At 43.4% G+C, this 101,730-nt stretch overlaps 6 protein-coding genes across 10 annotated transcripts; 4 read left to right on the plus strand and 2 right to left on the minus strand.

Moving 5' to 3' along the window:
- Positions 1 to 1,205: 1,205 nt before the first annotated feature.
- Positions 1,206 to 10,363, plus strand: LOC308133711 (kinesin-like protein KIFC3; the record flags this gene model as incomplete). The annotated part of the gene is made up of 19 exons (XM_080501201.1): positions 1,206 to 1,304; positions 1,521 to 1,623; positions 1,785 to 1,936; positions 2,047 to 2,299; positions 4,725 to 4,897; positions 5,390 to 5,455; positions 5,717 to 5,854; positions 5,936 to 6,133; positions 6,496 to 6,669; positions 7,140 to 7,287; positions 7,388 to 7,518; positions 7,614 to 7,725; positions 7,801 to 7,982; positions 8,073 to 8,177; positions 8,492 to 8,622; positions 9,239 to 9,359; positions 9,466 to 9,595; positions 9,914 to 10,143; positions 10,241 to 10,363. 19 exons carry the CDS (start codon positions 1,206 to 1,208, stop codon positions 10,361 to 10,363), a joined length of 2,769 nt encoding a protein of 922 aa, XP_080357327.1.
- Positions 10,364 to 11,756: 1,393 nt separating this feature from the next.
- On the minus strand, positions 11,757 to 19,250 carry ccdc12 (coiled-coil domain containing 12). The gene is made up of 7 exons (XM_080500437.1): positions 19,126 to 19,250; positions 16,509 to 16,582; positions 13,425 to 13,504; positions 13,200 to 13,261; positions 13,081 to 13,115; positions 12,910 to 12,986; positions 11,757 to 12,056 (listed from the first exon to the last, which is right to left on the minus strand). Exons 1-7 carry the CDS (start codon positions 19,216 to 19,218, stop codon positions 11,977 to 11,979), a joined length of 501 nt encoding a protein of 166 aa, XP_080356563.1. The 5' UTR covers positions 19,219 to 19,250; the 3' UTR covers positions 11,757 to 11,976.
- A 2,753-nt stretch (positions 19,251 to 22,003) lies between these two features.
- On the plus strand, positions 22,004 to 58,155 carry nbeal2 (neurobeachin-like 2). 2 transcript variants are annotated; one of them, XM_080500801.1, is made up of 55 exons: positions 22,004 to 22,461; positions 29,864 to 29,952; positions 30,143 to 30,307; positions 31,183 to 31,264; positions 31,599 to 31,711; positions 31,948 to 32,030; positions 32,695 to 32,780; positions 32,908 to 33,208; positions 33,290 to 33,396; positions 33,771 to 33,851; positions 34,638 to 34,721; positions 34,918 to 35,016; positions 35,188 to 35,822; positions 35,906 to 36,038; positions 36,922 to 37,041; positions 37,161 to 37,491; positions 37,697 to 37,779; positions 37,878 to 37,970; positions 38,120 to 38,291; positions 39,671 to 39,804; positions 40,732 to 40,891; positions 41,343 to 41,445; positions 41,584 to 41,734; positions 41,874 to 42,029; positions 42,111 to 42,270; positions 42,628 to 42,716; positions 42,819 to 43,517; positions 43,651 to 43,835; positions 44,025 to 44,181; positions 45,756 to 45,899; positions 46,986 to 47,312; positions 48,262 to 48,411; positions 48,528 to 48,685; positions 48,784 to 48,908; positions 48,991 to 49,108; positions 49,647 to 49,804; positions 49,880 to 50,013; positions 50,129 to 50,236; positions 50,509 to 50,604; positions 50,705 to 50,829; positions 51,017 to 51,157; positions 51,230 to 51,360; positions 51,453 to 51,562; positions 51,672 to 51,789; positions 51,931 to 52,028; positions 52,134 to 52,247; positions 52,332 to 52,418; positions 53,068 to 53,177; positions 54,090 to 54,262; positions 54,350 to 54,444; positions 54,534 to 54,650; positions 55,665 to 55,826; positions 55,908 to 56,056; positions 56,143 to 56,278; positions 56,500 to 58,155. In XM_080500801.1, the coding sequence occupies exons 1-55, from the start codon at positions 22,396 to 22,398 to the stop codon at positions 56,602 to 56,604; spliced, it is 8,406 nt and encodes a 2,801-aa protein (XP_080356927.1). In that variant the 5' UTR covers positions 22,004 to 22,395; the 3' UTR covers positions 56,605 to 58,155. The 2 variants fall into 2 exon arrangements, with proteins under 2 accessions (XP_080356927.1, XP_080356928.1); XM_080500802.1 differs by having other exon boundaries at positions 43,654 to 43,835.
- A 4,336-nt stretch (positions 58,156 to 62,491) lies between these two features.
- Positions 62,492 to 72,162, plus strand: nradd (neurotrophin receptor associated death domain). 3 transcript variants are annotated; one of them, XM_080500315.1, is made up of 6 exons: positions 62,492 to 62,881; positions 66,977 to 67,109; positions 67,838 to 68,191; positions 68,934 to 69,114; positions 69,223 to 69,365; positions 70,547 to 72,162. In XM_080500315.1, the coding sequence occupies exons 1-6, from the start codon at positions 62,819 to 62,821 to the stop codon at positions 70,858 to 70,860; spliced, it is 1,188 nt and encodes a 395-aa protein (XP_080356441.1). In that variant the 5' UTR covers positions 62,492 to 62,818; the 3' UTR covers positions 70,861 to 72,162. The 3 variants fall into 3 exon arrangements, with proteins under 3 accessions (XP_080356441.1, XP_080356442.1, XP_080356443.1); XM_080500316.1 differs by having other exon boundaries at positions 69,223 to 69,317; XM_080500317.1 differs by having other exon boundaries at positions 69,223 to 69,293.
- A 2,196-nt stretch (positions 72,163 to 74,358) lies between these two features.
- Positions 74,359 to 95,301, minus strand: setd2 (SET domain containing 2, histone lysine methyltransferase; the record flags this gene model as incomplete). 2 transcript variants are annotated; one of them, XM_080501648.1, is made up of 22 exons in its annotated part: positions 95,167 to 95,224; positions 93,835 to 93,956; positions 90,191 to 90,212; positions 86,152 to 90,071; positions 85,909 to 86,040; positions 85,550 to 85,678; positions 85,324 to 85,447; positions 85,165 to 85,242; positions 84,964 to 85,061; positions 84,702 to 84,834; positions 84,135 to 84,269; positions 83,914 to 84,042; positions 82,754 to 83,827; positions 82,606 to 82,654; positions 82,129 to 82,531; positions 81,251 to 82,019; positions 81,005 to 81,130; positions 79,070 to 79,206; positions 78,883 to 78,994; positions 77,409 to 77,483; positions 76,886 to 76,987; positions 76,150 to 76,311 (listed from the first exon to the last, which is right to left on the minus strand). In XM_080501648.1, exons 2-22 carry the CDS (start codon positions 93,861 to 93,863, stop codon positions 76,150 to 76,152), a joined length of 7,938 nt encoding a protein of 2,645 aa, XP_080357774.1. In that variant the 5' UTR covers positions 93,864 to 93,956; positions 95,167 to 95,224. The 2 variants fall into 2 exon arrangements, with proteins under 2 accessions (XP_080357773.1, XP_080357774.1); XM_080501647.1 differs by lacking the exon at positions 93,835 to 93,956 and having other exon boundaries at positions 74,359 to 76,311; positions 95,167 to 95,301.
- A 909-nt stretch (positions 95,302 to 96,210) lies between these two features.
- rbm12bb (RNA binding motif protein 12Bb) lies at positions 96,211 to 100,407 on the plus strand. The gene is made up of 2 exons (XM_080501415.1): positions 96,211 to 96,308; positions 98,200 to 100,407. The coding sequence occupies exon 2, from the start codon at positions 98,222 to 98,224 to the stop codon at positions 100,124 to 100,126; it is 1,905 nt and encodes a 634-aa protein (XP_080357541.1). The 5' UTR covers positions 96,211 to 96,308; positions 98,200 to 98,221; the 3' UTR covers positions 100,127 to 100,407.
- The last annotated feature ends 1,323 nt before the right edge of the window (positions 100,408 to 101,730 follow it).

Raw genomic sequence — 101,730 nt, forward strand, 5'->3', positions numbered from 1 at the left:
TTTTTCTTTCCTTTTTTATTTGTTGCAGCTGTGATGGTACCTGAAACGACCCCTTCTGTTCATCCAGCTGCCAAATAAATGGCTTATCTCCCTATTTTCTGCACACAGTGTTGCCCAGAGCCGGATATCAATATTATTCACACGGATTTGGAGCGGACACTGCAGATGCTCTCTCAGGATTTCAGGGGTGTGAGCAGCTGCCTCAGCCCGTTCACTGCAGTATGTATATATATCTGCCAGGATGTGTGGCTCTGCGCCTCTGTCGAGGACAGTTTGAGAGTTAAAGGCAGTGAAGCACTGATGCTTTTAACTAAACTGTTCGTTTTAATCAGCATCTGTGACTTTCGAGGAGGTAGATATCTTCGTGATTGTTCTTGGGAATTTTCACAATATTTCATCTGGCCACTTGGTATTTAAAGCATTTTGTCGTATTTGGGTTTTGTTTTGCATTTCGAATGCTCTCAACTCTCACAAGTTTTGTATCACATACACATCTTATTCCATTTGCTAACATTGCAGTATTTTTCTGTGTTTCTTTCTTTTTTTTTTGATTTTCTCATTTTTGATGATCACGTCCACTGATTCCATCTGCTGGTATCAACATGACCAGCTGCAATCAGTCTGCATGCGTGCCTCTGCCACTTCCACACTGCAGCGGATCAGGAAAACCTCAGTGAGCATGCTCGCTGCAGATGCAGCCTGTAGATGGAGTAAAGTGAAAAGGAGGAGAAGGGGGAGGAGAGAGAGAGAGAGAGAGAGAGAGAGAGAGAGAGAGAGAGAGAGAGAGAGAGAGAGAGAGAGCAGGAGTCATACAGAAGCAGCTCACTGTGCTGAGATGCTGTTGCAGCTCTGAGAAGAGGGACTGAACGGCTGGAGTTGACATTGACGGCACAGATGGAGCGTGACAGTGGAATACAAATGGCTCGCTTGTCAGATTGTCATCACCAAAGAGGCGGATACATCCGATAAGGTATAGAAAATCAAGCTTTTCTACACAAAGGAATGGAGTGAGCAGGGGAAAAAAAAGGAAAACATATTTAACCTCTGGATGAAATCCTGATGTTACCAGACCATTGTCATCCATTAGCCCTGATTTTTCCATTATTCCTCCATTGTGTGTTTATGTGATATAAAGGTAATAAAAATATAAAAGGTTTGTGTAATTAGTTCATTTGTCATTTCCAGGGCCTCTTGGATGAGTGGAGATGTACGCCTTCTACTCTCTGTTAGTCTACATCTTCTACACTGTCTTTAAAAAGGAGGAGGAGGAAGGCTTGGAGGGGGCGTGCGGAGCTTCCTCAGACGTATGTCTAGCCACCTCATGTCCAGCTTTTTTACAGGGTCCGCTGTCTGAAAAACCAAAAAAAATGTAATATGCGAAACATACATGTATTGAGCCACATGCTCATTTATAAAGGACATAACGGTTGATGCTTCATTGCATGCATGTGTGTGCATGCAATGTGTAAATATTTTTGCATGTGTTTTACTGTCAGACTCATATATGATGCTGTGCTTAGGCCCAGGAGCCCGGCCATGTTTCCATGGAAACAGGGACCAGGAGGAGAGATGGCCACACCCCCAAAATGGGAAGGAAAGCTTGTGCTCGCCTTAGTGACTCAAGTGAGACTGCCAATAGCTTCTCAAAGCGTTTTACCTCAAAATCACAGTGTTGTAAACAAAAGGTGTTTCATTTCACACCTAAACACTGATGATAGATTGATCAACTCTTCACAGGCATGCAACTTGATCCTGTGTTTTCTGTGATGTGATGTCATATGCAGGCAGCAGCAGTGAAAGCGATGAAGTGAGTGAGAACGATGAGGAAGAACCACCTGACATCCCAGCATGCACTCCTCTGGCGGCCTTCCTGTCCTTCAAGCAGGAGGCAGAGAAGAGGAGAGCCTCCCAAGTCCAGCTGGAAACAACGGCAAAGGTATGACTGAACCTCCTCGACTGAACAGCCCACCTGATGCACCACAGAAGAAGAGTGTCCCCCCTGCAGTGTGGCTGAACGGTCTGCGTTTTTACTCCTCTTCTGCACAGTTGGCAGAGTCTCCCCTGGTGGCAGTGATGTCCCACTTGCTGAGTTTTTTGGAGCAGTACTCCCACTTCCAGCAGCTCCAGCAGCAGGCCGACCAGTACCGTGTCCAGCTGAAGAGGCACCGCGTCCAGCACCGCCGCCAGATGAAGGCCCTGCGCGCCTCCTACCGTCAGCGCCTGCGGGACAAGAATAGCATCATCAGCAGCCTCGAGGAGGCCATCAGTCAGCAGCAGACCCCCAGCCCCCTGAGCGAAGGTGAGCAGAGGGAAGGGGAAAAGACATTTCCCATGAGGGCAGTGAGACTGATGAAAAAACTGATATAGAGGTCAGGAGGGCTGTTTTAATAACAACACACGGGAGAGGAAAGAAGAGAATGGTGAGATTTATGATTTGAGACAGCCAGAATAATCTGATGGATGAAGGCAGGAATGAATAAAGAAAGCCACCCTTACATGTTTGTTCAACTAGAATTTAGCAGAAGTATTACTGTATTTGTTGTCGGTATAATGAAGATTAATTAGAAGCACAATATGTGCCTCACAAACAGACTCTATCAAGAACTAAGAGATATTTAAAATGACAAGCCTCTACTTAGGTGAGGCTTTCATTGTCTGTGGATCTAACAATTACAGTGTATTTTATAATACGAAAAAAAAAACGATTGGGACTCTGGCATTTAACTACCAAAATCTTACTTGGTGTGCGAGCTGCAGTGTGGCTGAAGCTCTGCAAGGGGGCATCAGCCTCCCACGCTGTGAGAACCCTCAGCTGTATGTACAGGGAACGTTCCAGATACATTATCCTCTCAAAGTATTCAATTAGCTTTGACAAATGTCCCGGACCACTGGTTACTCGTGTTTCCTCTCACAGTTCTCACGCGTGCATATGCATTTAATTGTGTTGTCAGTGCCTGTCTTCATGCCTTCTCGTACAGATTGCACAGTGTGTACTCAGCTCGAAGATGGATTCATGGGAAAATGGATTGTGAGATGATTATTTAAGAAAAAAAAAAAAGGATTTTTGTTTTGTTTTTTTAAGGATGTCACGTAATTCCATTTTAAATGCTGCTTTTATTTTATGATCCATTTTCATTCGCTTATCTTTTCCAGCTACACTGCTCTTCATTAGAGAACCTGGTGATCGTCAGAAGAACAGAATCGTTAAACTAAACAGGTCATTTTACACGAGTGACGTCGCAGAGGCCAGACAAACAGTGCCTGGCTGCGGCTGACTTCACAGCCTCAGATGTTTGTATCTGCTCTGTTTCACGTTCAGCCAGATGGTTGTTTTGACCTCAGTGCAGAAGGCCAGACGTGCCACTTTCACTTATCTATCTTTGCTCTGCATATGTTATGCTTGTTAACAAGCGTGGGAGGCCGTGATACTGCAGGCAGACTGCTGACCTGACGCTGACTGATACAGCCTCGGAGAGACGCAGCGGTGTGCGTGATAAGATGTGCGATAACCCAAACTAGATTATGCCATAACAGGCGCGTTAAAGCAAAAGGATGTAATGTGCACTTATCATTCAGTTTATGTCCCCCCCCCCAAAAAAAAATAAGCCTGATTTTGTGGTGACAGTATATTTTGGTACATGGATGGTGATTCAGTGACTCTGCGTGATGAATAAAACAGGCCTGCGAGTGATGTTTTATTCTCCGCAAATGCACTTACAAGGTCTTGCACATGTTAGGTGGCACGTGTAAACGTGTCAAGCTAAAAATAGCCTGGAGGTTCAGGTCCCGACTCTACAGGGCAGGTTTGGTTTGTTTGTTTGGTGTAACATGCAACAATGTGCAGGTCTCAGTGCAGCGTGTCAACTTCTTAGCATTTCGGGCCGAGGTGTGGTCTCTCACTACGTGTGTTTTTTTTTTTTTTTTAATGAATAGTTTGTGCTCCATTCAGTAGGAATAGCCCAAGAGTTACACAAAAACAAACATTTAGTTTTCTTATTTTTCTCAGTTTAGGGGACATGTGTTTCTCTGCACCACACTGCTGTTTTAAAATATGCAGTGCTTTTTCAGTACTGCTGCAGATGGCAATGACGCGTTTTTCACAAGTAGTTATGTCAGTGCCACTCATGCACAGCTGCAGCCTCTTTTCTTTGTTTTTTCTTCTGACACCACTGCCTCCCACCACACTGTTGTGACACAGCAGACTTGACATTGCACGTTATTTACACTCAGCAAAGAGGCCTGCACTGAAAATCAGTCGTGACAGAGCTCGATATATTATTGAGGGGGTGGGAAGTGAATAAAACACTGCTCTGGTTCCTGCGTAACAATGGAAGATTTTCCTGTGTGTCGTAAATCTCGATTCAGACTGTACGTGGGAAGTTGCCGGAACCACATTCAGGTCTTTAAAGTCACCCCTGGGAACTGAGAGTAAAGATGCATCCATGATCATGTCCATTTTACCGGAGCACAAGGAGGCTGTGGTGTATGCAAGAGCTCTTCAGTGCATATTTAATGTTCATTAATATTAAGCTGCAGGCTTTCAGCCACTGCTTAAGAAAGCGGTCTGAAATGAAAAGGCCTCATTGTAAAAACAGGCCATTTTAAGGTCAATGGATATTGACCGGAGCTATTTCTGGAAGGCTGAGGGTGAATGTGGCCTCATGAACTGAATGCGATTCTAATCAGCAGGCTGACGATGACGGTTTTTAATTTATGTCCCGCAGGTGAGTATAGCAGTGATGCAGAGACCCACGCTGGAGTTCACAGGCTGGTGGAGTCTTTGTATGGCCTGCAGGGCGAGAGGAGTAAACTGAGAGGAGAACTCCGTCTGCTGCACTCACAGCTGGAGCAGAAAGAAAAAGACAGACACTCACGTATTGAAGCCTTCCAGCAGCAGGTAAACTGATGCAGTGAGTTTATCCACCGGGAATCCACCAACAGCAACACCTTTGACAGTATCTTACATCATTGCACATTATGAATTAAAATGACACGAAGGTTAATATTTTTACAGTTCAAATCTCACAAAGGGTTCATTGCAATGAGGTTATATTTCATATCCAAAAAAGACCGGATACAGCGTCCATGCTGCAAACTTTAATACATTTGACCATCGTACAGCTGCAGGTTAAGCTCAAAGAGGTGGACAGTAGGTTTGAAGAATTGTGTGCACATTATTTGGATACTGTAGATCTGATAACCACACAACTGTCACGATACTTAGAACTCTTCATATTTGTAGTATCTGGTTTTATGTTATGGTGTCTTTCCACATATATTCAGAGAAAACAGTATAATTTGATAGTGTAATGAAATGAAACAGGTTTTATAAATGTCTGTATGATGTCAAAAAACTTCCACAACTATTTGAGCTGTTCCATTGTTGCAGATTGATGAACTGAAGAGCTGCATCGAGGAGCGTGAGGAGGAGCTGTCCAGGCTGAGAACAGCCACTGTGAGTCCTGCGAATTATTGATCTGATCATTCATCACGTCCCTGACAGTTTATACGCTATCAGCAAAGCTGCCGCACCTACTACATCTCAAATACTGCTGTAAATGCCAAACAGCACTTGGATTAATACCCTAATTATAAGAAACAGTCACTGACAGCTAACGCATGAGGAATCAGGATGGAAAGCGGTTTGTGTGTTGTTGTTTTTTTTTCCATCTCTCATTGTCATGCTAGAATTCGGCTGTATGTTTGCTTTCCTCAGGGGGCCACAGACTCGGAGAAGCGTGTGCTGTGTCTGTCAGCAGAGAACGAGACTCTGAAACAGAGTCTGAGCATGACGCAAGGCCTCCTGCAGCAGCTCTCAACCATCCCCTCACAGTCCAGCACCATCCTCCTCAAGGTGAGGAGCACCAGCACGGCTCTCAAAGGGGCAGGATGACGACGTACTAATCTCTGCCATTTCATTCGTTTTGCACGGCAGGAAAACGAGAGCCTCCGCAGCAGAGTGCAGCAGCTGGAGACGTCCCTGCAGCAGCGTGCTGAGCAGCTGTCACACCTGGAGAGACGGAGCGAGCACAGCGAGTGGAGGCGAGGAGAGGAGCTGAGGAGTCGAGAGGACAGAGTGAGAGAGCTACAGCTGGAGCTGGACAAAGAGAGAGCAAAGGAGCCCGAGGTTAAGGTGAATCTCATCCGCAAAGTTCTCCCGACATTGAGTTGAACGATGGAGAGGAGACTATAGCGGGCAATTCCTGAGTAAGATCTTTGGAAACTGAAAAAAAAAAAACACACACACATAGTCAGGTAGTTATATGACTTAAAATGACTAAATTAAATCATGTTTTATTGTCAAATATGTGACGTAGATAAAGAAATAACTGAACAAGCCCGTAGAAACAAGATAAAAAAAAAATAAAAACTGTGACTATGTGGCTTTTTTTCATTTCACAGGGGTTTAAACGAAAGAATAATGTAGAATTGGGCTCAGGATAATTTAACAGTAACGTTTTAAGTGATTCTACCGTGCTGTACCGTCTCTTCCAGTATGTCACGCAGACTGTGGAGGTGGAATCACCGTTGACACTGAAGCAGCTGACTAAAGCCAAGCAGAGAAACGAGCTGTTGTCCCAGAAGCTGTCTGGCCAGAACGAGCGGTGCAAACAGCTGGAGGAACACATCCGAAAGTCAGACGAATACAGCTGCAATCTGCAGCACAAGGTGATCGACAGAGCCAGTTCAAGCATGTCTTTACATGTACCTGTAATAATACAGAGAAACACATTTGAACCTGGCATGAATTCCACCTTTTAAATACATTTTTATGAGAGATGTTTGAATCTGCAGCAAAATTAAGTTGTAATATTACCTTTTTATAGGCTTTGACAATAATACTCCACATTAATCATGAATTCCCATCATTATGCAAATCATAGCTGCTGTCTGCCTGCGAGTGAGAATAAAGTAATCTGGCAATGGATGTTTCTCCCACTGAAGGATAAATGGGCCACGGCATGTCTGGAGAACACATGATCAAAAGGGATGAAATGATAGAAGGAACTTTCCCTTTTGCTTCTGCAGATTCACAGAGCAGCTGCTTTGACAGATGAACTAATTGCAGGCCTGAGCCTTCACAAAGTGAAACAGTCGTGCTGACACACTGACAAATTGCTGCGCTGAACCTTTTATAGATCGCAGCGTATGAGTGCGAGATCAGCAAGCTGAGAGAGGAGCTGTTGAAGGAGATCGGCCACTTGGAGGAGAGGAAGGAAGAGGCTGTGAAGGCGGCTGCCAACTGTTCTGCAGAACACTTCCAGAGCCTGCAGGAACAGTTCTTCAGTGAGTGACGCTGGCTACATCAACCTGAAACGTTCAGAAATGGCAGTAAATGGTCACTTAAATGGAGGGTGGATGATTTATTTTAATTTCTTTTTGTAAGGCCTGCAAAAACGCCTCACTGCACTGCCTCCAACTTTACGCTGCATGAAGACAGACTACGCCAGTCTCAGGACCCAGGTTCGGAACTTCTCCGATTTCTACGGGGCAGCAGTCAATGAGGCCAAGAAGCAGGTACGCGTGGTGATGTCGCATCAGGTCATGGATTTTGTGATAGAGGAACGAGAACTAGATGAAAGAACCTTCTTTCGTCATGTTTTGTTTTGCAGATTTCAGCGGCTATTAGTGAGATGTCTGAGGCCAACAAAGACCTTCTGGAGAAGTACAGGAAGGAGGTGGCACTGCGCAGGAAGTACCACGAGCAGCTGGTGGAGCTTAAAGGTATCAGAAAGGATATAAAAAAATATAAAATGCAGTTGAACTGGCCACTGACTGAGTACCCCTGTGTGTTTTCAGGCAACATCCGTGTGCTGTGTCGCGTGAAGCCCGTGCTGAAGGAAGACCAGCATGAGGAGGGACAGTCCGTGGTGGTGACCACCGACCCCCACAACGAGTCCTCCCTCTCCGTCCTGAGCAAAGGAAAGGGTCGCATCTTCGAGATGGACAAAGTGTTCCAGCCTCAGGCCACACAGGAGGAGGTAGTGAAGAGGAAGACAATTGTCCCCAGTGGACATAACGCTGTCGCGGGACACGTGTAGCGTGACGAACCTTTCGTTTGCTTTCATCAGGTCTTTCAGGAGATCGAACCTCTTGTCACGTCCTGCATCGACGGCTACCACGTCTGCATATTTGCTTATGGACAGACGGGCTCCGGGAAAACGTACACCATGGAGGTACACACACACACACACACACACACACACACACACACACACACACACACACACACACACACACACACACACACACACACACACACACACACAAGTATTTTACTGAGCCAAAAGTGAAGTGATATATGAGATGCAAACATGGTATTATTATTATTATTATTATTATTATTATTATTATTATTATTATTATTATTATTATTATTGTTATTATTATCATTATTATTGTTATTATTATTATTACTACTGTATTATTATTGTTGTTGTTGTTGTTGTTGTTGGTGTTTTTGTTGTTATCGTTATTATTTGATGTGCAGGGCAGTCTGGAAAACCCCGGAATCAACAAGCGAGCGCTGAAATATCTCTTTGGTGAGATTGAGGAGAGAAAAGACATGTGGTCTTACGCCGTCACAGTCAGCTCTGTGGAGATCTACAATGAGGTGCTAAGGTACAGCATTCTACCTTCAGTTAATGTTTCATCTATAACAGCACCTAATTTACATGTTCTGAGTGGAATACAAGTTAGATGTACTTTGTCACTATATACTTAAGTTGACGCAGTATTACTTTTGATTTGATTTCACAACATAATCCAGTGCAGTTGTCATTTTATTTGTATTACTGGTTGCATTTTAGGTCAGTGATGAACTGCAGATAAGGGAATTTAGGGAGTTCATAATAGGAAACGCATTTGTTTGTTTCTCACTTCCTGTCAGGTTTCAGGAAGGGTGTTCAGCATAAAACGTACCGAACACGTTGATCACATGACATGCTGTAAAACACACGAAACACACTTTCATTATGTGCATTTTGAAATATCTGCATAAAAAGACTGTAAAGTGAATGTCACGTCTGTGACACAATGACGACATGATGAGAGGAAACATTCACAACAGAGCAAACTGGAGCATCAAGACTCCAATTTTAGAAAAATGCTTGTCAAAGGGATTTTTTCTTTCTTTCACTTAACTGCATTTCTGGCAATTTACTTGTTTAAATTTGTCTTCAATGACAACGTCTTCATATTTCAGTTTAAGTGAGTAACGTGTGTACCTGGCTTTCAGAGACCTGCTGAGTAAAGACGGAGAGAAACTGGACATAAAGATCAATCCAGACGGGACGGGGCAGCTGCATGTGCCAGGGCTCAGGGTCGTCGAGGTCAAGAGCTTTCAGCACATGAAGAAGGTACGAGCCTTATTTAAACATGGCATTTGAGGAATTTCAATTTGGACAAACTCCTATAATAATAATAATAAGAATAATAATCTCCACCGTCTTGCTGTTATTTCAGATTTTAGCCACAGCCCGAAGGAACAGGATCACTTTCGGCACACAGATGAACCAGCACAGCTCTCGCTCCCACGCTCTGCTGTGTGTCACCGTTCAGGGCACCGACCTCGCCACGGGCTCCAAGACCACCGGTCAGTCGCTCATTCTGTTATTTCTTTCTTTCTTTCAGGAAGAACTGTCTTTTAAGGGCTTTTATGAAATACCTCATGTAAATTCAACTAGCTGCAAGCCATTTGAAATAATCTCCCCCTGAGGACAGAGTGAGTGAAGGAGAGAGAGAGAGAGAGAGAGAGAGAGAGAGAGAGAGAGAGAGAGAGAGAGAGAGAGAGAGAGAGAGAGAGAGAGAGAGAGAGAGAGAGAGAGAGAGAGAGAGAGAGAGAGAGAGAGAGAGAGAGAGAGAGAGAGAGACATGTGGCTCCGGTGGCTGAGTTCATTCATGTTCCCCTCAGGCAAGTTGAACCTGGTGGACCTGGCCGGATCAGAGAGGGTGTGGAAGTCTGGCGCTGAGGGGGAGAGACTTAAAGAGGCCCAGAATATAAACCGCTCCTTGCTGGCACTGGGAGACGTGATTCAGGCGCTTCGGGCTCGACAGACTCACATCCCCTTCAGGAACTCCCGCCTTACGTACTTACTGCAAGACTCCCTGGGAAAAGGCAGCAAGACTGTCATGGTGGTGCAGGTGAGCGTCACTCCTCTTTTAACTTCAACTCACGGGACACGGAGACGTCGGGTCTGTAATTCTCACCCTCATTTCATTGGAATTGGCTCTGTTGCAGATCTCTGCTCTGGAGAGCAATGTGGGAGAGACGCTGTGCTCTCTGAAGTTCGCTCAGAGGGTTTGCAAAGTGGAGCTGGGTCCTGCAGCCCGGAAGATTGAATCCGGAGGACAGTGTGATTGAATCGGATTATCGCTTTTGCGACAGCGTCAATAAAATCAGCAGCAATTCAGCTCAAGGGCTAAATCTCTGGAGGCCTGTGCAGCGCCCAAATGCAAAAGTACTGAGGATGATAGCCTCCTATTTGCCATTTCCCACTTCTATTAAGTGGCAACCCTTTATTATTAAGATGATTTGCATGAACCACTATTTACTCTTCCAATTCCGAGTGCCAAGACACCCTTTGGTCCAAGATTTAATGCTTCCTTGAACCGCAAGCAGCTATTTTATTTTTTAGTTGAACACAAAAATCCAGGATATATCACATCCCACAGTGGTCGTCACAAGTTCAGCACGCTTTCAGTGCCGCAACGTCAACTCCTCAGTACATGCAGTATTTATCATCCTGCTATTAACGTCTGTAGTTCGTGAGCTTCATTGCCAACGTGGTCTATTTCCAAAGGTTTGTAGTGTGTAGAAGAATAAGCTCTTGTATCAGAAGTATGAGGTATTTATCATATCATTGACACTTGTGTCACACATTTGTGTTGTTCTTGTGGATTTCAGAAGAGCAGTGACTAAACCCCCCCATTAGAGCCTTGATGATTGGCCTTTAGAGAGAGAGCAGAGAAGGAAAGCTGATGGGAGTGTGATGACCTGTGTAATATCTGGGGGAGAACAGTATCGGGCCTGTGTGGAGAGAAGATGCACTTTATTGAGAAAGAAAAGGAGCGTTTCAGTTTCAGGTGCTTGCAATAGTTATCACTCGTGAATGTCAAACTAAATGCAGCTTATTGTCCATATATCCATGTTCCTACATTCATCACCAACTGAATCAATATTAACCTCTGATTCATATGTAGCATATCATTATAGCTGTAGTAACTTCCATACATGCATAGGAGTCACTTATTGATAGTCATTTTTTCTGAATAAATATTATACATTTTAAAAAACAAAGGTTTGTCTCATTTCTTACTCTGTTGAATTGATGGATGACATCACATGTGAAATGTTGATACACATTAGTGGGAGATTAGTACTTTAGAGAGGTTTTTTGTTTTCAACTGTTTCAACCGTTTGGGGCCCTTTTTCCTTCCTATTTTTAACGGATATGCAACAAGTTGCTTTAAACTTCCCTCGAGAGATTTGGGTTTACATTCACGCAATAGCGTCACACCTGAGGGGTTGAACAAGGGTAGCTGCTTGCATAATTCAGCCTTTTTGATCATTTCCACTTGATTAATTACATTATTTGCCATCATGTGATTAGTTGATCTGTTGTATATAATGTGGCAAGTGAATGCATATCAGTAATAATGTGAATGTGCATACTAGTAATATCAGGTAATCACATAAACAAGGCTTTTCAAAAATCCGATTTTTTTTACTTATTATATAGAAAATACAACAAAATATCACTGATACATTAACAATGCATCTTGATTAGCCACATATACAGAATGGACCATTACAAACTCGGATGTAATAATACAATGTTGAAGTAATGACTCAAATGGACAGGAAACATGTCTTCACTCCTTACAATGACTCCGTACAGTGAAAGTTGCCTCCTCGGTATTCACAGCACAGACGCTAACTGAGTTGACCCCAGTTTAGTTTCCTTGTTGTCGCGGTCAGTCTGAGTCTTCCTCCTCGGCTCCGACCGTTGCCACCGCTTCCGCCAACTCCTCCTCTCGGCCTCGCAGACGATCGCCTGTTCGGACACAAATAATCAACCTGATCCTCTCGCCACTGCTGCTTCAGCCACAAGGCCCAGTAGCCAACAAAGGAAGCCCAACCAGGTATAAATCTGACATTAAAAAAAAAAAAGAGCAGCTATAATGCTTTCCAGACCAAACGGAAAAATATTGCTGTTACTCGTGTTTACATGCAAACTATTTTGTGTGATTTTACAACTAAATCATCTCAACTCGTCACTTCTTAGTACACAGGTTAATGATGTGAAAGGTTGAAAAGTGGAAACAATCAATTATTGTAATAAAATAAATTTTTAGGACTGACTTTCATTGTAATGGAGACAAAATAAAAATGTGAAATAAAATTTATTAAAAAAAAAAAAAAAATCAAAGGTACAGTATGTGCCGGTCATAGACTATATAGGATCAGATATTTCAAAATAAAAGCATTTAAGAGAAGTTAAGATCTGTATTGCCCATTAAAGTACAGCTAATACTGATAATATCTGAACATTACTGGTGAGCGTTTGTCTGTAGTAGTTTGTTGTCCAACACTGCGAAAATCTGTGTTCAAAAACTTTTTGAAAGACTTATGCTTATAGCTCCTAAAAAAAAGATTAAAAAAAGAAAGAAAACACCTCTAATGGTGCAACCTGTTTTGTGCTCAGCAGAAACATCATGCCTATTTTTAGAATGTGGATCAAATATCGGTGGAGGAATCACTGATGTTATCAAAGGCGTTGAGCCGCCACTGAGTCTGGAAGTCACTAAGCAATTAGCCCAGTAATTCATGACAGACTGAGGCACAATCATCTGTATGGCATCGTAAAGACTGACAGAAAAGAAGAAAAAAGGAGGGGAAATACTAACGAATGAGCTCAGCGATGGCTCTCTGTGTTCTCCTCTCCAACTTCTCCAGCTTCTTCGCCACATCACGCTTCAAATCCCTAGAATACGAAAAACGACGAGAAAGTCAGACACTAAAGGGCCGAATGTTTAGCCAAGGTTTTGTGGGCCGAGTTATTATGTCGGTATTCTTACCAGTCTGGTTTTCTCGGGGCAAGGTTCGCCAAATCCTGCAGGGGAAGAGAGCTTATGAATGAAGCAACAGAAGACGTTTGAATACGAGACGTTTTGTTTGGATGACGAGGATTCCTCACCACTTCTTCAATGATGGGCTCTGGATTGGCTGCTTCTAGCTGGTCCTTTACTTTATCTTCCACTGCACAAAACATTTGATTGTTATATGAGAACAGGAGTGTGATGACATCTCAGTGCAGGCTATCCAACTATAAACCTCCGAGATCAATGTAATTATAGTATTAGAACTCAAATGGTCGGACTTAATGACTTCCTGAGGCTGGTTCATGATGAGGAGCTCTTACCTGATGCAGGTTTGGCTTTGGGCACCTGCCTCCCCTTCAGCTCTTCATCCTCTGGAGTGTAATTCCTCAGTTTCAGCTCTCTGGGGAAAGGAGATAAAGGTTAACCCAAGTTCACTTTCGGTCACATGAAAAAGAAATGCTTCAGTAATGCTTGTTTCTGTTTCCCACACTCTCACAGTCCAGGAGGTGGCACTGTAGGCGAACACATCCCGCTGGAGTTTTTTTTTTTTTGCCGCTCATAAAAAGACCATCTGCAATCCCGACGCAGCTGCACGACTAATGTGTAAAGGAGGCCGGGTATAATGTCCCCCTTGATTCCCATGAACACGTCTGATTAACATGTTCCACCTGCTCCTGGACACAGACTTAAGGGGAGCAGCAAACGGCGCAGGAATGCTTCCCCTTGATGCTGAATTACAAAGTCTTTCACCACGTCTCCGCACAGAGGAATTCCTGGCGAGCTTAGCCGACGTCTCTGCAGATTACACAGACGAGTCCACAGGCCGAGGTGAACTATTGTCAGCGTGGGCAACAGACTGAGACGGTTGTCGGCCGCGCTGAGCTTTACACGGATTTGTGATGAACCTCGAGAGGCGACGCTCCCGATACATTCATCACAATGCTGCTGCCAACAGACAGACCACTGCCTTGTACGGGTGCGGGCAGGAATGCTGGTCATGTTCGGCAGTCGGCCGACGGGAAACCGCTTCTCGTTCACACGTCTCTCTTTTCTCCTGCCCTCAGATCAGATCTCAGTCTGTTTCAGAGAGTCAACGACAATGTTTTCTCTATCCCAGTATTTCAAGCTCACAGAAAACAACCTGCTCTCCTGATTCAAAAAGGATCTCATTGATGTGTGAAATGTAATTGAGCCTGAATAAAATGATTTGCAATTCTTATGAGCCCAAATGTTTGTTGCATGATGACAAAGACGGAATATCAGAACATTTTGGAAAAGTCTGATTGAATCAAATGAGCTTATCTGGCAGGAAATAGAATATATTGAGCACCAATTAGAACACTGATACAGCGATAAAAGTCATCCTCAATGTTTTCATAAAAAGAAGAAGCCTTCTGGTATAAATGTTGAGTAGCCAGAAGGCCTTAACTATAGATAAGAAGGTAATGAAATCTAATTTAATACCATCATGTCTGAGGGTTCCTGGGGGTTTTATGGGGCTCGCCACATGAGGGCAACAGCCCCAGTTTGACTTCAACCAAAGATGGTAATTGCATGTAATTTCTTCTGTCTCCCAATTTATTTTCTGACAGCTCTCTGCAAATCTGTAAGAAGCAAAACTAAATGCAAATCTGCAGTCTGGATTAACAATGTTTGGCCATTTTGATTGATGTCTAATACTGAAGAGAACGTCGGAGAGCATCCAACCTGTGCCGGCGTCATCTATTCAGTATCTAAAATCTATTTCATCCAAACCTCTGGTCTAATGAAGGCGGCAGGGGAAAATAACAGATAAGAAAGGCCTCAAAGAAATAGGACGAGGAGCTAATTTAAGCCTCCACATTCATTAAGGTTTGGAATAGAGGAAAGGTCGAGGTAACCATAAAAATTGAGATGAGTAATACGAATAAATACTGGAGCTTCCAGCTTCAAAAAGATTGATAACGAAGTAGCTAGAGCAGGAAAAATAAATGACCTTATTGGAAAGAAAAATATAGACGTCTCCTGGGTACATTAAAATCAAACTTGAGTTTCAAAATGTTAAAATTTAAACATAATCCAGATGGACACAGAAACGGAGTCTAAAGCGGGCTCTGTGTGTGTAGGTCTCGTTGCCTCCGTCTCTTGGTTTGATGCTTCCAAACCGTCGGAGCATGTTTACACATTTCCACTTCAAGTACAACGTGGCATCAAAGGGAGCTTGTGATAAATCCAGAGCGCCGACACAAGTGGCCGATTCAAAATGTTTACAGGGAACTGTGTGAGAAGGAACCGCGCAGGGTGTAAATGTTTATACTGATATCGAGCGAAATGTCAGACACGCCGCTGTAAAACTAACCCTCGAGCTCCAGCTACCGCCTGTGCTTCTGACAAAAACAAGCTACCAACCTGGCTCACCAACATAAAACTATGACATTATGAAAGTGCTGTAAGAAATTAGGATTTGTGTTCTTATCTGTTCATCTTGAAAATAAAACGAGAGCTCAAGAACAGCTTCAAGGTACAACAGACTGAGTAGTTGATGGGGTGTTGAATGATAAAACACGGTTGGAAAAATTGCATTTTCACGATATCAGGTGACGTACAGTGATAATCAACTGAAAGAAGAAACTACATGCACTGAAGTAGACTATGTTAATGTCTCTGTGCTCTTTCTCTCGCTCAATCTTTACACAAGCTTCGCTTCGCCAAATTTGTAGATAAGCACAAGATGAAAGGAAATACAATTTATCACAGTAGTCAGTATTTTGTGATTAGGCACATGCTGAAAAATTCAAGATATACTGTGCAGCCCCAGTTTTAAACAAGAAAAAGAAAACCTGGGGTAAATATTTAAGTTGACTTGTTCTTCCATGCCTTCATTTAGCAATATGATCTCCTCTGAAACCAAACACAAGATACACACTGCTACACACGGGTGCTATGGCTTGACAAAGTACAGTTAAATAACACCACGATTCTCCATTAGACAGAAATTTCTAAATGAGTCCTCCAACCGGCCTGCAACTCTTTCCATTCTCATGGGAGAGATCAGTCCTGTTGGACTGGAGGAAACACATGGACACTCCCTTGGTGCCGTCACTGCACAGTCATTAAGTATAAACAATGGAAAAAAGCTCCTGTAGGACAGGAAAGATGGCTGCTCCTTTCTAGCAGCGACCACAGAGTTGAGTACACTGCAGGATATTTGAGCAGCTAATAGCACGGAGCTGTGATCCGGCCCAGTGTCAACACTGCGTCTCACCACCCGAGTTTACATGAAGGCCAGATAAATGATGCACTGTGGCCTCGGCTCTGTTTTTTGGGGTGTTAAGAGCCTCAGCTGAGACGGTGAGAAAAATCATAGCAACTTTTCATGTGAACATATTCATTTTTTGTTTTCTAAAAAAAAGGAGTGAACCAACCTGTGCTTCTCTTCAGGCCGCTCCTCCACTGTGGCTCTTTTGTTTTCTGGCTCTCCGTCACTCTGTTCTCGCCCCTGTAAAATATCCTCAGTTAAGAAAAGAAAAAAACCGCAGTACAAAGTTTTCTGCAATTAAAAATATCATAAAATCAAATGAAAAAATTTAAATAGAAAAAGATTTGATCCTTTTTCTACCATCTCAAATACTACATAAAGCGTGACAAATGAGAGGTATACAAGGCTCATAGTTGCACAGAAAATAAAAATAATATTGGTCCATTGTCTCCCATAATCATATTTCTGATTAATTTACTCATTCCCACATTCTCATGTGAGATGGGCTTGATAAATTAGGTGAATATTAAGTGTAATTTTTATGTGTAGCTAAAAACATCAGTAATCAAAGGACTAAATGACACTGCTATCAAAATTATTTTCAGCACTAACACTGCTAGAAACTACAGAAAAAAACATAGCCTAAAGTAGAATTGCAGAAATCCACAAAAAAAAAAACATTATTGACCCCAAGTGAGGAGCCGTAACAAAGAAAATCAAACCACTCCCAGCGAGTGCTTTCCTGAAGAGGCTTCCTGTCTACCTGCTAGAACAATTCAGGGTATTGACTCATTCCTGAAGTGCCGTACAATAGGAAAACAGCTGCAGAACTTGGGAATGTCAACAACCGTTTATCAAACATTGCTCACAAAGTTAGTGTGCCTCCGTTGGACAGTGTCTCGGTGAAACGCGTTCTGATCTCACGACCAAAACAGAGGCTCGCTCATTGAAACGGCTTTCCTGTGGTCAGAGGCTTTCAGATGGAGAATTGAAAGGCCGTCACAATGAGGCGGAAAACTGTGATGTTTCAGGGAACAGTCCTGCTGAGCTGAAACCGTAATGCAAAGTCCAGATGAAGTGTTCAAACAAGCTCCCTTCTTTTACAGAGGTGACAACAGTGAGTCAATGTAACTTCCACCAAACACTTAACTAGGTTCCCTTCCTGCAGCAAACACTTGACTGAATGCGCTGCCAGAAATTACAGTTCTCAGTTCATACATTTGGTTTTTGTTTGTTTAAACTGGAGGTGTCCAAACTTGGTCCTGGAGGGCCGGTGTCATGCATGTTTTAGTTCTCTCCCTGCTTCAGCGTACCTGAATCTAGTGATGATGTCATCACCAAGGTTGTAAAAAAGCCCAATAAGGGGCCCCTCATTGCAACCAGGTGTGCTGCAACTGGGAGAGAGCTAAAACATCCAGGGCCGAGCGTGGACACCCCTGGTTTAAACAGACCAAAATGGCTTTTGCGTGCATGTTTAATAAATTTGAGGTGATTTAATGCATGATCACTATCCTTGTTTAGAGCCAGTACCATTCACACTGGTACATTTTACTTGTTGCAGAGCAAAAACCCTACACTTCATTAATAAAAACAAAAAAACAGCTTTTATCATTTGGAAACCAATTCATAAATTCATAAAATCCAAATAATCTAAATATGCTTCATATATCCTCTTTCAAGGATTTCAATACAAACTGGTAAAACAAGCCTGAGTGACAGTGACTGACATAACCTGCTTTGCTGACTGTTTAACACTGCATTACTTCATTGACATTGACACTTACTTCTTTAGTCGAGACCTCATTGAAGCAACCTTGTAACTAGAAGGTTACTGATTCAGATCTCGGTAGTGCTAAGAGAATTCAGTGAGGAAAGTGTTTGTCCCCTAATCGCCGTCAGGCCCTGAGCAAGGCTCCTTTACTCCAGTCTGCCAGCGGCTCTTTCAGGATGGCTTAAATGCAAAGGACAAAACTACAACTGTGCCCAATTGGTAAAGGAATTTTATTTCCTATCATTTCTTGTACAATCCTAAAATAATCGAAAATCCAGCTACTTTGGACTTTTGCAGAGAACTCCAATTACACTAGTAACATGAAATCAGAGTCATTTCTAAATGCATCAAAATTGTCATTGATACATTTTGTTATACAGTGTTCTGAACAGACAAAAGGTCCAAATCTTTTGGTAACAATAAATCTGTTTGTTCATTCCACTTTCATACATGTCAATGTTTTCATGCAACTTCATGCTTGCAAATAACCAAATTATGGCAATACTGTGTTTCTTCATGTTGATGTTTTGGACTGAAATAGCCATCCATTATCTATCTTGCTCAGTCGTGCAGCGCTCTCTCCTCTGGAAGGTCTGGATTCAAATACTGCTGTGGAGTTTTAAAGTTCTCCTCGTGTGTGTGTGTGTGTGTGTGTGTGTGTGTGTGTGTGTGTGTGTGTGTGTGTTATGTAGAAAATTGTAGGACAGTAACTTGGCACATGTAGGACTCAGCAATGATTAGCCGTGTCGCCCTGTTTAGATAGTCACAATGAATGAAATGTGGTTTACAAACACAGTGGCGCACACACAGAGAAAGGAAAAACACATCGAAAACAACCAACAAACCCAGAATTTGAGGTTAAAATGTTAAATGTGTTGAAATGTGGGGAGCCATGCTAACGCTAGCTCCAAGCTAAACGCCGCTAACGCTGTCTTACTCACGCAAGGGCGCATTTTAATATAGATTGAGTTAAATTAATCACACACCAAGGCATTTAAGAGAAGAGACTTACATGTAGTTGTTTCTCTCGTAAGGCTTTGAGCCTCTCTTTCCTTTTCAGGGCCTGTTCTTGGAGGGAAACCACACTTTTCTCCATGTTTACCATCACTCGATTCTCTCTGACATCCTTTAACCAGCCTCAGGAAGTGAACTCGTCCACCGAGCACATCGATCGGCCTGTTGCTTCACGTGACTTTTGTTCAAGCTTTCTTCACATATTTTTACGGAATTAGCATTAACAAGATATTAATTTGAAACATATTTATTTAGAATTTATCAAAAGCATAACAGTTCCCCTAAAATAATTCAAACAACAAAAAAAAGTTTGACGTCTTTGCTGATTGGGATGTGTTCATTAAATCATTGAGTTGGTTTAACTTTCAATGATCTATAAACTATTTCTGGAAGGCATTTATGTTTCAAACCTATATACTGATTATGAAAAAGCCTGTGTATTAATGTAAAGGCAGATCACGCTGACTGATGTCCTGCCTGTTGATGGTCACAGTGCCTGGGGGTCCTGGTTAGGAATGTAGGCCATTGCCATGGAAATGCAGCCTCACTATGTCCATCCTACTAATGATCAGTGAGTGTGACTGACAACCTTGTCATGTTAAGAATGACACCAGGATTATGATCCTAAAGCTGGAAGGATAACACCTATCAATCCACAGCGTAATCAAATGATAAAGCACTTTTTTTTTGGTTATTTTCCTACTTGGTTGCACTTAATATCTCATATAAAGCATTTGAATGCATTGTAAACATGGCGACCTGTACAAGGTGGTGCATTAGTATGAAGATAATCATTACTACTGACAGAGCTACACCCATATTTTTCCTTTAAAATACATTTAATTAAGGATAATACAACTTACAAAACTTGTTATTCAAGAAAACAAAAGCTTTCTGATAAAATTGGGTTATATATTATGTGTGATGTTTTGTAATATATAAACTGCCGTACAGCCAAATATTTGTAGTAAATACACCCTGCTGATTGCGGTAAGGTTCTACATTTCCCCCCCAAATTTCTTATGAATAGAGATAAGTTGCTGTATTTGACTTTTAAAGATATGTGCATTTTAGATCAGTGGCTTTTTGGCTTGGAGTACGTTAAATGCAAGAATCTTTTTAAATAACTATTAGATGTTTAATTTCTAACACCTTTATGCGCACGACTGCTTCTATCTGAGAACATCAAAACGTTTTGGCTTGGATCATGTTTAGATTTCTTGTACAGAGATAGAACCAGTACTCAACTTGTATGTAACAACTACCACATTGCTTAGATTCTCTATTACACTTTTAATTCAGTCTGCCTGGAGAAAACCGTAATTCAAAGCCGATTTCTAAGACAATAAAAAGGCATGTTATTACACTGCAGTATTTGTTTGAATAAACACGTTGATATAAGCATGCTTTTCATCTGTTTAAAGAATTAAGTTATCAGCTACAAAAGTGCAAACCACTGTGTTTGAATACTGATTATGACTTCATACAGAGAGTGACTACATGGTCTATGCTGTGCTCAAATGTCCTAAGAGGATATGGCCATAAATGTACAAGAACACAAAATTAATACTTAGTTACAGTAATGCAAATATCTGTATTAAGTTACTAGAACTCTGGACAAACATGGGAGGAAAATATTGCAAATACTTCAACAACAATTTCTTTGGGCTATTTACTTTACAAGACAAGGCTTTACATAGAAATGATAGAGGCATGACAATCACTTAAAGTGTGCACTGACTCGTTTAGTACAGTCTCTGGCATATATTTAAACACATGTTTAACTACATTTGATGCATGTGTAATGGAGTGTGACAGCTGTCACAGCTGCAGACTATACATAGAGACTTACCAGACATCTCAAATTAAAATGATTTAACTTGCATGATAAGTTATGGTGACGGGGTATGGATTTATACCAAACCATCAATACTTTAGATTGTATGTCTTTCTCTAAAATATTGGCATGAACTGATTTTATAGAAGCATCAGTTAAAGAGTAACATGTTTTTTGTGCAATATTTTTGTTGACAATTAGAAGAACAGAATGTCTTCTCCCTCCCTCCCTATGGCTGTAGAAGTGCCCCACACTTTCAGGCGCTCCAGATTGTTTATGTTCTGATGTTGACTGATGAAGAAATATAAATAAAACTGTTTGCCTTGGTGTGTTTAAATAGCTAAAGTCTACATTTATTAATAAATACCTCTAACTACTTAAACTTATCACATAAGTATAAGGTTACCATCACACAGTAGGCTCTAACGTCAGTATTCTATTGGTATTCTATCAGACACTTGCCTGCAGAATAGAGGTTATTGGTATGGCACATCACTTCTTCTTGGCAAGAGCAAAAGCACATGAGATGTGACAGGTGTATGTGTGTGTGTGTGTGTGTGTGTGTGTGTGTGTGTGTGTGTGTGTGTGTGTGTGTGTGTGTGTGTGTGTGTGTGTGTGTGTGTGTGTGTGTGAGAGAGAGAGAGAGAGAGAGAGAGAGAGAGAGAGAGAGAGAGAGAGAGAGAGAGAGAGAGAGATGCATGCAGAAAGTTTTCAAGAATATATCTTAGTCTTTATTTTTTATTTATTTATTTATTTATTTATTATTACATAGTTGTCATTTATTTGTTACAAATGCTTTCTGATACGTCAGCGACTCCTGCTCGGTCCCGCTGTGTTTATGTTCGTGTGTCTTTAAGAATACCAGCCTACCTGTGCGCGTGAGCTCCAGTCAACTCTTCCCTGCGTGTTTCGCCTGGTTCTTAGAGTCACACAGCAGTTCGGGGATCATTCGCGCACCATGCAGAGAGCCGTGCGCCTCTTCTGTGATGTGGATCGCGTCAGTGGCTTCCTTGGGAACTCTGTCTCTCCGACCGGAGACGCACGGGGGACCAGCTCGCTCTGAACGCGGACATGGGTGTTTCTCCTCCAGACGTTGCATTTCCACGCATTTTGTGCGTGTGTGTGTGTGTGTTCCTGGTTGTTGCAGCGTGATCGCACCCTGGCCGTCATGTTTTTCTTTTCCGTGTCACTCTGATAACTTTGCGCGTTCAGACTGAAAGCTCTTTTTTTTAATTATTATTGTTATTGCTATTTCTAGGTTAAAGCTGCGCCTGGATTTTTTTTTCTTTTTTTAAATCTAATTTTGCAGGAATGGTTCATAGGAGCGCGTCGCGTCTCCTTCCCTTTTTGGAACAACTTCCAACACTTTCATGAGCATGCTCACCGGTTGCCTAAATCCATAGAGGAGATAAAGAGAGAAGGGGGGAGATCATGAGCAACGGCGGAATGGCATCGAAAGAGAGGCTGTACGAGCTGTGGATGTTATACTACACGAAGGTGAGTGCAAAGTGCGGAAGAGGGAGAAGAAGAAGAAGCGCCGGTGGAGACACCTGTTGTCGCCTCTGGCTCAACTTTACAACAACACCAATACACGCTCGGTGCTGTGGTCTGAAAGTCGCGGCTTATTGGGGGAGTCCAATATTTGCTGCCTGCTTGCACAGTGACGTTTTATTTACCCAGAGGGCCGAAGCTCCCCTGTGCACACGAACAAATAGATCAGACAGTTGGATCTGGGTTGAGAAATGAGTGCAGTGATACTCAGGCAGGTGATCTTTCATTTGTGTTGACTCTGTACCTGCTACTTCCTGTTCCTGTCCATGCCATAAATGTAACTGAAGCGTCTCAGCTGAGCATCAGCTGAATGGTGGAAAGCAGCCAGCAGCACAATATTTGCTCCTTTATTACTCAAGTGATAAAAAAAAACATAAGGGAAAACAACAGGTGTGTAGTGGTCAGCTGTTTATGCCTCACAGTGACCGGGTCCCTGGATTGAGTCTGGGGCTTTGGAGTTTGCATGTTCTTTTGGCAGAAAACTTGCATTTCATAGCAAATATATTGTGGGTTGGAGTCTGGGTCGGGCTTTTCTATATGGACGTCGCAGGTTTTCCACTATACTTACAGAGTTATTGTTTAACACAGTCCAAAAACATGCATTTGAGGGTAATTGGTGACCCTATATTGTGTGTTCATTCATAGTCAGCTTCTATCGCCCCCCCCCCCCCCCCCCACCACGATCCGTAGTGCATGAGAAGAATCATTATGTTTTGTGGTATAACCTAATTTGGCCATGCTGTAAACTCCCTGCTAAATTGTTCTGTGGTGGTTTAGTCCTAAATGTTGCTCCCTGGGGGTCCTACAGGCATCTCTCCAAGTTGTCAAACACACAGTCAGATAGAAGCACACATGCTTTCACATCTTGTCTCTTTTTGAAGGAGAGAGAGACTCGTTGGCTGTGAATAAATTATGATTATTATTTAATGTGTGCAAGTCTGCTTCCCTGCCCGAGGACAGAAAAAAAAAACCAAGAAAAGAGCCTTTTCCAAGTTTGCATGCACTCCATGCTCTCTGCTGCCATACAGGATCTTCTTTTATCATCACAGCAGATCCGAAGGGCTACTCTCTTGACAATAATATCTACTCGAGTGCCTGCAAAGTTTTCAGTATGTATTTTGCTGAATGTTGTTTTTTTTAAGTCAGTTCTATTAAGATTTTGTGGACTGCAATAATGAAAAAACAAAAACCTGCAAAATGCCCTAATTGCTAACTAGACAAACAGTAGATGTGTTTTCCTCTTGCGCACTATTAAATTAGACATTGTGGTCATTCTGAGCAGGTCCCAGAGGAAGTGTGTTTGTAATTCAGCCTGTTGATTCACCAGGCTGCTGCCGCGAGAACTATTTTAGACGAACTGAAGGTTACTGGTTATACAACAAACACAACAAGTTGTATTGGTTGCTTGCTCTCACAATGCTTTAGGGTGTGTGTGTGTGTGTGTGTGTGCATGTGTGCGTGTATGTGTGTGTGTGTGTGAGTGTGTGAGAGAGAGAAAGAGATGACCATGAGTGTGACTGTGAACCATCCAGCAGTCCCTTGTAGGAGGCCACTTCCTTATTGATCTGCCTCTTGGCTTTTTGTCCCATTGCTTTTCCCTCAAGGCTAAAAGATCCAAGTTTATAATAATCCCTCTTTGTGAAGGACCCACACATTGCAGCATACTACGGGAAGCAGAGTTTGCATGTGTGTAAATTACATGCCCCTCTGCCACAGAGGGGAAGAGCAGGAAAATGGGATTTGACCGAGCCCAAATGTCATCACCTTATGTGACTCAGAAGAATACACCCGACTGTAGAGAGGTTGTAGAACCACTTCAGAGAACAAATGGCTGCCTCTCCTACAAACGCCACCAAGTCATTGTATTTTTGCTGCTTTTGTAATCTGCCTGTTTGTCAAGTTGGCACACAAAATCACCTCTTTACATGGGCACATCCCTGACTCACTAACGTCTGGGTTGTCCGACACACAACGGAAAGTTTTCATCTCAAATCAGGACAACTGAACAAGAAGCGTAAGCTTCTTATTAATAGGCTTTTATTAAAGCTGTAAATAAGCCCTCAGCTGATGGGCACCCCGTAGCCAAGCTCACTTAAGTCTGAAAGAATTGAAGCCCATTGTTTCAGACTTTTTTTAATTTGTGTTTCAGCAGCCAGTTTCTGCAATCTGACAGCATCAGCATCTATTGAGTCAGGATTCAGTCAAACCATAATGCTCTACATGATTTTGAAGTATGGAATCAAGCTGTTGTGTGTCCTTAACAATTGATTCCAGCATGTGTAAATACAAGCATTATATCGGCCATCGTTGAAATCGTATCAACGCAAAACTTGCTCAGGCTTGTCAATGATAAAGGAGGACTGCTTCCTCCGATTGTGCAAGAAATTGTACACCCCTTGCAAGAGTTTTTGTATAAGGAATTATTATGCTTAAAGTTGTTGTAATCTGTAATTATTTTGTACTGGAGCTGCCACATAATGACTCATTTTGTCTGTAGGTGACCAAACATATTGGCAGAATGAGGAAGATTGATTCGTGTCTTTGATCCCATGTTACCAAAGGGTTAAACCAAAATTCCCACTCTGTGGATGTACGTGTCTGTATTATAAATGTTAATTTACTCCCTCACCTACATTGAAGACAAAGAGGTGTTCTGCTAATGTAAACATTTAACAATTACTCACTAAATGTCGTTTGATTTTCTGGAATTTGCAGTTGTAAACATGACAGTTGAGTGCTAAACAAACGTCTCCCAAAGTCAATCCAAACTCCTCTTTGGGGGAAAAAAAAAGGACATACCCATGTCTGCCATTGTTCGGTGTTTAAACCAGCTGTAATAGAACCCTTTCTGTCTGCCCTATCGCACATCTGCAAATGTTTTTTCAGGCCATCATGCCAGACAGGTATAGACATACTTGGGGAAACTCTGATTTAATCACGTTGTAGCATGACTTGTCGAGTCGTGTCTGAAGATGTTTCTGGTTTGAGCATCTTTTCACAGCTTGATACAGCTCTCACTATGGCTACGACGAGTAGTTATTCTCACTACTTTGAATTGTGACTTTGAAAGGGTCAGATTATGCAGCTTTACAACACTTTCACATGGGTCTCGTTGGTCCAAAAACATTGTATTCAAAGTTTATTGGCCCAAATCCGGCTTTTCCTTGATTTTCCTCCATTTGAATATTGGATCATAGGAGCTGCATTCAGAATCTGCTGTGTCTGTGTGAGCTGGACTGGCTCCGCCCACACATGCCCATTTTGGGAAGTTGAGGAAGTACTCCCTCTCGTGGTGCCATGTTCCAGAGCAGAGCTGCCTCATTGTGGATGGAGTCAAAGGGAGGGCTTACCTTGTTTGTGATTGGCTGAACCCCCGATGACATGTTAAAGAGTTTGATTTCTGATTGGCTCTTTTTTTTTTTTTTTTTTTTAATGGAACAAACCAGGGAGAGAGATGACAGATTTGCTTCACTTCTGGGGCGTCATTCTCAGGTATGGGGATGCATATTATTGTGGAAAAACCATTAGAAAGGGGTTAGTGTTGCATAATATGACTATTTGTTCATGTGGAAAGACTCATTTAAAGATGATGGTAGTCAGTTTTGTGTTTAGTTTTCCATGTCTTTAGTCCCGATATGCAAATATAAGAGAAGCATTGATATTTAGTGAGTAAAAACAAGCAGATATTCGGAAATGTTGACATAATCACAATTGCCAACACTTACAGGAGTTACGACATCTCAGGCTCAACTACTTTTGTGTTGATTATCTTGAAAATGAATAAGTTAAGTCACCACTTTGCAAAAATATAAGCATGACTTCTTTTTATTCTTCTTTGTTCTGTGACGTTTTATAAAAACATCCCTGGATTTGGGAGTGTTGATTTATGGGTTCTCACAGAACAAGTTGATCGAGGTCAGCAACTGTTTTTAATGTCCAGCTTGTTTCTGCCAGACACTTAATCGGTTATCCTAAAAGCATTTGAAAGTGAATTGTGTGTTCAGGCAGTGATGTCAGTGACAGCACAAAGAAGGAGAAAAGCCTTTGTTTACATTGATCTGGTGGAGCCAACACAGTGCATGAGATACGTGACTCGTGTCACACACATAAACCAAATCTTGCATATCATGAAGAGGCTCCTAGAACAAAGCAGATTTATATTGCAGCACTCGTAATCAACATAAAATTTGCCTACAGTGAGCAAGATATCAGTGTGACGGAGTATTAGTGTGTTATTATCCTGTGGTTCTCAGCTTGAGGGACTAATTAAAGCCTTCAGAGGTGGAGCTGGACCATGGTGACAGCCCCACTGTCGCAGCTGTGAAAAGCCATCTCCTCAAACTGCTCTGAAGAGAGAATAAGTCTCATTTCCTCACTTTTGTCACCACGCCGCCGGTCGCCTTATTATGCATTTGCCTGAGTTTCTCATGCTTTGACTCCTCGTCAATACACTGTACTCATAGACACAAGAACACCGGCCCCCGCGGCTCACTATAGTGGCGCTGCCGATCCTGTGACTGAATCCCCTCGTGTGCCTCGGTCTCCCCTGTTTACCAACACAACGGCCAACCAGGAAAATCAAAGTGCTCTTTGCTTTCACTTGTGCAGGAAGCCGAAGCGAAGCGGAATGCCAAGCAGAGGAGAGCTGCACAGCTGCTCGGCCACATGCACAGAAAAACCGAGATAAACCGAGATGCAACCTCGTGGTTGGTTTGTGGCAACTGTGTTAATAGTACTTTGATTTGTCTTGTTTTGTTTTTTTGTTTTTGTTTTTCTTCAGCCAGTGAACAAAATTGGACATGTTGGGTAAAATGTTGGAAGGAACAACCTGATACATCAACAAGAAAAAGGCACAGTGAATGTTTCCTGAAAACATTGTTGCAACAAGTTGCTAGGTGATTACTTGTAACTTGCAAGGGATTATTTGCAGGATTTATCAAGATTAGAGATAATGAGCATTTGTCTAAACTGGATTTGCTTCTACCACTTATTTACTTCTAATAACAGCACTTTTGTGTCCCTGTGCCATTTAAGCACTTCATAAATATAGATGGGTTGGATTGGATGTCTTCATCATTCCGTAGAATGTATTTATTTCACTTCTAAGTTAGAATATGGGATATATTCTCACCACAGAAACGTCTAAAAAATAGTAGAAAGTTGTTTAATTTTAAGGTTTCATAGTGCACAGCAGAGGTTTTGATAGCGTGTGAGAAGAAAATCACAAGTAGCCATTTTGGGCTAAATGCATTTACATTTACATTGTAAAATATTGTTAACCCTTTGGAAGCCTGCTTGGAAGAAAAAAAACCCTGCTGAGCTGCAAAATTTCCCACTCAGTAAAACATACCACTGTGAGCCTGCGTGTTTTTGTACATTGTTTATTTCAGACAGGCATCGGCTTATTAAATGCCATTGTGTACAATGATTATATTGTTAATAATGTCCGGGAAGTACTGTTCAGTGACGCAACCTCTGCGGGACTCGCGAGAGAGCCAAACGAAGCTTAATATAATGTTGCAAGTAATTCTGCGTGTCCTCGGCTGCAGTTTCAAATGATGCCTGATTATCCAGATGTTGGAGCCACAAAACAATAACTGGCCATTTCCTGTTTTCAGCAAGACACCAACGTCCATCATCAACATCCAGTTTGTGTTTGATTACTGTCATTTCACTCATCAGTGTCTCAAATCTGATTATATTTTACAGTAAAGGCCCTTCAACTAAGATTTTCTCAGTTAGAAGTACAGTGAGTTGTTGCATCAAGTGCAGAGTTATTACATTCTTGTTTTTTTTTCCACTCAATGCACTCAGTCAAATTAGTTTTACAAAGATACAACTTGAATTCCAGCGTTTTCTCCTGCGGCATCACATTTTCTGTGTTGAATTTGAAAACGCCCTAAGCATGCGCCTGGTATTTTATTGTTGCAGTGACGTTTTTATAGACCTCTTCCTCATATCTGCTCTCAACTAGCAGCACAACCAAAAGAGGAAGGCGTTTGACGAGTGTGAAGGAAATAAGCCTCAGTTAACGTGACATGTAATTTCCTGGTTGTTGAAGCCAGAAAACAGCGAGCCAGTCAGTCGCTGGCGCTGGCGAGGAGTGATTGTGCAGCTTCTGAGCTGCCGACGGCACACGACACTGACGGCTCGCCTGAGACTGGGTTCTGTAGAACCTGGCAACCTGCTCAGCCACGTACAATGAGAGATGGACTGGCACGGGAGTCAATGCCAGTTGGTAATGTACACTCAGCCTTCATGCAACGTTGAGATGGACTTTGTTACACAAATATTTTTGAGAAGTGAAAGAATTCTGACCATAAGCTACTCTTTAATCACGCATTATGGCCTTCAGTATAACTATCGTCAGCATTTTGAAACAGTTTTGTTGTCACCTTTCAGTTATCGTTTGTTCACTTGCTGCTTACTTTTCTGGAGGTTGAAGGGGAAGTACCTGATGAATTCTTACACCATGTGCTGATTTCTCTGTGTTATTTGTGTACAGTGAGTCAGTCATTCTGAAATAACTCATGTCTTTCTTCTCATGTCCCAAGTGACGCTTTTTACTTCTGCATGCTCAAGTAATCAGAATGTTCAGGTTGCACTATCACTGAGTGCATCAGGAAACACATTTGTACATTCTGTATTCTTCTTTGTTGTTGTTGTTATTCTATTTATCTGAATCATCCATTCTGAATAATCACTATCCTGCTTCATACCAAACTAAATGCATATAAAGAATTTAAGTGGCTCAGAATCTCCCGAGTGGCATTTGTGTTGTTTAGTCTGACGCGAGATCAAGAGAGTGACATTTGGAAGGAAGAGGGGCAGGATATGTAGGACTGAGAAAACTGACTGATGCTGTGATACAAATCATTGTATATAAACATGCTCACGCAAGCGAAACTGTCTCCCGTCACTTAATACCGTTGAAGCAATAATGAAGGAATGCCATGTGCACGATTATACTGACATAAAATCATTTGAAGGATATTTTTGTGTCCTAAGTTTGCCATACGTGATGAATGATGACTGAAATTAACAATGATTTTTTTTTTTGCAAACCTCCCATTATGAAAAAGGAAAGAATTGGCTCATGTTTTCCTCTGTAAGCAGCATCACTTTGCAACATCCTGTTACAGAAACGGGCCATAACCTGTTGACAGCATGATGTTTTTAGCATTTAACACACATTTAACTTTGTCGGGGAGGTAACAAATGGACACATTGGTGTTTTTTTTAAATGCACGATTTTTACTCACTATATTGTTTACCAACACTGCAGATGAGCTTCAAGGCACGGGGACTTTCTCTCGTTGCCTCACATGCTTATTCTTCCCTCTTGCAGAAGGATGCAGGCTACCTGCAACAGTGGCTGGAGGCATTCGTGGCGTCCTTTGAAAGGCTCATTGATGTGCAGTCATTGGAGCCTCGGAGGTGACTACTTATATATATATATTTTTTTAGCTACACAGCCATAAACTCCCTCTGGGTTGTATAGCAAAAGGCAGATGACCTCTGACCTCCTGCAGAGATACTGTTTCAGCACGTTTATGCTACCAAGTCCTTATAACAATGCCCTTTGCCATTTCGCTCTCCGTGTCCTCCTCCACACTCGTTCCTCCAGGTCGGACGAATGCAGCTCGGAGGTGCCGCTACTTCCCGGGGAGGTCCTGGTTTTCCTCGGCACTCAGCTGTGGCACAGTGCGCAGCATCTTTGCAATCCCCCCGAGCAAAACAGCACCACCCCCCACCCACTGCTCCTCATTAAGTTCTTCATCATAGTCTGCAGGTGAGGCCATTACCTGTTGTGTATGTTTACTATAAATAAAGTGATGGGTTGTTATGTTGTCACCAATTGCAGACGTTCTTTGGCATAATAATAAACATCATTCAGCTATAGAGGCTTCAGATACATTACTGCACCAAGGTTTTTGACAGGACTGAAAATATATAAATAATTTTTTTTTTCCCAATACAATGCAAAGTAAATGAACAGAAGAGGTATCAGTATAAAGCGTGACTGCCATTTGTACCAAACACAACATTTTTTTTTCTCTGCATATGTTGTATAGACTCTCTGTCATCCAGCTCTTAGAATCCCTGCTTCTTGTCGTAAGGTTTTGAAGCCATTTTGCATGTCATCTGCAAGGCGTCGTCAGGTCTCACTGAATAGTTGGGAGGGAAATATTTATTCTGTGGATTCGTTTGTGTGCACAAAAGAACCAGGTTTTAGCCACTCCTCTGTGAACCAGCTATTCCACAGCATAAATATTAGCCTCCCGGAATGATCAGTCAGAACTGAAGAAAGTTACACTCTTATCATGCAAGATAGATTTTCATGACATTGTTGTATGAGAGAGATTATTGCACTCTTGCTGCAGAAGGAATCGAGCCAATCAGATGATTTCTTGATGAATTTATATTATTTATTCATGTATTCTCATATGCCTAAAACCCCTTGCACTGTATGTCTCCTTTAATCAACTGTTTTCTCAGTATAGAACGATAGTGATGCATTTCCTTGAGACTCAATATTACTACTTGAGTCATTGTCTTGTAAAATTAGATCGAATACCAACATATTTTTTTCCCCTCTGTTTGAACTGTTAAGCATTAGTTCTTCTTTCTTAATATTAAGCTGCTTGAATGTCTGTTTCCTTGTAGGAATATGGAGAACATTGACCTGGAGAAGACCCCGAGTTTCGTTTTTGAAACTGTCAAACTTTTGAGATTCTGTTTGGACCAGGTAAAGACGTTTTCTAAGCAGGATGCAGATTGGAATGATTTATGATGAGCGTCCGCGGTTCAGTTAATCCTCCTGAAAAGATTATTTTTGTGCCATCTCACCAAACTATGCAGAGATACTTTATACAAGTACAGAGACTATGAGCCCACACAGACCTGATCTTGTTTATAGTGTTTGACATCCTCACCTTGAAGGAACAAATCTAGTTTACTTTGAAGAAAACAAAGCTGGTGTGCTGCTGCATTTGTTACCTGTTTTGAACGATGTTATAAAGGATTAATATTTATTGCTGGCGAGCTTGAAATAAATGTGGTCCAAACTTTTATTTGTACAGTTGAAGAAGCGTGAGGACGAGACACTATCTCTGCAGTCGGTGGTGCAGTATGGCCTCGTACTGTGCGAGAGCCTGTTTGACCCTTATCAGACGTGGAGGAGACGCCTGGCAGGGTGAGTGCGTTGCTTCACCCTGCGTGAATGTGTGGGAGGTGGAATTCAGCCACACAAAGACGAGGAAAACTATTATACGCATTGGCTGTCTTGCCCAACCTTTTGTGATGTGTAATACCTGGACCTGTTGTCTCTAAAGCCTTAAAGTCGAGCAGCAGTCTTAGCGGCTCTTTGCACACTGGCTGGGTGTGATGTGCATAGGAGGGTGGCGACTTTAAAGCTTTTGTGTCTTGCAGGGAGGAGGTGAGTTTGCTGGAGAGGAACAAGTATAAGTTCTCCCCACTGGTCATGCCGGAGGAGCTGCCAGCTCTCTTCCATGGTGAGACGCTCCCTTTCAGCTGAACTCTGTCAGGACACAAGTGTTGGGCTTTTGCTGCCCTGGCCAGAATTCCTGCATTTCTCTTTCTTCCTATAAAAACAAATAAATGTCCAGTCCAGTTGGTTGATAGGTTCATGTTTGGTACAATGCTCCCATCTAATTATCAGGTCACAAACACTAGCCCAAGCCTGTGTAATTATAGCATCCTATTTGATCAGTGATTGCTAATCTGTGAGCCAGGAGGGAAATAACAGCCCGGGCAAGTTTCAGTATGTCCAACTTTTCAGAGGATTAGAGCCTGATGCCAAGTTTTAATTGGAAACGTTAAGCGCTAATTGTGTAAGGCCTTTCTAAGCTTAAGCTTTTCTTTTTGACGTAAGTGAATGATTGCAATGGTATTGCAAAGGAAGTTCACAGTGGCATTACAGAACGTGCAAATACATTTAGTTTTTTGGTCATTTAGCTATATACCGCTATGCTTTCTCACCTTGGACAAATGCGTTGATGTGAACTGTTACTCAATTCATTACAGAAGGTCCCAATATGTATTCCAAGCTGCAAATTTGTTTGAATTGCATTTTAACAGCAATGTTTCCGTTGTAGTGTGGTTTAAATGGCGGCACGTGTTACACAATACTTTCTCGCTTTCATTGTCTTGACACAGAAAGCCTACAAGAAAGCGAGAAGATCCCCGAGTTGCTCACTCTCAGACTGGTTCATCTCCTCGGTGCTGTCGTCAGCGGAGGAAAGGTCTGTCCCCTCAGTGATCAGTTCACAGTCTGCAAAAAAAAAACCCAACCCACATCCAAGTACAAATGCAAACAGATCACAGATAACGCAGAGTCACTGTAAGCCTGTTTATGTGTGTGTGTTTTAGAGAAACGGCCTTCTGTCCATCAGCCCTCACTCCGTTGAGGACCTGTTCTCTGTCCTGAGAGTGTGGTGCTGCCAGACCTCCCCGAAACCCAAAGGCACCAAACTCCCGCGGCTCACTTTGCAGTGCCTGACAGCGACGATCCATCTCCTGCACGCCAGCAGCCCAGTGGAGAGGCAGGTGGAGATCAGGACGATACTGGAGAGCTACTTCCGGCTCCTCAACTGGAACCGTCCGCTCGTGGAGCAGGAGGACAGGCAGAGCTGGGAGGACAGCCTGATCTCGCTCCAAAGTCAAATGCTCAGTAGGTCTCACACAGTTCAGCTGCGTTGTAAGATGTTAATTGTTTCGGGTGTATGACGATGAAGACAACTGTCAATTTTAGCTGCTGTTCCCGAGATCCTGCAGTGTCCTGACAGGCCAGTCCTACAGGCCATCTTCCTCAACAACAACTGCTTCGAACACATCATCAGGCTCATACAGAACAGCAAGGTCAGTCGACAGAAATGTGCCTCTGTGCCCCCGTTGGCTGTTAAATTTAACCGTTCTGATAATAAGCCCTCCTGTCAATCTGTCTGTCACCTGTTTCTTTTTTTTGTGTGTGTGTCATGTCTATTTCCTATTACATTTGCGGAAATGTCACATGTGCTGTCTAACCTCCTTCTGTCAGTCAGTGTAAAATGTCACCAAAAAAAGAAAAAAAAATTTATTCACTCCCCCACACTGCTTTAATGTACATGTCGCCCTGCTGCTGTACAGATATCAAGACCAAAACCATCGTTACTACTCATTTCATGTGACTTTTTTTTTTCTAATTGTCTTTTGTGTTGCTGTGTGTGCTTTGCCTGTGTTTGTATATCCTGTAGCTCTTTCAGAGCAACAGGCGCAGGCCAGAGAGTGAATGTGACCTCACAACACGTTTACTCACAGAGGTCGAAGTGGATCAGGTATTTTCCCTCCAAACTCAGTGTTGCTATTGGTTTGTCAGCAGGAAACTCAGCCCTCCAGGCGTCTGGTTAGCTACACTGAACTACTTCAACAGGAAGCTTTAAGTCAGGAAGTCCTTCTCTGAGTCATTTGTAAATAAAGCGGTTCGCATACCTATACAAGATCATTTCTATAGTTGTGTGTCTGTTGTTTGAAATGTCTACTCTTAGTTATTAATATTTTGGGGAATGACTGGCTCATGCTACATGGGTTGATTTACATCACATCCATCATTGCGAGCTGATTTCCCTGCTGACAACACTGGGCAAGGGGAAGATGACGTGTTTTTCATCGTGCATGTAATACCTGTTTTCTGTGCATGTCTATTCTTTTCCTCATATTTTGGCTGCTCTCTTGTGTGACTGACGGTGCTCGTGTAGAATGGTCCTGGAGTTTGATGTTGCTTAATTTCCAGCCGCGGTTGCGTTCTGCTTCAGTTTTTAATATAGTGGTTGGCTTTAGTCTTTGCATGTTGGGACCTATCGGTAACTAACGAAGAAGTGCTTGTGTGGTGATTGGTACAGTGGTGTACTGACTTTGACCAAGGCTGTGCCAGTCTTTGCAGAGTGGAAAAGGTAACAGGCTGTTTTTCCTCTTTCTGTTTTTTTTCCATGCTCTTTCATTTGGTGTCGGATCCGTGCATTTGAAATTTTGCAATGCACTCATTTGGGGCTCTGATGCCAACTCAAGAGGATGTCTATTTATTTAATGATGACATTAAACTGTACCTCCTTGTTTTGATTTAGGTTTGGGAGAAAGGATCGGACAGTATTACAGTTCACGCCCTGGGAGTCCTCACAGCTATAATGAGTAGCTCACCTTCGGCTAAGGTATGCGCAAGATACATATTCTTCCTGTTTTATTCACAATGTTACCCCACGTGCCTGCTATGGTATCAATAAATAAGTGGCCATTCATGGAGGAAAGCTCACACGGTTTTCTTCCACTGTATGGAAGTGTGCCAGCTAGTTATCCCCAACGGAACGGCTTTCTTCAGCCTATTTCTGTCTCCTCCTCCCCCTCAAGGAGGTCTTCAAGGAGAGGATCGGCTACTCCCAGCTGTTTGATGTGTTGAAAAGTCAAGGTCAACCCACGAAAAGACTTCTGCAGGAGCTGATGAACATGGTGAAATATACAGTTTGTCATTGTCCCCACTGATCACAGAATGTCAAGCGCTTCTCCCATTGATGACCTTGGGCCAAATTAAATGATGTTCATTAATTAACCTAAAAAAAACCAACATTCTTATTTGACCCCATCCACATATCTTCTCTTTATTCTCTGTCTTCTCTCTAGGCTGTGGAGGGCGAACATGCTCATGCTCATCATCTTGGCATTAGCAACGATCAGCCGCTGTTGCTGCTTCTGCAGTGGCTCCCTGACCTGTCGGGTCAGCGGGACCTTCAGCTGCTGGTGGCCCAGTGGCTGGCTACAGTGTGCGGCGGCTCCTTGTCCTGTCGTACCGTCGCTGTGGAAGCGGGCATGATGGGGGCTTTGCTGCAGGTGCTCTCTCAGCCCCAAAACCTGGACAGGCAGTGTGCAGACGCCATGCTGGGCCTCCTCCAGGACTTAGGCTCCCTGTGCCTGAGACCCACCGAGCTGAAGAGCCTCTTACTAATCCTCAGGGTGGATCAGGACAGCGGTGCGGGGGCCGGCAGGGTCCACCCCTACTGCACTCGCATCATCCGCATGTTGTCGGCCATGGCGGCCAGAGAAGGCCAAGAATGTGCCTTGCAATATTTTGACCTCACGCCCCCCATGGCAGGTATTATGGTTCCCACAATCCAGCGCTGGCCAGGCAGCGCGTTTGCCTTTCATGCCTGGCTCTGTCTCAACATGGAGTTCCCCAGCCATCGCAAACCTTCCATCAGCTCCGTCACAGGAACGTCGCATGACTTCGGGAAAGGACCACGCAGGAAACAGCTCTACAGGTATTTATCAGCTAATTTTAAGATTTATGTTGATGGCAGCATATTCAATACTCAATCCAGTGCCCTCTTTTCTTTTGGATAAGTTTCTTCACGGCAAGTGGAACTGGGTTCGAGGCTTTCTTCACCATGGATGGTGTGCTGGTGGTGGCTGTTTGCACTAAGAAGGAGTACATGGCCGTGGCGCTACCAGAACACCCACTAACTGATTCGGGCTGGGTGAGTGTTGACAAAATTATCACCATAAACATCATATTAATATGTTGTAGGTCAAAGATCTGCAACCAGCTGTTCTGGAGCTGCATGTGGCTCTTTAGCCCCTCTAAAGTGGCCTCCCGAAGATTTCCCAAAATTATGTGTGATTAAGCACCTTTATGTTATTTCATTTTTGTTGCATGGCATACAGTTTTTCACACGGAGTCTTTTCTCGCAGTGCAAGGTGATGAATGTGACACTTAATTGAAGTAGTTCAATCATTTGTCAACAAAGATTCTGTGTAACCTGCTGCCTTTCACCTGTTGAATAAATCCCAAATAGAAATGCCCGAGAAGAAAACCAGTAAGTGTCATTCAATGTAGAAAGACTCATTAGTTTCAAGTGGAAACAATGAAGGTTTACGTGTATGTTTGATAATTGCTAGGTGCTTTTGGAAAAAGAGCGTTAATTACCAACATGGCTAAAATGAATATAACATCAGAAACTGCTAGAAAGGCTAAATTGGTAAAAACTGAAATAAAATGTCAACACCCACAGCTACAGTTTCAGAAGTATAGCAAAGCTAAAAAAAAATCAATTTAAAAAGCTCTACAGAATAATATATTTGGCCAGAGACTTTTAGTTTTTTTTATTATGTTTTTATTCCGTCCAAAGCAGGAACAAACACCTGAGGCTGCAGATGCTTGGTCTATGTTAACCAAAATAGTTTGACATTTTGTAAGTGTTATTGAATGTGTTTATCAAAGACAAAGAATCCTGAGGATATAAATAGGTATAAAGTTTTAGATAATAATAATAATAAATAAGTCGGTATTTAAAATGCTTTTGGGTGACGAGATACTGAAAACTGTCCAACAATCAAAAACATGTCTGCTCTCTCTTCAAGCATTCAGTCGCCATCGTCCACGTACCAGGCCGTCATCTTTTTGGTCAAAACGTCGTCACCATCTACATTGACGGAGAGCAGCGTAGGACTGCTCAGCTTCGCTTTCCCTCTTTCAGTGAGGTAAATCAACCCACAATCTGATTTATTCTGAACAGTTTATATTTTGTCGTTGCCGAAAAGTTAGTCTAACATTCTCTGTTTGTCCCCCCCCCCCCCCCCCCCCCCCCCCGATCCTGAAGCCTTTTACCTCCTGCTGCATCGGCTCTGCAGGCCACCGGACCACTACCACCACCACGTCCCCGAACTTGAATACGTCTGTCTCCCTCAATCCGCCACCGGAGTTTTCCTTCCATTCGCACACGCCCGCACTCAGCCGCTCCCAGTCGTTTCCAGCCTCCTCCACGGGGGGCCGTCGGGGGGGTTTGCCAGACTCGGCGGTGCACACCATCTCAGCGGGGCTGCAGGACACGGAGTGGGGGACACCCACATCCCTGGATGGCCTTCTGGGTACCGCCTTCATCTGCCACGAGGCTCTGCAGCCCGCCCAGACAAGAGCCCTACATGCAGCCGGTAAGGCTCGCTAGAATCTTCATCCACGTCACACATTCATTCCAGACATTTAGACATAATTCACCAATACATTTTCAATACAACCACACATAAAAAAAAGAAAGAAAAACAAACTCAGTTAAAAGAGAAGCTCATGAAGGCTATTTGTAGACCCAGTAATGTTTGCATATTTCATGACCTATTGGCTTTCTTCTCTTCCTTGTAGGCCCAAACCACGTGCCCCTATTCAAAGCAGACGGAGAGATATCCGATCTCAACAGCAAGCTGCTACTCTATTACACTCCGCAGGTGACCCCTCTAAAACTCAGGGAAACCTTCATTCTGAAAGACATAACAAGCAATGGGAATACAATATGTTGTAATTAATGTGTGTATGTTTATTTCAGGCATTTAAGATCCAGATTTGTCTGGATCTGGCTCCTAATCACCTGTATGATGGCAGGCTGACGGGACACAGGGTTGTGAACTGGGACATTAAGGTTGGATGGGAGAAATGTGTTGATTTGAGTACAATCATTTTTGCAGTGTTGCAGACTTTTATTGTTCATGTCAGTTCCATGGATGCATCTTGTAAATGTTCCAAAAACATTTAAAAATATATCTATATTCTTCTGCCTCTTTAATGCAGGAGGTTGTGAACGTGGTCGGGGGTATTGGTGTTTTGCTGCCCCTGCTTGAGCAGGTGTGTGAGACAGAACAAGTCTACAATGGCAGCCAGGAGACCTCAGACTTGCTGGGACCGGAGCTCACCTCCCCCAGAAGTCCTGCTGCCATGCTGCTGCCACTGAACAAATCTGCAGGTCAGCTCCACCATGCCTCCCTTATGCTCTTTCATTGCCACTATATGCAATATAGAAAAAGAAAACTTGTTCGTAGATGAGATGTTGACTTTTGCAAAGGGTGTTTTCAACTCAGAGTAACTAAACTGAGCCATTAATAAATCACAAGGGTAATAAATAAATATAGCTACAGCATCGTTCAAAAGATCCATGGATGTCTTGCGTACAGTAACAAGGAAGAGATGAAAACAGACACATCAGATATTGTCAGAAGTGAGAGACAGTAGGCCTGGCTGGAACGGGGGTCATTAACTTGAATTAAATATGCATCACGGGTCTGGGAAAGTATTCTAAAAATTTTCATCTTTATCCACAACACCAGAAATGAGCAACTTTTGTCATTGTGAAGGCTGCAAAAAGTTTATTCTCAGCACCAGGGGACCAAATTGTGACTACAAGGGTTTGTTAAAACTTTAGTAACTAATTTAATAAAAAAATATTAATTGTATCCCTTTAAATTTAAAGAATATCATGCATGCTTTTGATTATTTAGATTTTTTTTTTAAGTCAGCAATGCATTAAATTCAGGTCGTTTCAATGTATTCCTCCAGTAGTTCAAATGTTTTGAAAATAACCATCATCCTGTGATTAATTGTGAAATTAATCGTTTCTTGATTATTATTTTTAAAAATTTCGGAATTCATTTGTGGGGTTCAAAGTAAGACAATGTGGGCCCTTTTTTAAATTAATAATTGTATGTTTTGTGGCTCACGTTAGGAAATACAGGTCCACACACATACACAGGGAGAACATACAAACCTCACAGAGCCTAAGCCCAGAATCAAACCAGGAGTTTCTCACTTTACGGGTAAAAAGTTGCTCACTACGCTTAATAGTTCTGGAAAATGATTGCAATGTCATTTTTTTTTTTGGTAGTATGAACACAATATACCACTTGTTGAGTTGAGTTGAGGCAGTGATCTCAAAGGTTACTTATCTGAAAGCGTGAGTCAATCAAACAAGACTATCTGCAAGCGTGTTCATCAGAAATGTTGAATCATGGCGTTTATACATGCAGGCATTGTGATGTGAATGTATGTTCTGTTTCAGTGTATTATTAGCCCCGACTTTCAAAGTGATTTCTTTTTATTAGTACAAAATGAAAGCCCACACACAGGAAATGCTCGATAACCTCAGTAAACACTGTGAAATCGATACTAGTTGATTAAATGTTTGAAACTACATTCACGAGAGTGAAACAAGCAATGAGTTATGACTCATTCTGAGAGATGATAGTATAGTGCTTTGTAATGCACAAACATGACTTTGGCTAGTACAGGATGTCTTAAAAGTTGTCTTGCTCACTTTTTTTCTGTTTTTTTTTTTTTTTTTTTGCTTAGAGGGCAGACTGGAGAGAAACAGTATCGCTGCGTTCCTGCTGATGGTGAAAAACCTGATTCGTCATCACTCTGTCAACCAGGAGAGCCTGCTGCAGTGCCACGGGCCCAGCATCATCGGAGCCATGCTCAGCAAAGTAAGTGGCTCCACTCGTCAGCCCGTTGCAACAAGTGGCGACTCACCACAAGAACAAGGAGGGCTGATTAGCATCGGAGAGTGAATATATGACCTTTTCCCCATTGTATTGCTGTGGTATAATTGCTGTGTAATGAATGGGGCTGGTGTTGTTGAAACACCAGTGGCTCTTTCAGAATGACAGTATCAAATGCGTCTGCGGGGGCAAATTATGCGGTTTGTCAGATTGTGTGATCTCTTTCTCTCCGAACGACAAACGAGGCAGTCTGCTTCAAAACAAATCCTTTACAAGACTAATTGTGCACATCAAATTTTGTAACAAACCGTCTTATTCCTGCAAAATCTCTTTCTTTCTTTTTTAAACACAATTTAATATCTATGATGCTTACTGGATTTTAAGCAGACACAAGTTGTAATTTATATGGTAATCACATATTTCTACCGACATTACGATTACTAATAAGTAGGAATGTCAACTTCTCCTTTGTTGGGAATAAACTGCACGTTTTCTTTTACTGTAGATGCACAGCACTGCATTTGATGCTGAGCCACGGCAAATGAAAACAACTGCCGTAGTTGTTACTCATTCAGGTACCTCGAGTCGTAAAGACGGATTTGTGGGAACATAGATCATGTTGTTCTCAGCATATTGCCAGAGATGTGAATCATCAGCGGTAGCGGCCGCTGACGCGCTGCACTGCTGCAGCACCGACATGCTGCGAGGATATGTTGCAATGCATGTTCTTAAGGTGGCGCATCCTGTAAGGACGCAATGTCCTCATAACCAGAAAAGGTTGCCCGTTTGTGACATGGTAAAGATAGAAACGTGTTTGCAGTGGAAGTTGATATTTCTTTCACACGGGTACATAAACCATTAAAGACAAACTGTGCCGCTGACCCGTCATGTCCGCCTTGTGTTTGCCTGCAGGTTCCCGGCAGCATGATGGACATGAATGTTTTGATGGCCTGTCAGCTGCTACTGGAGCAGGTTTTCAATGAGGGCAACAGCCCACTTCTACAGCAACTCTACCAGCACCTGCTCTTTAATTTCCGCATTTGGACGAAAAGCCATTTTGCCGTTTGTCTGGGTAAGGCACAAGTAGCCCTTCTGTTTCTGAGTAATGCACCTGTGAACCTTTTCATGTCTACCGAAGCTGTTTGTGGCCCTTTTATGTATACACACACACACACACACACACACACACACACACACACACACACACACACACACACACACACACACACACACACACACACACACACACACACACACACACACACGGCCGCACCAGAAAAGCAAAAAAGAGCAAAAGCAGGCTTGAACACAATAGAGGGGGTGATCGAGTACATTAATGATTCAGGTTCAGGCTGCGGAAAAGGATTAAAAAGGGAATCTGTGCCCGAAGCGACTCTTCTGTGCCCTGTTTTGTAAATTACAGCAATCTTTCACCACCACCTCGCATATTGGTTTGACATTTTTAAATGTCAGCCTGAGGGGAGTTGACCAAAGTCCTTTTTTTTTTTGTCCTTCTTCCACAGCACATGTTCAATACCTGATGTCTGTGATAAACAAAAACAAGCAGCGTTTGAAGAGGAAGTATGGCGTCCAGTACATTTTGGATACCATTCGGACGTACTACAGGTAAAAACCAGTATGAAATGAGGACACCGAAGAGTGAATTCAGACGTGATTATAATAACTCAACTGCAGTTTTTAAACACTCGTGCTTTGCTCTCATGTGTTTGATGTCCTTCTCTTTGTTTATGTCTCTGGTCTTAGTGCGGAGAAAGACGGCAGCCCTCTGTCTGACGAGAAGCAGATGATTCAGACGTCTCTGTTCACGTTGCTGAAAGATTTTCTCAAATCTCCAGCAACCGAGGAGCTCCACAGCCTCCTCAGCTACATTGTGACTGTAAGAGAGGAGCAGCAGGTAATACTAATGTGTTTTATGGCTGTCGCTCCTTTACAATTCACACTTTCTTATTCATTTACGCTCACTGTTGGGAAGTCCAAAGCGTTCGAACTTGTCCCAATTGGAACTTTTTGATATTTCCTGTGTTCACACTCAGGTGGTGAGCGCCCTGGACGTGCTCTACGAGCTCCTGAGGAGCAGCCCTCCCCGTGAGCAGGTGCAGGCCGTCCTGCTGGACTGGGGCGTGGAGCAGCTCTACAGTCTCCTGCTCACTGCAAGCTTTGGGGACGAGGCTCGAGAGAGAGTCTTCAGGGTGAGAACGCCTCCCTCCTTATTTGCCTTTTTTTTATGCAAATTAAAAACAAACTCACAAACTTTCCCTGTCATCTTGCAGGTGTTGTATAAAATCCTCAAGAGTGAGCGAGTGTCTGAACGCAACAAGCAGCGCATCAAATTGAAGGATTTTGGTTATCTTGGCCTTGTTGGTTTTCTCGAAGACATTCCTGTAACCATGACAACCGTCCGCTGTCTGTATGAGCAGGTCCTCGCTACAGGTAATAACACAGGTCCAATCGTCCACCTTCTATACTTCCTATCCCAGCTTTCAGTGACGTTACTCAAGAGGCAGGATATGTTTCCAATCTGTTACAAAGCAAATACAAAGAGATAGTCACACACATTTGTTCCCCATGTCAATTCACCAACTAACCTGAAACACATAATTTTTTTCAACTGTGGGAGAAAACCGCCACATGGAAAGGCCCCTAAGCCACAAATCAAAGTGGGAACATTGTCACTATGTAGCCACCACATCATGAACACAGAAACAGGCTTTTATAATTAAAAGGAAAATGATTTAATAATTTTTTTTTACAAGCTTTTGACAAACGTGCATTGCTGCTGCCTTCCAGATGTGAGTCCCAATTTCCGAGACCTCCTGGCTGTGGTTTGCCTGTCCCACCGCGCTGACCTCTCCGTCCGATTGGACGTCTGCCGCAAGGTCAGTGTCCTCACAAAATTAATCAACTGACATGCTGAGGAAAATCATTCAACGCAGTCTCTCTCCCTTTCCCCTCTATGAAAAAAAAAAAAATCATTCCAGCTTTTCCATCTGATCCACTCCAACGAGGACTGCGTGAAGCAGCTGGCGAAGCAGCCCGGCTGGCAGGACGTTCTCACCAAACTCTACGTGAAAGAGTCCTACGCCGCCAGCATCGCCGACTCCGGCACCCACAGCTCCTCCGAGCCGGGCTACCGGCCGCCGCTGCTTCGGGACAAGGCCCTGGTCATAGAGGACACACACACGGACATCTTCCTCACCTACCGCAACTCGCAGGACATCGGGGACGAGGACGAGGAGGACGACGGTGGCCAGCGGGACGTCTCTGAGGGGTTCTCCGACTTGTCTCAGTCGCCCTCCAGCGAAGGAACGCTGAAAAATTTTACCGGCTCCGTTCATTTTAAGTCGTTCGACTCGGTGGATCAGGGGAGCCACTCGTCCTCCATCTCCAATGTGGCCGACATCGCCATGCCTCACCCCGACGAGGACGGCAGGGACTACCAGCCGCTGTCCCCGTTCGGTACGTCGCCCTTTGAGCTGGACTTGGGTAGCATGGGAGAGACGGGTTGTCACACCCCGGCAGGAAGTCTGACAAACACACCGTCTCCTTTGGAGCAAGGCAAACCCTTCCCGCCGCTCAGACCCAGGAAGAGCTCCAGTTTGTCCAACGTGCTGGATGACATGAGCTACGGGACAGACCCTCCGACTGGAGACACCATCTCCAATACGTCCAACCCACAGGTTTGGCTGTTACTTCGCGTCTGATTACACTTGACATCACAAGCTAAATCGGGAGTTTAAAATGAATGAACGACACCTCCCGATAAGACATTTTGAAGCGCTCTGTTTCCACCACATGCTCTTTGCTTTACAGCAGACCCCCGAGGAGGAGTTGTGCAACCTGCTCACCAACATCGTCTTCTCGGTGTTGTGGAGCGGCAGCGGGGCGGAGGGAGCAGAGGATGTGGTTTGGAGAGAAAGAGGACAAGTGTTTTCTGTTCTAACCAAACTGGGCTCCTCCTGCCAGCTGGTCCGGCCTCCTGACGACATCAAACGCAGGTCAGTTACGTTGATTTCGACATTTACTTCCCTTCGGAGAACAAACGCTCTGATTCAGCGGTGTCGCTCTCATGCAAGGAAGTAACACTGAACCACACCTTCATCCAGTGTTCACCCTTTGTTGGAGGTATCCATAAATGTATCGCAGTGACGTTGGCCATTGGCTTGTTTCTTTGTTTTCTGTGCCAGTCTTTTGGAGATGATGCTGGAGTCGTCTCTGTCAGATCTGAGGGATGCCCAGGGTGTGTCTCTGCCTTTTTGCCCCAGTCTGGTTCGACTCCTCAGGCTGCTGCAGGACTTTCTCTTTGCTGAGGGTACAGGCAACCAAACACTGTGGAGTGAAAAGGTACATCATCTGACTCTCATTGCACTGCTGTCACTTGTCACCTTTCTCCATAAACTTTGGTTGTGAAAATACCAGAGAAGATGTAAGATTTGTCCAGAAATATGTTGAACATAAAAAACTGAAGGCACCAAACTGAACAAAAAGCAAATACAATGGCATGACTGCAGTAAAACCTAATCACACAAACCAAGTCGAAGCACCAACATGTCAACTTATTAGATTTAATTTCCTCTTCCTCTATTTGAATGTTTTCAGTGAACTTGATCAGTTTCAGTTGAAGCATTTTACGGGACAACCTGCTGATACCATCAGACAGCTCATGTCTAAAGTACAAGATATGCAACCGATATATGAAATCAACTTATGAAAATCAAATTACTTCATTTTGTAATGGTCATATTTAAGAAAATGGGATTATCCTCATTATAACGATGATGAACTCACGGATACCATTTGTATTTACAGACGTTATTAAAACTGTTATTGAGCAATTTGTGAAATTCAATTTGTTTGCAACGGTTGCTTCAGAGATTGTTGCGAACATGGAGGAACGGCTCTTTTAACTATCACCTGGGTTTAGTGGCAACCCAGAAAAATGATGTGAAAACATTTATAACCGCAACTTCATTTAATACACAACCTTTTTTCTCCTCTCTGACCTTTGACCTCGGGTTTAATACATACATTGCTGTGACTTTACGAAACAATACATGGTCCAGTCTCTTAGTGTGTTTGGTACTTTTTAACTCAGTCACGCTATCTGTTTGCAGTTTTACATCTGCTTTATGCCGCTGGAATTGATTTTCATTCTCTAACAAACAGCCGACAGGAAAGCAGAAGTGCGCCCTCTCCTTGTTTGTTGGAATAAGCTGAGTTTTGAGTGAAAATTATTTTTCTGCTTGAGCAGAATCGCAGAGCGTGTCGGTGCAATGCAGGCCAGGCGTCCGCAAACACGTTTCTCAGTTTAAATTATTGATGAATTACAAACACTCAGATCTCAGTGCAGCTTTTTGGTTCCCCTCGTAAGTTTGTTTTGCTGAAAAGCTTTGCATTAGCTCCCTTCTGTTGACTGAGCTGCTGACCACAGGAACTCATTTGACTGTGAAGTCTCTGTCGGTCGGGTATTATTTAAAAACCGTTCGCAAAACTGCATGTTGAAGATTAATTTAAAAGTATCCATTATAAATTAGAGGTTAGGGTTTTGTAATTCTTCGTTTCTTCATTTCAGCACACGAGCAAAGGAAACATTGAAGTCGATATTGGAGCCATGACTTTCTGAAATGCTATATTCAAAGCAGAGGAATGTGGGTGTGGCTGTCAAGTGTCAGCGACTACCTTTAAGTCTATCAGGATATTAAGTGTATCAGGATAAACATTTTCTTGTTTGTGTTTTCCCGGAAGGTCTGGCGTCACGGCTGGGTGTAGGTAGCACCTGAATCACCTTTTCAACTGCAGGCTTGGCTGCATTAAATGTACTGAATGACTTCATGCTCGACTTGAGAGGCAGAGGTGTGGAAACAGGTCGGGCCTTTTTGCGCGAGTCCCTTTGTTGACTGCTTGTTGTTGCATTGCAGATTTTCGAAGGGGTGGTGAACCTGCTGGACAGGTTGCAGGCCTGGCATAGCACCCCTGGCAGTCCGGGAAACACCGAGCTCAAAGAAATGGCTCAGATTGGCCTTCGCATCATCACGGGATATATCCAGCAGCAGCACTCGCAGGTCGGCAGAACCCGCGACTCCAGCTGTCCAGTGTCTCAACAAGTCAACCTTTTCTCAGATTTCTCATCCGCGGCCGTCGTCAAGATTGAAAGCACCATCAGAATATTTAAAAAAAGAGTTACAGCATTTATTTAGCTTGATAAGTGCACTCAGATAAAGTCAGTTTTGAAATACCGGGCCTTCTATGGCTTTCTTTTCAAAGGCATTGCAGTCATTCCTGGTAGGGAGTGTTTCTGTATGAAAGGGCAGCTCTTCTCTGAGTTATGGCCGCCGCCGCCGCTCTTGTTGTCGAATTGTGGGATCGAGTGAGCAACATAAAGGAACTGGAGGGTTTTCAACACATGCTGAAGATTCTGTTCATCTCAAGACATTTGTTTCAGTGATGAATGAACATGATTGCACACTGCACACACCCTGATCACTACTGTAGGAAGAAAAAACAGCCTGAGGTGGCTGAAGCTGAGTCAATTCAGGAAATTTACCAAAACAGGACAAAGCTTTAAGTTTAAGGTTGGTTTTGAGGAGTTTTTACAGAATTTCATCTTCCTACTATTATATAATTAAGACTTTACTGAATATTATACACTTTTTATAATTTTGTAGTTTTTCAAACTTGAATGGATTGTTCTAGGACGGGAGGTTTTAAAGTTCAACTTTAAATTCAGCATTCAACTCTCGGTTGAATGCTGAATTCCCCAATGTTTTTTCACTTAATATATATAGTTAGCAGTTGTGGACAGCAATAATGAAACACAAGTGCTCTTGTTTTATTTAATGCTGTCAATTGAAAAAGTTTTTATACTGTGACAGTCACACTTAAGGTTTCCACACTAAAACTTGATAATCCCTGAAAGAACAATTATTAAGTTATTTACTTTCAGTCTTGTGTCAGTTGTAAATTAACCCTACCTGAGCAAAATACTGAACCGACATCATAATACTTTTAGCAGAATGATGTTCTCGTGTTAATTGCCATTAATTGACAATGTTTGCAGAGTTTCTTGTTATACGAGCTAGTCCTTGTGATTGTAAGACGCGATCACTGAAGGAATCAATGAATGAAAGTTAATTGTTGCTTCCTTGCAGGTGTGTGTGATGGCCTATGTGAAACTGCACAGCCTCCTGCAGACTGTACTCTGCCTGAGCTGGGAGGAGGTCTGCTTCCTCCTGGGTCGTCTTGGTGCCCCCTTGTGTTCAGAAGGCGTAATGGACGAGGTCTCTGACTGCCTGCAGTCCGAGACCTTCTCCCAGCTGGTGCCCATTGTGCGCACGCTACTGGACCAGCACGCCGACCCCGTCACCCTCCAGAACCTCCTGCCCAACCTGCCCGTCACCAACGGCAGCCCCACCTTCGCCCAGGACCTGAAGGCGTTCTCCCACACTGTGGAGTGGAAGGAGTTCTACCAGCAGGAGGTCAGCGTCTCGCACAGACATTACTCATCTAAATACATGTAAATCATCTGTTGTTTAGCAAAGAAATGAGGCTTTTCCTCTGTCCTCAGTCTGTCTAAGCAGGTGTCGTCTGCCATCCGCTCTGTTCTGGCTCTATTAACTGTCAAATTGTGGAGAATTTTGTTTTAATTTCTGACATTACCTCCCTGTGAGAAGTTTGGAAATCTAATGCAAACATTCGTGAGAATAACTAAATGTATGTCATGAAAAGCGATAGACATGCATATCTTCTGCCAAGAGGAGTTTTCTGGCTGACCTCCTGCTGTATTTAAAGCAGACGTCAGTTTCTACTTGAACTTGTAGTTGAGTTATTTTGTGAACCGATGCCAAACAGATGCACTGTCCTCCACCCGAGTACAGATTTATCACTGGTCTATGTGACGGCGCGGGTTCATAAATCTGCTTTGTTTAGGTTACTTATGTATACAGATCCCACTATACGTTAACCGGTATGGAATAACTTCATTATGCCCGGAGACAGTTTTGAAACTTAGCCAAAGCAAGTTTTCTCATTCACTTCAGTGGACACGTCCTGTCGTCTGCTTCGTTATAAATGTATGGAAGCCTGTGCATTCCTATTCATGTTTTCACCAGGAACGGAAATATCTCCTGATGATTTGAAAGAGTCACGGCTAAATGCAAGTTTTTGGAAATCAAGTTTCTGAATAAAAAAAGCCAAAACATGAAGCGCCCTGTCTAGTAAGGACTCAGAGTAGCCCCCACTGGACTCAAACCAGGGATGTTGACATTGTGCTAACCACTTATCCACTTTCTTTTCACTTCGATTACAATATGGTTTGTGTGTGTAACTCATTCACCAACACTCCTGGATATTTGCATTCGGAGTATGTGAAATTATTTTTTTTTTACTGTCTTAAATGATCCTTCATGTGTTAAAATCTGCGTCTAGGTTCAGTCCACCATGGAGCAGTATGAGCTGGACACATTCGGGAGGAGCCACGACATCATGTCCAACTTCTGGAACTCGAGCTTCGATGACCTGATGAGCACGGCCTACAAACGCGACAAAGATCGATCGGACAGCAAGTCTAAATTTCAGGTAGTGCGACGAGCGTCCACCTTCAGTGTGTGCTACAGGTGACTCTGCTCAAGTGTCAGTTTTTAACTTTAAGCTGCCTGCTGTTTATTTCTGGCTGTAAAAAAAAAACTAAACAGGAAGTGATCGTGAATCCCTACCTGAAGCGAGTCAGGAGCGAGAACAGCCGGTACCTGAGCTGGCATAAGCAGAACTACGGCCAGCAGGGGGTGGCGTTGCAGCATTGGAAAGCTTTTCGCAGGCTTCTGACCAGTGAGAGGGGAGCGTGGGCCCACAGGTAGGACAAGCTCTCATTCACCGAAACTCTTAGAAAATTTTGGTTTTTCAAAGTACAATGATCTCTTTGTGTTTTTTTATATATTTTTTTTAAATTAGGGTTCAACCGGAGGTGAAATGGAAATTATCCAATGCAGAGACCTATTCAAGGATGCGCCTCAAACTAGTGCCCAACTTTAACTACGATCCACACGGTGATGCCAGCGCCCAGAGGGACAACATGGGTATGTCTCACATTGTGGAAAAAAAATTGCTTTTTGCGCAAAGCAAAAGGATGCAGAGATAAGGTTTGTTTCTGACCATCAGGAGCGGACAGCCCTCGCAGCACTGAGCAGATCCCACTGGCTGTTGCCAAGGAGGCAAAAGTGAGCGACATGGAGGACGATCAGCTAGGAGAGGAGGACCTCGTCCATGCAGACAACACGTGAGTCTCACTTTTAACCATTAAGCGAGTTTCGACATTGTGAATACATTGCTTGCCGTCTGTGTATTGGCTTCTCCAGTAGTCTTCTTTGAGTTAATCATGAAAAAGAATATATCCTGAAGCACATTTAATTTCCTCCCCTTTGAAGATCTTCATAGCAGTGTCAAATGTTTTTCAACTCATCCTGCTCTTAATGTTGTTCAATAAGACCTTGTGTCTCTGCCGCGAGCAGAAATGCATGATTATATGGATGACAAATATAAATCTGACATCATGTCACACGGTCTTAGAAGAACGAAAATATGAGACACATCAGGGAACCTACAGATGCACTTCTTTACTCAAAATTGTAAAGAATGAAACGAGAAAGGCTTGAAATATATAAAATATTCATTTTTAATTAGTTTATGGTCAAATTTGCCTTTTCTATATGCTGTATTTGTTTCACAGTACTTTAAACAATACAAAAAGATTCTGAATGTCATGTTTTCACGCCACGCAGCAGATTTAGGTGAGACGTGTTCTCATTTTCTTCCAGGGGGGAAGGAGAAGATGAGAGCCAGAAAGAAAAGTTGGTTTTGTCCGAAGACTGTGAGCTCATCACCATCGTGGCGGTTGTTCCCGGTCGTCTGGAGGTCACCACCCATCACCTGTACTTCTACGACGGCAGTAGCGACAAAGAGGAAACGGAGGACGGTAAGAAACACGCGCCACACAATCTCACGGCGTTCCAAAGGGTTTATGTCTGACGTGACTGTGACACGTCTCCAGGAATCGGGTTCGATTTTAAGAGGCCGCTGTCTCAGCTGCGGGAGGTTCATCTGAGGCGCTACAACCTGCGACGCTCCGCGCTGGAGCTTTTCTTCATTGACCAGTCGCACTACTTCATCAACTTCAAAAAGAAGGTGACAATCCTTTCAAATCGGTCCGCGCTTTTTCCAAGTATTCTGAAAGAGAAGCTTTTTGAAATGACCTGCAGGACTCATTTAAAAAAAAAAAAAAAATCTCTTCTCACTTCAGGTACGAAACAAAGTGTACTCGAGGATTCTGGGACTGCGGCCTCCGAACCTGTTTTACTTTGGCTCCCGCTCACCCCAAGAGCTGCTGAAGGCCTCCGGACTCACACAGGTGCTCATTCAATTCATATGAAGCAGAGATTTGGTGCAATACACAGAAATGTACAGTACAATCACTGTGCACACTGCAAAAAATGACCATAGGGATCGTACACAACACCGGTTATAGAGATCACATCAATCTATTATTCTTACTGTAAAAAACAAAAAAAACGGCACCAAAAACGTACAAAGCATCAGATGACTCTATTAGCACTATTATGAACTGAATGATGTTCAGCTTTGTCACCAATCTGTTGTTGTTGTTGTTGTTGTTGTTGACAGAAATGGGTCTACAGAGAAATCTCCAATTTCGAGTATCTGATGCAGCTGAATACCATCGCTGGACGCACCTACAACGATCTGTCGCAGTATCCTGTGGTTAGTGTTTATTGTTACTGGCCCTTTTATGACCAAAGATGCTGCACAGTGACAGGAAGTCATGTAATGGACTTTTTTTGTTTTTTTTGTTGTTCTTCAGTTCCCCTGGATTTTGTGCGATTACACGTCTCCCAATCTGGATCTGGATGACCCGTCTGTCTTCAGAGACTTGTCGAAGCCCATCGGTGTGGTCAACCCGCGGCATGCGCACAACGTCAGAGAGAAGTACGCGGTTACGTTGCAAGTTTTAATTTGAAGCATTGAGCCGCCAGCTGTTAATGTGTGAAGCAGATTACAGCTTAGAATTCCCTTCCGTTTCTTTTTCTTTCTTCTTTAACTATTGCATTCTGACAGTGTTTACAATCGTTTAAATTATTTTTAAACGAGTCAACTTTTTGTTTCCCCTCTCGAGGTATGAGAGCTTTGAAGACCCGTCGGGCACCATCGACAAATTCCACTATGGCACACACTACTCTAACGCAGCGGGAGTCATGCACTACATGATCCGCACGGAGCCGTTCACCACGCTGCACATCCAGCTGCAGAGCGGCAGGTGTGAGCTACTTCCTGGTTTTGCACAGGTGATCTCTGTATGGTCTGATCTCACACCGTTGCCGCTGTGCAGGTTCGACTGTGCAGACCGGCAGTTCCACTCGGTGGCGGCGGCCTGGCAGGCCCGCATGGAGAGTCCGGCCGACGTCAAGGAGCTCATCCCCGAGTTCTTCTACTTCCCAGAATTCCTCCAGAACATGAACGGTGACGAGATCTTTACTGTTTTGAGAGCGAATTGTTCTCGTTTATAGCGCAATGAGTGTGGTTGAAATGTGAATGTGGGTTTACCGTCGCAGGCTTCGACCTGGGCCAGTTGCAGATATCTCAGGAGCCGGTGACGGACGTTGTTCTGCCTCGCTGGGCGACATCAAGGGAAGACTTTATCAGAAAACACAAGAAAGCCCTGGTGAGCCTGCACAGACACCCAGAGCCTTAAAAGGCGGTCATGCGATATTCCCCCAGTGTTACAGTGAAGAGACAACAATGAGAGATAAAGATGGTTTCCTGCACTCTAGGAATCTGAGCACGTCTCCAGTCATCTTCACGAGTGGATTGATCTGATCTTTGGCTGCAAGCAGAGAGGCGAAGAGGCAGTGGACGCTCTCAACGTCTTCTACTATTGCACGTATGAGGGTAAGGCTGGAATGACCCACTGCAAATAATTCCGCCTAATCCTCTCGTGTGCTGTATTTTCCAAACCAGCGTCCAGTCCCAAAGCATGGATTTGTTATTCTTTCCTAATGAATGACAGACGGTCTTCTGGCCTCTCTGCAGGTGCCGTGGACCTCGATGCGATTGCTAACGAGAATGAGCGCAAAGCCTTGGAAGGCATCATCAGCAACTTTGGACAGACGCCCTGTCAGCTCCTCAAGGTGCACTCCAACGCTTAAAACACAGCTGCTTCCTAAGAGGCGATGTTCCTGTGAGTCTTCGTTTTGAAAGCTGACCTTCTGTGACACGTTTCGTTTTGCGAACAGGAGCCTCACCCTCCCCGCATGTCAGCGGAGAACGCAGCCAGACGGCAGGCCCGTCTGGACACTCTGCCCCCGAGCATCTTCGAGCAGCTCGGAAAACTTCGGCCGTTTGTGGAGGTGGGTCCCGAAAAGAGCTTGACGGTCTGTCCTTTCTCTGATTAATATTCGACATGTAAGTTTATATTTACATGTGTGCTTCAGGTGGTCAGTGATGGATTTCCTCTGGTCCAGGCTGTGGTACCAAAGAGCCAGAACCGGCCCTTCATCATCCAGCACTCTGATACACTGGTAAGAATGACTTCGAGTTACTTTAATGGCACAGGCACGTAAATCCCATTAGATATTATTACAGAGAGCAGACATATAGACTGCAGAGCATTAAGGACAATCCTGAAAATATTCACGCTGAAGTTACAAGGAATAAAGGCCTTTTAGTTTCCCTAATCCTCTGCAAAATTGGTTAATTCTTGTTTACCTGAACTGCTGAAAGAGCAAAAACTATTTCTGCATCTACATTTTGGGACTGAGGATAAAGTCGCTGATCCTCCTGAGCTGCTGGAAAGAAATTATAAGTTAAAGCTTGATTTGCCAAACAGTTTTTCTGAACATTTTGTTACTTTCTCTCACTTATAAAAAGAAACTTATCAGTATACAAAGGAAAAAGATAAAACTGACTCAATGTAAAGTCAATAAAATTATGGGTTTTTTTAGTGTTAAAGGATGACAACATCCCCTTGTTATATATGGCTTTACGGTGTACATCAAAGATTCATTTTGAATCTGTACTAGTCCCAAGATACTTAAATGACAGCGCTAAGCGTTCTGCCTGGCACTTGATGTTTTTCTGAAATCTGGCTTTTAGTTTTATAAGGTCTTTAGTTGAAGCCCACATTTCAAAAGTTCATTGTTTTTATGTGACGGTGCTTTTTCTCAACAGGTGACCGTCAGTTCCAATGGTTTAATAGGAACACACAGCTGGCTGCCATACGACAAGCAAATCGCCAACTACTTCACTTTCACTAAAGACCCCACCATGACAAACCCCAAGTGAGTGACATCTGAAATACTACACTCATGTCTGGTATATTTATGGATCATGAATGTTTGTTTTTTTTTTTTTTTTAAGATCACAGCTTAACCTGACAATTCAGCATGCTATCCAGAGATTTAGGAAATGTTGCAAAGCAGCAATGCTCTCAAAAATAAAGGCGTAAAAAGCTGATTCTATCACTTAACATGAAGCAAATTTAATATACAGATATGACATCAGGAGTCATTGTGGGCCATGCCATTATTTCCGGGACTCCTAATTCATATGCATTCTGTCTTCTAGTATGTGTGTGTATAATATAGTACAGTCTCGCAGATCAGATGTTTTCGTGATGATATTACGTGTTGAAAAAAACAACATCTTGTCTATACAGTAAATGGTTGAAAAGTACTGTAGTGTATGTAAAAGTGTGTGAATATCTCTCTCTCCTGCAAATCAACCTCAAAATACAGCTTCATATGCAGAAACAAGCTTTTTGGTACTTTTTGCAGAATATCACAAACCATAGCGCATGAGCCACTTACGGCTATCATAAACTTCCCGGTGGGTAAAAAAAAAAAGAAGAAAACTTCTAGAAGTTGGATGAAAGCGAAACATCTGTCTCTCCGTCCTCGTAGCTTCAAAGCCTGTTTAATTAACTGAGAGCCGGTTTAATGGAGGATATTTTTAACTGATCTTGAATGCGGATATTCTAACAGAGAGTAAATCATGATAAGAGAAGCATTTGAAGCACGGTTTTCACACAGGGTGTAATTTGCAGATGTCATGACAGTTTAATTGCCGATTATAAATCTCATCTTCTTTTAAGCTCCAGCTCCTTCCCCTCACGTTTAAAAAAAATATATATATTTTTTGTCATTGTTTTTAACTGTCTTTGATCTCCTCCTGTCCTCCTTCATGTGTCGCAGGACGCAGCGTTTCCTGAGTGGACCTTTCTCCCCGGGGGTGGAGATCAGCGCTCGGGTGCTGGTGGTCTCCAACGACGGGCGTCTGCTGTTCAGCGGGGGTCACTGGGACTGCAGCCTCCGCGTCACACAGCTGGGGAAAGGCAAGCTGGTGGGCAGGATCTGCCGGCACATCGGTGAGCTCTCACTGTCACATCTTCAGTATGTTGTCCTTTTTTATTGTTTTTTTTTTTACTAATGGTATTCTCGTGTGCTTTGCGAAGACGTTGTTACCTGTTTGGCTCTGGATCTTTGTGGCATCTACCTCATCTCTGGCTCAAGGGACACGTCCTGTATAGTGTGGCAGGTTCTGCAGCAGGTGAGCACACACACACACATACACTTGCATAATTTTGCACAACAAAACTGTGTTCGACGCTCTTGCGTGTGTTTTCTTCTCTCCTTCAGGGTGGCTTCTCCAGCAGCCTGTCTCCTCGACCCGTGCAGATCCTCTGCGGACACGACCAGGAGGTGACCTGTGTGGCCATCAGCACTGAACTGGACATGGCCGTCTCGGGGTCAAAGGTCAGTGCTCGCGAGCTGTTTGGCTGCGCGCATCGGTTATGTAGGTTTGTCCATGTGTGAATGCTTGCACTCGACTTTAATAGCAACGACGTGCATGAGAACACCACTTTGGAGGTTCTCCAAGTAAACTGCGATGTTGTTCATTAGACACCAGAGCGTAATGCGTGCCAGGAAGTAGGTTTGATAGCTATAAGGAGACAGATGTTGCTGTCCTATAGCCAGGTTTTGTTGGTCCTCATAACACAACCAGGGCCACCGACACTTTCACAAGTCTGTTTTTTTCTCCATCATGCCTCATCCCAAGCAGGAGGCCTTTTAGTCTAAATCGGTTAAGTTAATTTAAACCTACTGCATTTTTTTGTTTTTATCTGGTTATTGTGACTAATTCTAACTTCATTCTTCACTTATACTGTGGAGATTTAGACACACAATTTTGTGTCTAGACAAGGTGGTTAATAGGTCAAGATTAGCAAGCCTACAGGTTTACAGTCCTTTGGAAATAGAGTAGCCATACAATGATATAACGGAGCCACTTCGCTGCTGCAGCAACTGAATAGAGCACAAAGGATAACGTTGGCATAATTGAACAACCAATCTGACAGATGACCTTCTCCCTTCTTTTCCCAACCCTGAATTACATAGGCCAATGCCATCGGGTAATATCATTATTGAAAACACCAAGATTGGTTTAAAAATATGAACTGACCTACATTTTGCTCCGTTATCCCCTTAATAGTACCTCATGCCCTCATACATTAACATATTTTTCTCCTTCACTTCACTTCCAAAGAGTAAACACAGAGTCCCGGTATGTGGCTGGCAAAAAAAACATCAGTGAAAGAATTATGAAAAACATTTTCCCAGGGGAAATACAGGAGACTAAATTTAACTCAAACTCTTCTGTGTGATGCCTGGTTCCCTGTGCAGTATGTCGATAGATCTCGGAATGGAAGTTGGGTTTGTTTTTTGTGGGTTTTTTCATTCTTTCTAACCCTGTGCTGATCGTCACGTCAGGATGGGACTGTGATCGTGCACACGGTGCGACGAGGCCAGTTCGTGCGGACACTGCGACCTCCTGTTGACAGCTACATGCCTGCGCAGATCTCCGGGCTGCAGGTTGGCATGGAGGGTCACATCGTCGTACAGACGTCTCTGGAGGAGAGCTCCCACAGGAAGGTACTGGACTGTGCACCGTGCATTACAACAACACGTGCAGTACATGCAGTTTCTCATCTGTGCTCTGCTGATCTCCTGCAGGGGAAGTACTCCATACACGTCTACTCAATAAATGGATGCCTGCTGTCCTCCTTCAACATGGAGGAGCAGGTGACTGCACTCCACCTGGTGTCTGAATACGTCATCCTGGGAACCATGCAGGGCAGCCTCCATATACGAGATTTATGCAGGTAAAGCAAACTGAGATTATCATTTGAAGTTGATCTTTCGCAACACTTTGGGGGTTTTTTCCAATTCTGTGCTCCCCATGTCACAGCCTGGATGCTTTGATAACCCCGCTGGCGTTGAGGGTCCCTGTGAGGAGTGTGTCCGTCACCAAAGAGTCCAGCCACATCCTGGTGGGACTGGAGGATGGGAAGTTGATTGTGGTGGGGGCAGGGAAGCCAGAGGAGGTGAGACCCTGACTGTGAGATGAAGATGAAGGAGTTTTGTTTTTTTTTTGGGGGGGGGGGGGAGTGGAAGATAAGGCTGCTTTGTAGTTGCTCCTGGATTTTAGGATTCCAGGTTAAAGCATTCCAGTTTAACTGATGAGAAAGGATTATAGGATCGTAAATCTCCTGCTTAAGCTCCAGCACGATAATGAATATTCTACATGTTCATTCCCTCTCCGCAGGTTCGCTCAGGACATTTCCCAAGTCGCTTGTGGGGCACCCGCCGCATCTCCCAGGTGTCCGCGGGTGAAACGGAGTACTTACCTGGTGACAGCGCCGGCAAGTGACGGGGGGCCGCGGCGGAGGAATTCTGCTACATGCAGATACGCGCACCAAAAGACTCAACAAGGCCTCCCGTCCTTTACGAGCTGGGAAATGACACTCCTCAGCCACTGATCTCTCTGAGAGAGTAACTATACACTGAGCACTTTGTTTATTAAATGATTTTATGTTTGTTTTTTGTTTTTGTTTTTTGTGCGTCTTTCATTTAGAGTTGTAACGTTTTAAATCAGCATCATTCCAAAGAGTGGCCTTATTTCGTTTGTATTGAGAAGAACGAGATGTTTGAGGTGGTGAAGTGCAGTTGGACTGTATTCGCTCTGAGTCATTGCAGGGGAATGACTCACCCTGATGCACATCTAGCCTCAGAAATGAAGACGAGTAATGCTGTGAATTCCCCGGACTCCATGTTTTTACTCTCTTTTTATGGTCAGAGGCACAGCTGGGATATCTGGACTGTTGAATGTCCCGGATGCTGTTCTCTGGCAATGGCATCTTCTTAATACTCCTGGAAACTTGAAAAAAGAAAAAAAAAGAAAAAGAAAACCCACAGAAGACATTGCTCGATATTTCCATGTTGCAATACTTTCATGCACCACAAGAGGGTTGGCTTTGTAAAGAAAAACAAGGTGTAATGGAGACCAGTTGAACTTGTGCTGCATTAAGATTTTAAGTTGGTCGACAGATGCTTGTCCTCGCACCAGAAATGCACCTCGATACCACCGTTTTGTAGTTCTGCATACCTTCAGGCTCTTAAGTGTCGCAAAACTGTTACAGTTAAAGCAAACAGCTGCTTTAATGATCGAGTATGTGAAATATATTCACTTTTTTTTTTTTTTTTATCGTCATCAGACCTTAGATGCAATGAACCTTAAAACAAGAGCCATCTGTTGCCTTACACACAATAAAGTAAAGGTGTTTATAAATTCTTACTCTGTGTACCACATGTTTATATCCTTTTACATGGCCTGAAAAGTGCCTTTTTAATCTTTTCTGTAAACACTGAATGATTAATCGCATTATAGATCACTATGTGTCAGATTTCTGTCCCCGCCGGCCTGATATGAGCTCCTCTGCTCCCTCTGTGACTCACATGTGAATAAGATGTTAATGGACTCTGTGAACTGTTGGCTGGATGAACACACTTGCCTGTACTAGTGCCACAGTGTTTATGGAGCATTGAGAACATCTGAAGACACGATGACTCTGGAACACGTGGGCAGAAAGTCTCTGAGGGAGCTTTAAAGGAATTCACTTCCTGCCAGCGGTTTTTTTTTTTGGTTTTTTTTTTCCTCCTTGGTTTGAACAAAGTGGTTGTTATGCTGTGTCATGATGGGAGACAGACAAAAGGGAAATATTTGGGTGAAGACAGTACCTATAACTTGTTGCACACATACAAATCGCCTTGTCTTTGTCAGTGATGCTCTGAAATATTGTAAATGAATTCAAAGGAAACTATATTTAAAATGCTGTTTACTTTCCGTGTTTGCTTTCCACACTGGAAACACGTTACTACAATGTATTCAGGCTGTCTGGAATTGCAATTCATACAACTGTGAGATAAGAATGTAATAATAAAAAAAGAAAAAAAAGAAATGTGTGCAGCTGATACTGTCCATGTCTAATATGCTTTTTTGAATATTCCCGTTTTCTGCCAAAATCACGTTATGTAACACTGTTGCTTTTGGAACGTTTCACTTCACTCTGCAGAAATTCTCACAGCATATGATTTGATTTATCTGTGTCAGAACTATATCTTTACAATCATTACTGTGTGAATGAGACCCAGACCTCTGGTGTGGACATGTTGCCGGCAGACATCTCTTCTTTTGCCTTTAAACAACGCTTTATATTCTTCATGCATTCCTTTTCTGTCTTAAAGAGGCTCTCTGGATATACGCCACTGGAAAATAATAATCAAATTGCAAATAACACTTCTTCTTCTCAGTTTCCTGGCGGTTAAGTAAACCATGTACCTACAGGCACCTCTCAATAAAGGGAGAATTTCGCTGAAAAGTCAACCACTTTGTCAGTTACTTCAGCATTCATAACTTGTTTCAATGGTCATAATTAGAATATTTTTCAAATATTCTAAGACTTTGACATATTGTATTTTTTGACATACTTTCTAAAAAGTCTAACATAAAATTTAAGCTGCAAGCAGCATTGAGGACCTGCATCGCATGCCCACACACGTCGGACTGAGTCGCATGTCGAGGTTTTGTGCACGTCTCCCCAATTCCTTAAACAGCCGGATCGATGTAAACTACTTATGCCTGTGATCAGATGTGGACTCTCAAGCAATGTGTAAAGTTTCAGTCAGAACGGAGCATGTTTGCCTCACTTCCTGTTTCATGGTGAAACAAACTTCGTGGCGTAAAAACATTTGTGAGAGATTTTGATAACTTTTGCTCTTCAACCCCATTTCTATCAAAATAGCCCAAGTTGAAGTAGATTGAATTGTGCGTTTCGCCACAACAATAAGTGTCTGAGTTGTTATGAGGAGAATTTATCACGACTGAGCAAAACGAGCAAAATATCAACTATATAATATTATCTGTGCTGGCGTCAGTTTCATCAAGTTCAGAAGAATAAGGGGAGTTCTTTAGAGTTCCTCACTTCCCTCATAATAGCTGTTCAAGCATGTATGTTGATGTTGGTAGATTCATGCATTAAGGTGCAGTCGGTGCTTTTGAACGCTCTATATAAAGCCGGTGTTGCTGCTTTATTCGTCCCCTCCAGCTCGTTGTGTCTAAAGATGCTCCACTGTGTCCAGATTGCCCTAATATGGCGTGTTTTGTAAATGCAGACGTACTTTGAGGAATCCTCGCTACAGCCGTCCATCTCCCAGCCACGGATCACCCATTACTGAAAAATGAGCTGTGATTTTGATGTTTTTGTGCGTGTGTGGGTGTGGGTGTGTGTGAATGTGCGCGTGTGAACCACAGCGGGAAGGAAACTGATCTGCTGCCACTAAAGTAGATCATCCAGCTCCTTTACTGTAATCCCAGCCTTGCATGCGTCTGTGATGTTAACCCCAGTGGAGTTGAAAAGGTCACGGTGAGCAATGGCACATTGACTTGAAGAGGAGGCTTTGATCTCCCGGTGGGCTGCACATCCTGTCACCCCCCCCCCCCCCCCCCCCCTCACCCCCATCCCCACCCCCCCCCCATAAACACCTCAGTGGGGTACAATTCAGCGGGGTGGTGATGGGGTGAGGCGGGTGGTAAAACTGACCTGCAGACATTCAATGGAAACCACAGACCTGAATAAGGGAAGTGGGGAGGGGAGGGGAAGGAGGGGGTGCATGCACTCTGATGTGGCGGCACAGACAATGGAGGGAGGGATTAACACCTTGTTCACAGTTATTGGCAGTATCTCTCTCTCTCCTGTGACCTCTGCAGGCCCGGGGGCAGGTGTCGTGAAACGCTGCAATTTCAATGTTGTTCAAGTTGTTCCTGCCAAGAACTACAACAAAAAAAAAAACCTTCAAACAGGCGCCTGTCAAATAATCTCAGCCCCCTCCTTCTCTCCCCATCTGGCCCATTCCTTTTTAGCCTGTGTTTCTTCTGTTTTATACCTGCCTTATCATACTCACTCATGTATGACCACAGAGGTCTCACCCCTGATAAAGAGTCTGAAGCCTCCCAGCGGGATCATTCAGACAAGTAAGAAATAACAATCTGATAAGAACAGTTTATTTGTCTGATTTCAAATGTACTGGTGTTTATTTGGTCATTTATTTGATGTTTGCTTCAATTGCACTGAGAAAAAACTAACTTACAGATTAGTTTTTGAACAATTACTACCAATATATTCCAGCAACAAGTTGGTTTTGTTTTTTTATGTGTTTGACATAAAATCTATATTTATGTTTGTTCAAATAAAATGTTTTCAGACCTCGAACGACACAACACGTACGTGACACACTCATGGAGCAATGTTTTAAATGAATGGGTTTTTGTAGAAGCCCTGGTACTTGTTTTTCTAGCAGCCCAGGGTTTTTGCAATCAAAATGTATTTTCTATGTTGTATTTCTTGAGGGTTTTATCAGGGGAGGGAGAGAGAGAGGGGGATCCTCTTTGTCCTCTTATCCCCGAGCCGGCTTTGAAGTGCAAGTAGCTCTGCGTCTGAAGGAAGATCTCTCCATTTGTTTTCCTCTGAAGTCTTCGGGACTCCATGTGAGGAGCTCACTCCAATTTACAGGCTGCGTAATTTACACTGTGCCGCTTTTCTAATCTTTTGAATTGCCGAGATCAAACATGTGCTCTTGTCTTCGGAGCATCTTGTTTGATTCTCGTGCTCTTTTTGTTGTTGTTGTTGTTGTTATTGTTGTTGTTGTTTCTGATAAGGACCTATCACAGCTCTGTGTCAGTGGCCCTGCTGGGCTGGAAAATAAAGCTTCAGTGAAGCTGCGAACGCAAAATGTAGACGTCGTAATCGTAATCATTTTGTAAGTTTGGTCATTTGTCCTTCTTCACATGAAAGTACTCTAATTTGGAATATAAATGAAAATGACATGCATAATGTTTCACACTGTGGAATACCGAGTAACAAAACTCTATCACACATGAGCCGTCAATCAATTTTCAATCGGCTTTAAAATCTTATGTTGTGAAATAAATAGAAAAATCACAAGACAGAATTAAATGAAATAAAGTTATAAAAAAGAATTACTGCAATTGCTGATACTTTTAAAATCCAACATGCTCCTGAGTGAACACACAGCTTGATTCAAGATTCAAACCATTTAATGTTTTTTTTCTCTCTAAAATAGAGAATTCCAGCTTTATAAAACACATTACTGAGGTGTGTATTTTCCACACTGTCTGACAAATGAGGTTTAAACGTTGATATTGTAAACAGGTAAATAAATGTGCATTCCTGGAAATGCAAGAAAACATCTCATTGGTAAAAAAAACAAAACAAATCCAAACAAAAAAAACAAAACCCTACATAGTGATAGATTGAAATCTTAATATAATAATTCTGAAATCAGTACTCGATACTTATGAAGTACAAACATCTTCACTGTGTCCTCAAGCCAAATTTCCATATTTGGTAACTTCCACATGTATTTCTCTTTCTTCCAAACTAATAAAATTGAGTTAATGACAATAACAGAAAAACGTTGTGCAAAACATTGATGACATGGTGCTTGAGTATCAGTCTGAATAATTACTAAGTATGTCAGTTTTTCCTTTTAAGGTTCCATATAATTACATAAACATTACCTGGTAGTACACGTAGTTACCTTGTCAACGCTTAATACCCATAAACCAGAAGTTATTAGACACATTAGGGTGTTTGATTTGTTTTTGGCTTTTGTTTGAGCAAATAACACATGACACAGTAGTGCAGTAATACTGAATAGTGAATGCAAGATTTCCTAACCTCTTACAGAAGTATATTCTAATCAAACAGCTCAAAATGTCCAATTGGGTCCGTTTTTTGTCTATTTAGCACTGATCACAGTGTGTGTCCTTATGCATTCTTCCTCAATACAAAAGGCCGAGCAGGTCCATCGTTAATCATTTATCAAAAAAAATGCAAAGTACTGTTGTTGTGGTTTTTTTTTTTTTTTTTCCATCTTTAAAAGTTGCGCAGTATTTTGAACTCCAACAAGAAAATGACTGCATTTAAATGATTGTTTTGAGAAAATGTCTGTTTATGAATGAAAACTTTAACGATCTAATTCGGACAGGAATGGAGGTTTTCTGGGGGGGGGGGGGGGGGGGGGGGCGCTCCGGTCCCCGGCCCTCCGCCGTGCAGGGATGCAGCCAATCAGGATCCGTGGTTGAAGAGTCGAGCCGCTGATGGGAGGAGGAAACCGAAGGAGAGACGAACAGAGAAACTTGCAGCAACTTTTCCTGACTCATCTGTTGCAAAGCTGCAGGAGAGGCTGCGGCCAGCCAGCCAGCCAGCCCGTGTGCATCCCGGGGAGCCCAGACAGAAGAAACGTTGTTTCATCTCTCGCAGTTCCACTGAGGAATGCACTGAAAGGAGCAAATGCGTCCTGCTGCGCGTTTTTACCGGGAGAGAAAACCGACGGTTTGCGTAAAGACGCACCAGATTCCTGGACTATGACCGACCTCTCCTGACTGAAGAACCACGACGTTTTATATGTTTTGACTAGGATTAAGTGTCGTTTCAAAGGCAGTGGGCTGCATTAGTAATAATAATAATAATTTAAAAAAAAAAGATCTTCCGCGACTTGGAGACATGAGGAACATGGAAGCTGGAGACATGAAACTTATTGTCATATGCGCGCTTCTGCTGTTAAAAGTAAGAGACCCTTTATTACTGTTTTACTGGAGCATGCGTCATACTATTCTTTCTTTCTTTCTTTCTTTCTTTCTTTCTTTCTTTCTTTCTTTCTTTCTTTCTTTCTTTCTTTCTTTCTTTCTTTCTGTCTTTCTTTCTTTCTTGCTTTCCTTCTCAGTCCTTTTCGTCTAAACCTTCTTTCACCCACTTGGTGTTTTGAGACCATTGTTCCCAGAGGAAATCTGTTTACACCGCGCAGCTACACTTGATTAAGGTTTGTGTTTCCATCCCCTTGCTTGGCGAATGGCAGTGGAAAGAGTGAGAGACTGGACATTTGATTAAATCTCATCCGTTTCTGTTTTCAAGCCTCTCGGAGTGAAATAAAGGCACTTCTCTAGTTTGCCGTTGGTAGTGCCTGTTTCCCTGAAGCACACCCGAGACATTGGCCAGTCTAAACACCCGGTTTAAGACTCTGCTTGGTCACAGCTTGTCCTGGATCTGTGTGGAGAGCGTCTGTGTTTTCAACTTACTGTTCATCACCTTCCATTGTTCCACTGACTTGACACACATTCATACCGTCAGCTTCATACAATGAGCCTCCAACATCAGACAGGAGAAAAACACAATTTACCAAGATAATGCACCCATGCTGTATTAAATGATGTATTTTATGGACTGATTAGAGGCTCTGTGGTGTTTTATAGCATGTTATTAAGCTGAAATCAAGGTGGATAGAAAGCCCCAGCCTCCAGAGTTGCAGACAATAATATGACACTCATTCACTTCAAAAAGCCCATGGGGCTTGTAGTCCTGTCTGGACCTGCTCCTCAGACTCTAAGCACTTTTGTTACATCTCAGTATTTACATAACAGTTGAACTCACAAGAAGATGTGTATCCCGTTTAAAAACGTATGTCGAGAACATCAACAGGTTTTCCTTTTGGAATAAAGAGGCTGTTCAGGATCTTCTGTCAGGAGTGTCTCTGGTTGACCTCTCGCACATCTTCTTTGCATTAAAGCTTCACTTCTCCTGATTGTCTCCTGTTAACTTTGGTCTCTGGGGCTCATTTTGACTGCAGTTTACTGTACATGTCGCCACATTTGTTGCTTGCGGCAGTTCCTGGTGAAAATGTGGCGTGGCTGCTGGGGTCTGGATATCCGGAGCAAAGCAATTATCATCATTTTGTCCCTGTTTGTGGTGTTTCTTTGTGTGCTTGTAGGGGGGGGGGGGGGGTTCGAAGATCATTTAGTTTGTTACCGCATTCATTTGACTTTCCATGGAGCGGACAGACTTCAGGATCATTTCTAGTGTTTTTAACGCCAAAATGCTCTATGATAGGGATCAGCAGATGAATAGGTTGTGTGACGCCTTGTTTGGTTTAGGATCTCAGGTTACGCCTTTAAAAATGTCCCTTTAGCTGTGACAGTAATCACTGCCGTGGCTTAGTTTGTCTCAGGCCTCTGTGGCGTTGGCTCATGGGTCAGCGTTTTCACAGGGGGAGAGCATCCTTTTGTGTGTTTATTTTCACGCAGATTAGATTAACTGTGGAAACTCCAGCCTGGACACTTCAAAAAGTCCCCCCCCCTACCCTCCACTTCAGAAGGGCCGCGAAAATGCTTCAGTCACTGAGATGGCTGAGAGGAAGCGTGTGTGTGTGTGTGTGTGTGTGTGTGTGTGTGTGTGTGTGTGTGTGTGTGTGTGTGTGAGATCCACGATGACTGAGTGACTCCGGCAGCCGTGGAGTTGAGAGCCCCATTGAAAGCGCAGCTCCTCGGTGGTCCGTCTGTTCTCACTGGGGAATCCCTTCACATTGCAGCTTCTTACCTTAATGGAAAAAGCAACTGCAGCTCACTTCCCTTCAGACTTTACGCCTCGAGTAGAACAGATAAGGTCAAAATACTCTGAGGGGGTCATGGCCGGATAATGAAACCTGGCTTGAAAATCGAATAGAATGAGAAACCTCAGCAAAGGTACACTGTTCCACTCCTACATTGCTTAAAATGTACTGAGTTACAAGTAAAGATACCACAAAATAAATAAAAAAATACACTGTACACTGTTGACTGTACATTACAGTATCTTCTTCACCTATAGAAAAAATATTTACATTCAAAACAGTGAAGTCTATAAAAGTTGCACTTTGAAAAAGAAATACAGATTTTCAAGGAGGAACTTATCGGCTATAAAGATGCAGATCAACAGATTTGTACATCCAGTTATGGTCATACAAAGGAGTGACTTAGAAGTAGCATAATAGATTACATTATCTCACTTTATAGCCAGAGTAAAAAAACAGCAACCTACAGCTAGAAGTGCCTCAAAATAAGACTTAATAATAATAATATGAGGGTTTTTTTTGTCATTTTTACGCTCACCCCTGGCAATGCAATTCATATTCTGTGTAATAAACCATGTTTTTTTTTTTAACATTAATGTCTAACTGTACAGACCAAATTCAATATCTATAATTTTTTTACTACACCAATAAAAACCCAATAGTGTCCTTATATAGTCATAATGTATATAAGCAGTCGAAATGACTTTGTCATTCCTATAGTGAGTACATCACTAGTCCCACCATCTCCAGCAGGGCATGGACTCAATCTTTCATTGTGTGCTGCAGCCCAGCGAGTGAAGTGCCAAGCTTTTGGCAGCAGCTCGTCTCGGTGGACTCGTCCCTCCAGCCAAGGCTGCACAGGGCCGCCAGGCTCTGCGAAATGACGTGAAAATAAACCAGCGCCGCTGTCGACAAATATTTACAAAAGTGTGGATTAAGAACCAAAAGGTTATCAAGTGTTAGGAGAAGAGCCTCATCTGTCACACGGTGGAGGTCCAGCTGGAGTTAACCGGAGGATGCCTCTGGTCACAGTCTGCCAACTCTCAATATTCAGCCGGATCCTACCGCCCCGGTACCGTAATGCCTACTGATCCGAGTTGCGTGGCTGCTGTTCAGATATCATCAGGCTCTTGTGCAGAGGCGCAGGCAGACTGGAGGCTTTTTTTCTTTTTTTTGGAGACAGGCGAGCCCCTTTTCAAAGCTCCTGTAGTATGAGCGTGGAACATTTTAGTCTTGTGCGACTGTAGGCATGGCGCCCTGTGTGTGTGTGTGTGTGTGTGTGTGTGTGTGTGTGTGTGTGTGTGTGTGTGTTTCTGGTGGGCTTTTTGTCAGAAGCCCTACAGGTTCCCACACGCTCCTCTTGTGTTTCTTGGCAGACTTCAGAGACACAAAGACAGAGACATCACCGAGCTGTTTAGCTGTTACTTTCCCCCCCCCCCCCCCCCTTTGCAGGAGGTTAGTTGTTAGACATCTGTTCGCTCTTGTCTGGCCCCCGGCGGCGCGGGACAATCTCCCTTATACGCGTGGATGTTTAAGATGCCGTCACACGGCCCTGGAGAAGTGGGTGTCAGTGAAATACTGACCTTCGTAGACACACCTGCAGGCCGAGTGACTTCAAAGACCCCCCCCCCTCCCACCCAAACGGACACTCTCATGCTGTGCAGCCTTGGTTAGCTGACACCCTCGCCTGGGGCCAGAGCCTCCTTCTCTATATACTTTACACTGCGTTCAACACACACAGTTACACATTGTCATTCACACTGATTTTGGAGTGAGTGGAAAAGTAAACTTGGAAACTTTGCCCGCCCCCCCCCCCCCCTTTTCCTTCCTTCTTTTCTGATTGTTTTCCTTCTCTCCCTCCCCTTATGTTTTATTCTTTCCATAGATCTAAAGCCATCTGATTAAAGCCAGCCACTCATGTCAGGCACTAACCCGGCTGCACAAGCTGCGAGGAATGTCTGATCTATTCCTCATGTCATAATTCAAGCCGGGCTCTCCATTACCCACTTGCAGATAAGGACTCAGTGCACTTAAAGGTGAAAACTGAGGCAGATTGAAAGATTAAAAAAAAAATAATAATAATTTTGTTCTCCACTTCTTTTTTTTTGTTTTTTGCTTTTTTGGTAACTACTGCAGTCAAATGTTTAACATGAATCGGGCATCTATGGTATCAAAATACATAAGGGTTGATCCTAAAAAAGACACTTTCTGTTTATTTTCCTTACTAAAAATGCACAATGGTGGTATTTTTTCCAAACTCTGTCATCTGTTTACCGTAGGTTTCTCTTGGAAATGCCTGTGCCAGCGGCCGCTATACTGAATCAGGGCAGTGTTGCAGTCTGTGTCCTGCTGGCTACGGTGTGGAGGTCGACTGTGGGAAAGAGAATACCAAATGTGAACCGTGCCCACAGGGTAAGCACTTATAATCTAATGTTTCTCATCCGTTTGTACCTGTTGCAGTCTATGGATCTGTGATTTACGCGAATGGCTCTGTTCAAAAGTCTTAACTCGCCTGACAGTGCGTACGACAATTTAAGATTCCAAACAAATGGAGGTATTTTAACTCCTCACTGTGTGTTGCGTTTATAGCTGAATGGTTCCTCTTTAGCTGTTCCATCTGATTCATTGGCGCATGTTTTGAGCCTAACTCCTCTCTTTTGGACTGGAATTGAAGACAACACATTGCTCCTCAAACAGTTTCCTGTTATATTCGGTTAGTTGTTACCGAAGTTAAAACACTGAGATAGTATGGTTTCAAGTTTGCACCATGTTCATGTAGTAATTTCTAGATTTATGATCTTCAGTTAAGTAATTTAATCTCTTCAGAAAAAAAAAATACTTGAAAACAATCTTTTGTTCCATTATGATTAGGTTTAATGTTTCCCCAATAGAAGGAATTGAGTTTTGGTGTTTTTTTATTAGGTTTGGGTTCATTACTTTTATCATCATTGCGCTGTGATGTTGCTTCATCTGATTAAATAAAGGCTTAATACAAAATAACACAATGCGTTTGATGTTTCATCTCCGTCGTGTGTCTCATGACATTGGAAGTTGTTTCACGACATCTCGTAATTCTCCGTATTTTGGTGACAAGTTTACATGAAATGAATTGATGCTGACGTCTATGACCTTCTTCCTAGGAACGTTTTCTTCGTCCGAAGACCTCAGTCCCTGTCGTCCATGTGCCAAGTGCCCGCGGAGCGTCCCCACTGCGGCCTCGTGCTCGGCCACCCGAGACACGCAGTGCGAATGTGACAGCGGCTTCTTCTTCCTGAGCGTCCACAGCTTGTGTGCACCTTGTTCCAAATGCAGCCGCGGTCAGGGGGCCACCCAGGAATGTGGCCTTTTGGGGGACACAAATTGCCAGGTCTGTGCGCCGGGTACATTCTCAGAGGAGCTGGTCAGCACCAAACCCTGCCAGGCCTGCAGGCGGTGCTCTGACAGCGAAGTGGAGATCCGTTCCTGTATGCCCAACTCTGACACACTCTGCATGGGTGAGTTTTAGCACAGAATTAGAGGCTGTAAATCCATGCTTTATGCTTTTATCTCAACACACTGTAAGATTAAGGTTTTCTCTTCTGTTGAAATGATTGCTAAGTGCGCTTTTGGTATATAAGAAGACAATATTAGTCAAAGAAAAGATGAAAGAATTGAGTTCCCGGAAAAGGGGAAGGAGGAGTGAGAGGGTCTGAGGATGCGAGGACATGTGGTCAACACCTGCGTTCACACCTCACCTCCGAAACACTCTGGAGCTGTCCGAGCGAGGAAACACAAGCAGTGGTGGGGGGAAAAAAAGAAGAAGAAGAAAAAAAAAGGTGCCGCACTAAGACTGATGTCAGCTTGACAGGCCTCCAGTTTAACTCTCCGTAAGGACCTGAAGGCCAGGGGAGGCCGCTGACCCTGACAACTAGTCGTCCTGCTCCTAAATGGTGACGCTCGCTCTCCAGGAGCGAGGTCACCGGCGTGCACTGCGGGTCCCTCGGGTCACAACCCCCCCGACCCCTCGCAGGTCAGCACGGTACCTTGTAGCGTTTGATCCCAAAATAGGCCGACAGCGGGAGGGAGAAGGAGGCTGGAAATGGGGGCACGGAGAGGTTTTAAAACCCCGGGGGGGGGGGGGACAGGGATGACTGGAGCTATCATTACATCTGGCTCTAATTTATGGCGTACAAATGTGTTCTGATGTGCATACATGCATTTGCAATAACTCTCCCCTCCTCCTTTCGTTCTTCACAGATAAGAAACTGGACATACTTTCTCTCCCGGACGAAACTGGCGAGGAAGAGGCGGTCAGCCCTTCGACAGGAACGCCCAAGTTTACCCCGCAGGACGAGGGTGGCAGCAACAACACTCTCGTCTACGTGTCTGTCCTGGCCGCCGTGGTGCTTGGCCTGCTTGTTTATGTGGCTTATAAATGGTGAGTTCTCACGGTGCGTAACGGCGGCTTCATACTTGGCTCGGGGATGAAAAACAGTCCACCGTGGGTAGTTGATGTAACGTTGTTTTCCCCTCTTGCTGTTCTTAGCTGGAGATCATGCAAACAGAAGAAAGCTCTCTCTAAGGCCCGGGCAGCCGAGTTGGGAACAGCTCCAGAAGGTGAAAAGCTACAAAGTGACAGCGGTGTGTTTCTGGATTCTTACAGCGTTCAGGACAACCAGCCGAGCAAAGGTGTGGTAGACACAGGCTCTCTGAATCTAGAAAGGCTTCTGTAGCTTTAGGAGACAAAAAAAAAACCCAAAACAACTTGTTGACTTTTACCGTAATATGTCTTTTTCTCCGGCAAGTAATTTCAATTTTGTGCTTGTAGAATTGTTTAAAAAAAACAACATGTGAAATGAGTGTTCCAGTCACTTTATCTAAGATAACTTAGAATTTTAATACCTAGTAGTTAAACAATGTCATTGTTTATTTCCGACGGTACTGAAGAGCTCACGTTACAAATGAGAGACACCTGGACGGCCGCGCTGTGGAAGTCCTGGGGCCTCTGTAATCATGCCAAGCTGTGTATCTCTGCTTTTCTGGTAGTTTTGAAATATCTTAGATAACAGCGACGGCAACAAGATAAGAATATATGTGTTAATATACTGAAAATTGCTTTCTTGCTTCCATTGTGAGTTGAAACACATGAACTCGTGTCTTACCAGGAACTTGGCTCATCGCTCTTCAAATTGTTTTATTTGACTGCAAATACAAACTTTTAGTTCCACTGAAACAGACTATGTGAGCTCGACATAACTTCATTAGATAGTCATCCATTATACTGTGTTTTTTTTGTGGAAACGTCAGCACTTACTTCCAGTTTGTTCAGCGTGTAAAACTATACAAAATTTGTGTAAAACAAAGCAAGCTTATTCTGTGATCTATTATGACTCTACATTGCGCTGTATGTAAATATTATATCTATATTATAGTTACTAAGACTGGTTTTATGCCACTGCCATGTTTCATTTTCACAACACAGAAACAACTAATATCTGATCCACAGCTGAAGTAAACTGTGTGAAAAACACAAGACACAGTAGACAGTTAAAGAAATAAAGAGTGATATTAGGTCAGAGTTGAATTACTGTAAAATGCCAATATGACTAAAAATGTCAATGTAAAGAGATCAGTTGAGCTGCAAAGCACGTTTTGAACTGCAGAAAGAAACCGGAGTGCATATAAAAAAAGACATGCACGCACAAGGAGTGTGGAAATTCCACATGGTATCCTCCCACCGCTAATTCATGGATAGTCAACTGGGACCAGCTCCAGTTCCTTCAACTTGTGTTGCACAAAGACGTGTTGAAGACGACTGGATGGAAATGCTAAATAATTTTATTGTTGTCTTTCGCATGAAACCATCGCAGGGACCAAGAGAGACAGCAAGCAAGACAACCGCCTGTACGTCAACCTCCCCCCACACAGAAAGGAGGAGGTGGAGCGTCTCCTGCAGGAGGGAAACGGCCGGGGGTGGAGCCACCTGGGGACGGCGCTGGGCTACGAGCCGGAACAGCTGGACCTGTTTGGGCACGGCGAGGCCCCGGCTCACACGCTCCTGTCTAACTGGGCCCAGAAAGAAGGCTCCACTCTGGGACTGCTGTGCTCCGCGCTGGCCCGCGTCGAGCGGCCTGACGTGGTGACGGCTCTGAACTGCCCCACGCAGGGCGTTTCTGTGGTCTGAGAAGCTCTCGGACTCTCACACAGACTACGAGGGGGGGGGCAAACTTTTTGACTTGAGGCGAGAGGCGAGAGGCACTCTCATATCAGAACCTCTCTCCCAGATGGAAGCCGCCACTGGTGTTGCCTTTGTTGACTCATAAGTCAATGTTCTTCTGAAAAACTGTGATCCGGGTTTGTTTTTTTTGGCCGTGGATCAAACTGCGTTAAGTGTTTCGTCACGTCACGTCACCGTCCGCCACAGGAAATCAACGCCACCACTGAAGGAACGCCTCATCTGGATTAACAGGGGGCGACCTCCACATGGAAGCAAGCACACACACACACACACACACACACACACACACACACACACACACACACACACACACACACAGTTTGTGGCATTAGGCAATATACCATGTTACACAAGTGTTATTATTCAGAAATAACTGTTTACATATCGTCTGGACAAAATTTACAATCTCTTTTCTGCCCTATCAAAAACAATATTCTCTTTAGTGTGATGCTGTAAACAAATGTGGACGACTTAGCTCAGCCGTGTTTCGAGGTTGGCCGGCTTTATGATTCACAACTAAAGAAAACCACTTTTGGTATTGCAGTGGATTTTTTGTTTTTTGCCAAAAGAGCATGTTTTTCTAACAGCACTGTTGCCTCATTGGTTTGGGACCATTTCTGAGCACATGTGGACAATTTAGAAAGAAAACTTCAATAAACCACAGAGAAGGGTTACATGCCATCTAATCAGATTTGCTCCAAAAAGGAACAGTGGGTTGAAATCTTTTTATTGCTTGTTTGGTTTTGTATATTTTTTTCTATAAGAACACTTTATCTAATGTGTAGATTTAAACTGTTCAGTAGACTGATTTTTTTTTTTTTTTTAACCAATATTGCCTTGTTCTATTGTTTTTTTCCTTCTTTTGTTCTGCTGGAGCTACTAAGTAGCTGTAGTATTTAGTCACTCCGAGGACTTGTAATGCAGTGACGCCCACAAGAAGCATTCTGTGAAACACGGAAACCCCCCTCCTATCAGGCTCCTTCCAATAATCCTCACCTTATTGTAAATATCTTAACTCTTGATATAGTTTCATAGTTTGAAGTTCTGGAATCATGAAGATGAAAATGTTGGAATATTCATAACGCACAGTCCCATTATTATAATTTTTTTTACCTTGATTTTGCCCTTATTAGAAAAAATAAATAAATTCAAACACGCTTTCAACAAAATTGCTCGTGATAAACTTGCTTTTGTATTTATTTAACCCATTTTTTTTATTCTAAATGTAAATAAAATCTGTGAGAACCATTTGTGATGTGCTAGTTGGGCTTCGGTTTTGAATTTGTAAATATATATTTTTTCACTACCTCACTTAAACTAGGAATACCTAAAACATGGAGTTTATTCGAGGATGTGGTGTTTCAGTTTCGCTTTATCAAAGAGGGTGAAAACAACTAAAAGTTGAATTCCATGGTGTTATTGTCCATTATCAATTTAAGTGGTGATGCAGCCATATCCACTCAACATGTCTCCCTTGTTTAAATGATAGTTTATATGTTCATCACGCACCAAAACCATCCACTTTCAGCAAGCCCCCTGACAAGACTAACCGTCCTTTCACAGAAAGTTTGTTAAATATTAAAACTGCCTTCATCGTCTCCAGCAGTGAGTTACAGAGCGGAGGATGAGTTCCCCTCACAGAACGAGAACCACATTAAAGCCCTCGACTCTCACGCTGCACATGCTTTGTCCCACGCCAAGCAGCCATTTTTGGTTTAATGCTGGACTTCCTGATGTTTTCCACATTATTAGATATTGTTAGCGGCTGTTGGGAGCCACAGGCCATCAAAAGCCTCACTCTTCATCTGGTTAGACACATTTGGTTGGAAATGTTCCTCAATTCCTAATATTTTACAACTTTTGTAAGACTTGCATTTATGCTTTTGCATTGTTTGGGTTTACACTTAATGGAATTCAGTTTAAAGAGAAAAGCCTAATGTGCTTTTACAGCAAGACCTGAGCAGTCCTTTTTTTTTTTTTTTTTTAACCAGGTGGCAAGAAATTTATAGCTTAAAACGCAGTTTTCTAGACCTGTGTCTGTCACTTGAAGAACAAAACCAGGTCCGTGGATTAGGGTAAGGACAGACTTGGAACATACCACGTCTTATCAAGAGATTTAGCTATAAGAACATTTCCTGTCCATACCCCGAGGGAAATCATTTAAGAGGTATTTAATAATTTGAGGGTGAAATGAAAATAATAGTTTGATCCTGAATCTTTGAGAGGAAGGTTTCCTCTTTCTCACCGAGGCTCAATCTGATTCCTGCTTCCCCCCACTTGTGCTCTGCTTGGAGCCTCAGATCTGTTAATGATCTCTTTGCCTTCAGTTCTAAGTGGGAGCAGGCATCTTGCATGGCCCAGGGCTGCGTTACATGCCGTCACACACTCCAGAAGGGACTGCTTAACTGCGGTCTGGAGCACACAGGCATGGGGCTGCGGAATGTGCACACACTGGAAAGGGGGTTGGGACCGAGGAGAGAGAGAGCGAGCGAGAGAGAGAGAGAGAGAGAAGAAGCCGAGGAGCGCCTCTTTCTGTGCTCGTCACAGCGCTCCATATTTAGAGCACACACACTGAGCAAATGTCTCTAATGAAAGCAGTCCATCACTTTGCTTCTCTTTGGGGTCGAACATCTGGATCAAAACTGTGCACATGTTCCACAGTGGGACTCAGGCAATGTGCATCTCTTATTAGAGGCGGGGAGTTCAACTGGGACGGGATTGGTTGGGCTCTATATTGATTATGAAGGAGCAACAGTTATCAGCTGAATGATGCTCAACTGACAATTCATCTTGTTTTGAGATTCCAAATGTAAAGCTTAAAACTTGACATGAAACATAATTTTAAATACTAACAGGCTGAGTTTTCTTTGCCAGGTGCTCTTTGTATAAATACTCCAGGCATCATCCCATCTTCTTTACTTCTTTATCCAACTTAGGCACAAGTGAAGAAAGTCTGTCGTCTCCCTCACTTGCTTGCACCACATTTTAGTAAATGTTTGCTCACTGATACAGGCAATTTCAAGATTTTTGCGGGGGGATAACCACTCCCTCTGGTAGCAGACACTCACTTTGACCCTCCCACACATAGACAAAAACTTATAACGATTACTGACATGCTGAATAGATTCAGTATAATATGAAATACCGTCATTAATCTGCTAGCAGGAGCTAGCACGAGCTACCTGGTAGTAACTTACAAAATATGCAACCGAACTTAGCAATATAATCAGATAGACAATATTTTTCACTAAACATTATGAAAGGTCCCACTGCAGCCACAGAGCCTCTCCTTCTAGGTCAGCTTCTGGTTCAAATTGGTAGAAAATCAGCATTTCTACGTCTCCAGACATGGACAGACACAGAAAGGGCCTGTTCTCAGTGGAACTCACAAGAGGGACTTTTTAGACTGGATGAAATTCAGGACCAAGGCTGAGTTTTGGGGAAATACGCTCATGCTGTTGGACCTCTAACACCTACGTGGAATTGTTGAAAAACTGTAAACACCAGAACAGACCTCGTGGATCGTAGGTGGAAGAGACCATCAGTAATAATCGGCAGATAGAAAATGTGTTTATCCGACGAAGCACAGACGAATAAGGGGCGTATGTTTACAAAAAAGTTTATTTCCTTTTAAAATGTTTTTACACTCGGTATGACAATGTGCTTACACAATACTTACAGTAGAGTAGGGTGAAACTTAGTTTGTACATAGAAAAATTATAACAAAAAAAAAAAGAGAGATCGACATCACCAACATTAACAACAGCAGAAAAAAAAAAAAAGAAAAAGAAAAAACCCTGGCCACTGAAATAAAATAAGAAGGCTGCGAGTCAGTGGAGTCCTAGATTTTGACAGGCTCGTTGGGGAAAACTGCATCAGGAGAACTGAGCTGGTGAGGAAAGGTGGGCTCACTGTGCTCCATGACCATACTCTCCTGCGTACAGCTTTGGTAATTTTACACACTATTTACACAGTTGGATCATGACATGAGAGTCCTTTTACAAAGTGTCTGCTTTATTTAAACATTCCCAAAACTATTATCTCATATATATTCATATATAAATCAATATACATATGTTGAAACTGGGTTTGATGCAATTATTGGGCTGTGAAAAATTTGATGGCCAGATGCTTAAGAAACATTGTCTGCAAACAGTGAAAAACCTCGGAAACTAGGTGTAGCGAGGCCAACTTCTAACTAGGACAAACCGTGGTAAAAAAAAAAAAAAGAGCCAGGACACACACACACACACACACACACACACAATGTTTAGTTTAAAACTGCAATGCTACAACCTTCTTTTTTAGCGTCATTCGTATTGATGGCGGACCGAGTTTGGGAGACGACAAATGGAGAAAACGGGACACACATTGAAACGGCACATCAAACATGGCATTCAAACCCTGCTCCCGTTATTATACATGATAAAAGACCAGAAAAAAACCAAAAATATTGATCTCTGACCCCTTTTACCAACCTGCCTGTCATCAGTCGAACCCCCAGAGTAAAAAATACGCTCATCCCAGTGAGGCCACGTTACTGGAAGCAGGACTCTCGAGGGGAGGGGGGGGGGGGATTCCCAGGATACCACTCTTGACTTCAGCCTGCATCATGCATTCATAAAACAACAGAGGCCCCAGAGTCTTGTGGTTAAGAAAGGCAGGGTTTGAGGAGTGGAAGCTTGGACCTCCACAGCCAAGTTAAAAGCAGCACCAGATAGAGTCAGTGGCAGCGGGGGTTGAGGCGTGCACGAGGAGGGCTGGACTGTCTGTGATCCGACTTTTAACAGTGGAAAGTTCACCACCAGAGCCGATTCCTTTATCTCTTCCTCATTCGGGGGGGGGCATAAAAAAATGTTTAAAACTGGAAATTGAGGTGATCATCTGAGGAACATATAAGAGCCACAAAATGGAAAGTAAAACTTGGGGAGGGAGAAGAAAAACAAAAAAAAAGAAAAGTCAGTGAAAATATGAAGTCTCTGTAGCACCCCTCAGTGTCATCCAGCGAGAGCTCGGCACCCAGAATGCACCACTCTAGCCTCGGACAGTCTTCAGAAACGGAGTTTCCGTGTGATCCACTGGAATTGGAGAGCTTCTCGGGCAGCAGTGCAATTCTTTGACATAAATACAGATAAGAAACTACTTCACTATTCAAGCTGGCCAGTTGACACGGAGTGAGTGGAAAAGGCAGATCTGTGCTTCTCCTCTGTTCACGCGGAGCAAATGCAGCTCGCCTCAGTACATTTCCGTGTCCTCCTTGGGCCTGTACACGGAGCCAAACCTCTGCATGTACTTTTTGATGTACTCCTTGGTCTTGTGCTTCACATTCTCATTGCACTCCAGGTCCTCCGGGTTGTTGCAAGCTTTCAGCTCTTTATTCATGACGCCATGAGTGAGCTACGAGACAGAACAGAGAGAGAGAGTTAAATACCTTCATTCTTACCAGGCTACAGCAGATGATGCAACTCCAATCTATGTAAAAGTTGTTGTGGGGTAACTGGATACTTAATCTCTCTTAGTAGCATTGCCCTTTATGATTTCAGACAATAAGACTAAATCTCCAGTCTGGTACAACAGCCTTCCTATGAGTCTTCAAAATCCACAGGCCCACCGGGAACCACGAGGGAAACAAAGCTGCCCTTTGAAGAAACGCTGGGCTGGAAAAGAGCTTTTCTTAACAAGGGCAGAGTAAAACAAAAGACGGGCAGATGACAGTTTACATGTGCAATGTGTTTTTCGTCTCCCCCCAGAAGGGAGAATACAAAAACCTTCGGCTGTTTGACGCAGAAATCGTGGGAGCTAAACTATTTAGTTCTGGTTTGAGGGAAGCTTTGAAAACTTTCCTTTTAAGTTGACCAATAAGCTCATTGTGCTCCGGCCGCGGAGAGGCCAGGACGCAGCTGCGGGCGTCTCGGGGATTCGTGGAAAAATAATAACTGCGGCTATGAACGCGCGTATTGTTTAACCTTACCTTTCGAGCCAGGTGTTTGAAATCTTCCGTGTTGCTTATGCGCCCTGATTTGCAGTCCGGCTTCCGGTAAGGATTTAGACACGTCACGATGAACTGCGACATCTGAGCAACACAAACACAAAGTCACATTAAGAACAGCAAGCGGAACAGTTATTCAGCATTTTCTCATCTGCTTGGGGGAAAAAAACAACCCCAAAAAACCCTTAAAAGGTATTGGTTACTTCATGAATCCTCAATAGTAGAAGAATGGAGTAAATGAAATCTACAATATGGAAAAAAAAAAAAAAAAGTGCCCTAAAACTCCATACTCAGAAAAATATGTTAATTAAGTGGATTAAATAGGTGAAATGCACGAAACACGCCGTGAGATCTTGTATAAATAAACTCTTTCACCATGTAACATGGTCCATGTTCAAATCTGTACCGACACTGTCCGAAATCCAAGAGTAAAAAAAAAAAAAAAAAAAAGATAGCGCCTGCTTCTTCAAATAAAAACCCAGATGTGAATATTGTTTGCACTCACCTCTTTGCGAAATGTCTCTTTACTTTTTTTAGCCAGTTCACTGGAAGTGTCTGCCTCAGCTGTCTTGGTGGAGAACTGAAACGACATCAGAGAGACAAATAACAACACATCCCCATCTTTATGACTTTACATTGTGTGTTTGGGGTCAAAATGGGAAAAAAAATAAAAAATTACAATGCCACTCTGGAGTTGTTTTTTTAATTTCACAATGTGGCTTTAATCCTGCACCAGCTCGGCCGGGCATGGCGGCACTCTGCTGAGCGGTAGCCATCAAGGTCAGTGGGCCATCGAGCAGCACCTGCTCGCCAGCTTCTCGACACAAAGCGGGGATATCCTGCCAGGATGCGGCCTCGCTGGCTCCTTCTTTCAACAGCAAACGCCAGCGGGCGACAGCTGACTTCATAGGGCCCGCAGAGCGCCGAGAACCAGCGGAATCGATGCGCGGAGACGCGGCGACACTGAATGCTTTGGAAGCACTCAAGCAACGCGTCATGATTCCGACGGCCTGGTGCGGACACTACCACCGTATAGAAGCTCGTACTGGGAAATGGTCCGTGACCGTGAAGCTGTTCTTGGCAGGAAGCGTTTCATGAAAAACACAAATCTGTGTTCTCATATTTTTTTCCCCCTCCATACTTAAAAAAAAAAAAAAAAAAAAAAAGACCTCAGCTACATCTTTCTCGCAGAGACAAAAGGCCACTTGCATAGTGAGGCTATAAAACTAGAAACCGCAAATAAATGAATGCGAGCTCTCCCAGATGGTTTTTATTATCCTCAAAGTGGGGATATAAAATGAAGGGAGAAAACAACGAGGCAGAGGAAGAGGAGATGAGCTTAGCCCCCCCCCCCCACCACCCCCCTTCGTGGCCTTGAGGCTTGGGGACAGACAGCTGAACGGAGGGCGGGGTGAGTGGGCACACGCTTCAAATTTCTGTCTCCACTTGATTCCGATGAAACCATTTGTGAGGAGCAGTCGTCGGCACTTTTATGGGACTCGATTGAGTATCGTTTCGTGGGTTAGGGTTAGGTGAGGCACCCCCCCACCCCCCCGGACACAGCTGAAAATAATCACCAGAGCAAGCATCTTCAACAAACATGATAATCATGTGTTGCATTTAAGCACAAATATTTTAGGAAACAAAAACAACCAAGTGAAGTGGATTCTTACGCACTTAAAAGAAAAAAAGGAAAAAAAAAAAAGATGAACTTAGATTTTAGGGTGTTCGATCACAAACATTTTCGGGCGGACTCCACGTGGACAGTGTGATCACAACACCCGACTTTTGAGCGGATCGCCGGAATCGATAAAAGGAATCGTTGGCCGATCTGGCCAAAGATTCTTAGGAATTGAAACACTGGGAACGGGTTCTCAACAGGAACCGGTTTTCCATTCCCATTCCCGACTCCCATCAAATCTCCCACTGCCGTGTGTCGAGGAAGCGTGTCGTGCACTTTGAGCAGAGAAAAAGCTCACCTTGGAAGGATTCTCATCGTAGGTGGGTGTTCCCAGGTCCATCTCGGACTCGTGGTCCACACTCGTGTTGTCACTGCTTCCTTCCCACGTGGGCGGGTCCCACTGTGTTTGCCTAAAAGGGAGACAACGTTGAAATCATATTGCCGACATGTGCCTTCCAGAGGCACACACACACATACACACACACCTCGTGGCAATGTGGTAGTAGTAGATCTTCCCCTCCGGGTCCCGAGCCACTTTCCAGTTGGGAGGTAGGACGATAGTTTTGGGTTTAGGGGGGGAGGGGGGAGGAAGGTCGATCACATTGTTGGGTACAATCATTTCCTGGAGGGCGAAAGAACATATGAAATAACCATGAACACATTTGTAGCTTCAAATGGAAATATGTACAGATGTGGCCCAAAACGATTGGGAAGATTACACTTCAAAAGAAAGTAATGGAATTACCTTAAATTAGATTAAGCTGACTGGAGTCACAGGCTGACACTTGTAAAACAGACAAACTACTATTGATTTTCTGTTCAATTTATCATTTTTAAATTAACAGAAGAAAAAACCAACTACTTCAGGAAAGGCATTTGTGTTTCTGAGCACAGAGTATTCTGCAAACCACTTTTCAACAGCTTCACACTCATGTCCAACATTTCTTGTTGGCATTTCTAGATCCACCCATAAAGAACATCACTGACATTCAGAAAGGTCGCAGGGCGGAGTATTACTTCACTTTTTGTCTTGCTTATCTTTCAATCATTCACACAATCTGTTGCCAATTTCCAAATTAGTGGAGGTAAGCTCTCCTCACATGGACCTTAAACCCAAAATTAGCAGGAGCAGCAACCTGACTGGAAAAAAAATTATCCTCAAGCTTAAATAATGCTGGCTGATTTTTGTTTACTTCAATTTGTAATGTGGAGGACATAAAGACGGAACACACACACAACTTATCAACATGCACACCGTCTATCTCTGCTTTAATGTCCTGCGAACAACATTATTTAGATCACATGTGTCAAACTTAAGACCCGCGGGTCAAATGTGTCCCGTCACGTTGTTTTATGTGGCCCGCGAGGGCTTAAAGGTCTGATTGTCTCAAACTAAATACCGTGTTATTTCCAATAGACGCGCAGTGCACGAGTGCAAGCCTTGGGGTGCTCGCCTTTTGGGAACATGTGAGCGCAGGTTCAAACATTCTAGAAAATACAGTAATTACATGTGCCTTTGTTGACACCGAAGTATTTTTGCACTCTTGCATACGCAGATTAAGACGTTCCCTGCGCTGGCCAGTGTTCCACCCGACGGCAACAAACTGAATGATTACTACAAATGGAGAAATATCGGTTTGTCTGTTCTGTTACGAGGCGTGTCGGTCGTCAGAGAACAACACAAGTCCACATTTTGACGCCGAGCACGGAGCGAAGGCTGCCAACGTTTCTATGCAAATGGTTATGTGATATTTGTAATATGAACACACAATAAAGTCAGAGTTACTTAAAATTGAGGAGCAGTTACGTTTATTTTACGTCATATTTCTTTACATTTAGTTACATTTATACTGTCTCACAGTTACATGTGGCCCTTTGAGGGGAACCATTATGGTGATGTGGCCGCCTGTGAAAATGAATTTGACACCCCTGATTTAGATGTACATCCCCCCCTTGTGGCCAAACTGAGACTGACATTTCAATTCTAAATATTTTTTTTTTTTTGAAGGACTCAACTCGGCTAAATAAACACATCAAGGATCTTTGTGATCCATTTGTTGCTTAAGTGATGTGAAAACGCAGAACAACTTTTTGAATTCTGTTTCAAGTCAAACCACCTCAGTTTCTATGATTACTTCTTTTACCGGCAGTTTCCCCATTAGGGGTTGCCACAGAGGATCGGATTTCATCTTCCGTCTCAGACGTCCACCTTACTCGCACCAAGCGCCTGCATGTCCTCATCCTCTGCACCCATGAAACTCTGCACTGCACTTACTCTTCTTCTGCTTTCCAGCTCCATCATCTCATGTCTAACTTTCCCAATAAAGTATCCAACATGAGCTTTTCTTTCAATGCACTCATTTGATTCCTACCGTGCTACTTCTGATGTGGGGAGAGACCTAACTTAGTGCGTGTCTTACCTGCTGGACAGTTTGCGATGTGACGATGGTGGTGACTGTGCCTCCCTGCTGCACCACTACTCCCTGCTGATGACCGGGATACACCGGCTGACCGTGCAGGTAGCTCGCCGTGGGCTCACTGTACGCCTGTAGAGACACAACACTGTAGATTACGACCAAAACAAGTAGCAGACATCCAGAACTCCATTTTAAGCGGCTGAATTCACAAACGTTGAGAATTTGACAATTCTCTTGACATGATCGGACCTGAATGACTGGAGTATTGGCCTGAGGGTACGCGGCGGGGATGCTGTAGATGGTTTGGCACGGCTGTCCCTGGTAGTAGATGGCCGTCTGCGCCTGGGCCTGCCCCGGGGCGGCGGCGTACTGCTGTGCCGGCTGCGTCTGCACAGTCACAGTCTGCTGAGTGGTCGGGTCCCAGAGAGTGGTGTAGCTCTGCTGGCCCTGTACCTGAGTGGCTGACTGGGCAGGCACAGAGAGGACAGCTACACCTGCGTCTTGGGTTGCTACAGCTGCCTGGGCGTACTGCTGGGGGTCAGCGGTGGTGAGGTTGGGGGTGGTGATGTGCTGCGGGAGGCTGGACACCGGGGTGGTCTGCGAGGTGGACGACGGTGAAGGGATCCCCATCTCGGAGATGAGACCTTGCTGAGGAGTCTGTTCATAACCAACGGCCCCCGGATCGACCGGAGGAGTCGGGAGAAGCACTTTGCCTGCGTTAGGGTTGGTGGGATCGACAAACGTTTGGATGGGATATCCTGGAGGGTATGTGATGAAACCCGGGCTGGAACCGTACACCAGAGCAGGGTCGTAGGCCATTGTTTGAAGCTGCTGCTGTTGCTGCTGCTGTTGCTGTTGCTGCTGCTGCTGCTGCTGCTGCTGCTGCTGAAGCTGTTGTTGCTTCTGTGCTTCCCGCTGAGCAACTTCCTGTTCAAATAACTTTCTCCGCTCCTCTGTAGACAGCTTGTTGCGCTCCTTGCCGACTCCTCTTGGCGTCTTGCTATTAGACGAGTCGAACCTGAAAAATCGGGACCACAGTTGACTTTCAAAGGTTTGCAATGATGAAGGCTTCATCTTAAAAAAAACACTTCTCACTGACTAATATTGAGAATCACAAACTTTCTTACCGTTCCTCAGTGCGTCGGCTGCTTCTATCATAGGATGAGGGTGGTGGAGATGGGGAACGTCTCCTCCTTCGCTCAGAGCTGCGTGGAGTTTTGTCGGAACCTCGATCACGATCGCGATCACGATCTCTTTCCCGGTCGCGATCTCGATCTCGATCGCGATCACGATCACGGTCGCGATCGCGATCTCTCTCCCTGTCCCTGTCTCTGTCCCTGTCCCTGTCCCTGTCTCTCTCCCGGTCCCGGTCCCAGTCACGATCCCTTTCTCGTTCATATTCTCGGTCTCGGTCTCGGTCTCTGTCTCTGTCTCTGTCGCGGTCCCTTTCCTTCTCACGCTCTCGCTCTCGTTCTCTGCTGCCAGAAGTGGTGCGTGGTGTCAAAGATGCATCTCGATCCCGGCTGCGATCTGCCAGAAGAGACAGTTTTGTCATAATTACAAGAGTAAGAAAGAGCCAAAGGTAAGCTTTAAAATAACCTTACCGGTTGCTTCCTTCTCCACCTGACTCTTCTTTGGTATCCTGTACACCTCCTGGAATTACAAGCAAAATTGTAATTTAAATAATAGATACCAAACATGTGGCAAAAACATTTTAAAAAAATGCATTTAAAGTTGACTATCTGAACCAACCTTCAGATCTTTCCAACTGTCCAGAAGGCGGGCAGCCATGCCACTAATGTCCAAAACATTGAGTTGGGGCTCCTGACTCCGCTCACTCTCCACATCAGAAACGCCTTCCTCTTCGTCCTGAGAGGGAGTCCCTATCACCGAAGGATCCACAGGGGTTGCTGTGACCTCAGAAGGCAAACTGGCCTCTGGAGTTTCATTTACTGGGGGGGCATCCGTGCTGGATTCACCAGACTGCGGCTCACTGCTAGGAGGCAGCTTATCGGCCTCTTTTGCGTCGGCCGTTGCTTCTGTATCGTCTGTAGGTTGTTCAGATGGAGGCTCGGCACCGTCCGCTTGGTTAGGCTGACTCTCTGGCTCATCTGCGGAAACAACAGGCTGCTCTTCCCCAGTTTTTTCATTCTCTGTTGGCGTATTCACCTTTTCTGCACCTTCCTGCTCTTCACTTGAATCTTTTGGTACCTCTTGTTCATCTGCCTGACCCCCACTCATATCGTCCTTCATTCCTATGTCGTTCTTTTCTACATCAGACTCCACCGTATCCTTCTCCTTCTCAGGCCCAGGTTGGTGCTGACTGCTGGAGGTCATTTCTACCACTTCCTGTATCTCCTCCGCGACCGGTTTCTCCTCTGTGACCTCCGCCACAGTTCCTGTCGGCGGATCCGCAGCGTCAATTAGTGTTTCTGCCTTCGGCTGTTTTGCATCGGAAAGTTCTGCATGTGCACTCTCATCTTCTTCCTCATCCTCTTCCTCCTCCTCTTCTTCCTTTCCATCGGAGGCTTTGCTAGCGTCAGAAAGTGCACTGTCGAGGCTGTTCTCGCTGATGATTTTAAGGCGTCTGTACACAGCTGGTTTCGAGGCGTCGCCATCCATTTCTGGTCCCAATTTGGTTGAGGAACCATCGGGAGTATTGAGGGGGGTTTGAGCCCGAGAGGTATTTTCACTGGAATAGCCATCCATCTCTGCCGGCTGAGGGAGGATCTTTGTCTGGGACCAACGCTGAATTAAGGTCAGAACTCTGCTTTCCTCCAACATGTTTTTATTGGAGATAGGCAGCACAGTTAGGGTCTTCATGATCTAAAAGTAAAACATACGACCGGCAATCAAACAACTGTGAATCAAGGTTTTGCTGGTTCTTCTGCAAGCCCACCGTCATTTCTTACCTCTAATTGCAGTTTGATGTTATTGGCACTATTGCCTTTAGCTTCTGTCACCTCGGCCATGAAGATCCAAAGCAAGGACAACCCATGATGGTCAAGGAACTGCTTCAAGCAGGAGGAATTCTGTGTATCCTGTGTCACACAATCACATCACATTACATACAAAACATTTAAATAGCAAGTAACTCTACTATTAACTAAATATCAACAGCTGAGGTCTTTACTTGTATGAGTTTGAGGCAGGTGAGTTTCTGCTCTGTGGTTTCCACTCGGACCATTAGTCTGCATAGAGACACCACTTGCTTCTCATCATACAGGCCTTCTCCATGCTCCAGTAAAGCCTCCAGCTCCTCATCGACCTGAAAACAACAATGTAATGCTTGATTGAATAAGAAAGCATATTTTACTTCCAACATCAACCAACAACAAATCTATCATTAATACTATAACTTTAGGGGCTTTGCTCAGTGTTTACCAGAAAAAATAATCTGACTCTTACATCTCTAGTTTAGAGATTCACTTATACAAATATATATGAATTACATACCATATAAAATTGTCTTTTACAAGTGAATTTGCACACTTTCCCATTATTGGATATATTCTTTTTGTCCTCTAATTATACAATTTGAGGATGTCCAACTCAAAATGCTCAGCAATTCAAGGTGAGTAATTCTAACTGGCGTATGTGATTGGTGTACATCATTTTGGCTTTGCAAATACTTAGAGACTACTAAATGTAGTTGAACGAAACACACGAGAAAGAGTCAGACATTACTGAGGGGACTGACCGTGGTGAGAGCACTCTTCCGACTGCGGTCTTTTTTCATCTTCCCTCCAGCTGCTCGAACACTGACTCTGTTCTCCCCACCCAGGAAGCCTCTGCAGCTGGGCGCGCCACAGAAGCATTTCTGTGCTTCTTTCCTTTACGTTGAAATCAAACAAACAGGAAATTTGCACATGGATGAAGCCTTTGATAACTATACAACCTCAACTGCTCCTCGTGAAAATATGCCTGATGTGTAAAACGCCTCAGCTGCTGAGAAACATTACCCGTATCTCTGAAACTGGTAGTCAAATGTCAGTTCGGTTCCTGCAGTGACAGCCTTGGTGGTGAAAAACCCAACACGAAGCTGGCCATTGACCGTCCACTGCAGCCGGAGGAAGGAAAAAAAAAAAAAGACAAAACAGCTGAATCAGGTTTCAGTAAAATAAACTGAAAGACGACAGAGTCTATTTACTTTGCTACTTTACCTTCTGAGTCTCACAGTTGGGCTCACAGCTGTGATTCATAAACCGAGAGCAGTTTCCCTTCAGTGTGGCGTCAATGATCTGAAGAGACGAAACGCAAGGTCATGTATTTCTAGCAGTCATCATCAAAATACATTCTTACGGTTGTAAGTCAGTTTTTACCTCATTGTTCTTCAGTGACATGAAATAGTAGTGGATGTTCTTATTGCGAGCATACTCCTTCACCCGTGTCTTGAATTCCTTGTGATCCAACACTTCACCGCAGTATTCCAGCACAAAAGTATTTCTAAAAAAAGCAATTAAAAACAAAAAACAAAATGCAAGTTTTACAATTCTTGCTTTAAATACTATCTGCAAGTTTTATATTGAAAGTTTTTAAAAGGCTTACGAAACCAAGTCTCTAGCTGCCCGTAGTCCCCATCCTTTATCTTCTGTGAGGATAACCTCAAAATCTGCATGTTGCTTCATCTGAAAGCGACGATTAGAGCAGTACACTCCATTCAGGCACCGTGAAGAGCTAGAAAATAAAACAAGTTGATGTTATTTCAAGGAAAAAACGGAATTATAACATGAAGTGATATGAAAGTGCATGTAAGAAGATTTTTTGATACATTTGGAGTCTTTTCAACATTGTGGATATCAACATTTTTATGCTGTCGCTGCAAATCTACCCATCCATTAGATTCTGATACAGCACCAATGTTTTTCTGCTTGTTTGTTTTTTTTTTTAATGACTAATGAACTCACCACTCAATCATCAGCAGTCTGTTCAAACAGTCCTCCCCACATGCCAGTACTCCTCTTGAACGCTCCTCTCTGGGGAGCACTGGACATTCACACTGCATCCTCTTGATATCTCGGTGAGATTTGCTCTTCTTCCTGCAAACAACGATCAAAAAAACCAAACACTTAACCTTTGAAGTACCTAAAAGTGTTTATCAACTCGATCTTATGCGAGTGTTTTGTAAATCGGACTCGAAATCAGCTTACCGTTCAGTCAGGTACAGGTTTTCTTCAATCAGGTCAAAGTAAGGGGGCATCTTTTTGGACTTGGAAAACTCTCTCCATTTACTGGAATCTTGAAAGTCGCGCAGCATGAGCAATGGGCGTTGCGGTTCAGCTTTGACAACAGTTTCTTTCGGGCCGTCGGTGTCCCCGTGACGTTCCTTCTTGAGTGCAGGCTCGGCCTCGGCCTCATTGTCAGAATCTGACTCGATCTCGGGTCTCCGTTTCTTGGGAGGGCCCCTGCCTCTGTGCGGCCGGAGGTTGTCGTCTCTCGGCGGATCGGGAACGATGGAGCCCCTGCTGTTGCTGCTTATTTCATAACCTTGTACAAAGCCAGATGACCCTGGAGTGTTGGTTCCACTGCAGTCCATGGGTGTTTTACACAGACTTGATAGTTTATCCACACTGTAATCGTCATTGGTCAGAGAGTCGGGGTGGATTTCTCCCAAATGATCCTGATAATGTCCTTGTGCATGGAGGTAGGGCTTTATGTTGGTTTGCATGGTCAGGGACTGTTGTGTGCACAAAGGAGTCCTCTGTTGGTGCTCTTGCTCTTTGGAGAAATTGCCAATGGGTTGAGTGTTTGCTAGCTGTGGTCCGTGGCTGCTATCAGGCTGCTGGTATGTACTACTTGGCTGTTCTGGCTGTGAAAGCTCCCAACCCATCACGTTGAATCTGTTACTGTCGTTGACGATGCCAGCACTGGGGAGATCACCGTGATGGTAATGCCTGTATAACTGATCACCTCGACTGCCAACCCCATGTTGGGGGTGCACTTGTATGGGCCTGTCAGACGTTTGGGTAGATTCTGTGGCATTAGCATGGGCGGTTATGTAAGGCAGGGCAATGATGGAGCCGGAGCTCTCTGAGTGACTGGTACTGTCAATCATGTTACTCTGGGATTGACACAACACACTGCTATTGGATGAATCACTCAAACCAGTGATTCCAATGTTGCCGACAGTCCCGTCAACCACTGCATGAGAGCCGTGCAGTTCTGAAGCAGTTGCATGATTGTACGGAGAAGCACCCTTGCTTTCTGCGTCCATCATTATGGAGGATGTTTTTGGCACCACAACTACAGAGTGCAACTGTTTGATAGCCTCGCCACAATCAGAATCATACTCAGAGTTGTCACTATCATTGGCATCACTCTGCCCTCCCGATGCATCCTGTGCAAGTAACGACTTCTTACCGAGTCTGTTCTTTTGAGTTATTTCCTTGGACTTGTTTTCATATTTATCACCATTCCAGTTCTGTGGAGAAGCATGTATTTCAGGAGAGTCATCTGTGGTCTGCTCTTGAGGAGAAGTCCGTTTCAGGTCACAGTGGTTGTTGCTGGTGTTTGCTTGTGAAGGTTCACTTTGGTCTTTGCATTTAGATGCCATGGATATGGCGTCCGAGCCAAAGCCCTCGTTAGAGCTCCTGGTGTGCTCTACCAGTGTGGAATGTGTTATAGCGCCCTGCTGTATACCTTCATTAAAATCAGTGTCCGGCTGGCCGTCCTTAGCAAACTCGATCTTTTTGACAGAGATGACTTTTCTAACAGTAGGTTTGCTATCTGCACATAAAAACTTTTGAGAATGATCAGTTTCCAATGTATCCTGCCCGACAATATCCCATCGAGACTTTCTGGTCGCGCAGACGCCCTTTTTCATGGGATCCATATTTTGAGATAGTTGTGACATCTGATTCTCAGCATCATGATACAAGTGATCTGATTTGAGGGAAATAATTGCATCAGACTCGACTGGCAAAATATCATTCACCTCAACAAACTCTGGTTCAGTGGTTTGCTGGACAACTTGTAAATCTGATATATCAAGTGATGCTTTTGGCCCAGGCGAACAGTCTAAAACTTTCACGTCTTTATTGCACATTATATTATCATTACTACTGCTAGAATTCATAAAAGCTGTGTCTAAGTTCACATGTGGTGGAGGCTCAGAGGAAAGGCTACCCTTCGATTCAGACATACAGCTTTCGCCGGCGACATTAGCATGCATTAGGCTTTCACTTGAGGTCACAGCAGAGACATTCGTCTTCTCAATTTCAAGATCTGATTTTGATTCTTTCTCTAACTTTAATGGTGACTCCTGGGAATCTTCTTTTGAGCATGAGGCCATCTCTTTAGGATCCTGAGCTCCGTGTTCTTTGTCGTCTACAACAGGAGCCGATTTTTCTTTTTCAATCTGAGAATACAACTCGGTGGTGGTTGCAGATGAAGGTGCTTTTCCGGGGCTGTAAAATACCTCATTTGATTGTCTATCATGTCCAGCGTCCTTTTCAGACAGTTTTAAAGGGGTTGGCGGTTTTGAGTCAGGCCTGCTGGTTTTGTTTTGGGAGTTTTTACAGTTTTCCACAGAACTGGAGTTTTTGTCAGAGGGAAGGGACTTTCCTTTATGGTCTGCATCAGAGTCACTGGAGGTGCTTTTTTGGCGTTTTTCAGATGCTTGCGAGTGGGTATGGAGACTGGAAGAAGAGGATCTGGTGTTGGTCTCTGACTTGCAATGGCTGCTAGGTTTGCGGTAACTGGAGTCCAAATCTGGGGAGCACTTGCGCTGGGAGTCAGAATCTAGTCGCTTTGATGTCCTGTCAGACTTTGACGACTGCATTCTCTTATCCAGCTCACTTGAATAAGAAGAATCTAATGATTTAGAGGCTTTCTCAGATTTTGAGTAGGATGATGATTTAGAGTCTTTATGTGAGCTTGAGTAGTTGGATGACCTGCTGGAGTCATTTGTCCTCGTCCTTGTTTTCCTATGGTCATCTTCAGAGTCGGAACTGTCCCGAGTCCTATCGGTACGAGAACGTGAACGCCTTCTTTCCCTGCGTGGAGAACTTCTGTGTGATCTCCGATCAGAATCGTGGTAGTACGATCTTCTGTCACCTCTGGATCTGTCTGATCTGGAGTGGGATGAACTTGTTCGAGATCCTCGCGATCTAGACCGTGATCTTGACCTTGATCTTCTGCGATCCTTGTCCGATCGAGATGAGCGTGAAGATATGTATCGAGAGTCTCTGTCTGATTTGGAGTAACTAGAAGACCTTTCATGATTTTCTGATCGCTTAGAGTAACTTTTTTCCCTTTCTTCCAAGTGTGAGCCAGAGGAAGACTTTTTTACGTCTTTGCTTCTGCTGTCAGAGTTTGTTTTACTTTTGGAATCAATCGATTTGCGGCTGGAAGACGTCTGGACTGAATCTCCTTCAGATTCTGAGCCTGGGAGAGCACTATCTGATTGTGACCTGGTTTTCCTTTTGGAGTCCTTGTTTTCCTGCTCAGAATTGCTGGGACTCTCTCCAGCTTTACCTGAGGAAGCAGCTGGCTTCTTGAGGCAAGGGGTTACTTTTGTCTCTGGAGATTCAATGAGAGCATTTTCAGAGGGGGCGTCCAGAGGCTGGGGTGCAGGGAACTCAGCTTCACTTTTGCTTGTTGGCATCTGTGATTCAGTGGCATTCTGCTCTTCAGGTGTAACAGATGCTTGCTCTTCATTCACAGAAACACTAAGGATTTGCTTCTTAAAATGCATTTTTGTTAAGTCCGTTTTTAGTTTGGTTGCTGAGGACACTGGTATTTGAGAGGGTGTCTCCGCTATCGATGTTGGCACCGGAGGTGTCGGCTTCTGTTCGCTTTTGCCGTCGGTGCTCTTCCCTGCTTTTTCTGAGGCTGACTGTGACAAGGCAGCATGAGGTTCAGCCACAGATTTCTCAGGACTGGTAGGGATGAAGAACGGGCTTTGAAGTGGCTTCTTTGTCTGTGCGAAGCTGAAGGACACTTTCTGACGACCCTGATCTTCTAGATTGACCTTCATCTTGGTTCCTTTAGGCAAAAGATGGTTGGACAGCATGACTCTGGGAGACAGGCTTTTGATAAGAGCTGCCTTGGACAGACCCTCCACCGTTACCTACAATAAAAGCAAAATATTTGCCATCAGTATTTGTATCCATCATCCTAAAGGATACTGATGTGACCAAAAGAGAAGCGATGTCTTGCATCCACTCATTTTTTTTCAAGATAACTTACCGATGCACCACTCCCTTCCTCTCTGTGATTATGTAAGAACGTCATGGGAACAAGGAAAAGAGAAAAGAGAAAAGGCAGAAATTAATTAGCATAGGTTATTGGGCAACATTGGGCAAAAAAAAGCATAAAAAAGCATTAAGATAGCCAGGAGAAATGAAAGCCAGTGACCTTTCAGGATGTCAACATGTACGAAACATGTAAGAACAATATGTTTCTCATTAAAAATAATATATTGCTTATATGCTCTGCTGCAGTGCAATTAGAAGTCATATCAATAAAAGGCACAGTTGTGATTTATCTCAGGGAAAAGCACTAAAATAGATTACACAATAAATTCTCAGTCCAACTATATTTGCAGCGTGTAAAAAAAAATAAAGTGTAAATTGACAGGGTAAGGATTAATATGCAACAAAATTCTTAGGATAGATTCCAAGCGCTACATGCTCAGCATGGTGCAGTGAGAGATAGCGACAGGAAGTAATCAATCTGAATAGCAGATAAATCACAGGAAGTACCCATGAGGCTGTCAGGTTCACTGACCTATAGATGCCACATATATTGGATTTCCTCAACTCTTCCACTTAGAATCGGCCATTAGGCAACCTGAAAGAATGGGGTACGTGGTCATAGTAAGTCGAAAAGACATTACTTTCAATTAGAATAAAGAGATATTTGACTGTTTTTGCTTTTCAAATGCTTGCATCGATAATGAGACCCATCTATTATAACCCATTTGTTCTGTACAACAGAAGCAAAAAAAAACAAAGAAAAACAAAACTGAAGTTAAAATTACGTTATAAATGATTTGTATAATGATTCACTCATAGAAATACACCTAAATGACTTCTTAAAGCATCATGGACAGAGGATTCTCCCTACTTTATACACAGGACTTTGATGTAGAAGAAATGTGACCACTGCAAATACAAAAAGGGCAAGAAAACTACCAACAGGATGACAGACGGAACAAATATGGCAAGCACAAGCTACTCTATGGCTATTTTTTCCCTGCCTGGCTCCTTGTTGTTTGGAACATTGACGGATGACATTTTTGTGTGTGTTGAATGACATCACGCTCAGTATGATAGTCCAGTTTAGTGCAAACACAAACATCCAAGACTTTTCATCTCAAGCCTGAGGTAGACCTCCAAATCAGAATTGGTGAATCAGCCCTGCAATATCCACATGGAACATAAATCCCTTAATACAAACAAACTGCATGTGTAACACCACGTATTGATTCAAACCACTGAGATACCTGAAAAGAGAATGAGTGGATCGTGGGTAAAGACTATGTGAAGTGATCTGTACGACTCTAACCTTTTGGTTGAGTACATGAGTGGTTTAACATTTTCTAGCTCATCTCGCCTGAGCTTCGGCCACTTCAGTCTGCAGTCGCAACGAACCCAGCTTTTAGTACATTTCACTTCCCAGGACTTTCACTGTACTTTAGCCATCACTCGCTCCATATCTCTGTCGTTTTAGTCTTCTACAAGTTCAATACGTGCCCACTCAGACTGAGATCAGGTCCCTGACTGTCAACAGCATTCACCTCTTTCTCATTAAATCTCACAATAAATTCAAAATATCCCTTTTTTGCATTTAATGTTGAAATGTGATAAAGTTCCTATCACAGAAACAGTCCTTAGCCAAGAGTAACTACTACTGAAATATGGTTCCAATACAAACTTCTAATTATTGTGATTTCAACCTACATAATATACATATATTGAAAAAGATTGATCTGTGATAATGCTCCCACACACTGGATTCCTGCACTCCAAACTGACACAATTTTGAACATGACAGAAAAGTCTGATTGATTCACAAAAATATTGTCGCACATCTTGTGTCCACGGAGTAGAAGTCAGAAGTGCAAAAAAATCTAAATAAATAATAGAGCGGAAATGATTAAAAACTAAAACTGACTATTTTTCTTCTGAAATGCACACGTATGGCTCAGTCACAGCTGGTGTGAAGGGGCGAGAGGAAGAGCACTGTTATCTGTTGAAGAAATCATGAAAGCTCCAAAGACATTACCATCACCTATGTATTTGTAGTTATCGTGAATTATCGAACATTTTCGCAAATTTATTGAATATCATACAGCTCCATTTTGAACTATTGCTGAATAACTGATGGTCAGTTTGCTTTGGTTATTTCTTAAAGGTCCCATATTATAAAGTTTTTTTGTTTTTTTTCCATTTTAGGTAGGTCTCAGAAGTCAAACAACATTGTGTTAAAGAGTGTTTCCCCGAATCCAATCTTGGTCCTGAATCTCCACCAGTCTCAAAATCACTCTCCTGAGAACAGGAAGTTTCTGTGTCTGTACCTTTAAATGCTAATAGGATGTGTCTGTCCACGCCTACTCCAACTGTGCTTTTCTGTAGAATTTGCTAGAAGACAAAATAGCAGCTGCAGGTAATTTAAGAGGGCAGAGCTGATCTACCTGTGGGACGGTCACAGTGAGGGAGTGGTTATTTCCCAGCATGAGGTCATGAAGGGAAAATCTCTGATTCACACATTTGAAAGTCAATTTTGCATAATATGGGACCTTTAACATCAGCTAATGTGCAGATCTTTATGCGTCCACTTCTTGTCACAGAGTGAGCGATTCTTATTCATTAATCTTATAAGACAAAACATCAGATTAAATGATGTCGCCTGACACAAACAACAAGGGTCCCCAAACAGCACACGCGACAAACACCGGCAAATAAATGGGCACAGGGGTGTGTATGCATCACTTCCAGCTCTCATTTCTGCTCTATTAAAATGTGTGTGTTTCTTTGAATAGGCTTCAGCAACAACTGGGTCATTAAACCCACCAGGATTCTTTTTCTCACGGTGACCTTCAGACTGAGACGTCTCTGTAGGAACATTCACCTATATAGAGAGCGCTATAGAAACGGCAGCTTTCAATCAAACTGTGTCTCAACTATTACACACAAACTTCAATCTTATAGTACTTCAATTGCAGTTCACAACAAATACAATATGCAAGCTAACCGATTATGAAATGACGCATAGCAAAATGCTGATCTGTGACTGATGCAAAGTCACATGGAACGAATTGTTTCTTTTCGTAAAATCAGGAGTCATTTAGGTTGAATTCAAAAATGTGCCTGGCAAACATTTTTTGAAAGAAATTTAATATGCAATTAATGTATATTTATTGCCTACAACTGCAGGAATCGTAACAAACACCAATCAGATGAAAATGAAAGGATTTAACAGTCTTCTCCATGCATATTATGTAACAACTGTGATATAAGTATACAGCATATTACAAAAATAGCAGCAAATGTCTCAGTTCCCTTCTTTGTAATCAGCTTCAATAAAGTGATGACACATTTATTACATTGTGTCTTAAAATGTAGCACGCTCACACAGATCCCTCTCTTTCTTTTTAACAAACTTTTGCCTGACAAAAAGGATTTCTAAATCCTAATCAGCTTATTTCTTTTGGTGCTTGTTGCTCTTTTGTTGATGACAACACTTCAAAATTTGGGATTTGTTGCTGCCCGCGCTTCAGAAACTGTTGGAAAAGTGGCAGTCCAGACAAAGACTTAATCAACACGGTGAAATGTAATGAGTGCCGAACACGTCTTATACAGAACACAACAATATGTGTTTTCTAATACCTGATCTCGGACTTGAGCAGAGCGTCCATTGAGAAACTCGTCTAGGATTAGTAGCCCTGAAGAGGCCGCTGGCCAAGAATAATCCAAATCAGAGAAATGAGCCGTCCAAAGTGACGCCACACCTGACAAAAAAAAAGATAGGGTTTCAATTAAGGTTTATCTGAAGACCCAAACCTGTTTCAAGCTACTCTGACAGAAACCTACAACAATAAGGGTCTACAAATGGAAAGGGTAACGACTTCTGCATGTCCCTTCCTGTGACTCCTGTTATCTGCCTCTGCAATGTGGAACTGTCTCCTCATGTTTATCTGTTATTAAACAAAATGTGCCTCCTTTTTCTTTTATTCCTGTTTGTTTTTTGTTTGGACAACAAAGCCATGAAATCTTGATATGCAAATAGTAGTATCATGTTGTGATCGCAGGACTATACACAGATGGGTGCAGGGTGAAGAGAAAGCATGCTTCTTGCAGGACAAAAGGTTGTTTGTAGGGAGAATGGCCAACATCAACACGAAAGTCAAATACAAATAATGCAAACACGACGATTGCTTAGATGCAAATCGGGGAAAGTAAAGTAGGTAAGACACGGCCTGTGAGTGAAAAGTGGATAGATCCAAAACACGGCCTTTTAAACGGATGAAACTCCCCTCTGTAGAACGGAGCAGAGGGTGTGTGGCAAACACGGAAGATATTTGAACAGATCTTTTTTTCTTTTTCTTTTTTTAATTTGTTAAAAACCAAGCGGCCATGTTCCCCACAGGCATGGAAAGATACACTAACTGCACTACACGATTGTGGAACTAGTTTAACAAAAAATATGAGAAGCGGCTAGGCTAATTTGTGCAGGCTAGCAGAAAGAGCTTTTTTTCAGTGGGCCATCTTTAAAGACAGCGTAAGCTCGTGCCGGGTTCATTTAGACCACAATTAACTGTTTATATGTGGATTGTATTCAAATTATTTCAATTAATTTCACAACCAGAGCCGCTTTCGGCTGCACGATGAACGTAAACGGTCTGAGATTCATTAGTATAAGCGGCTAGTCGATGAGCTGTGCTAGCGGCTAGCATTAGCGCAGTCTGCGGCTAACGCGGCTAATGCAAACTTCTTTCACTTGACGCTCTTTCGGTTATTTTAATCGCACCAAAGCGAAGCGACTCAATCGAATGCGTCTCGGTGATAATGCACGTGTCCGTATCCGCACACGAGCGGCGGGAGCCCTGCAGCCGGCTTCGCGAGCACGCTAGCACATGATGTTTTGTTTTGTAGCGAGATGGCTTCCGCCAGGAGCTCACGAGCGGTTTAAAACACCTCGAGACGCCGACGTAGACTCACTTCACGAAGTGTTTCAGGTCACACGGTTCCCCCATCCTCGATATCACCGCGGATCGGCCCTCTGTGAACCATCAAGCAGCGGTTGACACGCCGACGTGGAATTCATGCGGAGCCGCCGGACGCGACGGTGGGCTGAGCTGCTGAGCTGCTCCCCGGTGCTGCCGCTGCCGCTGAGCCCAGCCTCAGCATGAGTAGCCAGGAGCTAACAGGCGGGCTAGCCGCGGCTAGTTCCCAAAACACACATCAGCATCGTCATCGTCACCAACGGAGACGGTGGTGTGACTTCAACCGAGTGTTATGGCCACCGGGGAGGACGGCCTGATCCCGGGGGACTGGGGACGGGGTTTCAACATGTGTTTAAGGTAGTTTTAAGAGCCAAGATAAGTGATCCTCACAACAACAGTCTCTCCCCGAGCTGCCTGCCGCCGAGTTGGACGTCACATGACCGGGGTGGGGGGGGTCCGAACACAGCTGGCGCGAACCTCGGAGCGCACTGCGGGTCCAGAACATCCAGAAAAGAGTCGTTTCTTCTTCATCTTCATAATCCAAACTCAACGAGACGCACCAAAAGCATCCACAAGGGACTAGAAAGAGTCAACATTAAAATGACGAAAACATTATGTCGCGCTGCACTGTATTAAAGACACAATAAATAAAGTTTGTATTTTTATTTAAAGCCAGAAAATGCATGAAAAAGTCCTCTAGCATTACTTTAGATCTCTATTCTATTCTATTCTATTCTATTCTATTCTGTTCGAAGACCTGCAATAGTAAAGTACAACATTCAAAAATAATAAATGTCATGTAAAATCACTGAAATGCCAGTTAATTACTCGGTGCTTTTCTTATGTTTCCCCCATGAGCTTTACATGGAAATATACATCATAAATCGAATTTTAAAACAAATTATTTACATTTTAATCAAGTGTGCGTGTATGTGAATGTATTATTACACATAGCAGTGCAGTAGGGGGCAGCAGAGAGCTTTTACCTTCCTTTAAGTGACTGTGCGTGACCCCCGAGGAAGGAGACGAAGAAGGAGAACTGCTCCGGTCGTGCGAGACGAGTCACGACGCCACTTGTTTTTCCTCCTGGCTTCATTTTGTCTACATTTCATTCAAGAGTCTGTGTTTGGCATCTGTGTAAGTTTTATGGGCGGCAAGGCTGCTGCTTTGCGGAAGCATTTGTGGAGAACATGTAGTGGTTGTCGGTGATGAGCTAACGCTAAAGCGACAGGCCTTCCTTGTGGCAACGCTAACGTTAGCTTAGCTTCACATAATGGCGTTTCTTGGTTGGACGGCAGCGACGCTCGCATTGCACGCTATTCACCAATTCATCAGTATCGTTCACCATGCTCGGTGTTATGACCTGCCCAGATTGTGTACCTTCAATCGGCGGTTAAAAGCGAGCAGATGACTGTGCTATGGGTTAGCTTAGCTTTGGTGGTGCAGGTGGGTAATGATTCCGCCTTGTACGTGTGATCTCGGAGTGATCAGTCGTCATGGGACGCTTCTCCTAACGCGCATCGGTGGCTTGATCATCAATGTTGTTTGCAACTAGGACATTCGTTTTTCTCCAGCGGTTTAATTCCGCTTTTCTCGTTTGGTCACAGCTGGTTCAGCCAGCTGGTGGGTACAGTTCTATTTCTGTGGTGACAAGTTCACTCTGGGGACTCATTCCAGCCCTTATTTGCACAATTCAAACCCTGTTTGAAGTCATTGTTTACAAACGCAGACATTGTGTGTCTCTGAAGTAGCAGGAGTTGGTTTGCTTGTAAACAAAAATGTGAGCGCATTGTCTGCATCTCTGATTTCAATATGTGCTTACTTGTGATGGATCACTGAAAAACCTTATCTGGGTCTTTTTTTTTTTGTTCTTATATTGGTGATTTGGAATCGTAATCTGGAAGGAGACGGAAAAATACATTCTGGAAAAGGGGACTCGCAGGGGATTAACATGATGCCCATCGCCGGAGAGAACAAACTGCACCTGGGATGTAGACTGTTCGACCTGCAAGTGTTATTGGTGTCGTGACTGAGATACCTTGTTATATTGTTGTGGCAGAGAATCTCCATGATGTGGGTTTTCTTTCTCCCCATATCACAAGACCATGTGTCTTGACAGATGCACATGTACATGTGGAATGTGTCTGAACCTGCTGTGCCAGTGTCCACGTCTTGGATTTTTGTGCTCCGGCCCACCTGTTAAAAGGCTATCAAGCTGTGTGCTGCTTCAAGTTGTAACAGGAGGAGCTAACACTTTTTTCTTTTCTGAACACACCCTCCCTTATGACCATGGCCCACTAAAGGACGTTCTTTAACTTCCAAAACGTTGTGGTTAACAGCAACATTTGTACCGTTTTGATTGTTTTGGTATTCAGTGAGAAAGTATTTTGTGACAAGTTTCACAAATGTACAGACTTGTGCTTTTCAGCTGGTGGTTTCTGGCTGACAATTCAGCTTCAGTTGAGTTGCACGTGGCTGATTTTGGTGGTATGACATTGCCACTGCTTGACAACACCTGCTGTCATTATGGGTCAATTCTGTGCACTTTAAGTTGACCAACTTATCTGACCTTGGTCATAAACCTCAAAGTTGAGGTGCCTCAGTGATGGATGTGCTGTAACAACTCATTTCTATTGCAATGGAATGGGTGTTTATTTTATTTCAATCTGAGTGCGGTTTAGCAGCCATGTATTGTTATTTTCCTACAACATGGTTTTTGGTTCCAAAGTAGTCTTTGGGCTGTGTTTGGAATATTTTAGGATTTTAAAAGTGACTGTGATTTGACCTGTTGTGGTAGATACCGAGCGTTGTAGTGAAGATGCTTTCACCTCTAGAATGGGATACAAGAACTTTAAGGAATTAGTGTTGAACTGAGTTTTACCTTTGTGGTGAATGTTGAGGACCAAAGCCGCAATGGTGTCCGTGCTATTCGGGTCACGTGGCACTGCTTTGAAATGTTGCGAAAACTGACGCAGAGCTGGATATGGCCCGTTGGCAATAACATCATTTTATACCCTTCTGTCTACAGGTGCTGTTGTTTGTGCTTCAGCATGGCCGTCGTCATCCGTTTACAGGGGCTGAGAATCACTGCGGGTTCTGAGGATATCCGCAAGTTCTTCACTGGCCTCAAAATTCCAGACGGAGGGGTGCATATAATTGGTGGGGAGCGAGAGGAGGCTTTCATTATCTTTGCTTCGGACGAGGACGCGAGACGAGCCATGACCCGGTCTGGGGGTCTCATCAGGGGGTTGCCTGTTTTGCTGCTACTCAGTAGTAAATCAGAGATGCAGAGCGTGCTGGAACGGAGCGCAGAAATGTTGGAGACGGATCATCAGCGAGAACACGACGACAATGACAGACATGTCGAAAGACCTGCGAATCCGGAGATGGGCAGGAGGCCGAGCAGCAATTTGGCTTATTCCCCATCTCCCCAAAACCACATGGCTCCAATCAATGAGGACTGTTTGTGTTTGTTTCTCAAAGGGCTTCCGTTCACAGTGACTGAGCACGAAGTCTTGGACTTTTTCGGCGGTTTAAATGTTGAGGATATAGTCTTGTTGAAACATCGAAATGGCGCAAACAATGGGAAAGGTCTTGTTAAGTTTGCAACAAGAGCGGATGCACTGGAAGGTTTAAAGAGGGATAAGGAGTACATCGGGTCCAGGTATATTGAGATTAGTTCGACCACCATGGATGACTGGCTTCGCTCCACTGGTAGACCACTGTCGATGCATGACATGAATCAGGAGTTTGAACGGGGGAGATCACCTGTTTTCAATCGGAGAACCTCACAAGAGCGGATCAGATCTCGATCACCTGTTGGCCAGAGGTATCCAGCTCCTTCCGATGATGAGTATTGTGTTCAGGTGGACAATTTGTCTTTCGTGGTGGAAAAAGAACACATAAAGCAGCTTTTTCATACGGCAAACCTTGAAGATGACCAGATCCTCCAACTGAACGACAATGTCGGGCGAAGAATGAGAGCTGCTTTTGTACTGTTCAAGAATCGGCGAGACTTTTGTGATGCGTTAGCCTTGGAAAACACGCAGTTCTTCAATCGACTGCTTTCTGTTCGTCCAATCTCAAGGGAGAACATGATCTCCCTCCTGGAAAGTCAGTGCATGTCTGTCCGACCTTCTGGAAACTTTGAGGGGAGTCAGGAGAGGACTCAGTCACATTCAGGCGACTCCTACGACTCGGAGAACATCTGTGTGTTTGCGCGAAATCTTCCGTTTGACGTGCGAAAAGTGGAAATCATGGACTTCTTTCATGGGTTCAACATCACAGAAGACAAGGTGTGTGTGTTGCACGACCATACCGGTGCAGGGGTTGGAAAGGCGCTGGTTCTGTTTGGGTCTGAGGCCGAGGCGTTGAGGGCACTCTCTCTGAACGGACAACGATTTCTGGGATCAGAAGTGATACTGAAGGGCATCTCGCGTTCACAGATGCAGCAGCTGCTCGCCGAGCCGCCGGCAGTGCCAGACCTGCCGCCACAAGACGATCAGTTTTTGGGCCGAAGCAGTGAGGCGTTCTTTCATCGCGGGGACTCGGGGTATTCGGATGAAAGAATTCCTCCCGATGACAACATGCCCATGAGCAACGTGCAGGGTCACGGTGGCTTTGATTTTGAGCTCCGCGCGGTGCGCTCCGGTTCGCCAAACAACGGCGGCAATAGATTTCGCCACGGCTTTGACTCCCCAGTGCGAAATGTTGACGTGCCCACCCGTGTTCAGTTACATAACTTGCCGTTCCAAATCAAAACCCATGAAATCTATGATTTTTGCTACGGCTATAGCATCGTACCCGGTTCAGTGTCGCTGCAGTATGAACCCTCGGGGAGACCAGCCGGTTGTGCCACTTTGTTATTTCAGTCCCGGCAGGAGGCTTTGACGGCCATCAAGGAACTTGGCGGCCGACCAATCGGTCCAAGAAAAATACATCTAATGCTTGCGTGAAAAGGACGTTACTGCTTACCAGAATCCAATATGCCGTTACAGTATATTTCAGACGCAAACCCGATGAGTTGAACACAGTGATTCAAGATAATCAACATGCTTTTGTGAAGAATAGATTTGCTTTCTGATTTTTGACCTTGAGGTTTCCTCAGTTTCACTTTTTGCTGTGACGAGCCAGTAATTTTGTTTGAGAAAAATGTGATATTTCATTTTCATATTTTTGCTATGACACAAATGTAACACAATTGATAAAAACATCTGTAACTTTACATGCTGTTCTATAAATATAATCGTCTTTTTGTTTAATAAAATAATTTTCAGAAGTCTTTTTTTTTTAATCATGGTTTATCTGAACTTGTTCATGTGGAAAGAAAAGTGATGTCTATCAAGTTAATTTGTATATGATAAATATAATCACAAATCTGTCAGTTAATCTGAAAATAGATGTTTAAGCAGCCTGTTTTTCATAACATTCCTTGCAGATCAACAATGGTCAGTTAATTTCAACAGCTGACATATTAAAACAACTTTTTTTCATGGTTTTGGCAAAGCAGCTGTTTCGCCCAGTGAGAGCAACAGTCGACCTGATTGATGCATTTAATATGTAAAAATAGTGCAAGTAATATCTGAAGCATGTAACCCGTCCAGTAAGTGGAATTTTGGCTGCTTTTTCTGCAAGCAGCACATTACTGAACAGTTATTGTGTATATAGAATTGAATTTTATTTGTACATCACAAAAAACAAGTGATCTCAAAACATTTAAAGAGGAACAACCCAGCCATGGAGCATACATGAGCGACTGTGGAAAGGAAACTCGGGGCTCAGAGGTTGAGACTTTCTGTTGCAGTTCTTCTGCAGGGGTAGAAAAAAGATCTTTGAGACAGATTGTGTGGGTAAAAATGTCTTTTTAGTGATGGAAAGTCATTTAACAAAATGCTTTGAATTAGGAATCGGGTATTTTTATTCTAATACCATTGCACATTTTGTTTGAAATTCCCAATGTGCGGTCGACGCCCAAAATGTAGTGAAGTAGTGAATACAGTAGAAAAGTAATATAAAACAGCCACAATGTAAGATGGGCAAATATATACAGTGTTTACATAGTAAACAGATGCCAAATACATTACACCCAAATAGGATTTCTTTTTTCTTATTTTCCAAGTTTTTCCAACTAATTGATCACAAAGGGCAGAATATTTCTTTAAAATCCACAAAAGCAGAAGGCAGCTTTTTAAAAGACTCATTTGACTGAATTAAATGCATAGTATTTGGTAGGGTGGGCAACCCTATAGCTTTATGTATATTTGTTTTGTTGAGTTAAGAGTTTTAAGAGATGCACAAAGTGAATCTCGCCTCCAGTTTTTGGTGTGGTGAAGGAATCTTATCTTTACGTGGGTCATGGAGGTGTTTTCAGCTCCAACTCACTGAACGGGATAAACCAGTATGCAAGATGGATTGATGGAATAATAACATCCAGAGTGGAAGTAACTTACACAAAAAAATCTCGCTTCACTGTTTTTGAGAAGGACGGTACTTGAGTACTATTTTAAGAGCATGCATCCTTCTTTTCACCTCTTTTTCACAACAGGAGTTACTTCCAAAC

This window comes from Blennius ocellaris, assembly GCF_963422515.1.
Source record: "Blennius ocellaris genome assembly, chromosome: 8".
NCBI lineage: Eukaryota > Metazoa > Chordata > Actinopteri > Blenniiformes > Blenniidae > Blennius > Blennius ocellaris.

What these genes read in the sequence shown, in the direction of transcription:
- ccdc12 (XM_080500437.1), bottom strand. Translation starts at nt 19,218, where the DNA reads ATGGTAAACATGGAGAAAAGTGTGGTTTCCCTCCAAGAACAGGCCCTG. An exon ending in CGGCCTGAAGAGAAGCACAG is followed by an intron (nt 13,505 to 16,508) that starts GTTGGTTCACTC and finishes TCCTTTCCCCAG; the next exon opens with AGAGCTGAAACTGAGGAATT. An exon ending in AGCCATCGCTGAGCTCATTC is followed by an intron (nt 12,057 to 12,909) that starts GTTAGTATTTCC and finishes GTGTCCGAACAG; the next exon opens with GCGATCGTCTGCGAGGCCGA.
- nbeal2 (XM_080500801.1), top strand. Translation starts at nt 22,396, where the DNA reads ATGAGCAACGGCGGAATGGCATCGAAAGAGAGGCTGTACGAGCTGTGG. An exon ending in GCTTTCCCTCTTTCAGTGAG is followed by an intron (nt 37,042 to 37,160) that starts GTAAATCAACCC and finishes CCGATCCTGAAG; the next exon opens with CCTTTTACCTCCTGCTGCAT. An exon ending in CGCCCTGTCAGCTCCTCAAG is followed by an intron (nt 52,029 to 52,133) that starts GTGCACTCCAAC and finishes TTTTGCGAACAG; the next exon opens with GAGCCTCACCCTCCCCGCAT.
- nradd (XM_080500315.1), top strand. Translation starts at nt 62,819, where the DNA reads ATGAGGAACATGGAAGCTGGAGACATGAAACTTATTGTCATATGCGCG. An exon ending in GCGCGCTTCTGCTGTTAAAA is followed by an intron (nt 62,882 to 66,976) that starts GTAAGAGACCCT and finishes TGTTTACCGTAG; the next exon opens with GTTTCTCTTGGAAATGCCTG. An exon ending in GTTTATGTGGCTTATAAATG is followed by an intron (nt 69,115 to 69,222) that starts GTGAGTTCTCAC and finishes TGCTGTTCTTAG; the next exon opens with CTGGAGATCATGCAAACAGA.
- rbm12bb (XM_080501415.1), top strand. Translation starts at nt 98,222, where the DNA reads ATGGCCGTCGTCATCCGTTTACAGGGGCTGAGAATCACTGCGGGTTCT.